The sequence below is a fragment of the Myotis nattereri genome, assembly GCF_964212035.1.
Source record: "Myotis nattereri genome assembly, chromosome: 3".
NCBI lineage: Eukaryota > Metazoa > Chordata > Mammalia > Chiroptera > Vespertilionidae > Myotis > Myotis nattereri.
The window spans coordinates 100,650,567-100,794,745 of NC_138077.1; the positions used below are offsets into that span (position 1 = coordinate 100,650,567).

At 39.4% G+C, this 144,179-nt stretch overlaps 2 protein-coding genes across 2 annotated transcripts; one reads left to right on the forward strand and one right to left on the reverse strand.

Moving 5' to 3' along the window:
* Window positions 1-23,682: 23,682 nt before the first annotated feature.
* LIPI (lipase I) lies at window positions 23,683-100,829 on the reverse strand (the record flags this gene model as incomplete). Its single annotated transcript, XM_081087412.1, has 9 exons — window positions 23,683-23,863; window positions 28,407-28,515; window positions 55,498-55,599; window positions 57,261-57,428; window positions 58,919-59,008; window positions 66,333-66,434; window positions 69,596-69,704; window positions 72,522-72,904; window positions 100,784-100,829. The coding sequence occupies 9 exons, from the start codon at window positions 100,827-100,829 to the stop codon at window positions 23,683-23,685; spliced, it is 1,290 nt and encodes a 429-aa protein (XP_080943538.1).
* Window positions 100,830-105,068: 4,239 nt separating this feature from the next.
* Window positions 105,069-115,731, forward strand: RBM11 (RNA binding motif protein 11). Its single transcript, XM_081088350.1, has 5 exons — window positions 105,069-105,225; window positions 109,412-109,574; window positions 110,922-110,994; window positions 112,093-112,189; window positions 114,144-115,731. Exons 1-5 carry the CDS (start codon window positions 105,130-105,132, stop codon window positions 114,429-114,431), a joined length of 717 nt encoding a protein of 238 aa, XP_080944476.1. The 5' UTR covers window positions 105,069-105,129; the 3' UTR covers window positions 114,432-115,731.
* Window positions 115,732-144,179: the final 28,448 nt, after the last annotated feature.

The following is a 144,179-nucleotide window of genomic DNA, read 5'->3' on the forward strand; positions in this document are numbered from 1 at the left end:
CTTACATTGCTGGTTTGGTGGTAATAAACTCCTTTAGGTTTTTTTGTTTGTTTGTTTGTTTTTGCCTGTGAAGTTCCTGATTTCACCTTCAGTGATAGTCTTGCTGGATAGACTATTCTTGCATTAAGTCTCTTGTTTTTAATCACTTTACTTTTTTTAATTGTTGAAAGTATTTTTTCTTTATTGATTAATGTATTACATATGTGTCCTTATCCCCCCATTGCCCTGACACCCTGACCCCACTCATGCCCTCACCCCCCTGTGTCCATTTCATTGAGGTTGTCCAGTTTGTTGGAGTAGAGTTGTTCGTAATATTTTTTTACAATCCTTTGTATATCTGTGGGACCAGTTATTACTTCACCTCTTTCATTTCTGATTTTGTTTATTTTGGTCTTCTCTCTCTTTGTTTCTTGGTGAGCCTGGCTAGAGGTTCATTAATTATTTTTATCTTTTCAAAGAACCAGCTCTTGGTTTCATTGATCTTTTGTATTGTTGGGGTGTTTTTTTTTTGTTGTTTTTTGGGGTGGTTTTTTGTTCTCTGTGTTGCTTATTTCTGCTCTGATCTTTATTATCTCAATCCTTCTGGGTACTATAGGCTTTTCTTGTTGCTCTTTTCTAATTCTTTAAGTTGCAAGGTTAGGTAATTTATTACCAGTTTTTCTTGTTTTTTGAGGTAGGCCTGTAGAGCTATAAACTTCCCACTCAAGACTGCTTTCATTGTGTCCCATAGATTTTGGATTGTTGTGTTTTCATTGTCATTTGTTTCCAGGATGCTTTTTATTTCCTCTTTGATCTCTTTGGTAATCCAATCATTGTTTAATAGCATGCTATTTAGCCTCCAAGTGTCTGCTTTTTTTTGTTGTTTTTATTGTAGTTGATTTCTAGTTTTATGCCATTATGATCTGAGAAGATGCTTGTTATGATTTCTATCTTCTTGAATTTGAAGAGAATTTGCCTGTGTCCTAATATGTGGTCTATCTTTGAAAATGTCCCATGCACACTGGAGAAGAATGTATATTCTGTAGCTTTGGGGTGAAATGTTCTGAAGATGTCAATTAAGTCCATCTGATCTAGTGAGTCATTTAGGATTGCTCTTATTTTGCTTATTTTTTGTTTAGAGGATTTATCCAGTGGTGTCAGTAGGGTAATAAAGTCCCCTACTATGACTGTATTGCTATTGATCTCTACCTTTATATCTTCCAGAAGTATTTTTATGTATTTGGGTGTTCCTGTATTAGGTGCATATATGTTTACCAGAGTTATATCTTCTTGTTGAATTGCTCCCTTTAGTATTATGTAGTGGTCTTCCTTATCTCTTTTTATGGCCTTTACTTTGAGGTCTATTTTATCAGATATAAGTATTGCAACCCAAGCTTTTTTCTCATTTCCATTTGCCTGAAAATTTTTTTCCATCCCTTCACTATCAATCTGTGTGAATTTTTTGATCTGGGGTGGGTCTCTTGCAGGAAGAAAATGTATGGGTCATGTTTTCTTATCCATTCAGCTACCCTATGTCTTTTGATTGGATCATTTAATCCATTTACATTTAATGTTATTATTGATAAGTACTTGTTTGTTGTCATTTTTATTCTTAATGTTTGTGTTTCTTCTTGCCTTTCTGTTTCTTCTCTTTACAGCAGTCCCTTTAGCATTTGTTGCATTGCTGGCTTGGTGGTAATAAACTCTCTTAACCCTTTTTTGTCTGTGAAGATTCTGATTCCACCTTCAATTTTGAATGATAGCCTCACTGGGTATAGTATTCTTGGATTCAGTCCCTTGCTTTGCATCACTTTGTATATTTCATTCCATTTCCTTCTGGCCTGGTGTGTTTCTGTTGAGAAATCAGTTGATATTCTAATGGGAGATCCCTTGTAGGTAACTTCTGTCTCTCTCTGGCAGCCTTTAAGATTCTTACTTTGTAGTTGATATTAGGAAATTTAATTATGATGTGTCTTGGTGTTAGTCTTTTTGGGTTCATCTTGTTTAGGACTCTATGTGCTTCTTGGACTTGTGTAGTTTTTTTCTTGCCAATAACAGGGAAGTTTTCTGTCATTATTTCTTCAAACAGGTTTCCTATTCCTTGCTTTGCTTCCTCTCCTTCTGGTAGCCCTATTATGTGGATTTTGTTTCATTTTTTGTTGTCCCAAAGCTCCCTTAGGCTCTCCTCTTGCTTTTTAATTTTTCTTTCCAGTTGCTGCTGTGTTTGTGTTTTTTCCTACCTTGTCTTCTAATTAGCTGATGCAGTTCTCAGCCCCTTCTAGTCTACTGTTTTAAACCTTCCATTGTGTTCTTTATTGAATCTTTGTCGTTCTTCATTTCCTCTTGGTTCCTTTTCATGTTGGTGACATTCTTATTCAGCTCCTTATAATTCTCATTGAGTTGTGTGTATTTGTTATCCAGTCGTTTGAGCATCCTTATAACCATTACTCTGAATTATTTCTCTGACATGTTACTTGCCTCCATTTCATTTAACTTCCTTTTTGGTGATTCTCTTTTTCTTTCCTTTAGGGATTGCTTTTTTGTCTCCCCATGTTTTGCTGTAACATTTTAATTGTTTCTGTGTCCTAGATCTGACTGCTTTGCTACCCAGGATCTTTTGGGGATGGTGCTCCTGGTGTGACCTCTCAGATCTCCTGGGCTTGGTAATCTAGCGTAGCTCCCTACTTGAGTTATTTGAGTTCTCTTGATGTAGTTGGATCTTGAATATTAGTTTCTTATTCATGGATGATGTCTTGTCACGGGTTAGCAAGGTGACTCACCCCAAGCTTCATTGTGCAAGCAGTTTTGGATATGATTGCGGTTCTGGCTCTTGTGGAAAAGGTTGTCTAAGGTCTCACTGGTATGTGCTTGCTGTGGGTTCACAGGGTCCACAGCCTGGAAGGAAGAAGTCTTGGGGCCTGAGGCTCAGGAACTGTGACTTTGGCTGGTGTGGTGTGACTCTTGCTAGATTAACATCACTCTGCAACTCACTATGAGAGGCCCTGAGCCTGTGACAGTGGCGGGCGGGTGTCTCATAGTCTGTGGTTGAGGCAGTGGGACTCTGGCCAAAGTGATTTCCCTCTCTGAATCACAAAGTGGTTCAGGATCCAGCAGCAGGCTGTCCAGAGGTAGGTAGCCAGGATGTCATGAATCCTACTGAGGGAGTTGTTCGCCCTTGGTTGGAGAGGCACACACCCAGTGGCAGCACACAGAGGGGTGCAGGAGCTGTCTGCAAGGGGTGTGTGCTTATGGGGCCCACATGCTGGATCGGAGTGATTGTGGTGTGCCACTGGCCCCATGGAGGGAGAAGTCCCAGTTTCTGCTTTAGGGGCTATGCACCCTTGGTTGGATATGGATGCCCAGTGGCTTCTTACAGAGGTGCCCAGGAGCCGTCTGCTGGGGCAGTGGGCTCACAGACCCCTTGTGCGATAGTGGCACTACTGCAGGGATTGGATGCCAGCAGCTGGGTTTGTGCCTTTTGGCAGCTCAAGAAGTACCCAGAGGCCACCTGCTGGGGCAGTGGGCTCAGGGGCCTTGCACCCTGGATCAGTGCAACTGCAGTGACCGGAGGTCAGCAGCTGAGGAGGAGGAAGTCCGAATTTCTGCTGTCAGGGCCTTGAGCCCTTAGCTGGATATGAATGCACCTAGTCGCAGCTCACAGAGGCACCCAGGAGTTGCCTGCTGGGGCAGTGGCCTCTGGGGACATTCGTGCTGAAACCACATGACCACGGTGTCTGTGGGTATGCAGCCGGGAAAGGGAAGTCCAAATTTCTACTGCCAGGTCGTGCGTCCTTGTTTGGATATGAGCACATCCATCCAGGGCCTAAGGAGGCACCCAGGATCTGCCTATAGGGGCAGCAGGCTCAGTAGGCCTGCATGCTAGAAAGGCACACTGCGGTGTCCAGAAGTCAGCAGCCTGGGAGGGGGATGTTCCAATTTTTGCTGCCTTGCACCCTTGGTTAAAATTGCACATACCCATTGGGGGCTCACAGAGGCACCCAGGAGCCATCTGTAGGGGTGGTGGGGCTCAGGAGGCCTGCACTCTGGAAAAGTGCATCTGTGGAGGTGTGTTTGCCAGCGCAGTGTATTGACCCACTCTGAGGGGCCCTGGCTCTGACGTCGTGCAACCAAGGTGTCTGTGGGTAGGTATCCAGGAAGAGCGAATTCAGAATTTCTATTGCCAGGGCAGTGCAGCCTTGTTTGTGTAAGATCACACCCAGCAGGGGCTCATAGCGGCACCCAAGAGCTGCCTGTGGAGCAATGGGCTCAGGAGGCCTATGAACTAGAAACGCACAACTGTGGTGTCCAGAGGTCTGCCACTGGGGAAGGGGGAGGTCACACTTACTGCTGCAGGAGGTGTGTACCTTTGGAGGTGGAGGTCCTAGGCTCTGCAGGCCTGCAGGTGAGGCAGCAGGATTTTGGTTGGAGTGGCTGCAGGGTCGCAGGCAGTGTGCAAGGACTGTCTGGGTGGTGGTGCTGATGAGTTCCTAGAAGAGGCCACTCTCCCCTTCAAGATGGTGTGGGCTCCGTGCCCAAGTCCCACAGCCTGGGGAGTGTCTGCAGTTGTGGTAGGTTCTCCCTGTCCAGTAGCTAGCCCCTGCTACTCCTGCCAGATTTAACTGTCCCCCACAAACACACACACACACACACACACACACACACACACACACACCACACACATCCACACACTCTTCTTTCACCCCCTCACTTGCTCACATCCTCTCCTCACCTCCATCCTGCCAACTGCCATCTTCTATTCAACTTTTCATCACTTCATATACTTCATGCCACTCCCTTCTGGTTTGATGTGTTCTATTGAGAAATCAATTGATATTCTAATGGGAGATCCCTTGTAAGTAACTTTCTGACTCTCTCTTGCTGCCTTTAAGATTTTCTTTGTCTTTTACATTTGCCAATTTAATTATAATGTGTCTTGATGTAGGTCTTTCTGGGTTCATCTTGATTGGGACTCTCTCATTTTGGCTATCTCTTTGAATTTGCTTCTATATAATTAGTAGATCTGCCACTTCTCCCAGTCTTGGCAGAGTCACCTTATATAGTAGTGTCCTGATTGGTCCAGTGATTCATTGCTCCTGGTCACCTATGCTGAGTTCTCTAGGGGTGTCTTTTGTGTGAGTTATATGTACTCTCCTGTTAGAGTTGACCTTGATTGCTGTTTGCACATCAATCGGTGGGACTGACCCTCAGGTCGACTGGCTATGACAATAGCAGAAAAGCTACTGTGTGTGTGATGACTCCATAGAGCAGGATTTGCTTTAGCAGGTCTCTGGTGCCTGACAAGCGCACCTTTTGCATGTGCTATTTGTGGATCTTATTAGATAGTGCCCTGGTCTGATCTAAAGCTGGCCAATGGTATGTTGGTACTGGGACCTCTTTGGAAAAGCTCTGGTGAAGGCTAAGATTAGCGGCTACCTATGTCTGCCTGTGGTCATCTGGTAAGAGCTATAAACTTATCTGTGGTTGGTAGCTGCCTATGCTGGACTTGGAAGTGACTGAGGCCTGCTGTTACTGATGCCAGACTTGGGGCCACTTGCCAAGAGTTACAGACTGCTTGTTTGGGATATGAAAGTCTGCATTTTGGGACCAGTTAATTGCTATAAAACATCTGTGCTTTAGGTGAATTAGCCTCTGAAAAAGATTTGGGCCAGGTGGTTAAATTGGGTCAGTATCACAAGTGTGGGGCGAGAGTGGCTTAAGCCAGATTAATGGAGAATCAGACTTGGTGTTTACTTGCACTTGCCAGCTGTGTGGGAGGGGGCAACAAAAACAATGGCACTTGCCAGCACTTTAGTTCAGAGAGAGCTGCCCCTCCAGCCCTCACCCTGAAGCCAGACAATTCAGTTCCTCTCCTGTCCCAGGCTTTTTTGAGCTGCTGCCCTTTCTCTAGAGTTTAGGGCTAGTGTTTGTAGATACCTGGGTTCACAGCAGCCCTGCTGGCTTTCACGGCCAACTGTTTGGGGGAATTCTATTTCTCACACTGGTACTCCAGGCTAGGGAACCCAGTTTGGGACTGCTACCCCTTTCTCCTCAGTGAGCACATGTGCAGCCAAGATATGCCTCCTGATTCTCAAACACTGCATGTGGATGTGGGACCTGCCTGATTCACATCTCCGTCCTTCCTTACCAATCTCGACATTGCTTATTCCTTATATCCTTAGTTATAGGAGTTCTGTTCAGCCAATCTTCACATGGTTCTCATGGGTGGCTGTTCTATAATTTAGTTGTAATTTCAATGTGGTTATGCGAGGAGATGAGCACAGCATTTGCCCACTCTGTTATCTTGACCTAAAATCTTCAAGCTGCATTTGTGAGGGAACTTTGAAAGACCGTGTTGAGTTGATTCTGTGACCTGTGCCAAGTAGACATTCTTAAGGTTAAAGGTTTTAAACACCTAATTTCTCCGCTTTCTTTGTATCTGATCCAGAACTTCATGTCTTCAAAGCAGCCTGGCGTAACATATTTTGTGAATAAGAGTTATTTGTTCTCTTTGTTGACCAGATAATTGCTATAGAAGAGTGATGGTGAACCTTTTGAGCTCGGCGTGTCAAAATTTTGAAAAATCCTAACTTAACTCTGGTGCTGTGTCACATATAGAAATATTCATAATTTTTTTTTATATTTGCAACCATAGTAAAAAAAGATTTACATTTTTGATATTTATTTTATATATTTAAATGCCATTTAACAAAGAAAAATCAACCAAAAAAATGTATAAAATGAACAAAAACAATGTACATTTAGGAAAAAATAATAATAAAACCAATGATAATCAAATGGTACGAAAACTAGAAATTAGTGACTTTTTTGGTACTGAAGTTTGTCTGCTAATTCTTCGATTGCAGGTTCATACTTGGTGCACTTCAAGGCCAAGCAAGCGCCACTAACTTCATCTGTTAGCCGGTTTCTTTTGTTCGTTTTAATATTATTTAATGCTGAGAACAAAGTCTCACAAAAATATGTTGATGAAAAAATTGTTAGCAAAGCCATTGCTAGGTTTTTTTATGTCGCTAAAAGTGTCAGGTACTCTGTTCCAAGCACTCAAAATTTCTTGTTCATAGTTGCACTCTTCTTCATTATTCAAACAATTTCGTTCCAGATTTTCAAGTTTCGACCTAAGGTCGACAAACACATGACTCCAAATGCTACCTTGAAAATCTGCAAGTTGCATCTCTAAGTCGTCAATTTGGATCCATTGGAAATCTTTTAATTCCAAAGTACTGTAAACAACTATATCTGGATACTTAATTATTTTAATGGACTGTTCTAGGCTTCTAAATTGGTTGAATCTTTCACTGAATTGTTCAAATAATGTGTTACTATTTTCTGGTACACAAGTATGGACTCCATTACACTCGTTGTAGTGGCCTTCTCAAAATACATTTTTTATCCGAGAAAAATATTTACAAGTTTTAGCTTCAATATCTCGCTTGAAAATTTTGTTTACTTTCAAAAGATTTGATGTATCCAAACATAACGTCAATACTTTTCCCAAAACCTTGTAATTTTAAGTTCAGTTCATTCATATGAACAGAAAGATGTGTAAAAAACATCACATTGCTAACCCACTTCTGATCATTGATCTGAGGAAAGTTTGCCAGATCCTTATTCTCAATAAATACCATAATTTCTTCAAAGCACTCCACAAATCGCTCAAGTACTTTACATCGACTCAGCCATCTCGCATTATTGAACATCAGTAGACCACTATAGGTTGAATCAACTTCCTGTAAAAGTGCAGAAAATTCTCGCTTGTGAAGGGGTTGAGAAGCTATAAAATTCACAATTTTTGTTACAACAGACATTAAATCATTCAATTCTGAGAATTCCGATTTGGCATACAACACCTCCTGATGGATAATGCAATGAAAAGGTACAAGTGGATGTCTAATAGCTTCCATAAACAATTTCAGGAATCCCACATTTTTTTCCCACCATATTTGGTGCCCCATCTGTCATGACTGACATAATTTTAGAGATATCAATGTTTAGGTTACTGAATGTTTTTATAACAACCTTACATATTTCGTTTCCTGATGTACTTATTGGCACTGATTCTTAGTTTATCAACTCTTCTCTCATTGTGAGACCATCAGAATATCTAGCAATAATGGCCAGCCGAGCATTTGATGTGACATCAGTTTCATCAAGAGAAATCGAAAAATATTTATAACTATTTGTCTTTTTTTAATTGATGTTGTACGTTTTTGTTAAGATCTATTATTCTGTCTTTGATAGTATTTCTACTGAGTGGTAACTCAGAAATTCTTTTAATAATATCATCTTTATTTTCATATCGTGAAATAGAGCTGGTGCACATTTTAGAAATGTTTTCTTAATAAATTCTCCATCACTGAAGGCTTTTCCATGCTGAGCTATGGAGTGAGCAATACAGTAACTTGCTGATGTTAAATTTGTAGAGCATCTTACAAATTTAATGATGGAATTTGATTGACTTTTATAGAGGTGTAGCTGCCTAGAAATGTATTCCTTCCTTTCATTGATACTTTTTTCAAGAGCTGACAATGATTATTTTCAAAATGTCTCTTTACATTCCACGTTCTGCTTACTACTGTTTCATTACACAGTATGCACAATGATCTGCTGTTTCTGTTGACAATCCCATACATCTCGGTCCATATGTCTTGAAAGGGTTGGCTACTGCTACTTCCATTTCCTTTATCATTCAATCTTGCTTTTTTTATTTTTTTTTGATTCTCCATCTCAAGGCTGCAAAAATAAATATAAATCATGGCGTGTGTGTTTTTTTTTATAAAAGGTTGATAGGTTTCTTACCTATTAACTTTTTGCAGTGTTGTTGCACTGACTCCTGGTGCAAAACAATTCAAAGATAGTATGTATAACCAACAAATATATGGTGCTGTAATCAATTATCCGACACGCAGAATGTCTCGTCGAGCATTGTTGCACTGTATATCTTTTTCTTCTAACCCTCCCACTCCTGTCTCCTAACGAACATGGGGATCAAGTGCGTCCGTTTGCCAAATGCACCCGAATGCACGGGAAGCTTACCCGAGGCACATGTTGACAATAACGAAGCCGTTTCCAGAATTGGGCATTTTGTCACTCGAGTAAAAATAAAATGTCATGAGTAAAGATTAATCTCTTTATAGTGCAATTCTTAACCTTTTTATATTAATGTCAATATTGGAACAATATATCTTGGATGTTTTCACTATGTATCTTTGCTACACAACACCGATGTACATGTTTACATCCGGTTTTAGAATTGCATTATTGATCATGAGTAATGTGAGTAATAATATTACTCGAGTGATGCCCACCTCTGGCCTTTGCGAGAGACAAATATTTGAATTATGCAATTTTCTGTCTCTGTCGATGCGTGTCACCCAAAATGAGTTTGCGTGTCACCTCTGACACACGTGTCATAGGTTTGCCATCACTGCTATAGAACATCTGTACTTCTTTATGGGCCTCTGGAAAGTACATATTTTTCTTCTTCTATTTTTGATCTATAATCTCCACAAATTTCAAAAAAATAAATATGATTAAAATATTCCTAGAAGATTATAAACTTGAGCGTCAGAGTTTATTTTCCTAACCACCAAGACAAGTCCCAAGGCTTCCTTCCCTTGTTAACTTTTACCTTGAAAAAACAGACAAACAAAATAAAAGTGTAAAGAATTAGTATACTGTAAACCTATCAACACTTTATAAGGTTATATCTTCGAGTTCTTGAAAGCTTCTATCACCCATGTCAAAGAACCTTTATGATGAGGGTTATGGAGTCATTAAATATGTTGGAAGACAAGTTGGCTACTGATTCTCTGTCATCAAGAGGCCCAACACAACCAAGACTAAAGCAGGATTTCTGCTACTGGTGACATACGTATAATGCTTTTTTTTTTTTCCATTTTATATGTAATTAATGTAACTGACTGAGATTCATGGGGATATTTGCCAAGAAATTGGGTGGGAAGGGATTGGAAAAGTGAAACTACCTAACCATTTCCTGGTTTTGTTTAAGAATGTGGGAAATGTGTGAGCAAATGCCTAAGTGACAGAGGTGAGAGAGAACGTGTCTCTGTGGTCTGGAGCCGGAGGCCTGGGGTGAATGGCTGTAGTAAAAACTGAAGAAGCTCTTTTCAACGACTGTCAGACAGTAGAGGTGCCGGCAGCATTGCCAATGAGTCATAAAAGGTATTATGAGCTGAACTATGACCCCTCCCTAAATTCATATGCTAAACTCCTAACCCTTAGTATCTCTGAATGTGACTGTATTTGGAGATAGGGCCTTTAGAGGTGACTAAATTAAAATGAATTCATTGGGGTGGGCCCTACTTGAATCTGACTGGTGTCCTTATAAGAGGAAATTTAAAGACAGCATGCACAAAGGAAAGACCATGAGAAGACAGCAAGATAGTGGCTATTGCCCAGCCTGTGTGGCTCCGTTGTTGAGCTCCACTCTTGCACCAAAAGGTCACTGGTTTGATTCCTGATCAGGGCACGTGCCCTGTTGCAGGCTCCATCCCAAGCAGGGAGTGTGCAGGAGGCAACCGATTGATGTTGATGTTTCTTTCTCATCAACACTTCTATCTCTCTCTCCCTTCCTCTCTCTAAAAATCAATAAAAACAAATTATTTTTTAAAAGGATGGCTATCTGCAACTGAAGGAAAGAGGCCTTAGAGAAAACCAAACCTGATGACACCTATCTTAGACTTCTAGCCTACAGAACTTGAGAAAATATATGTTGTTTGGGCCACTGCTTCTGTGGTAGTTTGTTAAGGCAGCCCCAGCAATTCCCCTTAATAAAGGAGGAATTCAGAAGCTTAGAGACTAAGTTGTAGATTGGTTTAAAACATACATAAAAGAAACCTTGGGAGCATTCACACATAAGTGAGGGACCTGAGGCCAGGAATTCCTGGAATGAACAGGTAAAAAGGACAATGCCAAGGACATTTATGTTATTTACTCTGAAAGTAATACTTGTAAATATAGCTACTAACATATATTAAACTGTGGAGAAACACATATTATAGGGTTTAATAATATGGACACATGACCCACACTTTTTAGCTTACAATTCTGGTTTTGTTTATGATCCTGGGTAAGTTAGTTAACATTTCTGTGCCTCAATTTCTTTATCAGTGGAGATAACAAGGCCAATCACATAGAATTTTTGTAACAATTAAATGAATAGGAATATAGTAATTTATATATTAGCTATCATTTTTATTATTATCATTATAAGCAGATACTAGTCAAAGTATTGAATCAATCTTCACAAAAATTCTTAGGTGACTGAAACATGGTGAGGTAAATTTAATTACTTATGATAACACCATCAGGAGTAGTGGGCCTAAGATTTGGCCTTAAATATTATGGACCCATAGATTATTATGCTCCATAGGAACAAAATCTTGATGTACAAAGCATCATACAAATTCTAAATAAACCACTAAACAGAAGGTGTATTTGTGTTTATAAGATTTGCATTAATACAAGTGACTTATTCAAGTGACAAATTTACAATTTAAAAATATTCATTTATTTTACCACTGCAGTTTGAGAAGTGGAGAATGTTTCGACTGTGTATTGGAAGAATGTTTCTCTTTATTCTAATGACATATTATCTATTAACTAGAATCCTGGTGCACAAATTCATGCATGGGTGGGGTCCCGTGGGGGGGACCAATCAGGGGTGGGGCCAGCCTGACCCCAGCAGCAAGCTAACCTACCAGTCAGAGCATCTGCCCCCTGGCGGCCAGTACACATTATAGTAACTGGTTGACAGGTTGACTGTCTGTACCCTGGTGGTCAGTGCACATCATGGTGAGTGGTTGAGCGGAGCTTAGCATATCATTAATATACTAGAGGCCCGGTGCACAAAAATTTGTGCACTCGGGGGGGGGGGTGGGGAGGGTCCCTCAGCCTGGCCTGTGCCCTCTCACAGTCTGGGACCCCTTGAGAGATAACAACCTACTGGCTTAGGCCTGCTCCCAGGTGGCAGAGGGCAGGCCCAATCCCTAGGTGCAGCCCCTGGTCAGGCTCAGAGCAGGACCAATTGGGGAGTTGGGGCGCCGCCCTGTCATGCACAGAGCAGGGCAGATTGGGAGGTTGTGATGCCACCCTGTCACGCTCAGGGTAGGGCCAATTGGGGGTTGGGGCACCGTCCCCTGTCACACTCAAGGCAGGGTCGATGGGGAGGTTGTGGCGCCACCCCCTGTCATGCACAGAGCAGGGCCAATCGGGGTTGGGGCGCTGCCCCCGTCACACACAGAGCAGGGCCCATCAGGGGGTTGGGGCACTGCCCTCTATCACCCACAGAGCAGGGCCGATCAGGGGGTTGGGGCGCTGCCACTCTCACACTCAGGGCAGGGCCAATGGGGAGGTTATGGCTCTACCCCATCACACACTGAGCAGGGCCCGTGGCGGGGGGGAGGGGGGTTGGGGAGCTCCCCCCTATCAGGCACAGAGCAGGGCTGCTCAGGGGGTTGGGGCCCCACCCCCTGTCACACACAGAGCCTCAGGGCGATCAAGGGGTTTGGGCGCTGCCCCCTGTCACACTGATCCCAGTGCTGGGAGGCATATTACCCTTTTACTATATAGGGTAGAGGCCTGGTGCATGGGTGGGGCTGGCTGGTTTTCCCTGAAGGGTGTCCTGGATCAGGGTGGGGGTCCCCACTGGGGTGCCTGGCCAGTCTGGGTGAGGGGCTGAGGGCTGTTTTCAGGCTGGGGGTGACTGAAGCTCCCAACCTCTCCTTTTTTTCTTTTTTTTAATTTAGTCTGGGCCAGCTTTAGCTCTGAGGCTTAGCTCCAGCTCTTAGGCCGCTGCTCCTGAAAGTAGGTTTCTGGCCTTTGCATACAATGTTGCGAATCTGCTGGCTGAAGTCTGGCGGTATTTGTTACAATGTTTGAAACTGCAGGCTCAGAGGCCTGCAGCTGCAGGCGGGGAACTTTGGTTTCCTACGTCACTGAGGCAAGCAAGCCTCATGTTAGTTTCAAGCTGCCTGGCTGCCGGCCGCCATCTTGGCTGACAGTTAATTTGCATATCTCGCTGATTAGCCAATGAAAAGGGTAGCGGTCGTACACCAATTACCATGTTTCTCTTTTATTAGTGTAGATTACACTTCAATTGGTTGAATGGATGACCAGATGCTCAGACACTCAGCATATTAGGCTTTTATTATATAGGATAAGCAATTAAGGGAAAATTAGATGATAAACAGTTGATTGATGTACACAGAAATAAACAGCTTTTAAAATATATTCAGAATGCTTTGCCATATGCATTTTTAAGAAGTAGAAATATCTGAATCCCAGATTGAACAGTACATTCTAAAAGAAATACTGATTACACTGTTCCCATTACAACTTCTTTACTTCACAAACAAGTTGTTACAATTGATTGAAGAAGGCATGCTATATTTCCTCTGCTATACAGGTGCATGGATTGAGAAATACCTCCTCATTTTCTTTAAGTACAATATCGTACATGCAGAGTGGTGGTCTGTAAGAGAGAAAGAGAAAGAAATAAAAACTCTTGGTAAAATTACAAAGTTTATTTTCTTCTCATATTAGGGTATGTCATGCCTATAACCAACTACTTCTCCAAATGCTGGGCATTGGAACATGGCTACATCATGGTTTCCACTCTCTTATTGGGCTAGACTGGGATAAAGTAGACACATGGGGCGGGGGTGAGATTCTGTGTGTTTCCACTTCTTTCTTTGCTGCGTCATTGGAATATTTACAATGTGTGGTAGATATTGTTGGATACTCAGATAATTGAATAACTGAAACCTGAACTCATCTCAGTAGTCAGGCAACCTCTTGCATCATTGATACTCACTATGGAAGAGTTAGGTTGAACAGCATAGACAAATGTTGCAATATGATTTAATCAATTATTTTTGCCACCTACTAAAATGGAAATAATGTATAAAGTATTCTATATTTTGGAGAGATTGTGTAGTTGGCATTTGAAGATTTCTGAGAAGTCAAGTAAATCAGGCATCTTGTCTAGTTATCTTCTTGCTAATATCTTGAAAACCTTAAAAAAAGTAATTAACTAGAATAAGACAAGATTGGCAAAGGTTCAGAAAAGTAGCTAAAGAAAAAAATGGTAGCAATAAATACAAATTTTCTGTATCAGCAACAGAACTTACTCAAGGAAAATGGGGTCATTCAACTTCATAGGTGCTGGTAGTTCACCTTAAATGGTCATTTGCACTTATCTAGTTCAAGAGACACATTGCTCCCAGTCTTCTACTAGCTTGGTTAAGACATCATTGAATAAAGTTTTAAAATATTCAACAGGTAGGTTAAATTATTCAATTTTTAAATAAACCTATTTTCTATTTCTGCTAATATATTTGAAAATGATAAAATATATACATTCATATCTAATTATAAAACCTGATATACAATACTACAGTATTTTACATTTAAAATAATAAAGATATGTTAAAACTTTATTATTAACTAGAGGCCCGATGCATGAAATTCATCCAAGAGTAGGCCTTCACAGCCTCGATCCCTCCCTCACAGTCCTGGCAGCTGCCTCGATCCCATGGCTGCAGACCCGGCTTCATCTGAAAGATCATCTGTAAGGTCGTCTAGAAGGACGTCCGGACAGTCATTCCACTATTCAGCCATTTGGTCGATTTGCATATTTCGCTTTTATTATCATAGATAATATTGCAGTAAGTGTAAAATGATAGTACCTTAATCTCATAAGGTTTTTTAGATTTAGCAAAAATATCTTTTTATTACATTACTAGAGGCCCAATGCACGAAATTCTTGCAAAAGTAGGCCTCTCTTTCCCCAGCTGCTGGCACTGGCTTCCCTCTGGCACCCAGGACCTGGGCTTCCCTCTGGCCACTGACAGGCACCCGGGACCCGGGCTTCCCTTGCAGCCCCGGCTTCATCTGGAAGGTCGTCCGGAAGGATGTCTGGTCTAATTAGCAAATTACACTTTTATTATTATAAATTAGAGAGCAGAATATAATTGAAAAATCAGATTCATCCTTTCTCCATTATTAAGAATTAAGTAGAGGAATGATTTTTTCATTACCCCACCCAAATTTATCTATACTTATATCAATTATTTATTCTGCTACATCCCTTATTCACTGAATGTGCCTTCAGTGTTCTGGATCTCCCTCCACCTCAATTCTTTAAAAATTCTCATGTGATTATGTTTTTTTAATGGTTTTAAGATGAGAGAAAGAGAGAGAGAGAGAGAGAGAGAGAGAGAGAGAGAGAGAGAAACATAAATGTGAGATAGAAACAGTGATCAGTTACCTCCAGTATGTGCCCTGATTAGGCTTTGAACCACAACTTAGGTATGTGCCTTGGCCAGTAATCAAACCTGCAACCATTTCTTGTATAAGATGACACTCCAACCAACTGAGCCACCCATCCAGGGCTCCACCTCATTTTTTTACTTGCCATAGTAGGACAAGTATGTCATTAAACTTACTAATGGATAAATTATCTCTGCCATTAAGTGATTCTGCTATTCACATACCTATACTTATAAAAGGGTAATATGCTAATTAGACCAGACATCTTCCAGACGACCTTCTGGATGTCCTTCTGGACAAAACCATGATGGTGGGGCCAAGGCAGAGGTGGTTAGGGGCAATCAGGCTGGCAGGGGAATGCAAATATGGGGATCAGGCCAGCAGGGGAGAGCAGTCATGGGGAACAGGCGAGCAGGGGAGAGGAGTCAGGGGGATCAGGCCAGCAGGGGAGAGCAGTTAGGGGGATCAGGCCAGCAGGGGAAAGCAGTTAGGGGGATCAGGCTGGCAGGGGAAAGCAGTTAGGGCAATCAGGCTGGCAGGGGAGAGCAGTTATGGGGATCAGGCTGGCAGGGGAGAGCAGTTATGGGGATCAGGCTAGCAGGGGAGATCAGGCCGGCAGGCAGGTGAACGGTTAGGAGTCAGTGGTCCCGTATTGTGAGAGGGATGTCTGACTGCTGCAAGGGGTCCCGGATTGGAGAGGGTGCAGGCCGGGATGAGGGAGCCCCTCTCCCCCGATGCATGAATTTTATGCATCAGGCCTCTAGTTTATAATATAATATTAGAATTACCAAGCATGCAAAGGAGCAAGAAAATGGACCCACATGATGGTCAATCAATTGAAACTAACCCAAAACTAGCACAGATATAAGAATCAACAGGCAAAGACATTAAAAGAATTATTATAACTGTATTCCATGCATTCAAATAGTTAAGTAGAGACATAAAAGATTAAAAAATCAACCGAAATCCAATTTCTAGAGGTGAAACTATAATGTCTGATATGAAAAGTACCCTGGATGAGATTCATGTCTGATTAGACATTCTAGAAGAAAAGAATAGTGGTCTTAAAGACATAGCAACAAAATATATTCAAAAGGAAGTAAAAGAGGAATCAAATTTAAAAATTAACAGACCATAAGTGAGCTGTGCGATAATTTCAAGCAGCCTAATAAACTTGAAATAGTCACCAAAGGGAGAGGAGAAAGAAAGGGCACAGAAAAATATATTTCAAAAACTAGTTACAAATATTAATAAAACTTGATGAAATCTATAAGATCATAGACCCAAGAAGGTCAAAAACTCAAAACACAAGAGGTTTGAATAAAATTACATCTCACATAATCAAACCCTTTAATATCAGTGATGAGAAAAATCTTAAAACTAGCCGGGTTGGGGGGGGGGGGGTATTTTCTTTATAGGAACAAAGGAAGGATAGTAACAAATTTCTCAATTGGATAAATCCATGGTAGAAGACAGCACAGCAACATCTTTAAAGTCAAAGTAAAAAAAAAAAAAATCTGTCAAACTAGAATTCTATAACTAGGTAAATTATCTTTTAAAAGAAGGCATTGAAAAAAAAAATAATAACAACCAGCAGACCCATACTACAAAAAATCTTAAAGGAACTCCTTTACTCAAAATATAAATTGTACCACATAAAAGTATACATCCACATAAGGTTTAGAAGTACACCAGAAATGATAACAAAGTGAATAAATATATGAGTTTTCCTAATTATTTATAATATTTTAATAGTCTTACTCTTTAAAAATATGATACATTGCATTTTGAAATTTTTTAGCATATGTACAAGAAAAATGTATGCCAACAACAAAACAAAATCTAGAATGAAAAAAATGCAATTATATTATATACAGTTTTTATGTTATATGGTAAGTGGTAACATTCATTTAAAAGTAGACTGCAATAAACTAAAGATTATAATAGAGATCTCCCCAAAAACCCTCTAAAATAAATTTTAAAGAGTTATAGATAATAAACCCACAAAAGATAAAATGAAAGTATAAGACTACTCAATGTACACAAAAGAAGGCAGACAATGAGAAAAATGGAAACAAAGAACAGATAGGAAAAATATGAAGCAAAATAGCAAGATGATAAATTGAAATCCAACCACATTAACCATCATATTACGTTAAGAGATGTAAATACCCTTAATAAAATGGCAGAGGTCATAACATAATTTGTCATTAGAGAAATGCAAATTAAAAACACAAAGAGATATCTTAATACCTATTAGAATAGTGAAAACAGAAACAAAACAAACAATAAATCTGGCAAAAGTATAGTATTTGGTACAGGAGAACAGTGGAATTCTGACAAATGTCAGTGGGAATGCAAAATGTACAATCACTTAAAAAACAGCCTGGCAATTTCTTATAAAGTTAAACATATACTTACAATATGACCCAGTAATCTCACTGATATATATTTATTCAGCAGAAATAAAAACTTATATTAACATAAAAATCTGCATGCAAATATTTATGTTGGATTTATTCAGAGACAAATATCAAAAACTGTGAACAAATTATATGCCCTCCAACTGGTGAATGGATAAATGAACTCTGGCATATCCTATCTAATAATAGACAAACATGGTAATTAACCATACCTCCGCTATGCTTCCCATTGGCTAATCAGGGTGATATGCAAATTAACTGCCAACAAAGATGGCGGCCAGCAGCCAGGCAGCTGAAGTGAACATGAGGCTTGCTTGCTCCAGTGATGGAGGACGCCAAGGTTCCCCGCCTGCCACAGCCAGGCTCTGAACTCCAGTCTAAGCAACTACGTTAAAATTATAGAAGCTAAACAAACCCCAGATACCTGCTTTCAGCCAGCCATCCTAGGAGCTGGAGCCGCAAAAAAGTTTCAATTACAGAAGGTAAATAAATCCCAGAATAAAAAAAAAAAAGAAAAAAAGGAGAGACTGGGAGCTTCAGTTGCAAGCTTGGCCCATCTGAAAACAGCCCTCAGCCCCTCATCCAGGCTGGCCAGGCACCCCAGTGGGGACCCCCACCTTTGAGAGGGTGCGGGCAGCCTGAAAACAGCCCTCAGCCTCTCATCCAGGCTGGCCAGGCACCCAAGCGGTACCCCCACCCTGATCCGGGACACCATTCAGGGCAAACCAGCCATCCCCCACCCGTGCACCAGGCCTCTATCCTATATAGTAAAAAGGTAATATGCAAACTGGCCCTAACAGCAGAAGAACTGGGAATGACTGGTCACTATGACACACACTGACCACCAGAGGGCAGACGCTCAATGCAGGAGCTGCCCTCTGGTGGTCAGTGAGCTCCCACATGGTGGAGCTCTGCTTAGCCATAAGCCAGGCTGATGACTTCCAGTACAGCAGTGGTGGTGGGAGCCTCTCCTACCTCCTCAGCAGCGCTTAGGATGTCTGACTGCAGCTTAGGCCTGCTCCCCGCTGGCAAGTGGACATTCCCTGAGGGCTGCCGGGCTGCCAGAAGGATGTCTGATTGCCAGCTTAGGCCCAATCCCCTGGGGAGCAGGCTTCAGCCAGCAGATGGTCATCCCCCGAGGGGTCCCAGACTGTGAGAGGGCACAGGCCGGTCTGAGTGACCTTCCCCTCCACCCCCCCCCCCCCCCCCCGCCACCGAGTGCACAAATTTTTGTGCACTGGACCTCTAGTCCATACATAAAGTACTATTCATCTAAAATTTCCATTGATATCAGAAATAATATGGGTACATTTTAAATGTATGAAATGTAAGTGAAAGAAGCCATACTTAAAAGGTTACACCTATATGACTCCATTTATATAATGTCTTGAAAAAGGCAAAACCAGGTACAGTGATTGCCCGGGAGTAGGAGTAGGGAATGAGGTTGAAAAAAAGAAACAGCACAAGGCAGTTTCTGTAAATGATGGAAATGCTCTGGATCTGGATGGTGGTGGTTGGTTATATGACTCAATGAATTTATCAAACTCATGGAACTCTATGCCTAAAAGAGTACGCTTTACTGTTAAGTTTCTAAAGGTAACTTTAGTCCAACTTTTCTCAGGAAGTTATACCAGGTCCCTCCACTGTGAATATCCTTCTCAGTCCCTACATTCGAAGGCACTGCTCTCCTGGAAAAACCTAGAAGAGAACTATGTTGCAGTCTCTATCACAGTCTGTTGCAGAGAGATAATTACTGGTTGAGTGCTTAACAGTTTAATCTGTACCATAAGGCATTGCATTTTTATTACACATGTTCTCAATAATTTAGCAGTGCTAATTCTCATTAATTGCACATTATCTGTTTGGACAGATCTAAATAGGAAAAGCAACTAAATTGTTATGACAATTATCTAGGTAATTAAACTTAAAGTGTACATTTTGTCTAAGCATCTGTTAGCATCTCCAGCCAGTAGGAAATAGTAAGAGTTTTGCTAAACACTACAATGTATTTTAGTTTTCCCCCTGGATAGAAAATAATTGTACTTACATTTTGTAAATTTAGTAAATATTCATAGTCTATTAAAATTATAATGCATGCTACCTTTTTCTCTGTGGCATATCCCTATGACTTCACCCTAATGAATGAGTTATATATAATGTCTCTACATAACCCATAATTAAGAAGATAATGAGTCAAATATAACAGTGGTCACATCTGTCTGCCTTTCCTTTCCCTTATAATAGTCACTTAAAAAAGAGAAGTGCTTAGAGAAAGCAATAGCTGTCTATTAACTCACCAGCTTTCTGTATCAAAGAGAAAGCATCATGAATTGAGGGGGGAGATTTGAAAGGTTCTCCCACCATAACCAGTTTGGCTCAGTGGATGGAGCATCGGCCTGTGGACTGAAGGGTCCCAGGTTCGATTCCGGTCAAGGGCATGTACCTTGGTTGCGGGTGCATCCCCAGTAGGAGGTGTGCAGGAGGCAGCTGATTGATGTTTCTCTCTCATTAATGTTTCTAACATTCTATCTCTTTCCCTTCCTCTCTGTAAAAAATCAATAAGATACATTTTTTAAAAAATGAAAAGTTCTCCCACCTTGATATTTCTTTTATGAATATAAAACAAGGAAAGTGTTCAAAGTGCAGAGAGTTGTCTATGCATAGCCAGTGTTTCTGATAAGCAAACATTGAGAAAAAATAAAGTATCTATACTCATAAAAGCGTAATATGCTTATTAGACCAAACAACTTTCTGGATGTCATTCTGGACAAAGCCACAGTGGCAGAGGCCGAAGCAGAGGCAGTTAGGGGTGATCAGACCAGCAGGGGAGCAGTTAGGGGTGATCAGGCTGGCAGGGGAGCAATTAGGGGGCAATCAGGCTGGCAGGGGAGAAGTTAGGGGTAATCAGGCTGGCAGGCAGAGGTGGTTAGGGGCCATCAGGCAGGCAGGGGAGTAGTTAGAGGCATAGGCTGGCAGGCAGAGGGGTTAGGGGCCATCAGGCAGGCAGGGGAGTAGTTAGAGGCATAGGCTGGCAGGCAGAGGGGTTAGGGGCGATCAGGCAGGCAGGCAGGCGAGCAGTTAGGAGCCAGCAGTCCTGGATTGTGAGAGGGATGTCCCAAATTGGAGAGGGTGCAGGCTGGGCTGAGGGACACACACCCCCTCCAGGCACAAATTTTGTGCACCAGGCTTCTAGCACAACAATAAAGGAAAAACTAAGTTGAATATTCCACAAAAGATGGCAGCAGTTGACTTATAGTTAGAAAGGGAAAATTGCTTATAACCAAATCTACAATGTTGCAAATCTTCAAGGACATCATGGTCATATTGTTATCTATATGACAGTGACCCTTGCAGCTACTGCACTGAATAAGCTTCACGATTCTACAAAGATTTAAATAATGACAAGAGTATCCAGTTCTAGCATTTGCCTAGATACACATGGATGAATTACCTTTGATTCCTTTCACTGTTCACATGTATAGAACTAAATGTATCTTTCTCATTAAAGCTTCTATGCTGTTTTGTGTAGAGATTCTAGCTAAATGTCTGGTGTCTGCCCAAGATTTACATTATATGCTTCTTCTACACTTTGGAGTTATCTTTTTTGTTTCTCTTTCCATTTATGATATACTAGTATAGGAAGAAGTCTTTATTCCTGGAATAAACAGAAACAGAGAATGATAACTATAGCCTCTAACTTCACTCTCATACTCACCTTTCTTCTTATTTATGGATATTTTTAATTATTAAAGTTGTTGGGATGGCATTGTTTAACAGGGTCGTATAGGTTTAAAGTGTATTTTTTTAATAAAATATCAGTATATTGCACTGCGTGCCCACCACCCAAAGTCAAACCATCTTCTGTCACCATATACTAGGCATACTCACATTTCTTATGCTCACAGAAGTATTAATGGGGGAGAATAGGAAAATATGATGGTACAACAACCCTGGCTTCTTTAAACCTAGTTTTGGGGGATTATAAAAATACAGTTGTTCTTGAACAATGTAGGGGTTAGGAGTACAGATCCCATGAGCAGTCAAAAATCTGTTTAACTTTTTAAAAAAATGTTGATTTTTAGAGAGAGGGGAATGATAAGGGAGAGAGAGAAAAACATTGATCAGCTGCCTACTGCACACCCCAACCAGGGATCAATCCTGCAACCAGGAGTGGAACTGGCAATATCTGGGCACATGGCCCCATGCTCAAACACCGAGCCACACCCACTGGGCTGTGTTTAACTTTTGACCCTCCTAAAACTTGACTACTAAAAGCATACTATTGACCAGAAGCCTTACTAATAGATAATGTGAACAGCCAATTAACACATATTTTGTATGTTATATGTTTTATATACTGTATTCTTACAATAAAGTAAGCTACAAAAAATAAAATATTAGAAAAACCACAAGGAAGAGAAGCTATTTACATATATATGCATTCATGACATACTTAACTTTTAATTTTTTTTTATTTCTAGGCTATGTGGTTCATCTGCAGTTTTTCAAATTGTCACAAATCTTCAAAATTTTTCCAATGTATTTATTTTTAAAATAGTACCCACATATAAGTGGACCCATGCCATTCAACCCTTTAGCCCTTCAAACATGATCCTATAACCCCCTCCAATATACTTTGTCATGGAATGATGTTGCTAATATTCTTAAGAATATTCATATATTTTTATATTTTTGTAAGTATTTAAATCAAAGGAAAGGACAGTAAAATTATCCCAAGATTTTTTCCATTATAATTACATCTTACTTATTGACTTTTGAATGACAAATAATCTTATAACAAGTTACAAAATAACTTATATTTCAAATAATTTTCCCAACTCTCCTCTACTGATATGAATGTCCACTAAATGAATATTTTTATTATTTATTATTCAAAAATTCTTACTTACTAAGTTCAACATTCATAGAAAGGCATTTAGGAAATCAAATATATCAATACAGAAATATACAGAGACATAAAGTTGAAGTGCTGCAATCAGCTAAAGAGGAGAGACTTCTAGCAATCCAAAAACCTGTCTTTGTTGATGCACAGCATTAGAACAATTCATATATTCATACTGGCAGTTGATCAACTCATTAAAGATCTCTCAGTAGTTCTGAGTGCTTCACATGGGTGTTTTTCTGGAAATACGAATTCTGCTGTGGCGAACATGTGCATCCACACCAGGTGGGAAAAGATAGTGGGAAGACCTCTTTGGTTGTGAGGATATAAAACCAAGAAGAACATATTAAATGGTCTTAGAAAAATACCAATAGAGTCTCTTGTCTTTAAAAAATGGTACCCGCACAGTAATGATGGTGTCATAATTTTTGGAATGAAGATATTTGTGATATTACTGACAAGCCAAGACAAGTGACTATAAAATTAGTCAGATTCTCCTCATGCTGTTATTGTGCACATGCTAGAGTCTCACTCCTGTCAGCATATTCTTTGGGTTGAATCTCCAGCAAACTGTAGAATCTTAGATACAGAAGATGAAAATTAACATTTTTCTCTTCTCAAATAAAAAGTTAAAAAGTTAGGCAAAAGAAAAGATCATTGAAAATCATGATCATTTACATCTCCTGTAACCATGTCTTATTATAGAGTTTTTAGCCATTGGGCCTCATTTAAAGCATTGTATTTAAGAACTCTAAACCACTCTAAATACATATGCAATTATAAGAAATTATTGATAAACTTCTAAGGCAGACATTTGTCTTACTTTTTTCATTTTTGTTATGTCTTATGAGATAATTGTGTGTGTTTTCCCTCACTTAGGTAATGCAATTCCAATGAATCTCATCCAAATAAAAAAAAAAAAAAACAGAATGCATTTTACACCTTTCAGATACATCTTGAAATACACAATAAACCGATATTTGAGTACAGGAATTCTTAAACCATTTTTTAGCAAGCCAATATGTTGAAATTTAAAAGATGACCGATTTAAATAAAATTTTAATGTTCTTACCTTTCTGGATATGTAAGTGATTTTAACATGAGACGCTGGATGCTATATTGGCATGTGCAACATTGATGATTAGAGTCTTGATAATATACCAAACCAATTCTTGAAATATTTACAACATCATTTAAAAACTGAGCAAGAATCTTGGCTTCTTGAAGTTTATAAAATGATTTATTCTTCCTAAACAGAAAATTTTATATACTCAGCGTATTAGTAATTTGAAATATAATTTCACTCTAAAATCAATATAATATTAACAATTCAGGATAGAAAAAGGCCAATTTTTTAGGAAAAGGCCAAACAATAAGTGTCTGTTAAAGTATTTATTAAAATAATTTATACAGTAATTTAAAACAAAATAATAATAACATTTACATCCCCATACACAACATTTGGAAATACTTTTTTGGGATAAATTGGGAAATTTTATCTTTCTGACTAGATGGTTAGATTGTTCATTTGTCTGAAATTAGAGAAGTCATCTTATGCTTCTTTTTATAGACCCCTGAACAGCTATCATGTAGTGGATATTCAAATAATATTCCTTTGTTGTTCTCTGCTACTTTATAAAATATTTGTGAATAATTCTAAAAGCCTGATAGTCAAAAGAAAAATAAATTTAGTATTTAATAAGTACAATTTCCTGAGCATTTATAATGTACCCAGGACATTAATCTAAAGGACACCTTCCCCAATACCTACCTCTCATTAAAAATAAAAATAAAAAATCGCCCTGACCGGTTTGGCTCAGTGGATAGAGCGTCGGCCTGAGGACGGAAGGGTCCCGGGTTCGATTCTGGTCAGGGGCGTGTGCCTTGGTTGCGGGCACGTCCCCAGTGGAGGTTGTGCAGGAAGCAGCTGATTGATGTTTCTAACTCTCTATCCCTCACCCTCTTCTCTGTAAAAAATCAATAAAATATATATTTTTTAAAAAATCATAAAATTTACAAATTTCCTCATGATTTTAAATTGCACCACTGCCTATTGCCCAAACCAGACAACTAGGGTTCATTTTTGATATTATCTTCTCTTTCAATCCCTCCATCAAATCTATCATAAATTCCTACTGACTTTACCTTTGAAATCTCTTGAATCTGCTTTGAATTCATCCTCATTTCTCCACCTCCACTACAAATCCTCTATCACAAGACTATTTCTTGCCCATATTTTTGTAACAGTACCCTGTCTTTCCTGCTTCCAATCTACAGAAGTCAAGCTGTTTTTACAAAATAAAAATCCAATCCTGACCCAACCAGATTGCCTCAGTTAAAACACATGAGTGATTTTCATTTTCCCAGTGAATAAAATATAAATCCTGAAACATGTCCTACAAATCTAGTTCCTACAAAACCTAGGTGTTCTCTCTCTACCTCTCTCCTTGCCTCCATTTGAAGACATAATGCACTTCCTTCAGCCCCTGAAATAGCCTATGATCCCTCCTGCTTCAAGGTCTTTGTCTGTATCAGTCTCTGCCTGGAATACAGCAAAGCAGACTAACTCTAGTTCATCATTTCATTCTTAACTAATAAATGTAAAATACCCTTAAAGAAACTTTTAGTGGCCCCACTAAATAATCCTCATCCCCAATTTTATGTTTCCTTACACATTATAATGTTCCTCAAGAACATTTTGAATGAATAGATTATATTTACATATTTTATTAATTATTTCATTATATTTATATTCTTCATTAGGCTGTACGCTTAATGAAGGTAGGACTATATCTATTTTTCTCATCACAGCACTAGAGGCCCAGTGCATGAAATTTGTGCATGCAGGGGAGTCCCTCAGCTTGGCCTGCACCCTCTTGCAGTCCAGGAGCCCTCAGGGGGTGTCTGACTGATGGCTTAGTCTGGCTCCTCACCACTGCACTCACCAGCAGTGAGCTCAGCTTCTGGATGAGCAGCACTCCCCCTGTGGGAGCACACTGACCACCAGGGGGCAGCTCCTGCATTGAGCGTCTGCCCCCTCATGGTCAGTGTGCGTCATTGTCACTGGTTGTTCTGCTGTTGGGCCAAAACCAGCTCTCTGAGATCCCCTGAGGGGTTCCGGATTGCAAGAGGATGCAGGCTAGGCTGAGGGACCCCACTGGTGCACAATTGGGGCTGGGGAGGGACGCGGGAGGTTGGCCAGCTGGGGAGGGACTGCAGGAGGGCTCCAGGGTGTGTCTGGCCCATCTCACTCAGTTCTGATCAGCCAGACTCCAAGAGCAAGCTAATGTACTGGCTGGAGCATCTGCCCCGCGGTGTTCAGTGCATGTCATAGCAAGCGGTTGAGCAGCCTTAGCATATTTTTAGCATATTACGCTTTGATTGGTTGAACAGCCAACTGAATGACCGGACACTTAGCATATTAGGCTTTTATTATGTAGGGTCCTCAGCATTTAGCACAGTGCCTACATCCATGTGGATATTCATAAAAATCATTTGAATAGAAAAATGATAAACATCATTTTATTTGTACTATATATTTGTAAAGTCTATCTGTTGTACTAGATAAGTTATGCAAAAAAATTCTAATTTGCCCAAAATTTTACCCCCAATTTTTAGTGCAGTTTCTGTCCTATAGAAGCTCTCAAGAATTTTTATTGATTAAATTGACTCCTTTCTATACATCTCCTAGCTCAGTGAATGGCACCGTAATTTAAATAGTCATAAAGATTAAAACTTGAAGTCACTCTAGATTGGTTTTATTTCCTTCATTTTCACATGTTTAATCATAAAAATAGATCTATTTAAATCCTAAAAACCCATTTCCACTTACTGGGTTTATGCCCCCATCATATCAATTATTACAATAGTCACCTCTCTGATATCGTTCCACTCTAATTGCCCCATTACTCATCCAGCTGGGGTATTGTTCCAACCTGAATATCCATTATTACTATCCCCTGTTTAAAATCCTATATTGGCATAATAATATATTTGGTACTATATTTAATGTATGTGATTTTTTAAAAATATGTTTTTATTGATTTCAAAGAAAGGAAGGGAGAGGGAGAGAGAGAGAGAGACATCAATGATGAGAGAGAATCCTTGATCAACTGCCTCCTGCATGCCCCTTACTAGAGATGTAGCCCACAATCCAGGCATATGCCCTGACCAGAAATCCAACCATGACTTCCCGGTTCATAGGTTGATGGTTAACCACTGAGCCACATTGGCTGGGCTAATGTATGTGATTATAATAACATAGAGAAGTGATCACACAATAACGCTAATATAAAACTCAGGATGCAGAACACATTTTCAATAAGATCATAATTTTGCTAAATAAAAACGTGTGTGCACTGAAAGGGCGAGGGCTACGCCCTCCATCTTATCCCGGATTCTCCATTTTTGGGCAGCAGCCTTAGCCATGTGCTCGGCAAGGGACTTCTTCCTGGAAGCCCAAGCCTCTGCTAGCCACACCCAGGATTTCTTTAAACTAACCAAAGACAATCAAGGGAAGTGTGCGCCATAGATATGACCACATCCTGTGTAACAAGACACCGACTTGCGCCTGGCCAATCGGCAGGGCCCACAGTCCTCTCTCCTCCCCTTACTCCAACCCCCCTATAAAACCCCTCTCCACACAGAGTTCTCTCTCTCTGGCGCTTGCCTCTGTGTCGGTGAGTGTAGTCGGGGAGCCGAGCTAGCTCGAATAAAGACGCTTTGCTTTTGCATCGGACTCGGCTGGCTCCCTGGTGGGCTTTTGGGGATCCTGAAATCTGGGCATAACATGCACAAGGGTATGTATAAGAAGATATAAGAGGAAAAGGAGGAGGTAAAGAAGGAAAGGTGTAGAAATTGACTATACCAGTAAACCAAATGTAAATCTAAATATCCCTAGGTGATATAATTATAGATTATTCTAATTTGCTACTATGTAATAGGACATGTCCTTTACAGCAGGAAAATATTTCTATTTTAATTTTTAGAAATAAAAATTAAATTTTTAGAAATAAAAAATACTTCTATTTTTTATTTCTCAAAAGAAAAATAAAAGATCATGTAGAAGTCTCTTATTCTCCTGGCATCTAAAACAGTTTAAATCTCAAAGCATAACTAAATTTATTAGCAAATAATTGTTAATAAAAACATAAATTAATTGGCCAGGTTTAGATGGACAGATTTACCATGGGTAAGTGTTCCACATTTTATGTTCTGTTATTTTAAAATGCACGAATTCAAGTATCTGAATAAAACACATTAATATTTCATGGTGATCTGCACAGAACATGATGTGTGTTTTTTTTTGGGGGGGGGGTTGTTTTTTGGGGTTTTTTTAAATATATTTTATTGATTTTTTACAGAGAGGAAGGGAGAGAGATAGAGAGTTAGAAACATCGATGAGAGAGAAACATCGATCAGCTGCCTCCTGCACATCTCCCACCGGGGATGTGCCCGCAACCCAGGCACACGCCCCCGACCGGAATCGAACCCGGGACCTTTCAGTCCGCAAGCCGACGCTCTATCCACTGAGCCAAACCGGTTTCAGCAGAACATGATGTTTTAAAGGTAATCAAGACTCACAATTTATTTGACTTCTGAACAAGTGTGAAACAACTGCTCTAGGACTATAGTCTGTGTGCTGTTATTGAAATTAGGAACATTCCTCTCTCCGTGCCTTTGAAAGCACCCTGCATAGAAAACCCACACTACTTTGATTAGCTTCCAAATTGGATGCTCAAAAAAGCCAAACATTTAATTTATGAATAAAAATAATATTAAATTATACTTACTTATAGAGCCATGGTTCTTCAACCCTTCCAAGCCGGTTTAATAATTTAAATGTAATATAGCCATCCATCGTTGTGTTATCTACAATTACACTGAGAACAAAATAATAGGCTACAACACAAAAATACAAAATATAGTTCACATTTTTAAAATAAATTGTTTTGGCACATACATAGATACACATGTATATATATATACAAGCACATAAGAACATATTATATATGTAAATAATGTCAAGAGGCACTTATTTGGTATATGGATAATATATTTTACTTCTTATAAATTTTTAACTAGTCATGAAAATAAGAAATGACAAAGCCTGTCAGACATCATGGGTATGGTGAAGAGGTGAACAAATAATTAGTGAATACTAATTCTTCTGCAAACCAAAAGTTTTCAGAATTTAGGTCAATTAAACTATTTTTAAAAATATATTACCTATAAAATAAATATAGCATTCCCTAATTATCAAATTAATAGTCCTAGCTAAGCTTGCTTGACAAATATAATTCCCCATTTCACTGGTTGTTTAGGATTGACTATGAAATTAAATAATCATAGGTAGAGTAAGCTCATGGTAGTTCCTATTCAAAATGCTCCTTTTAAAAATTGATACAGTATATCTTTCAGAGGCAAGGATTCTGAGCTTACCACTATAGTTTATAGTGACTGGGCTAAACAGAAAGTTCTGACTCTCTGTGAGTTTTCACAAGTACTGAACACCGTGCCCTAAAGACAATGTATAAACAGGAAATGGAATGCATGAAATTTTCTTGTGAGAAATACATGTAATTTCTTGTCTGATACTTATTACTACCTCCAATAGGTGATGGATTTATAATTGGACCTCATCCATTTCTAACACAAGAGGAATGCTTCTTACTTTGAAGTGACTGCCCAACTGTAGACAAAATATTTTGGTCCACCTCACCCAAAAAAGGCAGGTGTTCAGACTTGCTCACGTGATTTCTGGCAGCATAACATATTGAGATATTACAGAAAGCCTTCTTTCAGCTAAAGCACATACTAATAGACATTTTGGATGTACAATCCATAAATTAAATTACAGCAAAGCTCAGATGAAGAAGAGGAATATTAGGAGGCACTTAAGAACTGGGTGTAGCTTGAAAACAGAAGATGTGATGTTTAGTAACATGAAAAACATGCTCACCTGTCTGAAGTCAATTAAGGACTCAGAGACACAAAGGCAACAAAAGCAAAACGTTTAATGGCGGTCTTGCAAGATCAGGTGTCTGGTGGAGCAGGCGCACCTTTTTGAGAAGTTACCACAAGCAATTTATCCCTAGTGCCCAAGAGTCTCTCTCCAGGTTCCTCATCCGCTGAGTACTATGGAGTTAACATTCCCCCCCGAATGTCACCTAGGTCTTATTGTTTCCCATTGGGTTATTCAAAAAGTAGGCTGAGGACCTTTCTAGCTGTCTCCACCTCCCTGTGCTGGGAAGGACTTCCTGGAATAGGTGCTGTTGGTCACATGCAAATTTCCTTGTTCTTATTACAGTTTGCCCTGGGACTTTATCTGTGTAAGCCTTGTGGTTCAGTAACTGGCTGGTTGCCGGGGTTTATGTTCCAGTATCAGGAAGGGTTCAGGAATCTGGAAAGGGGCTGCGAGTATATGACATAGAAATCCAGAGACCAATAAAGAGTCCGGAGACAAGATATAATTTTGAAAGGCATTGGGGGTCAGAGGACCTTCAGCTAAAGGAACTGAAGAGCCCCTCCTTGTCTAGGACCCTTGCTTTTATTAACACAATTTGTCCTAAGGCAAGGTGGAGATAATACACTTCAATGGGTAAGGTATCAAAGGGTACAGAGTCCATTGTCAGAATCAGGGGAATAGCCTATGGCTGTTCAGGTGTTTGGCCAGTAGGAGGCAATAACATGTAAATTAAGATGCCCTTTAACTGTCTGGCAGCCACAATCAGTTTCCTATTCAGGTTTGGGGAAATGCCTTTAGCCATTTCCAACAGGTGACTACATGTGTGACTCAACCCTGTTGAGTCCCCAAGTCTCATCAACCTTTTGATGAAACTCTTGAAATTATGACATGCTGAAATTGTTCTACGGCAGCTGGTAAGCATGCTGCTAGTATATTTCCACTGAAAGCTAACTACACTGAAGATGGACCACAGAGGCTTATTTTCTACAAGTAATAGGGCGAAAAAAAAATCCCTGCACAGTATTTTATATTAGGGTCTGAGGTTAAGTAAAAAAAGACACAATTATCTGAAACTAAAGAAAACATGACATAATATGGAATTTACATTCACCACTTGGTGAGACACCTCTCCCCAATCTGTATCAAAAATGCTCCAGGATTATGGAATGTAAATTTTGGGTGGAAAAATCCAACTTTTATGGGAGAGATTTTGAAGAAGAGCTGACTGTTAAGAATTTTCTGCCGAAACCGGTTTGGCTCAGTGGATAGAGCATCGGACTGCGGACTGAAAGGTCCCAGGTTCGATTCCGGTCAAGGGCATGTACCTGGGTTGCGGGCACATCCCCAGTGGGAGATGTGCAGGAGGCAGCTGATTGATGTTTCTCTCTCATCGATGTTTCTGACTCTCTATCTCTCTCCTTTCCTCTCTGTTAAAAATCAATAAAATATATTTTTTTAAAAAAAGAATTTTCTGTAATAGAAGAAGATATGAATTTTTATTTTGATAGTAGAAATATTTTTCTTTCCTTTTGATAGAGACTGCGACTGATCCGTAAGACTAGAAAATTATAATAAATCATGTCTGGATGAATAGATAGGTAAATATAACCAAAAGAAAACCACAGATTTCTGTATAGAACAATTGCATTGACAATAAATTTAAAAATAAATAAATTTATCTGGAAAAATTAATATCTTCAAAGTGCTGAGCAAAAATAACTCTCGATGTAGAATTCTATCCTGAACTAACTTTATATTGCAGAAAAAGAGAAAGATAAGATCATTTCAAGAAAACACAAAACAAAAACTGAGAGGGACTGCTAGCGAAAAGTCATTAAGGATCTATTTCAGCAAGATAGAAGTTAGACCCAGAAGAAAAAAGTGGGGAAAACAGGGTAAGATAAAGTGTAAAAAAGTGAAATTATTAAATATAAGTGAGCATTTGATATAGTAATAATATTCATAATAAATATTGATTGTTAGATAAGAAGTGAAATAAAATAATACAGAATATAATATAGAAGATAGAAAAGAATACACACAATTCAAAAGCTCTACGAGGCAAATTCTTGTGACAGAATCCAATAAATAGTTTTTGAGGCAAGATGCATTCTTATATGTAAAGCAAAAAAGAAGAAAGCTGCCAGGGAAATATAACAATCCTGAACCTTTATACATCTAAAGAATTACATCATCAGAATACATAAGCAAAAACTTAAACAATGTGACTGCCTGCTAAAAAAGAAGTTTAAATATAACTCAAAATCCTAACATAATAGACAAAATTTCCAGGATGTGATTGAAAATTATCCATTATACTTAGAACAAAGACAATCACATCTTTGGTGGGAAAGACAATCAACTATTGCTAGCACTGAGATGACTCAGATGTCAGGATCATCTGACAAGAATTTTAAGGAAGCCATCATAAAAATACTTCAAAGTCAGAGTCTTTTAAAAAATAAAAGAATAGAAATTTCTCAGCAAATAAATAGAAGCTATAAAAGAAAACAAAGTAGAAATTACATAAATAAAAAATATAACAACATAAAAAAGTCACTGGATATGCTCATTAGTAGAGTGGCGATGACACAGGATAGAAATCAGTGAACTTGAACACAGGTAAATCTGCCGCTCATTCTGTACCACAGAGAAAAAACAGATTAAGAAAAAAAAATCGAAGAGTCTCAGGGACTTGTGGAACCATAACGAAGATGGAATATGTGTGTTAGCAGAGTGCAAGAGGATGGAAAAGAGAGTGGAACTAAAACAATATTCAAAGAAATAATATCTGAAAACTTTCTAAATTTGGTAAAGAAAAAAACCCCACACAGATTCAAGAAACTGAGTAAAAGTGAATAAACCTAAAGAAATCCTCGCCAAGATATATCATAATTAAAGTTTAGAAAATTACAAATAAAGAATATAATCTTGAAAGTAGCCAACGAGAAAAGATGAATTACCTACAGGAGAACACCAATTTGAGTCGCAAAAGATTCCTTACCTGAAACCACAGAGGCCAAAAGGAAGTGGCACAATATTTTTCAAGTGCTAAAAGAAAGAATATTTTATATCCAGCAAAACTATCCTTTGAGAACAAAGAAGAACTAAAGACAATCTTAAAGAAAAACTAAAAGAATTTCTCATTACCAGACCCATTCTTAATTATTATAAGAGTGAATTTCTTCAAACATAAATTAATTGGTAAAATAAATACTCTTAGAACATAAGAAACAAAAAGGGAACAATGGAAAGATAAGAATATGTGTACATACAATAGATTATCCCTTTTATCATGAGTTTTATAAATCTCATTTGATGATTACAACAAAAATTATCATACAACCTAATATTAAGACAATGATATTTAAAAGTGAAGAATGTAAAGGTATCTAAATGGAAGTGAGGTTCCCATATTTCACTAAAGTGGTAAAATGCTGATAACAGTAGATTGAAAAATCACATATGCATATTTTAATTGCGGTATGCATCCCCAAATATGTCATTCCTAATCTCTGGAACTTTTCAATATATTACTTTACTAGTAAGTGACAAAGGATAATTAAGATAGCAAATGTAATTTATGTTGTTAAACAACTGGCATTAAAATAGAAAGATTACCCTAAACTATCCAAGTAGGTCCAATGTAATCACAAGAATTGCAATCACAAGACCTTAAAAGCAGAAGAGGAAGACAAAATAAGAGAATCTAAAAATAGATGTGATACAGAAGAATCAAAGTGAAACAGTGTGAGGAATCAATCCAATATTTTAGAAGATGAGGCCACAAACCAAGGAATACAGACAGCCTTTAGAACATCGGTTCTCAATCTGTGGTTCACGACCCCTTTGGGGGTCGAACGACCCTTTCACAGGGGTGGCCTAAGACCATTGGAAAACACATATATAATTACATATTGCTTTTGTGATTAATCACTATGCTTTAATTATGTTCAATTTGTAACAATGAAAATATATCCTGCATATCAGATATTTACAGTATGATTCATAACAGTAGCAAAATTACAGTTATGAAGTAGCAATGAAAATAATTTTATGGTTGGGGGTCACCACAACATGAGGAACTGTATTAAAGGGTTGTGGCATTAGGAAGGTTGAGAACCACTGCTCTAGAAACTTAAAAAGTCAAGGAAATAGATTCTCCCACTTGAGCCTCCAGAAAGGAGCTCAGTCCTGCTGACATCTTGATTTTACACAGTAATGCTTGTTTTAGACTTCTGATCTACATACCATCCTATATAATTCCTATATAATAAAAGCATAATATGCAAATTGACTGAACAACAGAATGACCACTAGGTGTGGGGGGGTGGGGGAGGGCCAGCGAGCAGGTGGCACCAGAACAGCCAAGGTGCATGCCAGCAGGCAGAGGGAGGGGACGGTGATGGGATAGTGATGGGGTAGAGGCGGGTGGCAGTGACCAACGCCGGGGCGATAGGGGCTGGCATCATCCCCTGATCACACGCCTGGTCACCTCCCATAGAGGGAGGCCACAGGTGGTAGCAGCAGTGCGGCAATTCAGGGTGGGGCCAGCCACTCGCAGTCCCCAGATAGGCCCACCTGGGTCGCTTCCTATAGAGAAAGGCCACCAGTGACCATGGTGGGGCGATTCGGGTAGGGGTGGCTGCTCACCACCCTCAGATAGGCCCGCCCCGAAATAGGCCCACAGAGGAAGGCCAGACTGCCATCAGTTGGACATATCCTGAGGGCTCCCAGACTGAAAGAGGACACAGGCTGAGCTGAAGGACCCCCCACCAAGTGCATGGATTTTTGTGCACTGGGCCTCTAGTCCTATATAATAAAAGCCCAACGACCGAACAGTGGAACAACCAGAATGACCAGTTGACCAGTCGCTATGACACGCACTGACCACCAGGGGGCAGACACTCAACTCTGGAGCTGCCCCCAGGTGGTCAGTGCGCTCCCACAGTAGGAGCACTACTCAGCTGACCAGAATGATTGGCACCCCCACAGCAGGAGCAGCCACTCAGAGGGTGGGTCCACAGCTGCTCAGCTGACCGGATGAGCAGTGCTCCCACAGCAGGCAGATCCCCATAGGCCACGACCGCAACAGTGCATGAATCCCATGCACTGGGCCTCTAGTACAATAATAAATGTATGTGCTTTTAGCCACTGAAGTGTGTGGTAATTTATTATGGCAGTGATGGAAAATAAATACCAAATTTGGTATGAAAACTGAGATGGTTTTACAACACCTGAAATGAGAAATTCTCAATGAGCAGAAGCTTAAAGTATTTTGAGGAGCATGACATAAAAACTAGATAACCTTGATTATATTATTAGTAAAAACGTAGATGTTAATAATTCTACTAGAGAGGACTTAGAAAGAAGAGAAGAACGTGTTATTGGAAATTGAAGGAAAAAGAATCCTTGCTATACAGTCACAGAAATAGCTTACCAAAATTATATCCCAATATTATGTGGAAAGTAGAAATTCCAAATTAAAAAAAAAACACAATTGGACATTTAGCTGAGGGGATTGCCAGAGGATTGAAAGTGTAGCCTTATTTGCTATTAGTGTTTATGGCTAAATATAAGGGAAAACATAAACTGAAATAAAAGTTTTAAAGAAAAGCAAAACCTATCCTGAGGATTTGAAAAATTATTATCTTACCAAGTTTGGAAAGATACCTTAACTAAAAGATTCGCCATCAGAAAACCATGCTCTAGAGAAAAAATGCTAGAAATGTGGCTGGACAATCTTTTGCCTTTAGAAAGATCAAAAAGTCAAAGTATTCAGTAATACAAATGTCTCTGAAAAGATTAGTGTGTGACTCATAGATTCTGTTATAGTAATAAGTTTAGTTAATATAAGTTAGCATAAGCAAACTCCATTTTGTATTAGTATAGGTTAGCATAAGCAAATTTCATTTTGTATTAGAGGGAATTTTAACTTTACTTAGAAGAGGAACTAACTTGTGTGTGTGTGTATGTATGACCCTGATAAATAACTTGACTTTACTTAGAAGAGGAACTAACTTGTGTATGTGTGTGTGTGATCCTGATAAATAACTTGTAACTCCCTGCATATGCACCCCTGATAAATAACTTGTAACTCCATGCCTATGCCCCCCCGGTAAACAACTTATAACTCCCTGCGTGTTTATTCTGATAAGCCCAGAAGACACCCCCGGAGCACACTAAGATGAGACACTGAAGAAGCCCCCAGGGGTATAAAAAGGACTCTGTTAGACGCCTGTCTGACCTACACAGACAAAACATTCTCCTTCACCCTGGAAACTGCTGTCCCTGCTCTGCTTCTGAGCCCAGACTGAGAGGCTTCTCTTCGTGTCAAGAGACCAAGCATCTTGCAGCTGCATACCTGACGACCTCCATGTGTCTCTGTCAGTCAGTGTCTCAGGTGGCCTGCCAAGGACTGAAACCCATCAGCTCTCTGGTAAATAAACATGTGTGATTCTTGCATTTGTTTGTCTCCTGTGTCTCCTCTCTTCGTAGTTTTAGTTTAAGCTCGGCCTAATTAATAAATAATAAGTACCCTTTGACATCTGTATTGGTATATCCAAATGAGGTGCTCTGGGTCACCTGTGCATACGTTCCCATAGAAGTGGAACAGATTCCCTCAGCCATTTCTAAGCAGAAGCAAAAAAATGTAGAAAACATATTTTCAGGAATCTTTTGTCTAATTGAATGCATTTCTGTGATATATATGGAGATCTACAAGGTTTTTGAGAATGTTGTAGCAATATAAATACTGCCAGCTTGAACTGAAAAGTGCATAGACACTACAAAATGAAAGAAGATATAGGACTCCCACAATTCTACAGGCAACAAATCTACATATATATAAAAGCCTAAATGACTGTTCAACCCTTCAACCAGTAGCTTTGATGTGCATTGACCACCAGGGGCAGACACTCAACACACAGGCATGAAAACATGGAACAGACTGATGAATCTCGGAGGGAAAGGGGAGCAGGGAGGGCAGGAATAGGTTAACCAAAGATCTTATATGCATACTAGAGGCCCGGTGCACATGCACCAGTGGGGTCCCTCGGACTGGCCTGTGGGGATTGGGCTGAAATTGGCAGTCTAACATCCCCAATGGGTTCCAGATTGTGAGAGGGTGCAGGCCAGGCCAAGGGACCCCACTCGTGCACAAATCCATGCACCAGGCCTCTAGTAGGCTAATAGAACTATTCGGATGGAATTATATGCCACCATTCATATAAAAGTGAAAAAATAAAGAAGGATAACTCTAAGAGCCTAGAATATGGACTTGTGAAACCAAAGGGCAGAACCAGGGTGAATGAACCAGAGGGAACTATTCACAGGCCTTGAAACCAAATGAAATTTGTCTCACTGAACTGTAAAACTGCTTAAAAACATTGACTGCATTTTCCTTTTATTTTTTCTCTTTTGAACAGGAATGTCTATAACTAGTTTCCTTTGCCTGCTTCACCACTCTATTTTGGGAGCAAGTAACTTAATTCTTCAATTTCATAGGCTCACAAGTGGAGACAAATTTTGCCCAAAGATAGAAACTATCTAGAGCAGCCGTGGGCAAACTACAGCCCACGGACCGGATCCAGCCCGTTTGAAATGAATAAAACTAAAAAATAAAAAAAGACCGTACACTTTTATGTAATGATGTTTACTTTGAATTTATATTAGTTCACACAAACACTCCATCCATGCTTTTTTTCTGGCCCTCTTGTCCAGTTTAAGAACCTATTGTGGCCCTCGAGTCAAAAAGTTTGCCCACCCCTGATCTAGAGTCTCACCCAAATCTGATTTACATTTAGAATTAAATTATAAGATTTGGACTATTTTATCTTATGAGATTAAATGAGATTTTTTACTTTGAGTTGATAATGGTTGAGGCCAACCAACAAAATCTTATTGATATATACAGACCATTCCACCCAACAAAAGCAGAATACACATTAATTTTAGGTGCCTATGAAGCATTCATCCAAATATTCTAGGCTATAAAAAAACAACAACACTGATTTTAAAAAAATTGAAATTGTACAGTTCATTCTCTAACCATAATGACACCATATAATAAATTAAAAACAGATAATAGGAAAATCTCTAAACATGTGAAATTAAACAACATGCTTATTTTTCAAAAACCATGGCCAAAGAAGTGTCAAAAAGAAATATATAAAACTAAGTGAAAATGAAAATACAATCTACCAGAACATGTGCAATACAGCTATATATAGCAGTGATTGGAGAAAAAGTCATAGGAATAGAAATGAAATATCTCAAACCAACAATCTAAGATCCTGCCTGAAGAGAAAAAAAAAAATTAAAACTATTCCAAAAAATGTAGGAGGAAGGATATAATAAATAATAAAACAGAAATCAATGAATTAATTCTGAAAACAATATAAAATCAATTAAACAAAAAGCTGGCTCTTTGGGGGTGGGGGAAGTAACAGAATTGACTAACTTCCAGCAACATATACAAAAGTAAAAAGAAAGAAGACACAAGTCACCGCTACCACCAATGAAACAGAAGATACCACAGATACTGTAGTCATTTAAAATTTAATAAATGACTTTATTTAACAACTTTATCCCATAAATTTGATGCCTTAGAAATAATGGGCCAAATCTTGAAAACCAAAAACTACAAATTCAACCAAGATGTAACTGATAGTCAGAGTAGCCCTATATCCATTAAAGAAATTCAATTTGTAATTAAAAAGCTTTCAAAAATAAAAATCTTGAGGCCCAGATGGCTGTCCTCAAAATTCTATCAATTATCTAAAAAAGAATTAACACCAACTTTGCACAATATATGCCAGAAAATAATAAAAGAGAGAACCCTTACCAACTCATTTTATGAGTTTATGTTACTCTCGTATAAATAAAATGTTGCTCTCATGAACTTCAACACAAAGTCCTCAACAAAATATTAACAAACCAAATCGAATAACGTATAAAATAATTTGCTATAATCAAATTGGATATATTACAGGAACACAAGATAAATTCACATTCTATAATCAATGTAATCCACTATTTCAATAAATTAAAGGAAGAATTTATATGATTACATTAATAATCCCAAAGAAGCATTTGACAAAATCCAAAACACATTTATTTATGAGAAAAAGTTTTAACAAGTTAGATACAGAAAGGAATTATTTCATCTCTATAAGTATCATATACAAAAATCTTATAGGTAACAGCATACTTAATGGTGAAATATTGAATGTTTTTCCCCTAAGATTAGGAAGAAGGCAACATGACTTCTCTCACTGTTCTTATTCAACACAATACTGGGAGTTTTAGCTACTAAAGTAAGTCAATAAAAATAAATAAAAAGCATACAGATTAGAAAGAAAGAAAATAAAAGTCTCTATTTGTAGGTGACATGATCTTACCTAATAATAGACAAACATGTAAATTAACTGTCCCTCTGCTATGCTCACCAGCCAATCAAGAGAGCATGCAAATTAACCCAACGAAGATGTCGGTTAATTTGCATACATAGGGGCGAAGCAGCAGAGCGAAGACTGAAGGCTCCATCTGGAGCAAACACCTGGGTCCCAGGTGCCGGAGGAAAAACGGTGCTGGCAGCCAGGGGAAGGGAAGGCCTACTGTACAAATCACTTCATGCAATGGGCCTCTAGTTATTACATAAATGTTCCAAGACATTTATTTTAAACTAGAAGCCCTGTGCATGAAATTTGTGCACTGGAATTGGGGGGGTCCCTCAGCCCAGCCTGCCCCCTCTCACAGTCAAGGAGCCCTCAGGGGATGTCCTAAGCCACAGTCTGGCCTCCCTCTGCAGGAGGCCACCAGGCTGATCAGGGGACGGCGGCACCTCCATCACCCCACTACTGCTGCTACTGCCGGCCGCCACAGCCACCACAGTGTTTTCATCAACAAGGACTTCAGTCTCTTCACCATGAAAAAATAACAACTTTCTTTAGGCATTTTCAAGATGTCTCTTTCATAGGATATGATATTTCTTTCTTTCCTTTTTTTTTATCCTCACCTGAGGATATTTTTCCATTGATTTTTAGAGAACGTGGAAGAGAGGGAAAGACAGAGAGAAACATTAATGTGAGAGGCACACTTCGATTGGTTGCCTCCTGCATGAGCCCTGACCTGGGACCCAGCCAGGGAGGAGCGTGCAACCTAGGTACAAGCCCTTGGTCAGAATTGAACCTAGACCCTGCGGTCTACAGGCCAAGGCTCTATCCACTGAGCAAAACCAGCTAGGGCAGGATATCACATTTCTTAGCCCCTCCAGCAGCGGACCTTCATTTTTTCCTCCAGGAGTGAGGTGGAAAAACCCTAGATCATCTTCTTGGATTCTTATTACCCAAGTTACCAAGAACCTTGCAAGTGGTGTACAGGGAGCTTAGCCAATGAGCGTAAGAAAAGGTGTTTCCTCTGTAGCTCATGTGCAGAGGTGGGACTGCTGGTGCACTGCTGCTGGCAGGCCCCCTGTGTGTGTCTTCGCTCTGGCCTGCAACAGCCCCAGCCGCGCCACTGGGGCTGGGTCTGGGGCTGGGCCGGCAGCCCTGTGTGTTGTGTCTCTAGCTCCGGGCCCATGCCCAGCCCCTCCTCCTGAGCTGGTCATGACTCTTAAGGCACCCTGGCCTAATTTACATATTATATTATCTCCAAGAAATAATAAGTGAATTCAGAAAGATCCCAGGAAACAAGTTACAAACAAAAGATTCAGTCAGTCACATTATTATTATTTTTTTATCTTTGACTTTCAAGTTTACTGATGGTGTGTCTCTAAGTGGATTTCTTTTCATTTTGGCCTTCACTCAGCTCTTTCCATCAGTTGGGTAAATTTTGTTGTTCTTTCCACAAGGTCACGGATTCTATCTTCTGTTATCTGTACTGCATTCTATCCATATCAACACAAAGTCAAGAATGGTAAAAAGTGAAACATTAAAAGGTGTTGTTCAACTAATATTTGACTGCAAAAAAGATAATGCATCTATGGTAAGGTAAGTTATGTTTCTGAGAAAAATGGAGGTCAAATAGGCAGACCTGTCATGTACCTTGTACCAGGGCCAGATGGGAAATACAACTAAATTGGAGAACTTTCACCTGGAATTACCAACTGAGATCCAGCTTAGAAGGAGAAGTATATCAAGGAAGGACACAGGACACCCGGATACCGGTAAGAAGGGCGAGGTCTCAAGAGGAGCTGACCCAGCTCCCAGCGGCATCAGGCTGGTGGGCCAAGAGTGAGACGGGAACTCCCAGCTACTGGAGAGTCTGTTCCCTCAGAAGATAGAGGCCTGGAGCCCAGGCTGGACTCCACAGCACGGAGCACCAGAGCTGAGACTGGAAGCCTCCATAACATCCAGCCAGGAAAGGTGGAGGGCTGCCGGCCACAGCAGAGTCTGGAGCTTATAAACAAGAGCTGGATGGAGAAAAAGCTGCAGTTTTGTTTTTTGTTTTGTTTTGTTTTGTTTTTCTCTAAACCCAGAGCCTAGGAGTTTTCATTTGCAACTACTCACCTGAGACTTTGGTGCAGGGAGGGAGACATGGACTCAAGGTGCTTATGGGAGGTTGGAATGGGGAGCATTGCAGGGAGACTTGGTAAGACAGCAGCCAGGATCATTGAGTCATCCCCCAAACCAAAATGGGCATTTTTTCTGAGGGAAGCTAGCTGCTCCCAGCAGCCAGAGGGCAAGTTAAAGGAAAAAGCCACTCCCTAGGGCTATAGCCTGTCTCACCCACAGGTGCCCTGTATTTTGAGCTTTTCAGAGGAAACAAAAGCAGAGGTCAAGCTTATGGGTTTGAACAGAGTCAAGGAGCCCTAAGGGACTGGATTGGGGGATGGGCCATCTGCCCCGCTATCCTGGGAACTAGACTGATATTTTCCCTGGAAGGGAAAAATGATAAAAGCTCCAGGTTTCCAGCCAATCCTGTTGGTCTCAATACAAGGATCTCTGTCCAACCAAGGACAGAGTAATATTTTGGGCCACTTACAGAGGAGTAGCTCTGAGTCAGGAAACACACCCATCATATTCCCTGAAAGCTAAACAGCACCTCTCCTGCCTAAAGCCCTTTCAGAAACAGGCTTTTGAGTGATTAAGATTGACAGCAGCTAGCAGGCAAAAGCAAGCAGGGGTGGAGCCCAGGAACCAGAGGAAGTTTCCTGACCCAGCCCTGGGTATCATGTTGCTAAAACACCTATTTTAGAGGGAAAATTATCCCCTCCTGTTTGCAGCCAAGGCCTGTGGAGACAGACACAAGCAGGTGGATTGGTGGATTGCTTGGGGCTTCAAGCAGGTTGCTGAAAGCCAAAAGAAAATGTCAGACAGTGGTTAGCACCTAAGTACCTAAGAGCGGTTCTCAACCTGTGGGTCGCGACCCCTTTGGTGGTTGAACAACCCTTTCACAGGGGTCGCCTAAGACCATCCTGTATATCAGATATTTACATTACGATTCATAACAGTAGCAACACTACAGTTATGAAGTAGCAACGAAAATAATTTTATGGTTGGGTCACAACATGAGGAACTGTATTTAAAGGGCCAGAAGGTTGAGAACCACTGACCTAAGAGGAAGTCCAGAATTGTCTGACAGAATGAACAGAAGGATCCAAAGCAAACTTCCATGGGGCATTAAAGTAGGCTGATATGAGACACTTCACCTTTTCCTTTTCTTTATTCTACCATTCTTTTCTTTTATATTTTTCCTACCTTTTTTCTTCTCTTTTATTTTTTATTTCTTTGCTTTTTTCTCAGTTTTTAAGTTTGTCTTCTTTATTTATCTGCTTTATTGATTTGTTCTTATTCTAGTCTATTATTTTGTTCATATACCTAATTTTCTTCTGCCCTTTTCCTACCCTTTTTTTTTCTTTTTTCCATTACTCATTTTGTTTCTCTTTTCTTTTTCTCCTGCTTTCTTGTCTTTTTTTTCTTCCTTTAGGTCTATCTGCTTTCTCCTCTATTATCTTTTTCAAACCTTTTTCTTGTCTTTTTATTTATTTTCTCCCTACTTTATTTTAAAACGTTTTCCTTCCCCTATTCCTCTAACTCTTCATTCTTATTTTCTTTATTTCAGCTCCATATTTAGATATTCAAACCCCCTTTGTTGTTTTTTGTTTGTGCTTTTATTGTTTGCTTATTTTGTTTTGTTTTCTCCTAGTATTTTTTCTTCCTTTTTTTTCTACCATTCTTGCTCTCTTTCCTCTTTGATAGTTTTCTCTTCTCTTGTGGTTGCTTTTGTTGGTGCTGTAGGAGTCTTGTGTACAATTTTGTTTTGTTTCTTCTGTTTCATGTTTTGTTTTGTTGTATTTTGTTCTGTTTGGTCAGCATCTCTACAGCAGCTCACACAACATGATAGGGTGTGAGCCACATAGTCAACCAGCCTGAGAGGAGATTCCATCCACAAATGGGACAATAACATTCAATACCCAGATACAATAGGAGAACCCAAATGACTAAAGTAAGGGGCTTTCCTAGAGCATCCAACTCAGAAGATCTAAGAGAATGCAATAGTGGGTCCCACAGACCACTTATTACTTAAGACCACCCCACAAAATCCGGAAGGCATAGCAGTTTGATCTAATACATAGAAACAAATACAAAGTGACAGCAAAAAACAGGAGACAAAGAACCCCCAAATGAAAGAAAAGGAGGAATCTCCATAAAAGGAACTAAATGAAATGGAGGCAAGCAATTTGTCATATAAAGAATTCAGAGATGGAGGGAAAATGGTGGAGGTATAAACAGACGTGTCCTGTGCTCTGTCCTGGAGCAGATAAGGGTGAGCAGCTGAAACGGGTAGCATACAGCCGAATAGGCAGAGGATATTCAGCTGCGAGACAGTCTGCAGCCCGGAAAGACAGAGAACTCCCAGAAAAAAAAGGATGGTTGGAGACTGCAGCTGAAACCTCTCCCGGTGTGCCAGCGCAGCAGCGGAAACCACACCATTTTGAGTGGCTATTACCGACGTCCAGAGATCAGCTTCTAACGTGGAAACAAGGGATCTTGAGCAGCGTGACTGCGTGAACTCAGATGAGCACTGCTTCTTTTCACAGAAAGCAGAGAGAGAACTACATAACCAAACACCTGGAGAAGAGCGATCATGGTGAAACAAAGAACCAACTCACATATGAAAGAAAAACAGGCATCATCAGAAAAGGAAGTAAATGAAATGGAGGCAATGGGGGCAAGCAACCTGTCAGAGAAAGAATTCAGAGAAATGGCCATAAGGTGGATGAAAAGAATGGAAGACAAATTCAACAATATGTGTAGGAACCAAGAGGAAATGAAGAAAAACCAAGAAAAAATGAAAAATGACATCACTGCTATAAAGAACTCAATAGAAAGCATCAGCAGTAGACTAGAAGAAGCAGAGGACCGCATCAGCGAGCTAGAAGACAAGGTAGGAAAAAACACCCAAACAGAACAGCTTCTAGAAAAAAAAATTAAAAAGCAGGAGGAGAGCCTAAGAGAACTCTGGGACAACACTAAACGAAACAACATCTGAATAATAGGGGTGTCAGAAGGAGAGGAGACTGAGCAAGGAATAGAAAATCTGTTTGAAAAAATAGTAACAGAAAATTTCCCTGATATGGGGAAGAAAAAACTCACACAAATCCAAGAAGCTCACAGACAAAATGAACCTGAAAAGACCAATGCCAAGGCACATAATAATTAAATTGGCAAACACCAATGACAAAGCAAGAATCTTAAAAGCAGCCAGAGAGAGACAGAAAGTTACCTACAAAGGAACCCCCATCAGACTAGCAACCGATTTCTCAACAGAAACACATCAGGCAAGAAGGGAATGGAATGAAATATACAAAGTCATGCAAAGGAAGGGTCTGAATCCAAGAATACTGTACCCAGCGAGGCTATCAATCAAAATTGAGGGTCAAATCAGGAGCTTCACAGACAAAAATGGTCTATGGGAGTTTATTACAACCAAACCAGCAATGCAAGAAATGCTAAAGGGTCTGCTGTAAATGGAAAAAATAGGAAACAAAGAAGGAACGCAGCGGTAAAGAACAAAAATGGCGACTAACAAGTTTCTATCAATAATAACTTTAAATGTAAATGGATTAAATGCCCCAGTCAAAAGGCATAGGGTAACTGAGTGGATAAGAAAACATGACCCATATATCTGCTGTCTACAGGAAACCCACCTCAGAAAAAAAGACGCACACAGATTGATGGTGAAGGGATGGAAAAAAGGTTTTTCAGGCCAATGAAAAAAAAAGTGAAAAAAAAGCCAGGGTAGCAATACTTATATCTGACAAATTAGATCTCAAAGTGAAGGACATAAAAAGAGATAAAGAAGGCCACTTCATAATACTAAAGGGAGCAGTCCAACAAGAAGAAATAACTCTGGTAAATATATATGCACCCAATATAGGAGCACCCAAATACATAAGAAATCTTCTGGAGGAGATCAAGGGAGAGATTGACAGCAATACACTCATAGTAGGGGACCTTAATACTCCATTATCACCACTGGACAAATCCTCAAAACAGAAACTCAGCAAAGAAACATCAATCCTAAATGACTCACTAGATCAGATGGAATTAATTGACATCTTCAGAACATTTCAACCCAAAGCCTCAGAATATACATTCTCCTCAAGTGCACATTTGTCATCTTCAAAGATAGACCATATATTGGGTCACAGACAAAGTCTCTTCAAATTCAAGAAAATTGAAATCATATCAAGCATCTTCTCAGACCACAAAGGCATAAAACTGGAAATCAACTACAACAAAAACAACCCAGAAAAATCAAACACATGGAGACTAAATAGCATGCTATTAAACAATGACTGGGTTACCAGTGAGATCAAAGAAGAAATAAAAAACATCATGGCAACAAATGACAATGAAAACACAACAATCCAAAACCTATGGGACACAGCAAAAGCATTCTTGAGAGGGAAGTTCATAGCTCTACAAGCCTACTGCAAGAAACAAGAAACAATGAGAATAAATGACCTAACTCTACAACTCGAAGAGTTAGAAAGAGAGCAACAAAAAAAGCCCACAGTAAGCAGAAGGAAGGAAATAACAAACATCAGAGGGGAGATAAACGACATAAAGACCAAAAAAAACAATACATAAGATCAACAAAACCAAGAGCTGGTTCTTTGAAAGGATAAACAAGATTGATACACCTCTAGCCAGGCTCACCAGGAAATAAAGAGAGAGGACCCAAATAAACAAAATCAGAAATGAAAGAGGATAAATAACAACAGACCCCATAGAAATACAAAAGATTGTTAGAAAATACTATGAACAACTCTACTCTAACACACTACACAATCTGGAGGAAATGAACATATTCCTAGAAAAATACAGCCTTCCAAAACTTAATCAGGAAGAATCTAAAAATCTTAACAGGCCAATAACTATGGAAGAAATCGAAGCAGTAATCAAAAAGCTTCCAGCAAACAAAAGCCCAGGGCCAGATGGCTTCACAAAGGAGTTTTACCAAACATTCAAGGAAGACCTAAAACCTATCCTCCTCAGACTATGTCAAAAGATCCAAGAGGAAGGAACACTTCCCAGCTCATTCTATGAAGCCAACATCACCCTAATACCAAAACCAGATAAAGACAATACAATGAAAGAGAATTATAGGCCAATATCCCTCATGAACATAGATGCCAAAATCCTCAACAAAATCTTAGCAAATCGGATCCAGCAGTACATGACCAAGTAGGATTTATCCCAGGGATGCAAGGATGGTACAATGTCCGCAAATCAATAAATGTGATACATCACATAAACAAATTGAGAGAAAAAAAACACATAGTCATATCAATTGATGCAGAAAAAGCATTTGACAAAATCCAACACCCTTTCTTGATAAAAACTCTCAGCAAGATAGGAATTGAGGGATCATACCTCAACATAATAAAAGCCATATATGACAAACCCACAGGCAACATCATAATCAATGGGCAAAAACTAAAACCATTCCCCCTAAAAACAGAAACAAGACAAGACAGGGATGCCCCCTCTCACCACTCCTGTTCAACATAGTACTGGAAGTACTAGCCGTTGCGATCAGACAAGAAGAAGAAATAAAAGGCATCCAGATTGGAAAAGAAGTAAAACTGTCCTTATTCGCAGATGACATGATACTGTACATAGAGAACCCTAAAGACTCCATCAAAAAATTATTAGACTTAATAAATGAATTTGGCAATGTAGCAGGATACAAAATTAATGCTAAGAAATCCATGGCATTTCTTTACACCAATAGTGAACTTACAGAAAGTGAAACTACAGAAGCAATCCCATTTACCATTGCACCAAAAAAATTAAAATACCTAGGAATAAACTTAACTAAGGAGGTAAAAGACTTATATGCCAAAAAGTACAGGACACTGAAAAAAGAGATAGAGGAAGACATAAACAGATGGAAGAACATACCATGTTCATGGATTGGTAGAATCAACATCATCAAAATGTCCATACTACCCAAAGCAATCTATAGATTCAATGGAATCCCCATTAAATTACCAACGGCATACTTCACAAATCTAGAACGAACGTTCCAAAAATTCATCTGGAATAAAAAAAGACCCCGAATAGCTGCAGCAATCCTGAGAAAGAAGAACAAAGTAGGTGGGATCTCAATACCAGATATCAAACTGTATTACAAAGCCACTGTTCTTAAAACAGCTTGGTACTGGCACAAGAACAGACATATAGATCAATGGAATAGAATAGAGACCCCAGAAATCGACCCAAACCACTATGCCCAATTAATATTCGACAAAGGAGGCAAGAGCATACAATGGAGTCAAGACAGTCTCTTCAATAAATGGTGTTGGGAAAACTGGACAGATACATGCAAAAAGATGAAACTAGACCACCAACTCACACCATACACAAAAATAAACTCAAAATGGATAAAAGACTTAAACGTAAGACGGGAAACCATAAAAATACTAGAGGAATCCACAGGCAGCAAAATTGCAAACATATGCCGAAGGAATTTCTTCTCTGATAATGCTCCTAGGGCAATGGAAACTAAAGAGAAAATGAACAAATGGGACTACGTCAAAATAAAAAGCTTTTGCACAGCAAAGGAAACCATCAACAAAACAACAAGAAGACCCCCTACATGGGAGAACATATTTGCCAATGATACCACTGATAAGAGTTTAATTTCCAACATTTACAGGGATCTCATGAAACTTAACAAAAGGAAGATAAACAATCCAATAAAATAATGGGCAATGGACCTAGATAGACACTTTTCGAAAGAGGACATACAGAAGGCCGAAAGACATATGAAAACATGCTCAAAGTCACTAATTATATGAGAGATGCAAATCAAAACGACAATGCATTATCATCTCACACCTGTCAGAATGGCTATCATCAACAAATCAACAAACAACAAGTGTTGGAGAGGATGTGGAGAAAAAGGAACACTTCTGCACTGCTGGTGGGAATGCAGACTGGTGCAGCCACTGTGGAGAACAGTATGGAGCTACCTCACAAAACTAAAAATGGAACTCCCATTTGACCCAGTGATCCCACTACTAGGAATATATCCCAAGAAACCAGAAACGCCAATCAGAAAGGATATATGCACCCCTATGTTCATAGCAGCACAATTCACCATAGCTAAGAGTTGGAAACAGCCTAAGTGCCCATCAGCAGATGAGTGGATTAGAAAACTGTGGTACATCTACACAATGGAATACTATGCTGCGGTAAAAAAAAAAAAAGGAACTCTTGCCTTTTGCAACAAGGTGGACAGAACTGGAGAGCATTATGCTAAGTGAAATAAGCCAGTCAGAGAAAGATAAATACCACATGATCTCACTCATTTGTGGGTTATAGAGAACAACATAGAGTGATGAAAAGGGACAGATCCAAAGACTGAGAAACAGCGATCAGGCTGTCAATCCCCAGTAGGAAAGTAGGGGAGGGCGGGGGTAAGGGGAAGAAATCAACCGAAGGACTTGTATACATGTATATAAGACAAACCAATGGATATGGACAACAGGGGGATGGGATCGTGAGTGTGTGGGGCGGGGGGGGGGGGGAAGGTTGGGGATTAATGAAGGGGTTGAGGACACATTTGTAATACCTTAACTAATAAAAAATATATATATATATATGTGTGTATATATATGTATATATATATATGTATGTATATATATACATATATACATATATATATATAATTCAGAGAAATGATAATAAGGATGCTCAAACAATAAAGTGAGAACTACAAGCAAATTAATGAGAATGATAAGAAAAATAATGAGAATATTAAGGTACTTAATGAGAGATACACCAACATGAAAAGAGCAGGTAAAAGAATAAATAAGAATCAATTGGAAATGAGAAATGACATAGCTGTAGTAAAGAGCATCTTGAAAGTATTCAACAGTAGACTAGAAGAAGCTGGGGACTGAATCAGTGAATTAGAAGACAAGGTAGAAAAAAAACACCCATTCAGAGCAGCAATTGGAATGAAAAACATTAAAAAGCAAGAGGAGAGTTTAAGAGAGCTTTGGGATGATATGAAATATGACAATATTCACATTATAGGAGTGCCACAAGGAGAAGACTCCAAGCAAGTAGTAGAGAACCTGTTTGGAGAAATTATGGCATAAAATTTCCTTAAACTAGTGAAGGAAAAAAATCATTCAAGTTCAGGAAACACAGAGAGTTCCAGCTAGGATGAGTCCCAAAAGACCCGCACCTAGGCACATAATAATTAAGTGGCAAACATTAAAGACAAAAAAAGAATCTTAAAGTCTGAAATACATGGACAGAAAGTTACCTTCAAGGGAGCTCCCATTAGACTGTCAGGTGAATTCTCAATAGAAACACTTCATGCCAGAAGGGAATGGCATGGAGTATACAAGGTAATGAAAACCAAGGGACTAAACCCAATACTACTCTATCCAGCAAGGCTATCAGTCCAAATCGAAGGTGAAATAAAGAGCTTCTCAGACAAAAAAAAAAAAAAAAAAAAAGGCTAAAGGAATTTATTATCACCAAACCAGCACTACAAGAAATGCTAAAGGGACTGGTGTAAAAAGAAGAAATATAGAGAAAAAGAACACAGACATAAAGAGTAAGAATTGCAACAAATAAGTACCTATCAATAAGAATCTTAAATTTAAATGCCTTAAATGCTCTATCAACATAGAGTAGCTGATTGGATAAGAAAACATGATTAACATATATGCCATCTACAAGATACCCACCTTAGAGCATTAGGACTCACACAGAATGAAAGTGAAGGGATAGAAAAAATAAAACTTCTGGGTAAATGGAAATGTTGTATCAATCCCTTTAGTATTATGAAGTGGTCTTCATTATCATTTGTTATGGCCTTCCCGTTGAAGAGTATTTTGTCAGATATGAATATTGCTACCCAGCTGTTTTTCATTTTTTTTCAGTCACTTCCATTTAATTTAATATTTATTTTCATTTTATATCCAGATGTCACATTTTCTACATTAAAATATAATCATGCTGCCTCTCCCACATACATCCTCTAAGAAAAAAGTGAACTTTACACAACTTGAAAGATGGAATGCACAGAGAAATTGCTATTGCATCCACCTAACAAAGAACACAGAGACCACACAGTGGACAAGGCGGAGTGCATAGAAGACAGCTCAGGATCACAGTAGAGGAAGGAGAAGGAGTTAAAAGGCTAAAGCTTTTAAATGCTATCACTTGTGTCACAAGATTACCCTGAAGAGGCAGAGATAGGTCAGAAAGCAGGACCAAATAGGGGTTTTCCAAAGGCTGCTCTCTAACAGTTTAACATGTCCCTACACAGGAGAGCTTTCTCCCACACCATGTCCTCAGCATCTGGCAAACACTTTAGAAAATTATACCACTTTTAGCATGTCTGAATGTAGCATGGATGTAGGTTTTTCTTTTCTTTATTTTTGCTGTACCTCCAACTCTTTCCAAGCAACAATTATACTGGTTATTTTAATTATGATTCCTCTAATGACAACCCAGTAAGGATCATCAAGACAAGGCATCTCACTGCTATCTGATCGATGCCAGCTGTGCAAATGCTGCAAGATTGTGTGCTACTCAGAGGGAGAGAGCACATGAACACACAGGAGTCCCAACTCCTTTTCTAATCTACTCATTAAATAGGAAAGAGCAGGTGGACAGTAAAAACCATCTGCTTAGAACAGCAGCACAGACCTAGTGGTACACCACACCACAAACCAAACACAAATGCTCAGGAGAGAGCTCTGGGCTCTTCTAAGCACAGGCTTCTTTTAGTCCTGATCCTGCCCAATTTGGAGATCAAAGCATTATAGCTTCAGATAGTGATACTCTCAAGAGGGTGGAGAAGGAAGGTCTGAGAGACTCAAATAATGAGGACATTATTAGGCAACTATCCCACTATTTACAAATACACATGAGTAAGAAAACTTCGCCTCTATCCCTGCGAAGGGGGGGAAACTAGAGGAGGTCAAAGAGGGTATAAAGGTGATATACTGTATGTAATACTATCTAATCTAATAAAAGAGAAACATGCAAATTGACCTTACCTCGGCTACACCCACAAGCCACGGCCCCAGCCAATCAGGAGCAGATATGCAAATTAACCCAAATAAGATGGTGGCAGCCACAGAGCCTCCTGGAGCAAGCAGGAGGCTTGGGTTGCCCCTGGAAATGGAGGAAGCCAAGCATCCCACTTGCCCTGCCGACCCTAAGCTCCACTAAAGGTTACAAAGATTAAATTATAGAAGATAAATAAATCCCAGATACCTATTTTCCAGCCCACCAGCCCGCGGCCCTGGCCAGCCTGAAAACAGTCATCAGCCCCTCACACAGGCTGGCCAGGCACCCCAGTACAGCCTGCCTACATGAAGGGGCTGTGGCCAGCCTGCAAACAGCCATCAGCCCCTCACTCAGGCTGGCCAGGAACCCCAGCAGGACCCCACCCTGATCCAGGACACCCTTCAGGTCAAACCAGCCAGCCCCCACCCATGCACCAGGCCTCAATCTAATCTAATAAAAGAGAAACATGCAAATTGACCGTACCTCTGCCATGCCCACAAGCCATGCCCACCAGCCAATCAGGAGCAAATATGCAAATTAACCCACCTAAGTTGACAGTGGCCACAGAGCTGGAGGAAGCAGGAGGCATGAGTTGTCCCCGGCAATGGAGGAAGCTAAGCTTCCCCCCTGCCCTGCTGGCCTGGAGCTCCGCTCAAGGCTACAAATTTTCAGTTATAGTAGATATATAAATCCCAGAGACCTGCTTCCAGCTGGCATGGCCTTCCCACAAGAAGGGGCTGGGAGCCTCTGATGCCAGGGGTAACCTGGGCTCCACTCACGGCTACAAAGTTTCAATTATAGGAGATAAATAAATCCCAGATACCTGCTTCTACCCCAGGGCCATGGCCAGCCTGTAAACGGCCATCAGCCCCTCACCCAGGCTGGTCAAGCACCCTAGTAGGGCCCCCCACCCTGAAGGGGCTGTCGGCAGCCTGAAAACAGCCCCCAGCCCCTCACACAGGCTGGCCAGGCAACCCTGCGGGACTCCCACCCTGATCCAGAACACCCCTCAGGGCAATCCCCCTGGCCCCCACCCATGCACCAGGCCTCTATCCTATAAAATAAAAGGGTAATATGCAAATTGACCCTAACAGCAGAACCACTGGGAATGACTGGTCACTATGACACACACTGACTACCTGGGGCAGATGCTCAATTCAGTAGCTGCCCCCTAGTGGTCAGTGCACTCCCACATGGGGAGCTCTGCTCAGCCACAAGCCAGGCTGATGGCTGCCAGTACAGCAGTGGTGTTGGGAGTCTCTCCCGCCTCATCAGCAGCACTAAGAATGTCCAACTGCAGCTTAGGCCTGCTCCCCGCTGGCAAGTGGACATACCTGAGGGCCCCGGACTGCCAGAGGAATGCCTGACTTCCAGTTTACGCCTGATCCCCTGGGGAGCGGCCCTAAGCCAGCAGGTGGTCATCCCCTGAGGGGTCCCAGACTGCGAGAGGGCACAGGCAGGGCTGAGGAACCTTCCCCCGCCAGTGACAATTTTTGTCGACTGGGCCTCTAGTCAATAATAAAGTTCTTTTAAAAAGGTTCATTCTTCTTTTTATTTTAAAGATGAACATGAAGTTATCAAATTTTAAATATCATTTACCATCACTTAAAAAATTGAAATATTTAGGTATATATGTAACAAGTTACAGAGAATCTGTATGCTGAAAATTACAAAATGCTAATGAAATAAATCAAAGATTGATAGTAAATGGAGATATATCACATGTTCATGAACCAAAGACTTATAATGAAGATGTCAATCTTATCCAAATTGGTCTATAGGTTGAATGTAATCCCTACCAAAATCCCAGTCACATTTTTTGTACACAAAATATATATTAAAAGGCACATACTTTAGAATATTTAAAATAATCAGCACAAAAACAAATAAATGATAAATGATAATTCTACCTGATGATAAGGCTTACTACATAGCTCTAGTAATTAATACAGTGAGGTCTAGACATATAAATCAATGCAACAGAATAGAGAACATAATATTGACCCAGTAGACATAGACTTAAGCAAATATGCTTAATTTATTCTTTATAAAGGTGCAAAAGCAGTTCAATAAAGTAAGGATAGCCTCTTCAACAAATGGTGCCTAATAAAAAGGTGCATCCTTAGGCAAGAAAAAAAAATTAACTTTAATCTGAATCTCAAATATTATACAAAATTTAAACTAAAATGTATTACAGACTTAGATATAACACATGAAACTTTAGAAGAAAATCTTCAGGACCTAGGGCTAAGTTTGACATCAAAAGCTTGTATGGAAAAAATGATAAATTAAATCTCATCAACAGTAAATACTTTTGACTTTGCAAAACCCCTTGTGAAGAAGATAAAAAGACAGTCAAGTTACAGACAGGGAGAAAATATTTGCAAACCAATTATCCATCAAAGGACACTATCAAAAATATATTAAGAGCCCTGAAAGCTCAACAGTTTGAAAAATCCAATTGGAAAATGGGCAAAAGACACAAACACTCATTACACTGAAGAGAATATATAGAAAATATACTCAATTGTCAGGGCAACAAAAAATAAAAACTGCACTAAGGTATCATCATTTGCTTATCAGAATGAATATAATTTTTAAAATTATGGTAACACCAAACATTAGTAAGAAATCAGAGGAATTGAATCACTTGCTGAGAGGAATGTAAAATGGTACTGCCACTCTGAAAAACACTGTAAATTTCTCACAAAGTTAAATCTGCAATTAGCTTCTGACCCCAGCCAGCAATTGCATTCCTGGACTTTTATAAGAGACTAGAGGCTAGTGCACGAATTTGTGCACCAGTGGTATGCCTCAGCCTGGCCTGCAGGATCAGGCCAAAACAGGCTCTCTGACATCCCCCGAGGGGTTCTGGATTGCAAAAGGGTGCTGTCCAGGCCAAGGGACCCCACTGGTGCATGATCAGGCTGGGGAGGGACTCGGGAGGTTGGCCAGCCAAGGAGGGGCTGCGGGAGGGGGGCGTGTCAGGCCCATCTTGGTCAGTTCCCATCGGCTGGACCCCAGCAGCAAGCTAACCTACCAATCAGAACATCTGCCCCCTGATGTTCAGTGCACATCATAGCAACTTGTTGAGCAGTCTTAGCATATCATTAGCATATTATGCTTTGATTGGTTGAACAACCGACTGGTTGACCAGACACTTAGAGCATATTAGGCTTTTATTAGTTAGGATAAATAAAAATTTAAATTCACACAAAAACTTATACAGAAATACTTACAGCAGCTATATTAATAGCTAAAACCTAATATTCTTCAACAGATGAATGATTAAACAAACTATAGTACACACATGCCATGGAATACTACTCAGCAATAAAAACAAATGAATTATTCATACATACTAAAACGTGGATGAACCTCCAGAGAATTATTGCTGAGTATGGGGAAAAGGTCAATTAGAAGGTCACATACTGAATTATTCCCTTTTTGTAACATTTTCAAAATATAATATTAGGAATTTATTAATGGATAATAGGGGTTAGGAACAGCTGATTGGAAGGAAGGTGTTGTATGTGGTTATAAAAGTGCCACCCAAGGAATACTTGTGATGAAACTGTTTCATATCTTTAGTATGGTTGTAAATACATAACTCTATATGTGTGATTAAATTGTGCAGAGCTAAACACATACACACACACACACATGCATATTCTTTGCAGAAATATAAATAAGATATATGGATTGTATCAATGTCAGTATCTTGGCAGTGATATTATATTTTACAGTGTTATGAAATTTTACCATTGAGGAAAACTGGATAAAGTGTACACAGGGTCTCTGTATTATTGCTTATATCTATATGTAAATCTAAATTTAACTTGATAAAAATTTAAGTTAAAAAATGGTGATAGAAGACATCACTAATGTTTAAAGAATTATAATATCTTATAATGAATAGCAACTGTGACTACAAAACATGTACAACAACTGACCTAAACATATGTTTAAATATGAGAATCTATTTTAAATATTTATCCCTCAATGACCAAAGTCAATGACTGTGACTAGAAACTTTTATTTATAAACCACTTCAAGCTTTTCATCTCTAAACAGAATAATTTTGCTTTCTTATCTATCACCTTATACATTCATTATGTAATACATTTCTAAAAGATTCTCTCTTGTTCTTCAAATTTTTCCTCTTGTATAATTATAAATATGTTGGGAAAATTATTATTTACTTGCACATGCCCAGGTTATGGGCTCGACCCCCAGTGGGGAGCATGCAGGAGGCAACCGATAGATGATTCTCTCACATCATTGACGTTTATATTTCTCTCTTCCTTCTCCTTTCCTCTCTGAAATAAAAAATATATTAAAAAAAGATTTTTTACTTACTACAGAATGGATTTATGCCAGTAGTATCCAAAAACACAGTTGTCCTAAGAGATCTTTTCATTCTTTCTTCTAAAACATCTTTCCATAGCTCAGCTTGATGACCTGATATTTGAGAAACAGAACATTAGAAATTGGACTTCCATCCAATATCTTGTAAAAACTTCAATTTCCTAAAGAAACTAAAGCATCAATGTATATTATTATTATTGCTATTATTATTCATGGATTTTTATAACAAAACTTTTCAAAAAATTTCACATATTTTAATTACAATAATAAGTCTTAAGTTGAAGATTTACAAATAAATCCATTCCCTGGAAATCTTATCAGAACTTAATGTACTCCATATGTCTACAGTTTATTTGTACACATTTTCATTATTGTATTACAAGTTCAGAATCATACCTGTAACTCTTTTTAATAAAGTCATCAGAATAAATCAATTAGATAAAACTTTAACACTAAATTTAGCTCTATGAGTACTGCCCCCAATACTTCTACATATACATTCATATAAATACGGTATGCCTATGTATACATTATATATAATATATAGTATAGGTAGCATTGATATGCACTATATATTATGTAAGTGATATATATTCTAGATACATACATTATAAGGAACATGTATTATACAAATAGGTACATATTAAAATGCTTCTCACTTCATGTATTTATCTGTTTCCACATTGCTACCTCTAAATTTGAGATCTGAATATAGTAGAAAGGATACTGAACTTGGAATTCAGAGGTTTATTGCTAGTTCTCACTTGTAACCTGAAGCAATCCATATGTTCACAGGAGGCTTCTTATTTATATGGGAAAGCAATGGGACCAGAAAAGCAACGCCCAAAATAAGGTATGAAGAAAACTAATTCTACAAATTGTCTTGTGGACTGACTATGAGAAAATAAAACTGGCAAAGCTTGCTTATTTCCTACCCCTCCATAGCAATTCTCAGTACCTTAGTGCAAACCTCCTGCTAAAGAAAATTGTGGGAGGCTGTTCAGTTCAGCCTTTGTAATTGCTTCCCATTCAATTGAGGCCTTTGGCTTTGGAAACATATCTGGCAGACCTTGTCATGAGACTGATCAGATGTTTACATGCTCATGACACGCTTGGGTTTTGCTATTCTCTTTAGAATCGCTGAACAAACAGACTTTGAGATTCTTTCCAGCTCTAACATTCTATTTTTATGTGGAATCTTTTTTTCACCAAATTTCCAATTGGCAGGTGTTAGTTCTCAGAAGTGGCAATACTTAAATGCTCTTACCAAGCTTTATCACTTCAGAAGGTGTGAACCATGTATGAGTCATGTCTACTTGCTAATAGCAAATGAAAAGCTGACTATGATTATGATTCACATCTCTTCAATTGCTCCTAACACTAAAAAAAATACAAAAAAATCTCAGTGCCACTAAGAATGCACCAGGCTCTTTCTTTAGTGGAAATATACTAGTAGATAGATGACAAATAGATAATGAGTCCTTTTGAATATAAAAAACATGGGTCATCATGAAGCCACCAAATATTTCCACTCTATTGAAAATAGAAAGGCATTTGATCAAGTTCCCCTCACTACACATATTAAAAATATTTAATAAAAAGTGAACTATTTTTTTCTGGTTACTACACAGATAATTTTTCCATAAAATGTTGACATACAAATAAATAGGAAAGCTTGAAGCAGCAAAATACTAATACAATTATGCTATACATTTCCCAAAAAGAATTATAGTAATTATAATAATCTCTCTTACCTAACCTAGGACATGATTTCTTTTTAAAGTTGTCACAATCCATACATGAACCAGCCTTGTAATCTTCGTATGAATGACAAGGAAATGAAATAAAATTGCAGTTTGTTTCCAAAGCTGCCATATACAAGTGGATTGCTCTCTGGTGGTCACATTTAAAAAATTGTATTCCTTAAGTGTTAAAAATCAAGCAAAAGAATTGTAAATGCATTAGACTGAGTTCAAGAAAATTGGAGAAAAATTAAAAATTAAGTTCTACTCAATACTGTTTCATGAATATTAAAGTGTTGACTACAAGGCAGTGTTATTGTGAGCAACTAAATAAGTCATACAAATTAAAACTTAAGTTTAATATTCCCTTTACATCATATTTATAAGAAATTTTCCAAATCATTAGCAGCAATTTTTTAACTTCAATAATTTAACAAACTCAAACATAGCGCTATCTACACTAATAAAAGAGAAACATGCAAATTGGTGTCACTCCACTATGCCCACCAGCCTATCAGACGAGTATGCAAATTAACCCAACAAATATGGCAGTTAATTTGCATATGCAGGCACTGAGCGAAGACTGAAGACAACATGGAAGGAACCCAAGAGCTGCAGAAGGGAGGGAAGCTGTGGAGAAGCAAGCGGGGTGGCGGAGGTGGGAGTGAAGCCTGCCTTGGCGGGTTTCACTCCCTTTTCTGCTTCGCTCTGGCCGCAGGAAGCCCTATTCTTGCAGGAATCTTCCTGCAACGGGCCTCTAGTCATACTTAATAACTAGTATATACATCTCTTTTCTAACCCCACACTGTTAACATTTCTACTCAATGTCAAATATGACTATGAAATACTAAAGCATGATTGTCCCATTCTGGCCAGGTGGCTGAGTTGGTTGGAGCATCGTCCTGTACACCAAAAGGTTGCTGGTTCAAGACCCACTCACATTTTTGAGGCAACAGATCAATGTTTCTCTCTCATCTCTCTCTCTCTCTCTCTCTCTCTCTCTCTCTCTCTCTCTCTCTCTCTCTCTCTCTCTTCCTCTTTCTCACTTCTTCTCTCTAGAAAAATATATTCTCAGGTGAGGATTATTCTAAAAACTTTATCATGTCCCTTTTCCTTTGCCAACTTCTCATGTCCTTATCCCTTTGAGCAAACTTCTGTTGCTGCAGTGGCATCTAGCAATGCGTTCCTAATCACTGTAGAACTCAGAGCATTACTCTCTAAGGCTTTGAAGTTAGCCCAATTCCATACATGAAGAAGTTTCTAAGCTATTTATGTACAAAACAACAAAGTGCAAGAATTTATAAATCTGTGTTTATACAATATTATGGTGACAGGAAAGATTAAATTGTGAGGCCAGACTTGTGGTATATGATACTTGGTTGGCTACATGTGCACCTTCAATGACTTAAAACTTTTCCTAATGTTAAAATTAAGAACTAAAACTGCTAAAACCATAGTGTACTAGTTCTCATCCATGACCATATAGTATATCTACTGGTAAACTTTACAAACTAAGAAGGATAAAACTTAACCATTTTTCACCAATAACTCCCGATTCATGGCAATAGTGATCAAAATTTTGTCCCACAGTTTAAGAGGAGAAAAAAATACTGATTTTCTTTCATCATTTTGAATCATATGTAATTCATGTAAAAATACTATTCATATACCTCCAAATATTGTTGTAGGACAGCCAGGCTGCTTTTCTCCTCCATTTGGGTAAAAATCTATATGTCCCACGGGTTCTAAAATGCCTAAACCTAAGAAGAAAAGCACCCAAGAATCACAAAATGCAAATAATCAGATCAACAATACTTGTATAAAATAAATTCTCCTATAAATCTATTGAAGGAGACTTTAAAAAATTTAAATTAAAAATAAAATAAATGCAATTTTTAAGAAGATGAGTTTTTCTGTTACTAATTCCTCAAATGAATTCCTCATGAAAAGTATGGTTCATCAATTAAATACATTTACCAGTCACCAGTTTACTATGGGTCCATCATAATTCTTTGTGCTATGAACATAAATGAAAAAAATTGGAAATGACAGTGGAAGTAAGACATAAAAAACCCCCAAAATACAGTATGTCAGATAAGTGCTATAGAAAAAATTAATACAATAAGGGAATAGTAAGTGACTAGTGGAGGTGGTAGTTTTCACTTTTAAGTAAATTAGAGAATTTCCCACTTAGGAGTTAAGAGTTGAGCAAAGAGCTGAAGGGTATATGTGAGGCAATGGGCCAAGTAGACAACTGTGTGAGCATGCCCAGGGTACTCAAAGAAGCCAGGTTAGCTACAGTATAATGTGTAAAAAGGAGCACTGGAAGAAATGAAGGGTAGTCATATAGGACCTTTTAGGCAAGTGAGATGACTTACTCTTATTCTGGATAATAATGCATGGGACTTGGGGCTAGATTCACAAATTGGAAAAAAATCAAAAAATGCTGTTTAAGCTGGAACAAGTTGGGCCATAGTGGCATGAAACATGTAGCTGTGATTTAAGGGCTTCTGCACATCTGTGGATCCTTGGGGTACTAAGAAGAGTACAAATTCTGGGTCCATTACAAAATGGAGTCTATAACCCAGGTCTATAAAGAGGGTAACAAGTTCACAATATTCAAAACTGTAATTGGATATAAAATTTTGCTGCCAAATAAGATAGCCATGCTTTGGCTTCAGGTGGAAGAAATATCCTACAACTTAATGAATTCTTGAAAGAGATCAGCAATAAATTTAGCATAACAAAGATAAATACTTAGATAGGTAGTAAGGGTTACGATGACCCTCTAGAAAATGAAAAGGACACCATTCCTGAGTAGACACAGCATTAGATCAGGCATTGCCACCACACACCACCCAAGAAAAGCTCATCTATAATAATAAAAGCATTATATGCAAATCGACTATGCCAGAGGCTAAAACCAACAGTAGTTAGCATATTGATGCAAAAAGACCCATTGGAAGGCCAATGGACTTTGATATTCAGCAGGGCTAAAAATCAGCATAATATTGCCCTGCTGTGGGCTCAATGGTTGAAGGCAATTCCCTAACCTGATAATCCTTTTACTGTTTACCAAACTTTACCTTTGATATGCCTGCATGCATTGCTAAAGGGCAAACGTGTATTCAAGTAAATAAAAAGCAGACCGGCTAGAAGTTGGCGTGACTCTCCTAGAGAGAGGTTTCCACCTGGCCCCCATGCCTTCTAAATTCATATTTCTTGTGTAGTATTTTCATTTGTGCCTCAGCCCCTCCTTTAGATCCTGAACTCTGCTGCAAAGGTTGCAGCAGACTGAGTGGCCGAACATCAAAATGACCATCCAGATGACCACACTATGACATGTACTGGTGCCAGGCCAGCCAAGGCAGGTGCGATGCAATTGGTCCGGGGGGCCAGGCCATCACCCCATGATCACCCTACAGAGGGAGGCCCAGGCCACCGGCTGGTAGGGCAATCAATCAGGGGGCTCCATGATTGCCCCAAAGAGTGAAGCTCAGGTCACCCTCTGTGGGGCGATTGATCAGGGGGAACTGGGGGACCGGGTGTATGTGGTAGTGGACACGGGCAGCACCAGGCCAAGGCAGGTGCAAGGGGGCCTGGGGAGTGAGGCCGTGAAGCCAGGACCAAGAAGCTGGCAGCCAGGGAAAGGTAGGCCTACCATTGCACAAATTTTGTGCATTGGGCCTCTAGTTTCATAATAAACTTGCAAAATACTCTAAGTTTTAATATAATTTCTTAGAGAATTTTAACATTTATAAAGTGTTGCTTATAGTGAAATATTTACTGGGAGACATTATTGTAAACTAAAAATAAATTTTGGGAAATGTTTTCACAAGCTGTTAATAGTAATAAAAAATTTTAAGATTAAAAAAATGTAACAACTTGATTTAATTCTAGTATATCACAGAACAAAACAACAACTAGTGAGGTGTCCCCAGGGCATGAGAATACTGGGCATGTGCATTAAAGGACAGGAAATCAGTATATAAGGAAAGAGACAGCATGATTTAGATGCTTTATTAGAACCTCTTAGAATTCAGTGAATCATTGTGTGATTTGATTGTGACAGTGGAAAAAGTATACTAACCAATCCCTCTTTACATGCCATCATCTGCTTAACTTGTGGAATTTAAGCAAGGATGAACAACCTCCTAAATGTGGCCAAAAAGTGTCCAATAGTTTGTGAGATCTTTAAAATTTCCTTATATCTGAGCTCAACATGAAGATGCAAGACTAAGGGTTCCAGGTTTAGAGTCATAATTTTCTCCCATCTGCCACTGAAGTAGAGTCAAACCAAGAAGACTGCTCAGGAATCATGGAGAAGCAAAATATATTTATTATTAACTTACAAGCAGCCAATTCAGGCATATTATGTCCCTTTTATCATATGGAGGGGGCAGGGCAGCATGGTCTGCTCAGGTCATTCATTCACTTGGCTTCAGGGTGGGGAGAGCAGATGTGGGTTTTTAATGCTCTTTTATTATATATGTAACACATAAGTACAGAAAGGAACATAGAGCGTGATGCTAGTGATAATTATAAAGCCAGTAGCCACTTAGTCACTTGATACCCATGTCAAGAAATAGTAACTTAGAAGCCCCTGGTATACCCTATCCAATCACCAGTTTTTCCTTTCTCTAAAAAAAAACCATTTTTTTCCCATTTATAATATCCTTCATTTTGCTGTTCTTTATCATCTCAGCTTATCTCATAAAACACTACAATTTAGATTTGGCCATTTTGAAAAAATACATAAATTGACTCATACTTCATGTATTATTTTGTGCCTGGCTTCCTTAGACTATTAGTGTACAGGGTGGGGAAAAAGTATGTTTACAGTTGTTCATATGGAAAATGATACAAAATTTAATAAATAATGATACAAGAATAAACTTTGTGTTTCATGTACTCACAACTGTAAACCTACTTTTGCCCCACCCTGTATTTCTGATATCAATCCACATTGTCAGATGAATGTGCAGTGTCAAAATCTCTGTTCCCCATTTGTGATTGTCATAAAAAGATTACCAAAGATACCAACTCTGTGGCATCTAGTGGCAACTAAGATATGACCAGCTTTTCATCAAAAGATGCTGAGTACAGTTGGCCCACCATATCCATGGGTTCCAAATCCATAGCCTCAACCAACCACAGAGCAAAAATATTCCGAAAAAATGCGTTACATTGTTTCTGACATGTGTTATGTAGTTAGGCCTATTATGGTTGCAACTCTACTGAACAGTTCAGACTTTTTTCTTGTCGTTATTCCCTAAACAATACAGTGTCACAGTTATTTACATAACATTTACAATATATTAGGTATTAGTAAGGTAGAGATGATGTAAAGTATGTGGGATGATGTGTGTAGCTTCTATGCATATACTGTGCCGTTTTATACATGGGACTTCAACAGCTGTGAATTTGGGTATGAGGGGGTCCTGAAACCAATACCCATGGACACCAAGCGATGACTGCATATGACAATCCAAAAGAGTTTATTAGGAAAAGTAAGATATGCAAACAAAAATAAGAAAAAGTATACAGAGCTAATTCAAAAGGCTGTAGGCAGGATAGATATTGGGATTTCAGGAAGAATAGTTCAGACAAAGAACTTAAGAGTAATTGGGCAACAGGTATGCTGTGTATAGGAATGTTAAGCTGATATACAGAGCTAGAGATAAAGGTAACTTGAGATGTTGGGGCTATTGTACTCAGACTATGAAACTTTGAGCACTGTAGGTGACCTTAGATTCCAAATAAGGAGCAGAATTGCTCCCACTATAGTTTCAGTGGATTGGCATATAGACATAGAAGCTGAAAAATTATTATGTATGGCATATATGGCATTTATATTCCTCACAAAGGCATTGCCACAAGGTACATTCAGAGTAATATGGGAGCAAATAAATTACCTGGACCAAAGAAAAAGAAACTCGAGGAAACAAGGAAATATGAGCAGTCCAAATGTCTCTTCCTCCTGTCTCTGTCTTAACACCATATCCTTCCCATGACCACAACCACAACACACCTTAATCAGAGCAACATACTAGTGAAGTGTAGACTCTGTAATCAAAAGGTTTCATTTTAAAGTCTGCCTCTGCCACTTGCTGGCCTTGGGACTTGACCCTAGCTTCCCCATTGGTAAAACATGAATGATAGTGTTTACTTATCTATAGGGACCTAGAAGAAGTCCATAATTAATTCACATACACCTAAAGCATTGCCTGATGTATAGGAAATGTTCAATAAATCTATATATATAAAAGGCTAAGTGTCGTCCTTCCCTCCACCCGGAAGCTATGATGTCCACTGACTTCCAGAGGGCAGACGCTTAATGCAGGAGCTGCCATGATGCACACTGGCCATTTAAAAATAAACGGCACCATGGACCTGGCACCGACAAACTAACACCTGGCTTCCCCAAGTGGGACATAGGCCCTGCCACCACCCAGGAGCGACACCCTACCTAATTGCACTGGACACTTCCCAAGACCCCATGGGGCAAAATGTGGCCCACAGCCCAGTCCATCCCGGAAACAGTCCCTGTGGGTGCCAGGTAATGACACCATGTATCAATGCCTGGCTTCCTCTCCCTAGTGACTAGCCTCCTTTGGAGTTTCTTCAGCCCAGGAACATGACTTGCTTTATAGCCAGGTGCAAACATTTTATAGTTTAACCAAATGTTTGTGAAGCATTTTCATGTGCCTCATCTCATTTGATCCTCACAGAAGTCCTGGAGTAGGTAGGTAGGAGACTCAGTAGAATCCTATTTTCTTTTCATTAGCTGAAAAACAGATATTTGGAAAGTTTAGAAACTTAACCCAACTGAAAAGAAGTAAGAAATGGTGGACCTTGCCCTAACCAGTTTGGCTCAGTAGATAGAGCGTCAGCCTGTGGACTCAAGGGTCCCAGGTTCGATTCCGGTCAAGGGCATGTACCCCAGTAGGGGTGTGCAGGAGGCAGCTGATTGATGTATCTCTCATAGATGTTTCTAACTCTCTATCTCTCTCCCTTCCTCTCTGTAAAAAATCAATAATATACATTTTTAAAAAATCAATAAAAATATATTAAAAAAAAAAAAAAAGAAATGGTGGACCTTGAAAATGACTTCAGGTTTTCTCACTGCGCAGAATATAGTCAAACACTGCTACAGTCAAGTATTTTATCCTTTGTTCTCCCTGCATGATCTACAATAATAATCTGCTTTGTGTTGATATTTACTGCTGTGTTGCTGACAATTACCTGAAATTGAAGTTGGGATGCTTCACTGGGCTGGAAAAAGTTTAGCTAAATCAGAAAGCAGGTCTAATTAAGCAAGTTTTATTCTATGTATATAAAAGGCTAAGTCGACTCACACATGCACAATACATATAAAGCTCCCGCTGGTGCATGTGTTTCGATCTGTCATTGTTGATTATAAATTTGGTTGTTTTTGTTGACATTCTGAAGCCTAAAGAAAGTGGCATCATTGACAGAATATGTCTGAAGATCAATTATTGTCACAAGTACCTCTGAAACCAAAAGAAGCTGGCATCGTTCATTGTAAACTAGATCCCAATAATCCAAATGCCACTAAAATGAAACAAATCAGTACAGTGGGGCCTTGGCTTACAAGTTTAATTCATTCCGTGACGGAGCTCGTAACTCAAATTACTCCTATGTCAAATCATTAAAGTGAACGAGTGAGACACGTGATGCTGGGCTGATTTTGTGGCATTCACTGTGATGTTTGCTGCGCCAACTAGCGGTGGGGTATCTGAAGCTGGCTTGAAACCCGAATTTTAGCTCGCAACTCAAAGCAAAAAATCGGCAGAGAGACGGCTCATATCTCGAAAAACTCGTTAGTCGGGACACTCGTAAGTCAAGGCCCCACTGTATCCTGTTTCCTACATTATATGCAATGACATGTCCTATTCTTTTTCACATGGTGAAAAAGAACGGATATTGCATTAAGACTCAGAGATGACAGTGTAATCAACAATAATACTAGACAAGCCCTAGCCAGCTTGGCTCAGTGGATAGAGCATCAGCCTGTGGACTGAAGGGTCCCATGTTTGATTCCAGCCAAGGGCACATGCCTGGGTTGTGGGCTCGTTCCCCAGTAGGTTGTGTGCAGGAGGCAGCCAATCAATGATTCTCTCTCATCATTGATGTTTCTATCTCTCTCTCCTTCTCCTTTCCTCTCTGAAATCAATAAAGAAATATATTTTAAAAAAACAAAACAATAATACTAGACAAAATGTAAGGACACGAGTCACACAAATGCAGTGTTATGGATTTCATCTCTCTATCCGGGATACATTCAACCCTATTTTAAATGTTGTTATATCATGCTGTTATTATTTATTTATTAACCAATTTGTATATTATTTTCATATACATTTACTAATTTTCTTTTATCTCTGACACTTCTATTATAGAGAAATGGCAAGTAGTGATATTAAAATATTTCTTCTAATTAATTTCCTTTCAATGTGCACAAATTCATGCACAAGGCCACTAGTATTATTATAATCAGTGTCAAAGATATCAGATTTCAATGAATATTTAAATTATTCATTGAAAGTGTCTGTCCAATGTATTCTGGCCAAAACTATCAATAGTCTATTAGACATTTTCAGGAAGAATAAATAAATTATTTTCCTACCAGTAGGGAAAGGTATTTCTTCCCTATGCCTGAATTGCTGTGCTCAGTTCTAGTTGATAAAACTAGAAAATGAGTGGAGAGAACGGTAACTTAAATACAATATGCATGGAGGAAATCGTGATCAAATCAATAAAACTCTCAATAAAATAATCAAGATGAAATATTTTTTTATAATTTTTAATTTTTTTTTTTTTGGATGACATGATAGTTCTTGAAACCTGAAGTTGGGACACTGAAAACAAAGAGTGCCAATAGACACCACAGGATTTCACTAACTCCAAAAAATACAGCTTGTGGTAAATACACTCACTACATAGTTACAAATGTATCATCACTTTATCTCCTACTCTTTCTCTTCTTAGGTTCTCCTTTCTAAGTGTCTACATCCCTTTTTTCATTTTCAAATAATTAATCAATAAATTCTGCATTGTTACCATCAGTATCAGAATGGATGACATCCACAAACTTTGCATCAGTGTAATGTAATCTGTCATTTGATGGTTTTCCATAGAATTTTGGCCCAGCAGGGTCAAGTCCTGAAATTCAACAAAGAAACTATAAATCTCTTATTCAAGTTCTACTATAATGTTCACCAGATCATATGCTTGCATTATTATTACATCATAAATATAAACCTCTATAGTTTTAGCTTAAATCTGTCTAAAAACAAATTTAATGATAAATAAAATTGGATGAATAGCAAGTATCTTTACTATGTTAATAACTAGAGGCCCAGTGCATGAAATTCGTAGGCCCGTGCCTTCTTGCAGTCTGGGATACCTAGGCAGATGTCCACCTGCCAGGTTAGGGGATTGGGCCTAAGCCAGCAGTCAGACACCCCTCTCGCAGTTCGGGGCTCTCGCAGTCTTGTACTCCTCTCTCATTACTGCCTACCTGTAGCAAAGGCGGGAGAGGCTCCCACCACTGCTGCTGGGCTCACCAGCCATAAGCCCGGCCTCTGACTGAGCGGCACTTCCACTGACCACAGGGGGCAGCTCCTGCCTTGAGAGTTTGCCCCCTGGTGGTCAGTACTTGTCATAGCAACTGGTCATTCCACCATTTGGTTTATTTGCATATTAGGGTTTTATTTTATAGGATACTTTTTACCAATTTTCAGATTTTATCAACAATACAGTATTAAGTATCACTAGAGATGCCTCAACAAAATATTGTAGGTTTTAGCAATTTTATTTAAGAAGTAATTAGGAAAAAATGTTAGAACTTTAATAATAAATAACTACTACAACTTGTGAAGGGGGAAAAATCATTCCCAATCCTGTGCATTATTAGTTCATCCTGGGTCTATCTATAGGTCTAAAATAATGTTAAGCATCAGATGTAATTTGGGCTGTGGGATTAAATACAGTTTTTACTGTTTCATATTTAAATAAACATTTATTTATCATTTACTTCTCACAAAAGTTTACCACACACATAAGAAAAATATATTAAAAGTTCCATGAAATATGAATACATTTTTGATATATTTTAAATTCTAAGTAAAAAGTCTAGGCCAGTGATGGTGAACCTTTTGAGCTCGGTGTGTCAGCATTTTGAAAAAACCCTTACGTAACTCTGATGCTGGGTCACATATAGAAATTTTTTGATATTTGAAACCATAGTAAAACAAAGATTTATATTTTTATAATTATTTTATATATTTCAATGCCATTTAACAAAGAAAAATCAACCAAAAAAATGAGTTCGCGTGTCACCTCTGACACGCATGTCATAGGTTCGCCATCACTGGTCTAGGCTCATGATCTTCTGGATAGTGCCAAAAAAAGGAGGGAGGAGATAAAAGTCAATGCCTTGATAAGATATACACAATGGAAGACACATCATCTTAAAAAGAGATTTTTAAAGTAAAATATAATGTTATCTCAGGCCCTTCTATTATTCTTGTTTATTTAGCCCACTTACTGACTAAGGCAGAAAATTCTCTCTTTCTATAAGTGATTCTGATGTAGAAGCACCACATTTACTGGACTTGTAAACTTTCATAATTGCTTGACATGTATAACCTTTTAAATTGGACTAATATGTGATTAAACACACCTTAAAATAAAGTAGGTTTACCACCAGTTGAAACTGAGTTAGCATGGCGATTGAAAAAAAATATGGGCTTTGGCTGCTAGAGACCTTCGTGTAAATTCTGGTTTAGCTGTTGCTAACTTTTTAACACTTTCACATTCATTCAATTAACCTCAGTTTTCACATCTGTATAATGAGAATGACACTAAAACTGATCAAGGTCAGGAAGGTATACTAAAGGCTTGTAAACATCCTAACAATCTGTACTAGTTATCCACTCCTCTCCCCCTTTTGCTTAACTTCCCTAAAAACTCTATTACCTTTTATTTACACTTGAAATTATTAAAAATCTTCTATAGACGTCAATCTCCTTAATTCTTAAAAAGCTAAACTGGTTGGGGAGGGATAATATCCTACCAGTTCTCAAATCACCATTATTCTAGAGGCAGGTGAGTACTAGAATTATTGGAGGAGGTCACTTCGAAATTATATAGCCATCTAACCACTATACTGTATACCTGAAAATTATATAATTGTAATTGAAAAATAAACATTAAAAATAATAAAAAATTAAAATGAAATACTCACTGACTGGCACTTACTGAAATACTCACTGAAATACTCACTCACTGTCAACTGTGAGGTCTGGACTTGGACCCCTAGACCACTTGGTGCTGAGAAATAGGGCCTTACTGGCTGGATGGCATCGCAAGCAGAGAGAGAAACTGGATACCACCTTCCAGTAACAACTCTACACTAACAGAGTGGAAGCATGTTGCCCTGCCTAGCTAAGCCACTTCCGCCACTGTCCCCAGAAAACTGATACATGCTTGTAGAAGATGGCAAGCAGAGAAAAAGAAGCCCTGCGTTCAAATTCAGATTATTTCACTAATTAGGCTACACCTCAGAGGTAGGAAGACCAGATGGCCCTGATTCTCCCATGATGGGTGGCTGTGCTGAGTGGTTGAGGACACAAGAACTCAAGGGAGCACCATTTCCATCGTATCCTAGAGATGTACAGAGCTCAACCTATGCAGCCATGCTCTGTGGCCTTATGGCCAATTCATCCCTACCATAAATGGAAGTCTTCCAGTACAAAGAAAGTCTGTAATTCTAAAAAATTTTACCAGCATTCCTAAAGGGAAGCATGAAAATCCATGTCAGCATTATTTGGTAATCAAGCTCACCGGATGAGGTAACTTTGTTATGAAAATTTGAGAGGATCTGGAATCCCTTAAATTTAAATACCAACTCCCAACTCTCCTATTGTTCCAGTAAAATTTTTAAAAGTATTGAAATACATCAAATTCTTTGAAATTAAATATAGCACATTATTATATTTTCAGTTAAAAAAGCTTTATATTTAATGGAACAACTTTTTCTTTGTATTGTTATGACGTGTTTTTAAAATTCAAATGGAGCTGCAGAAGTTGATCTGATTCTTTTCAATACTATAAGGGTAATATGCTCATCTAAGAACCAAACAAGACTTTTAAATCTAACTAAAATAAATACTAACATTTGAATATAATATAGAAAAAATAAATATTTGTGCATTATTTTTATATTATATCTTAAATATTATATCTATTAAAGTTTAAATAAAGTAATTTCTGATGCTTAAATATATGCAAACACATTAATTTTATTTAAAAATTTTTACCTGTTATTCTTCCAAGTTGACCTTGAAATATCTTTCCAACAAATCCACTAATATGAGCCCCTAAACTCATACCTATGAAATGAAAATTATCAAGAGATGCTCCATGCTTCTGCAATAGAAAGTGCAATGTTACAGTTTTCATTTCATAAAATCACAAATTATACCTTTTGCATCAATATTCTAAAATTTGTTATTTTTTGTAGTTTAATCCATTTCTGAAAGATAGAAAATAAGATTTTATAATTTTAAAACAACTATCTTTGTTCAACTTCTTCCATGAAATATCTGATTTTTCTCTACACATTTTTAATAATTACATTAAATTTTTATTTAAAAACTAGAGGCCTGGTGCACGAAATACATGCACGGGTGGGGCCCTTAGGCCTGGTCAGCAATCAGGGACAATTGGGGCCAGGCGGATCAGGGCTGGGCCGGAGAGGAGGTGATGGTCGCCTGGCTGGGCGCAGAAGGAACAGATGCTGGATGCTGATCATCAGCGCCTTGCCACTGTGAGGTTCCCTACCTCCCCTCTCCTCCTTCCCTCGCCACCACGCCACCACCAAGGTGGGCAGGCGGGTCAATCAGGGCCTGCTGGCTGCGGGGAGGGACAGGGCACAGGAGGTTGGCCACTGGCCCCAAGGAGGGAGATGGCCCTCAGCCCCCTTGGAAAAGGGGCTGCGTCCACCGCCACTCACCCCCAGTTCCCTGTCCCAGCCTGGGAGTTGGGGGAAGGAACTGTGGGAGGTTGGCCAACCTGGGGAAGTTGGCTGTGGGAGCACACTGACCACCAGGGGGCAGCTCCTGCATTGAGCATCTGCCCCCTGGTTGTCAGTGCACATTATAGCGTCTGGTCATTCCAGTCGTTCTGGCCACTTAGAGACTGTATATATATATATATATATATATATATATATATATATATATATATATCGATGTTAAACCTCTGCCACCTATTATCTAGAATAATATATGCAAAATAACACATTTAATTAGTAAATCATTGTATAACAATAATAACTAGACATTATTGGGGATTTACTTTGTACTAGCTACCTTGACAAGTGCTTTATAAATCTCATATTTAATATTCACACTAGCTCTGTGAGTCATTTATTGTTATCCTATTTTTCCTAGAATGTATAAATGCAGAGTAAATATCATTTGATCTTAAGTTGCCCAAAGCCAAATGTACTATTTCTAAAAGGGAAAAATGTGTACTTCTAGTCCAAGTCTGTTTAACTCCAAAATATATTCTCATCAGATTGTGTCAAATATTCTTGGAAGACTGAACAGTGTGAATCATCATCCTCATTTCAGAGATGATAAATCACTCATGGTTTTTGAGTGATTTCCCCAGATCACATCAAAGAACAATGAAATCTGATCTTTCAAGCCCAAATTTTAGACTCCTCTCTGAGCTTCAAACACCCCTCCTTGGTGGGGGAGGAGGCCAATTAAAAGCTTAAATGAGGGAGAATTTCTTCCCCCAAGTTCTCAAGAAGCAAGTGAGGGTCCATTTTACACAGTGACACATCCAATGGCTTATTGAAGATATAGAGCATTTATTTCTAATGAGAAATTAGACGTAGGCTTTCCAAGCTCCGGGTGATAATTTTCTTCAAAATTTTCAGAGCAGTTCCCAGAAACCTGAGGAAGTATCACTCTCAAGTTTAGTGCTACTGGTCCTTTCATCTCTTCCCCTTAATATGAAGCTTTTGCAAGCAAAGCCACTCTTAGAAACATATCTAAACTACAAATTTTCCTAAATTTGAAACATATCGAAACTACAAATTTTCCTAAATTTTTCTATTTCACATCCACATTTTCCATACTTTAAGGTGCATGATAATTAAAGAGCACTGCTGTAAGGAAAACAATCAATTATGAAAATCATAGACTATCCATAAAAACAGGTGCATCAATTACCTCTCTCTAGAGGGATGGTTTGGGTTTGTCCACATTTAAGTATATAAATATTAATTAGGATAAATGATTTTTGCCAATGATTATTATATAGCAGGCACTGGTTAAGAATTAATTTTATTTAAAAGTTAAATATTGACATAATGTCTTGTTATTCCAAATAGCTAAGGAAATGAGGCAGAGACCTTAAGCAATTGCTCAAAGTCACACAGATGATGAGATGGACTGGGTCTTTGAAACCCTCCAGTCTAGCTCCTAACCTAACCACTGTGACATGCTTGCTCAATTTGAGCAGAGACTTGGAAGTTAAGCACAACACAATTTAAAGGCAGATTTCAAGGCTATGAATGTCCCCCAAATCAAATATCCTTCTTTCTCTCGAGTGCCCATCACCACCACCTATCTCTGGAACAGACATGGATCTCCATATGGATTGACTTAGTAAAGGCAGATGACCTAAAACTGTCCTGAATTTATTTCACTCACCCAACCCTGGACCGAAATGCTGGACAAATATGAATGAAACTAAGACCTGCCTCCAAGGTTGGCAGCAATAAGCTACTTTTCAGTTGTTTTTCTCTAATTTTTACCAATTCACACTTGATTAACTATAAACTATAAACATACTAGCCATACATTAGAAAAACTATTTAAAGTATCTAATGATTATATAGTTTATTTCCTATGTCTATATAGAATCATTACTTTATCCTGAAATCTGTATAGAGTTAAAAAGTTAAAATGCTAAAAGATAAAACACAATAACTTAGTCTTTAACATATTTTTTTAAATTAAGACAGGTCATGTCTAGGCATAAAATTATCCATTTACATAAACAAAAAAGGATGGCTGCATACATTAGCATATCAAGCAATAATTCTGAATTCTGAGAAAAAAGCATTAAGCACTAAAATATGAAAAAAGCATTCTTTAACAGTTTGTAGTCTTGCATAAGACACTGTATATTGTATAACGTATATAATACATAACATTCCAGACTTACCAACAGCTTCTGAATGTACTCACTCAAACTCACAGCAACTTTTCTGGTGTTTTTAACGGCTCTACTGTAAATTAACGTTGTAGCACCCCGGATCCAGTTCACTACAACTATATTCACATCATGATGATTCAAAGTCCTTATAAAGTTCGGAAGCCATGATGGAATGGAGCTCAGTGGTCTGTATCCATGAATAAGCCAGACTGTTTTCTTACTTGTGTTGAACTTAACATTAAGTGAATCATCCTGCTCCAAAAGTGGCTCAGGACAGTTTAGGTTGTTCTTTGGATACATTAACAAAAACATCTTCACTTGGGGATTAAACAAATCACTGAAGGAATCCTTCATTGATAGCTTTGTAAATTCAAGGCATGGTCTTTTATTCTCTGAAAAAAAAAAATCAGTCAAGCTGAGTACTGATATAGTATTTGATTCCATTCCCATTGCTCTTGCAAAAAGCAAGATTGAACTTGAAGGGTGGGGAGAATTTAATTTCATTAGCACTTCAACACAATTTACCGAGTAACTACAATGTTGATTTGCTGATTATGCAAAATGAATTTTTGAACTAGAATTATTTAAAATTTACTATAAAATATAGAAATAAATAAAATTGATTAAAATTAAGAATTATTTTTATCTGTACAATATACTAATAGCAATAGTTTGAGTAAAATTATTATTATTAATAAAGTGTGAACAGCAATAAAAGTAGGTAAGTTGATTATGAGCTTTAACTGTTATTCTGCAGAAAATAGTTACATATGGATAAGCATTAGAAAAAATATATTTTAACTGACTAGGGATCAAATAAATACAAATCAAAACAATAAGTTATCTTTTTCTTCCTACCAAATTAAGCAATAGTAGAAAAATCATTTTAATACTCAATATTTGTGAGGATAAATGTAACAAATATTCATTTACATGGATACTGATAATACAGCATCCTTTTGACATTTTACATGTGTGTGTATATCACACAGATAATCTTAAAATATTTATTCTTCCTGATTTTATTTCTAGGATTTATATTAATAAAATAAGCAATAATATTAAATGTAAAGTCATTAATCACAGGGTTAAGCATAAGCACACCAAAATGTAAGACACTTTAAATACCCTCCTATAAGTCTTCTCATGCATATGTTCATCTTATCTATCCTCCTACCTACCTATCTAGACTGTCCTGGGGACAGAGGCCTTTTGGCTCTGGGGCCTGCTCCTGAACTCCAAGCCCCGCCCCCGGCTTCCACACACACTGCCTGCTCCTGGCTCCCCAGTGCCAGTGTGTGAGCTAGCGGCCATAGGGCCAGAACTTTCCCAGCATGGCCCTGGCTGCCAGGTGCCTGTGTATGCAAATTAACCTGCCATCTTTGTCAGGTTAATTTGCATACTCACTCTGATTGGCTAGTAAGCATAGCAGAGGGATGATTAATTTACATGTTTCTCTTTTATTATATAGGACTAGGGGCCCGGTGCACGAAATTCGTGCACTGGGTGTGTGTGTGTGGGGGGGGAGAGTCCCTCAGCCCAGCCTGCCCCCTCTCACATACTGGGAGCCCTCAGGCGTTGACCCCCATCAACCTCCGATCGCCTGATCGGCCCCTTGCCCAGGCCTGACGCCTCCGCCCGATCACTGGCTCTGGCCCCTGCCCAGGCCTGAGGCCTCTGGCCCAGGAATCATGCCTGGGCAGGGGACCCCCATCTCCCTCTGATCGCTTGCTCCACTCCCCGCCCAAGCCTGACGCCTCTGACCCAGGCTTCAGGCCTGGGTAAGGGGACCATCATATCTCCCAATCCCCGGCTCTTCCCCCCACCCAGGCCTGATGCCTCGGCCAGAGGAGTTGACCCTCATCACCCTCCGATCACCAATCACCGGATCAGCCCCTTGACCAGGCCTGAGGCCTCCGGCAGAGGTGTCAGGCCTGGGCAGAGGACCCCCAGCTTCCCGCGGTTGCAGGCCCCGCCCCTGCCCAGGCCTAACGCCTCTGGCCTAGGTGTCCGGCCCAGGCAGCGGGGACCCACAGTGGCAGCGGGGGGCGCCGCGATCGTGGGCTTCGCTTTAGGCCCAGGCAAGGGACCCCTAGCTTCTGGGACTGCCAGCTTCGACCGTGCCCAGCTCCCATCGCTGGCTCCACCCCTACTTCCTGCTATCACTGGCCAGGGCGGCAAAGGCGCCTGATTCTCTGATCATGGCTGGGGGGCAGGGCAAAGGCGGCCCCAGGGCCGCCTTTGCCCTGCCCCCCAGCTCTTAGCTCCCCTCTGGGTTTCCGATCACTGTCAGTGGCAGGGGGCTTCTTCCTGCTTTCCCTTTCGCCTCCCTGCATTGTGCCTACATATGCAAATTAGCCGCCATCTTCTTGGAAGTTAATTTGCATATAGCCCTGATTAGCCAATGAAAACGGTATCGCCGTATGCCAATTACCATTTTTCTCTTTTATTAGTGTAGATATTTGATAACTATAAATATCCTATCTAATAAAAGACAAAAGGGTAATTAACCATACCTCCGCTACTCTTCCCATTGGCTAATCAGCGAGATATGCAAATTAACTGCCAACAAAGATGGCGGCCGGCAGCCACGCAGCTGAAGCGAGCAGGAGGTTTGCTTGCTCTGGTGATGGAGGAAGACAAGGTTCCCCACCTGCTGTGGCCCAGCTCTAAGCTCCGAAAGCAACAGCTCCAAGAGCAACAAAGTTTGAATTATAGAAGCTAAACAAACCCCAGATACCTGCTTTCAGCCAGCCGTCGCCTCAGAGCTGGGAGCGCCAGTGACGGCAACAGAGTTTCAATTATAGAAGGTAAATAAATCCCAGAATAAAAAAAAAAGAAAAAAAAGGAGAGGCTGGGAGCTTCAGTCGCAGGCCAGCCTGAAAACAGCCCTCAGCCTCTCACCCAGTCTGGCCAGGCACCCAAGCAGGACCCCCACTCTGATCCGAAACACCCTTCAGGACATTCCAGCAGGCCACCACCTGTGCACCATGCCTCTATCTGATATATTAAAAGGGTAATATGAAAACTGACCCTAACAGCAGAGAGACTGGGAATGACTGGTCATTATGACACACACTGACCACCAGGGGGCAGATGCTCAATGCAGGAGCTTCCCCCTGGTGGTCAGTGCGCTCCCACATGAGGAGCTTTGCTCAGCCGCAAGCCAGGCTGATTGTTGCCAGTACAGTGGTGGTGATGGAAGCCTCTCCTGCCTCCTCAGCAGCTCTAAGCATGTCTGACTGCAGCTTAGGCCTGCTCCCCGCTGGCAAGTGGACATCCCCTGAGAACTTCCAGGCTGCCAGAGGGATGTATGACTTCCAGCTTAAGCCCAATCCCCAGGGGAGCAGGCCTAAGCCAGCAGGTGGTCATCCCCTGAGGGGTCCCAGACTGTGAGAGGGCACAGGCCGGGCTGAGGGGTTTCCCCCCACCAAGTGCACAAATTTTTGTGCACCGGGCCTCTAGTGTTTTAATATATAAATATAATATCTTATATAATAAAAGGCTAACATGCAAATCGACCAAACAGTGGAACAACCAGTCACTATGACATGCAATGACCACCAGGGGGCAGACGCTTAACACAGGAGCATCTCAGGGGGAGTGCTGCTCAGCCAGAAACCAGGCTCATGGCTAGTGAGTACAGTGGCAGTGGTGGCAGCCTCTCCCACGCCCACAGCAGCTTAAGGGTGTCCAACTGCCAGCTTTGGCCCACTCCCCATCCCCTGAGGACTCCTGGACTGCAAGAGGGCACAGGCCAGGCTGAGGGCCTCCCCCACAAGTGCATGAATTTTGTGCACCGGGCCTCTACTATATATATATTTTATAAACCATAAAAATGTTATTATTTATTCATTAAAATCATTCCAGTTTGGAAAGTATATAGGTAATATTGTCACAATTATTTGGAAAAATATATGGGAGGAAGGCAATGAAAGAAAACATGACCTGCATTTAACTCCTGAGTTAATAGTGAAGAGATACTTGGTCAAGATACTTGGAAAATCTTGATACTTCATTTATTCTAAGTACTAGAAAATGAAGTTAAGAAAAGGGATAAATCAAACCACAGTACAGTAACAGTACTTGCTATACTGTATAAATTGTATAAGGAATTATGTCCATCCACATTCCCACCACCCAGAACAGTAAGAAGGCCAAATGCAATTGATATATCCAAACTGTTAGTCCACTCCAAGCCAAGTTAGAGTTTACTTGGCCTAGGAATGAGTAATGGGGAATAACCCAATAAAATCCCTGCTAGAATATAAGGAAAAGAAATCACCCAAAACAATCAACACAGAGATCTATTATCCAGTAAAAGCTGTAAAAGTAATTTCAGAACACTATAGTACATTTATTAGACTGCAAGGACAATAATGTTTAAAAAAAGGAACAGGAGTCCATTAATATAAAATTTATTGGTGTAAAAATACAGCAGATTACCAAAAAAAAACCCAATAAAAATTGTAATAAATCATCTAACTCTACAACTTAAAGAATTAGAAAGAGAGCAAAAAGAAAATCCCAGAATGAGCACAAGAAAGGAGATAACAAAGATCAGAGCATAAATAAGAGTCATAGAGACCAAATGAATAATACAAAAGATCAATGAAATGAAGAGCTGGTTCACTGAAAGGATAAACAAGATTGATGAACCCTCTAGACAGGCTCACCAAGAAACAAAGAGGGAGGACCCACATAAACAAAACCAGTAATGAAAGAGATGAAATAACAACAGACCCCACAGAAATAAAAATAATTGTTAAAAAATACTATGATCAACTCTAGTCCAACAAACTCAACAATCTGGAGGAAATAGACATATTCATAGAAAAAATTCAACTTTCCGAAACTCAATTAAGAAGAATCTAAAATCTCAGTAGGTCGATAACTATGGAAGAAATTGAAGCAATCATCAAAAAGCTTCCAACAAACAAAAGCCCGGGGCCAGACTTCACAGGGAGTTATACCGAACATTCAAGAAAGAACTAAATCCTATCCTCCTCAGACTATTCCAAAAAATTCAAGAGGAAGGAACACTTCCAAGCTCATTCTATGAAGCCAGCATCACCCTAATACCAAAACCACATAAAGACAACACAAAGAAATAGAATTACAGGCCAATATCCCTCATGAACATAGATGCCAAGATCCTCAACAAAATTTTAGCAAATTGTATCCAGCATTACATCAGAAAGATCATACACCATGACCAAGTAGAATTTATCCCAGGGATGCAAGGATGGTACAATATCCGCAAATCAATAAATGTGATACAACACATAAACAAATTGAGAGGAAAAAACCACATAGTCATATCAATTGATGCAGAAAAAGCATTTGACAAAATCCAACACCCTTCCTTGATAAAAACCCTTGGCAAAATGGGAATAGAGGGATCATACCTCAATGTCATATAATAAAAGCATTATAAGACAAACCTGTAGGCAACATCATACTCAATGGGCAAAAAATACAAACCATTTCACCTAAGAACAGGAATGAGACAGGGATGCCCACTTTCACCACTGCTGTTCAACATAGTTCTGGAAGTGCTAGCCATAGCAATTAGACAAGAAAAAGAAATAAAAGATATCCAAATGGGAAAAGAAGTTGTAAAACTGTCCTTATTTGCAGATGACATGATACTGTACATAGAGAACCCTAAAGACTCCATCAAAAAAATTTAGACTTAATAAATGAATTCGGCAATGTAGCAGGATACAAAATTAAAGCCAAGAAGTCTATGTCATTTCTACACATCAATAGTGAACTTACAGATAGAAAGACTAAAAAGAAATCCCATTAACCATTGCACCAAAAAAATTAAGATACTTAAGAAAAAACTTAACTGAGGAGGTAAAATAACTGTACTCAGAAAATTACGGGACACTGAAAAAAGTGATAGAAGAAGACATAAACAGATGCAAGAATATACCGTGTTCATAGACTGGTAGAATCATCATTAAAATGTCCATACTCCCCAAAGCAATCTATAGATTAAATGCACTCCCCATTAAAATACCAATGTCATATTTCAAAGACCTAGAATGAATTCTTCAAAAATTCATCTGGAATAAAAAAAGATCTCGAATAGCTGCAGCAATCCTGAGAAAGAAGAACAAAGTAGGAGGGATCTCAATACCGGATATCAAACTGTATTACAAAGCCACTGTTCTCAAAACTGCCTGGTACTGGCACAAGAATAGGCATATAGATCAATGGAATAGAATAGAGAGCCCAGACATCATCCCAAACCCACTATGCTCAGTTAATATTTGACAAAGGAGGCAAGAACAATGGAGTCAAGACAGCCTCTTCAAAATATGGTGCTGGGAAAATTGGACAAATACGTGCAAAAACGTGAAACTAGACCACCAACTTACACCATTCACAAAAATAAGCTCAAAATGGATAAAGGACTTAAATGTAAGACAGGAAACCATAAAAATACTAGAGGAATCCACAGGCAGCAAAATCTCAGACATATGCCAAAGCAATTTCTTCACCAATACAGCTCCTAGGGCAGTGATGGCGAACCTTTTGAGCTCAGCGTGCCAGCATTTTTAAAAACCCTAACTTAACTCTGGTGCCGTGTCACATATAGAAATTTTTTTATATTTGCAACCATAGTAAAACAAAGATGTATATTTTTGATATTTATTTTATATATTTAAATGCCATTTAACAAAGAAAAATCAACCAAAAAATGAATTCGCGTGTCACCTCTGACACGCGTGTCATAGGTTTGCCATCACTGTCCTAGGGTAATGGAAAAAAAGAGAAAATAAACAAATGGGACTACATCAAAATAAAAAGCTTTTGTACAGCAAAAGAAACCATCAACAAAACAACAAGAAAGCCCACTGCATGGGAGAACGTATTTGCCAATGTTATCATCGATAAGGGTTTAATCTCCAACATTTACTGGGAACTCATACAACTTAACAAGAGGAAGATAAACAACCCAATAAAAAAATGGGCAATGGACCTAGATAGATACTTTTTGAAAGAGAACATAAGAAAGGCCAAGAGACATATGAAAACATGCTCAAAATCACTAATCATCCAGGAGATACAAATCAAAATGACAATGCAGTACCATCTCACACCTGTCAGAATGTCTGTCATCAAAAATGAAAAAATGACAAGTGCTGGCGAGGATGTGGAGAAAAGGTAGGAATGCACTGCTGGTGGGAATGAAGACTGGTGCAGCCACTGTGGAGAACAGTATTGGCTTTTCTCAAAAAACTAAAAATGGAACTTCTATTTGACCCAGTGATCCCACTTTAGGAATATATCCCAAGAAACTAGAAACACCAATCTGAAAGGATATATGCACCCCTATGTTCATAGCAGCACAATTTACCATAGCTAAGATTTGGAAACAGCCTAAGTGACCATCAACAGATGAATGGATTAAAAAACAGCTGTACATCTACACAATGGAATACTATGCTGCAGTAAAAAAAAAAAAAAAAAGAAAAGGAATTCTTACCATTTGCCACAGCATGGATGGACCTGGAGAGCATTATGCTAGGTGAAATAAGCCAGTCAGAGAAAGATAAATATCACATGATCTCACTCATTTGTGGATTATAATGAACAACATAAACTGATGAACAAAAACAGGTCCAGAGACAGAGAAGCATCAATCAGACCTTCAAACCTCAGGATGAAGATAGGTGAGGGTGGGGGTAAGGGAAAGAGATCAACCAAAGGACTTGTATGCATGCATATAGGCCTAACCAATGGACAGAGACACCAGGGGGTGAGGGCATGAGTGCGGGGTTGGGGGCCAATCAGGGATAAGGACACATATGTAATACCTTAATCAATAAAAAAAAATGCTTAAAAGTACAGTAGATTAAGATGAAACAGGGAATAATGAGAAACTCCTATTAGGAAAAAGTAAAAATACAATTGCATACATTAGAAATATTAAAACACTGTACATTAGGCAAATGACAAAAAAATAAATAAACTAGGAAAATAATTTTCTTTCTTTTCTCCCAGTGTACTTTGTGCCAATTAAAATGTTCTGTGATAGATATGTTGCTACAGTAGTTTTCAAAGTGAGGTTAGCAGGGGAAACACATCAAGATGCTTGTTAAACCTGTTTTAAATCTTTATTATTGAAAGTATTACAGTTGTGCTCTTTTTATCCCCATTCACCCCTTTCAGCCCACACCTGCCCCTTGCCTCACACCTTCACCACAGTATTGTCAGTGTCCATGTGTTATGCATACAAGTTCTTTGGTGAATCTCTTCCCACAAAGCTTCCCTCTGAAATATTTCCAAATAAAAGTAGGGAAGAAATTAATATACTTATGTATAAGATACTTTGAATGAAAGCAAATACCCCAATTGAACACAAAGTGAATGACAATTCTACAAAATAAAATATTGCTCATAAACTAATTAAAATGTACCTAACCTTCTTAAAAGTCAAATAAAGATGAATTAAACAATATTACCATGTCATTTTACCATTATATACATTGACCATCAACACAATGTATCACAAAATTTTTAATAGTGCACATTTAGAAATTAACTAAATATATGGTAATGAGAAACTAGAAACATAAATTATGGTGTATCTATAGATAGGAACTATATGCAGCAATTAATAGTTCATATATACAGTTATAATGTTATCAATAGTGTATGATATTTATACAGTACTAGAGGCCTAGTGCATGACATTCATGCACGGGGGGGGGGGGGCGGCGTGGTCGGGGGAAGAGTCTCTCAGCCTGGCCTGCGCCCTTTTGCAGCCCAGGAGCCCTCTGAGGATGTTCGTAGGGAGCGGGCCTAAGCCGTCAGTTGGACATTCTTAGTGCTACAACGGAGATGAGAGAGGCTCCCACCACCGCCACTGGGCTTGCCAGCCTTCAGCCCGGCTTCTGGCTGAGTGGCACTCCCTCTGTGGGATCTCACTGACCACCAGGAGTCAGCTCCTGTATTGAACATCTGCCCCCTGGTGGAAAGTGAACATCATAGTGACAGGCCGTGCTGCCATTTGGTCAATTTGCATATTACCCTTTTATTATATAGGATTATATAGTATACTATATACACAGATACATATTTGTATACATACGCACATATTGTAATGGGGCTGGTAGGAAATAAAACAATTACTTTATTGTTATTTGTAATGATGGTGATATTAATGAAGATGTTTTATGTTTTTCTCTATTTCTGTTTTCTGTATTTTAATATTTTCTGAATGTTCTGGATCTAAATTATTTATTAGTTTTATAATGACAAAAGTTGTTTAAATAGACTTCAGGTATTTAAAAATGATAACAAAAATAATATTATTAGCAAAAAATTAAAAACATCTAAAACAAAAAGAAAAATATTGATTCGTTAAGTCCTGTTTGAAAACTAAGACATTGAGAGTCTGGGAATTTTACTGAGTAACTGTATTGTAATTAGAAACTCAGTAAGAGGGACCAAATATTGTATTTCTTTGCCATGTAGGAAGATAATGACTCTGAAAAGGAAAATGGGGGCAGGGAGCTTGCAACCTAGTTCAGTATCTGGTTAAAACTGTAGTCTTACTTCCCCACTCTGACTGACTTGGGCAGAGTTGTGGACCATGATCCCAAGGCCCCCCAAGACTGACTTGGATGGAGCTTTGGGGACCCTCAGAGGCCTGCCACAGGAGGAGATATATAGGTCAGAGCCTCCCCACTAGTTCAGTTCAGGCTTTGGATCCTGAATTCCCCTGGACTAGCAGATCTGCGAAATAAAGGTTAAACTTTCTTTCCTCAGAGTGCTGCCTGATCATTGTCCCATATATTCTGCCACAACTCCAGCAATATTTCAACACAGAGATACACTGAGAGAGAATCCTAAAAATCTTCCGAGGTTTTGGCAGTAAACTGTTAAAAATATTAAAGACATATGGTGATGTTAGGAACAATCATTCTAAGTCATTCAGCTGTGTCCCTGAAATATATTTCCATTACAGTGAGAATGACTGTGAAGAGGACAAGGAGATCGAATGGACAGAATTTTGATGTGTGGACAGTGAGCTACACATGGGTAGCTATGACCCAAGAGTCTCTAGCTTCTCTCAAACATCTCTTACGACTTAACAATTTCTCTTTTTCTTCTCATCTCTGAGCCTTGGTTCCTTCAAATAACTCATGTTATTCTAACTTTCTTTGATTTCAAACCCAATATTAGTGGTGGTAACCTTCAGAGACAAGTTAGCCTGTTTTGCAACTTTCAGCATTGACCAAATCAATAACAAAGAGGTCTCAAAACTCAGCTAAAAAAAGCTACTAATCCTGAAGGGGAAGATGGCTGCTGACGGGAAGGCAGTCTGCAAGACATTGTGAGAGGGAGAGAATAAAAGGAGAGCATGGGGATGTATGAGGAGTGTATATTTGTGGGTGAGGGACAGCTATCCTCCAAGGGACTGTTGGGGACTGCCGAAAGGGGCTCCCCTGACCAGGAAGCCTCCACTGCTGCTGAAATCTCTCCAGAGCGACCAGGTTTGCCGTGGAGACCACGCCATCTTGAAGGGGTGAGTGGCTGTTATTAGAAGCCTATACAGCCCGGTCTCTACAACCACAACACCCAGCAACCAGCTATGAATCCAGGAACACAGGGTCTCTAGCAGCTCGAATACATGGACTCAGATGAGCTCTGCACCTTTTCATGGAAAGGTAAGATTTTGCCTAGGGCAGTGGTCAGCAAACTCATTAGTCAACATAGCCAAATATCAACAGTACAATGATTGAAATTTCTTTTGAGAGCCAAATTTTTAAAACTTAAACTATATAGGTAGGTACATTGTTATTAACTTAATTAGGGTACTCCTAAGGCTTAGGAAGAGCCACACTCAAGGGGCCAAAGAGCCACATATGGCTCGCGAGCTGCAGTTTGCCGACCACTGGCCTAAGGAAAAGTGAGGTCTGCAATACAGGCAGGAGAGGGAAATACGAGAACAGGATCTAGAGGTTTGGGGAAGTCTGTGCCCCACAAAATCTGCTGTCTACAGGAAACCCACCTCACAAAAAAGGACTCACACAGACTGATGGTGAAGGGATGGAAAAAGGTTTTTCAGGTGAATGGAAATGAAAAAAAAGCTGGGGTAGCAGTACTTATATCTGACAAATTAGATCTCAAAGTGAAAGAAACAAAAAGAGATGAGGAAGGCCACTTCATAATACTAAAGGGAGCAACCCAACAAGAAGAAATAACTCTGGTAAACATATACGCACCCAATACAGGAGCACCCAAATACATAAAAATACTTCTGGAGAATATCAAGGGAGATATTGACAGCAATACAGTCATAGTAGGAGACTTTAATACCCCACTATCACCATTGGACAAATCCTCTAAACAAAAAATAAGCAAAGAAACATCAATCCTAAATGTCTCACTAGATCAGATGGAATTAATTGACATCTTCAGAACATTTCACCCCAAACCACAGAATATACATTCTTCTCAAGTGCATATGGGTCATTTTAAAAGAAAGATCAAAATTTGGGTCACAGGCAAAGTGTCTTCAAATTCAAGAAGATAGAAATCATATCAAGCATCTTCTCAGATCACAAAGGCATAAAACTAGAAATCAACTACAATAAAAACAATAAAAAAAATCAAACACCTGGAGGCTAAATAGCATTCTATTAAACAATGACTGGGTTACCAGAGAGATCAAAGAAGAAATAAAAATCATCACAGCAACAAATGACAATGAAAACACGACAATGCAAAGTCTATGGGACACAGTGAAAGCAGTCTTGAGAGGGAAGTTCATAGCTCTACAAGCCTATCACAAAAATAAGAAACAATGATAATAAATTACCTAACCCTACAACTCAAAGAGTTAGAAAGAGAGCAACAAGAAAAGCCCAGCATAAGCAGAAGGAAGGAAATAATAAAGATCCGAGCGGAGATAAACGAAATAGAGACCAAAAAACCAATACAAAAGATCAACAAAACCAAGAGCTGTTCTTTGAAAGGATAAACAAGATTGAGGAACCTCTAGTCAGGTTCACCAAGAAGCAAAGAGAGAAAATCCAAATAAACAAAATCAGAAATGAAAGAGGTGAAATAACAACCAATCCCACAGAAATAGAAACGATTATGAAGAAATACTATGAACAACTCTACTCCAACAAAAAGGAGAACCTAGACGAAATGGATATATTCTTAGAAAAATACAGGCTCCCAAAACTCAACCAAGAAGAATCAAAAAACCTGAATAGGCTGACAACTACTGAAGAAATTGAAACAGCGATCAAAAATCATCCAGCAAACAAAAGCCCTGGTCTGGATGGCTTTACAGGGGAGTTCTACCAAGCATTCAAAGAACTAAAACCTATCCTCCTCAGACTATTCCAAAAAATTCGAGAGGAAGGCACGCTTCCAAGCTCTTCCTATGAAGCCAACATTACCCTAATCCCAAAACCAGATAAAGACACCACAAAAAAAAAAAAAAAAAAAGAGAGACCGAGAACTACAGGCCGATATCCTAGATGAACACAGATGCTAAAATCCTCAACAAAATTCTACAAATCAGATTCAGCAATACATTAGAAAGATCATACACCATGATCAAGTGGGATTTATTCCAGAGATGCAAGGATGGTATAATATCCGCAAATCAATAAATGTGATACATCACATAAGCAAACTGAGAGACAAAAAAATCACATTATCATATCACTTAATGCAGAAAAAGCTTTTGACAAAATCCAACACCCTTTCTGAATAAAAACTCTCAGCAAAGTGGGAATAGAGGGATCATACCTCAACACAATAAAAACCCTATATGACAAACCTTAAGCTAACATCATAATCAATGGGCAAAAACTAAAACCATTTCCCCTAAGGACAGGAACAAGACATGGATGCCCACTTTCACCACTCCTGTTCAACATAGTACTAGAAGTACTAGCCATAGTGATTTGATAAAAAGAATGAATAAAATATATCCAAATTGGAAAGGAAGTAAAACTATCCTTATTTGCAGGTGACATGATACTATACATAGAAAACCCCAAAGACTCCATCAAAAAACTACTAGACCAAGAACCAAGATGGCGGCGTAGGGAGTAGACCTGTGCGTGCTGCCTCCCACAACATCATTGAAACTACCAACTATAAGACAAACAAACACCATTCAGAACCATGGGGAAGTTGGCCCAGTGGAAGTTCTACAACTGGAAGGAATGAAAGAAGCACAGTGAGACTGAGTAGGAGCTACAGAGGCGCCAAAAACAGAGGTACACAGTCGCATGCCAGGCGGGCTGCAACTGGATGTGCGGGTTTGTTTCAACCAGATTGCTCGGGGCGGGTCTCTGAGGCCCTAGACCAGACATGGGCAAACTATAGCCCGCGGGCCGGATCCGGCCCATTCAGCTGTTCGATCCGGCCTGCGGAGCCGAAAGAGCAGAGGGTTCTCTTGCTCTCCCCTCCACTCCTTCAGCAGCAGCAGTGTTAACATGTATTAGTTCACACAAACACTCCATCCATGCTTTTGTTCCGGCCCTCCTGTCCAGTTTAAGAACCCATTGTGGCCCTCGAGTCAAAAAGTTTGCCCACCCCTGCCCTAGACCCTATGGGGAGAGGCGGCACAGCCTTGCAGTGGTTGGAAAGTGAGGGAGGCTCTGGCGCGCAGCTGCTCGCTTGCTGGGGTCCAACCCCAGCAGGTCCAGGGGTCCCCAAAGGTGTGGACGGAGTCGGCGAAGAAGGAATGACACGGAGACAGTGTTCAGTTGATCGGCAGCCTTGCCAGGATCTCTAGCCACAATCTCCAGCCAAGTTCTGTGTCCATGTTCTCTTGCTAGGTTCTCCAGCCAGGTTCTCCATCCAGGTTCTGTAGCCATGTTCCCTCACTAGGTTCTCCAGCCAGGTTCTGTCCAGGTTCTAATCAGGTTCTCTTGCCATGTTCTAGCCAGGTTCTGTAGCCAGGTTCTGTCTCTAGGTTCTGGGTCTAGGTTCTGTGTCTAGGTTCTGTGTCTAGGTTCTGTGTCCAGGTTCTGTAGCCAGGTTCTGTCTATAGGATCTTCAGCCAGGTTCTCTCGCTAGGTTCTGTCTCTAGGTTCTGTTGCCAGTTTCTGTCCAGGATCTTTTGCCATGTTCTGTCTCTAGGTTCTGTCTCTAGGTTCTGTGTAGGTTCTGTGTCCTGTTGTCTTGTTGCATCTGTATTTATACCAGTTGATTCCAATCTTATCAATCTCTATTCCAAAGGTTAGAGCACTTCTTATCTCCATTCCAGGGAGTAAAGATTATGTAGCTTAAGTATGATTGTTCGTAGTTAAAGTGATTAACTACCCGCCTGGCACTTAAGGGGTTTTATTCCCTCCCTAACTTCAGGGGAAAATCCCTACCTGGAGAAACAAGCTTTCTCGGAGAGGTGACCTTGGTTAAAACATAGTGCCAAGAAGGTGAGCAAACATATTAAGAACAGTATGCCATATATGCCAGGTCCCTTGAAACAGCAAGGATGGACGGGCTCCTGGCAAATTCCCCCTTTTTTATTTTTTAAAAGCAGGCATTAAAAAGAAAAAACCCCAAATGCTCTCTTGTATCCATTTTAAGAGTAGGATTGGCGCTTTCCACTATTACCTGAGTCCTGATCTATCACCCCAGGGAGAGCTTGCCAATCCTGAACTTTCCCGGGGTGGAAAGGCTGCAGTGGGGTTAAGGATAAGGCTCCTTGGGCCTACCTCCTCCCATGCCTTTACATTTACCTTAGAAGGTGAGCAAACATATTAAGAACAGTATGCCATATATGCCAGGTCCCTTGAAACAGCAAGGATGGACCGGCTCCCGGCACTCGCTGGCACTGGGGGACACGAAGTCCCAATGTCCCGAAGAGGCAAGGAGCTGCAGAGATGCCACCATTGCTATTTGTTCCGCCCTGGCGACTCCCTGAGACCCCACCTTACTCAATTAACATCCCCATCCAAGCTGTGCCAGAGGCACAAGAGGAAATGCCTGCTCTTTTACAAACTCTCAAATCCACTGAGCTGGTTCGGGTGGGATCATGAGGCACCAGACCCTACAGGAAGAGGTGGCACGGCCTTTCAGCCGTCAGAAAGCGAGGGAGGCTCTGTCGCACAGCTGCTCGCCGGCACTGGGGGACTGGAAGTCCCAGAGCCCCAGAGAGGCGAGGAGCTGTGGAGACGACATTGCTATTTACTCCGCCCTGGTGACCCCCTGAGACCCAGCCCTAATTAATTTACATTCCCATCCAAGCTGTGCCAGGGGCACAAAAAGACCCACCTGCACTTTTGCAGCCTAACCCAACAAATTGCAGACTTCAACTCCTCGCACCCATGGGAGACACACTCAAGAAGCAGACCCAGGAGAACCAAGATGGCAGCGTAAGGTACAGACCTGTGCGTGCTGCCTCCCACAACAACATCGAAACTACCAACTATAGGACAAACAGCTATCATACAGAACCATGGGAAAGCTGGCCCAGTGGAAGCTCTACAACTGGAAGGAAAGAAAGAAGAGCATTGAGACTGAGTAGAATGTGCAGACACCAAGTACAGAGCCCAACCCAACAAACTGCAGATTTCAATTCCTTCCATAGAAAGAAGAGCATTGAGACTGAGTAGGATGTGCAGAGGCACCAAGTACAGAGCCCAACCCAGCAGGCTGCAGATTTCGGCTCCTCGCATCCGGGAGGGATGCACTCAGGGGGCAGAGTCGGGTTCGGGGCAGGCCAGGGCCGGGCCCGGCTGGGCCAGTGATGTGGAACCCCTGTACCAGCAGGTGCACAAGCATGCCCCAGTCTCACGTGGGGTGCTGGGGGACAGCAGACGGGCAGTCTGTGCACTTGGTGGAGGGCGAAGTCCAAGCAGGTGTGCTGGATGTTCAGCCACCAGGAATGCCTGGAGATTTTGTCTGGTGGGGAGCCGCCCAGGAGGGGACAGAGTGCCAAACTTCGTGTTTCCCCGGTGAGGCTGGGATGGCCCCAGTGAGGTCGAGACTGCCCCGGTGAGGTTGCAACGGCCCCGGTGAGGCTGGGACGGCCCCAGTGAGTTTGAAACGGTCCCAGCGAGGTCGGGACGGCCCCAGTGAGGTTGAAACGGCCCCAGTGAGGTTGAAACGGCCCCAGTGAGGTTGAAACGGCCCCTGTGAGGTAGGGATAGCCCCGGTGAGGTAGGGATGACCCCAGTGAGGTCAAGACGGCCCTGGTGAGGACAAAACGGCCCCGGTGAGGTTGGGATGGCTCCAGTAAGGTTGGGACAGATAATGGGGACCAGGATAAACTGATGAATAGGGGTAGATACCGAGGCAGAGCAGCATTGAACAGACTGTCAAAGTATAGTGTGAAGCCTGGGGAGGGTTTGGGAGGGCAGTTAAGAGATCAACCGAAGGACTTATATGCATGCATATAAGAATAACCAATGGACACAAGACACTAGGGGGTAGGGGAGGCCAGGGAAATGTCAAGGGGGGGAAAAAGGAGACATATGTAATATTCTTTGTAATACTTCAAGAAATAAAAATTATTTTAAAAAAATAAAAATAAAAAAATATAAAACCAGACTGCCAAACATGTGAAAATACCAGGAAAACACTGAAAAATCAAAAAATGGGGGAGAAGCATGTGGCAACTAGCCCCACCAGGTGTGAAAAATACTATAAAGCCTCTAACATTAAAACTGCCACAAGAATGAATAAATAAAAAGAGATAAGAACTGGAAGAACAATAAATGCAGAGAATTTTTTAAAAATTAAAATAAAATAAAATAAAATAAAAAGAGATAAATAGACCAGTGGAACAGAAAAGAAAGTCTAGACACAGACTCAAGGACACACAGAAATTTATTTATGATAAAGGTGACTTCTTAAATCACTAGGGCAAAGATGGACTTTCTAATAAGTGGTGGTGGGATACCTGAATATCCCAAAGGTGTTCCAGTAAGAGCATGATGAAAGGCCGATGTATCTGCAGCCCTGGTGAACTGAGGATGATCTGGGTCTTTCTCAGAGCCAAGAAACCAGCTGCAGGCAAGAACTAGTTTGTAGCCCTGAGGAGTTAAGAGCAGCCCAGAAGAATCTGACCACTGCTCCTAAAGAGCTCCACCTATCCCCTGAACATGCTATGACTTGAAGAGTTTCAAAAGTCTGATTCTTGCCCTGGCCAGGTAGCTCATTGGTTGGAGTGTTGTTCTAATGCACCAAGGTTGCAGTTTGATCCCCAAACAGGGCACATGCAAGAATCAACCAGTGAATGCACGAATACATGGAACAACAAATCGGTGTTTCTCTCTCTCCCTCCTTTCTAAAATAAACATTTTTAAAATGTTTAAAAAACAAACAAACAAACAAAAAAACTACTAGACCTAATAAATGAATTTGGCAGTGTACCAGGATACAAAATTAATGCCCAGAAATCTATGGCTTTTTTATACACCAATAATGAACTCACAGAGAGAGAAATGAAAAAAAAAAATCCCATTTACCATTGCACCAAAAAAAATTAAGATACCTAGGAATAAACTTAACCAAGGATGTAAAAGACCTGTACTCAGAAAACAATAGGACATTGAAAAAAGAGATAGAGGAAGACATAAACAAATGGAAAAACATCCCATGTTCATGAATTGGTAGAATCAACATCATTAAAATGTCCATAGTACCTAAAGCAATCTATAGATTCAATGCAATACCTATTAAAATACCAATGGCATATTTCAAAGATCTAGAACAAACTCTCTAAAAATTCATCTGGAAAAAAAAAAAACTAAAACTAAAACGAATAGCCACAGCTGTTCTGAGAAAGAAGAACAAAGTTGGAGGGATCACAATACCAGACATCAAACTATATTACCAAGCCACAGTTCTCAAAACTGCCTGGTACTGGCACAAGAACAGACATATAGACCAATGGAACAATATAGAGGATCCAGAAATTGAACCAAGCCATTATGCTCAATTAATATTTGACAAAGGAGATAAGAGCATACAATGGAGTCAAAACAGAATCTTTAATAAATGGTGGTGGGAAATTTGGTCATATATATGAAAAAAACAGAAAAAAAAAGAAAGAAACTAGATCACCGACTTATACCATACACAAAAACAAACTCAAATGGCTAAAGGACTTGAATGTAAGATGTGAAACCATAAAAACCCTACAAGACTCCATAGGCAGCAAAATTGCAGGCATATGTCATAGCAATATCTACACAGATACAGATCCTAGGACAAGAGAGACCAAGGAGAAAATAAACAAATAAGACTACATCAAAATAAAAAGCTTCTTCACAGCAAAAGAAACCATCAACAAAACAAGAAAGCCCACTGCATGGGAGAACATATTTGCTAATGTTATCACCAATAAGGTTTAATCTCCAATATTTATAGGGAACTCATACAACTTAACAAAAGAAAGATAAACAACCCATTCTAAAAATGGGCAACGGACCTAAATAGACACTTGTCGAAAGAGGATATTCAGAAAGCTAAGAGACACATGAAAACATGCTCAAAGTCACTAATAATCTGAGAGATGCAAATCAAAACACCAATGAGATACCACCTCACACTTGTCAGAATGGCTATCATCAACAAATCAACAAACGACAAGTGCTGGAGAGGATGCGGAGAAAAAGGAACCCTCCTTCACTGCTGCTGGGCATGCAGACTGGTACAGCCATTGTGGAAAACAGTATGGCATTTCCTCAAATATTTAAAAACTAGTGGCTCAGTGCACAAAAATTTGTGCACTCGGAGGCTGGAGGGAGTGTCCCTCAGCCCGGCCTGCACCCTCTCCAATCTGGGACCCCTAGATTTACAGCGATCGGGCCTAAACTAGCAGTCAGACATCCCTCTCACAATCTGGGACTGCTGGCTCCTAACCACTCACCTGCCTGCCTGCCTGATTGCCCCTAATCACTCTGCTTGCCAGCCTGCTTGCCCCCAACTTCCCCCTGACACCAGCCTATTCACCCCCAAACGCCCCCCCACCAGCCTGATCAGCCCCAACTGCCCCTGTACCAGTGTGCTCACCCCAACTACCCCCCCTGCTGGCGTGCTTGCCCCTAACTGCCCCCACTCCCTGCTGGCCTGCTTGCCCCCAACTGCCCCCCTGCTGGCCTGCTCACTCCAAGTGGCTCCATCTTCTATTCCATTTGTGTCCTTTCCACCCCTAAGCTAATGTCCTGTCCTTAATATGTGGTTATGAGATGTCTCTGTGACTGAGCTGGGAAACCTTTCATGTTTCTCTTTCCTTTCCTTTCATCTCAGGGTAACTGAGCTCTGCGGTTTGTGTGGGACCAAAGGCCCTGGGAATACAATGCTGAGCCCTCTGAACTCATTTTATTCTTTATTGTATTATTTGATTCTTGGGGCTGAATTAAACATGAAAACAGAAGAAAATATACCCTTAGATATAGAATCTGAGTCATTACCCAGAGATTTCTGTGGTAGTTAACACTGAGGCATGAGACACCTGTGTTTATTGGTCAGTTTCCTCAACTATGGAACGAAGGTTGATCCTGCCCCTTGGATCCTATGGAGGTTGGATATGATGCATCCAGAGGGATTAACTGGCAGCTCTGAGAATAAGATCAGAAGTCAACAGACACTTGTTTCCTTTAACCAGACAGAATTAGAAAAACACAACTCTTTTTATCATACAGCAGCCAGGGCCATACCTATGGGAGGAGGAGCAGGGAATCAGGGCTTTCCCCTTGCTCCTTCCCCGCCCTCCCTGCCTCCATCCCTGCACTGGTCCAGCTGCTATGCTATGGCAGAACTGCTCAACTCAGGCTCTAGCCCTGCCCATGTCACAGAAAGGAGCATGCGCACTTCTTGCAAACACAGAAGCAGCTGTGGAGTAGGGAGGTGGTGGCTATTCCCCTGAGAAGGCTCTGAAGTCCTTGTTGAAGTCTCCACTCCAGAGCCTGTGAGTCCTAGGAGGCTGCCCAGTGGAGGCACCACATTCCTTTCAGTAGAAATGGAAGATTGATAGGAGCCTGCCACTGAGGGGAAGGACCAGGAGGTCTGCCTTGTGCCCATTCCAAATCCACAGTCCCGCTGTGGAGCCTCCTGAGCCCAATGCCCATGGCCGGGGCGGACAGGGGGTGGGGCTGCTGCCATTGCCATGTTCCCCTTGAACCCCACGGATGGCTGGGGCTGCACTCAGTAAGGGCTGAACACATAGCGGGCTGCACTCGGGGCGGGGCCCCTGCCATCCCCTCGTTGAGCCTGAGCTCCGTGCCGATGGCCTGGCCGCACATGGAGTGGGCTCACACGGGGAGGGAAACCCCTTTCGCTGCTTTCTGCTGGAGCCCAGAAAGGATGGCCTGGCTGCACAGGGGGCAGGACCCCACCATCGCCTCCTTCCATTTGAGCCGCAGGGCCACTTTTGCCCTGCCATCGGGCTCTTAGCTGCCACTTCGGTTTCCAATCACCGGGTGGCAGGCGGCTTCTTCCTCTTTCGCCACTCAGCATTGTGCTGACATATGCAAATTAACCACCATCTTCGTTGGCGGTTAATTTGCATATCACCCTGATTAGCCAATGGGAAGGGTAGCGAAGTTACGGTTAATTACCATGTTTGTCTATTATTAGATAGGATGGAACTGCCATTTGACCCAGTAATACCACTCCTAGGAATATATCCCAAGAAAACAGAAACACCAATTAGAAAGGATATATGCACCCCTATGTTCATAGCAGCGCAATTTACAATAGCAAAGATCTGGAAACAGTCTAAATGCCATCGGCAGATGAGTGGATTAAAAACTGTGCTTTATCTACACAATGGAATACTATGCTGCTATAAAAATCAAGGAATTCTTACCATTTGTAGCAGCATGGATCGAACTGGAGAGCATTATGCTAAGTGAAATAAGCCAGGAAGTGAAAGAAAAACACCACATGATCTCACTCATGGTATCTAATAAAAGAGAAACATGGTAATTGGCGTACGACTGCTACCCTTCCCATTGGCTAATCAGGGCGATATGCAAATTAACTGCCAGCCAAGATGGCGGCCTGCAGCCAGGCAGCTTGAAACGAACATGACGCTTGCTTGCTTCAGTGATGGATGACTCCAACATTCCTCGCCTGCCGCTGCCGGCCTCTGAGCTGCAACCCTAAGCAACTATGTTACAAATATAGAAGCTAAACAAAACCCCAGAAACCAGCTTTAGTCGCCCGGCTTCAGCAAGCAGGATCGCAACATTGTTTCAAATACAGAAGGTAAACAAAGGCCAGAAACCGGCTTTCAGCAGTGGAGGACTAAGAGCTGGAGCCTCAGAGCTAAAGATGGCCCAGAATAAAAAAAAAAGAAAAAAAGGAGCGGTTGTGACCTTCAGTCACCCGCAAGCCTGAAAACAGCCCTCAGTCCCTCACCCAGGCTGGCCAGGCACCCCAGTGGGGACCCCCACCCTGAAGAATGTGTGAACAGCTGCAAACAGCCATCATCCCCTCATCCAGGCTGGCCAGGCACCCCAGTGGGGACCCCCACCCTGATCCAGGACACCCATCAGGGCAAACCAGCTGGCCCCCACCCGTGCACCAGGCCTCTACCTTATATAGTAAAAGGGTAATATGCCTCCAAGCACCAGGATCAGTGGAGCCGCGAGGCCTCCCGGCACCGGGATCAGCATGACAGGGGGCAGCACCCCAACTCCCTGATCACCCTGCGGCTCTGTGTGTGACAGGGTGCGGCCCCCCAACCTCCCCCCAAAGGCCCTGCTCTGTGTGTGATGGGGTAGAGCTATAACCTCCCCATCAGCCCTGCCCTGAGTATGAGAGTGGTGGCTCCCCAACCCCCTGATAGGCCCTGCTCTGTGCGTGACAGGGGGCACCGCCCCAACGCCCTGATCGGCCCTGCTCTGTGCGTGACAGGGTACAGAGCCCCAAGCCCCCTGATGGGCCCTGCTCTGTGAGTGACAGGGGGCAGTGCCCCAACCCCCTGACTGGCCCTGCTCTGTGCGTAACAGGGGGTGGCACCGCAACCCCTCCATCGACTCTGCCTTGAGTGTGACAGGGGACAGTGCCCCAACCCCCCAATCGGCCCTACCCTGAGCATGACTGAGGGTGGCATCAAAACCTCCCGATCGCTCTGCTCTGTGCATGACAGGGGAAGGCTCCCCAACTCCCCAATTGGCCCTGCTCTGAGCCCGACCAGGGGCTGCACCTAGGGATTGGGCCTGCCCTCTGCCACGCGGAGCAGACCTAACCCAGCAGGTCGTTATCTCCGAGGGGTCCCAGACTGCGAGAGGGCACAGGCCGGGCTTAGGGACGCCCCCTCCCCCTCGAGTGCACAAATTTTTGTGCACCGGGCCTCTAGTCTTATCTAATAAAAGAGAAACATGGTAATTAACCGTAGCTCCAACATGCTTCCCATTGGCTAATTAGGCCAATATGCAAATTAACTGCCAACCAAGATGGCGGCCGGCAGCCAGGCAACTGAAGCGAACAGGAGGCTTGCTTGCTCCAGTGACAGAGGAAGCCAGGTTCCCTGCCTGCCACTGCTGGGCTCTGAACTGCTCTCTAAGAAACATTGTTGCAAATACAGAAGCTAAACAAAACCCCAGATACTTGCTTTCAGCTGGCCGGGATCTCAGAGCTGGAGTCGCAACAAAGTTTCAAATACAGAAGGTAAACAAAGCCCAGAAACCTGCTTTCAGCAGCTGAGGTCTCACAGCTAAAGCAGGCTCTCAGCTCCAGTCATAGCCATAGAAGATAAATAAATCCCAGAATTAAAAAAAAGGAAAAAAGGAGAGGTTGGGAGCTTCAGTCACCCGCCAGCCTGAAAACAGCCCTTAGCCCCTTACCCAGACTGGCCAGGCACCCCAGTGGGGAACCCCACCCTGAAGGGGGTGTGACCAGATGCAAACAGCCATCATCCCCTCACCCAGGCTGGCCAGGCACCCAAGCGGGACCCCTACTCTGATCCAGGACACCCTTCAGGGCAAACCAGCCAGCCCCACCCATGCACCAGGCCTCTATCCTATATAGTAAAAGGGGAATATGCCTCCCAGTACCGGGATCAGCGGAGCCGCGAGGCCTCCCGGCCTGGGATCAGCGGAGCCATAAGGCCTCCCGAATCCGGGATCAGCAGAGCCATGAGGCCTCCTAGCACTGGGATCAGCAGAACAAGGAGGCCTCCTGGCCCCTGGAGCAGCGTGATAAGAGGCAGTGCCCAAACTCCCTGATCACCCTGCGGCTCTGTGTGTGTCAGGGGGTGGGGCCACAACCTCCCTATCTGCCCTGCTCTGTTTGTGAAAGGGGAAGGTGCCCCAACACCTTGATCGGCCCTGTTCTGTGCCTTATACGGGGGAGCTCCCCAACCCCCTGATTGGCCCTGCTCTGTGTGTGACAGGGTGTGGCGCCCCAACCTCCCCATCGGCCCTTCCCTGAGTGTGACAGTTGGGATTGCCCCAACCCCCTGATCGGCCCTGCTCTGTGCATGACTGGGAGGAGCTCCCCAACCCCCTAATAGGCCTTGCTCTGTGCGTGACAGGGGGCAGCACCCCAACCCCCTGATCGGCCGGCTCTGTATGTGACAGGGGTGGCACTACAACCCCCTGATCCGCCCTGCTCTGTGCATGACAGGGGGTGGCGCCGCAACCTTCCCATCGACCCTGCCTTGAGTGTGACAGGGGGCGGCGCCCCAACCCCCCAATCGGCCCTACCCTGAGCGTGACTGAGGGTGGCATCGCAACCCCCTGATCGGCCCTGCTCTGTGTGTTACAGGGGGGAGCTCCCCAACCTCCTGATCGGCCCTACTCTGTGTGTGACAGGGGGGAGCTCCCCAACTCCCCAATCGGCCCTGCTCTGAGCCCGACCAGGAGCTGCAGGGCAAGCACCTAGGGATTGGGCCTGCCCTCTGCCACCCGGGAGTGGGCCTAAGCCAGCAGGTCGTTATCTCCCAAGGGGTCCCAGACTGTGAGAGGGCACAAGTGGGGCTGAGGGATAAGCCCCACTCTCCCCCCCGCCAGTGCACAAATTTTTGTGCACCGGGCCTCTAGTTTAAAAATAATAAAGAACATTATAACCTAATGAACAAAAAGATAGATACAGAGGCAGAGAAGCATCGAACAGATTATCAAATTATAGCGGGAAGGCTGGGGAGTGTTGGGGGGGGCAGGGTAAGAGATCAACTGAAGGACTTATATGCATACATATAAGCATAACCAATGGACACAAGACACTTGGGGGGTGGGGTAAGGGCATGTGCCAGGGTGTAGGGGAGGCCGGGGGAATGTCTATGGGGAAAAAAAAGAGACATATGTGCTACTATTTGTAATACTTTAAACAAGAAAATAAAATTTTAAAAATAAATTAATAAATTTTAAAAAAGCTACCAATCTTAACACATTCTGGAAAGATTTAACCCTTCTTCCTCTGTTAATCTTCTCAAACCCCACACTCTTCTCAAAAGCCACAAGAAAACCTCCTTCCTTCTCTTTCCTCATTTCTGAAAACAAAATGTATTTGCTAACAGCTGTAACAATCAATCAACAATAATAATGGTATATGATCATTAGCAATCATTCCATGTTAGGCACTGCACTGCTTTATGTTTGCTATCCTTTCCCTCATTTTATATATAAAGCAAGTGAGGTTTTATGAGCTTAAACAACCTGCCCAAGGTCACATAATTAGAAGCAAGAGGACATCTCTGGGTGAGATCTGAAAAGCATGGACATATTTATGGCACATGTCTTTATGTAAACAGTTGAACAACATAAATGAGACTATCAGAATTCCACTAGTTTAGTTGTTTATTCATGTGTAGTAAAAATGAAAATCTTTTGGGGCCAGCAGAATTCCAGGTACAAGCAATTGACTGACTTGATGCTACAAAAGCAGAGGTTTGTATGGCCATAAAGCCTGTTAAGGTGCAAAACTGTAGGTAGAACTTTAAAATCTCGGAAAGCTAGTGGCAGAACACAAAATCAGATAATGTGAAAACATGCTTTTCTAGTTCTGAAGCAATCAAAGTGCACTTAGAATATATATAATTATTTAACATGTAATAATATATATAATTATTTAACATGTCCTAAGAAATCGAAATATTCAATCAGTAACTAATTCAGCTGGGCAACATGTTTGGAAAGCTGTTGAAAATGAAGCTGACTATGCAAGTAAAATAAAGTAAGTCTTTAGAGCAGGAATTCCTAAATATGGGTTTAAAAATGAGTGTAAAGTGACTGGGAAAGTCATTGAAAATGTAGCTTCCTGGGGCCATCCCCAGAGTTTCTGGATTAAAAGCTACATCTGCATTTTTAAATGCATAATCCAGGAGATCCTGATACAGGTGGTCCACAGGCCACAGTGGCAACGCCTTACACCTGAATATTAAGAGAATAACAGAGAGCGTGGACATGGAAGAAAACATAGTGGGTTATTCTAACCTAATTTATACTGCTTTATAATTGACCAAGTCACATATTTATGTTATATCCTTGGAGCTTCACAGGACAGAAAAAAGAGTACTACAATTTTACTTCCATTTACAAGTAATAAAACTGAGGTGCAGGGAGGTTAAACGATTTGGCCTGGGGTAACAAGCCACCGCTACTTCAATCCCATGTTCTTTCACGTTTTCCAAATTTTCCAGAAATTTGGTAGAGTAAATTAATGAATTTTAAAAATTAATAAATTAATGTTATTTGTGGCATCTGATTCAAGTAAATCAACTGAAATAAATTACTAGTCATATCATAAATATTTTTATGCATTTTAGAGAAAAACAATGAAGAATTTGTTGAGACAATGGGCTCAGAATTCCACAAGTTTTTAAAAGATCATTGCTCTACAAACAGCCTAGGAAATAAGGTTCTACAAATTTCTAAACTCTTACCACTACTAAAAGTGTGGTTCCCATGCCTTGTATTAGAATTCCAAAATCTTGGGTTGCACCTCCCACCAATAGATGAGAGTCTGTATTTTAAATACGATTCTAGATGTCCAATATCACATATTGTAAGTTCTACCATCTTAGAAAAATGACTCTATTTTTCTGAATTTCACTTTCTTCAACAGTGAAATGAGAATGAATTAATTTATTTTTAACATTTCTTACATCTTACTGAAACACAAGAGTTGGCTAAGTAGGCCTGTGGGCCAAATTTGGCTGGCAAGCTAAGAATGGTGTTTACATTTTCAGGTAATTAAAATAATATTACAAGTAAAATTATAATAAATTCATATTTCAGCATCCATACAAATTTTTCAAAACCCAGCCACACTCATTTCTTTACAAATTGTCTATGGCTGTTTTCATACTATGATGGCAGAGTTGAATAGATTCAAGAGCCTGGCCCTCAAGGCCTAACATATGTATAAATCAGAAACTATACTAATAATATATATACATATGCATACAATTTTGATGTATATTCATACATATTTATATACAGTTTGTTTAGTTACCACTTCACTCGCCTTTTATTCTATTAAATGAAATTTTTTAAAAAAAAACATTTGACTAATCTGTTTTTTAAAATATTTTTCCTTTTTTAAAGGCAGACTGGATAAAAGAAGATGAAGGGATTTGCCAAAGAACATATATATGTAGTGCAATGCCCAACACACAGACAACAGTGTGGTGAAGGCAGGGTGAAGGGGGGAAAATGGGGGACATCTGTAATAATGTCAACAATAACAAGAAAAAGAAAATGCGAGGAAGCATAAGAGTTTGCATAGGTTAAGAGTGATTTTGGGAATCACTGAAATTTTAATTTCCTTATTTCCTATTAATAACTAAAAGGTCTACTATTCTATTTTAGTCAATAGTCAGAAACACGCTTAGTAATTATATCTGAGTTTTTCCAATTGAAAATATAGGTAACTGCTTAGCGAGTAACAAAAATAATAATAATCTCAGAAAGTCAACCATATAAATTTGGTGTAAAAACTGTGATATTAAAATTATATAAATCTTGATATGATACAAGCTTAGGAGCTTAAGACTTCATATTTCTCGGACTTTCAAGTAAAGGTGCTACTATTATACATTACAGAAACATAAAATACTACCAAGAAACTTCCAATTTGATGATAAACTCTATATTAGTACCATTTAAGTCCTGTATTTGAATTTTGAAGTGTAGACGAGTGATTCAGATGTCATTCTGTGGTATTCAGATTGCTTGAGCTAAACACAATCAAGATGCTATAGGCTTAATGGAAACTTCTGCCCTCTCCCCTTAACTATATAGAGAAATTCTAATTAGGGCCTTACCCATAATAAGAGATTATCTAGAGATATTTTTTAAATCTATCTTCCAATTGCTAAACACCTGCTCTTATCATCCTGTAAATGGCTTTCCTCCCTCCAAAGCCCAAGGTGCCTTACCTCATCCTTAGCTTAGAATGTCATATATACTGCTTTCTCTTTTGCTCTTTGAATCTCTCATGTATGCAAGGAAGGTTCCATGCATATGCATGTATTAAATTTGGCTATGTTCTCTTGTTACTCTGTCTCATGCCTATGTCATTATCAGATCAGCTGAAAGAACCTTGAGGGTAGAGGAAAGTTTCCTCCTCCCCACAGAATATAAAAAGCAACCATTTCTAAAATTTCTGATTAGCTGAAATATCTGATGGAAGAGAAACAAAAAATAACTTGAATTTTTAGGTTATATTTTTAAGGAGATTCAAGTATGCAGTGAAGAATTTTAAAATCAAAACAAAGGGAAAAATATCTGCTTTTGTAAAATCCCAACAAAAAACTATTCATCATGAATTTTAAATTTACTTTTCTTATTATCATACAGTGGAACAAGTAGTTCTACTTTATTGCCATAAAGTAATAAGTGATATTATTAAAAATAGTAAACTTTATTACCATAAACTAGTATACCAGGAGAAAAAAGTTCTGTTTTATTACCACAGATCAGTTTTAGTTTTACTTTAGCATAATAGGATAAATTTTTTTTTTTAAAAAAAGGAAAATTGTAGTATATTTACTTTGTTTGCTTGGCAGTTGACAATATACCTACATAAATATTTAATTATTCTAATTTCTCTTGAACATTTCTATTTGTTCTCTATTTATGTCTTTTTTGTAAAAGGTTTTCTAGTTACTATTACCTGGAAAGGAAAAACAAAATATGTATTTTACCAAAACACACTATATATATTCTTCATAGTAATCTGTTTGATATCATTTGTATCCATAATCACAGTATATTTTTCATATCATGTCTGCAATCTATATCCCACAATACAGACAAACTGATTATTTTATACACAAGTTTTAAAGATAATACAAATTATCAAGTTCTTACCAGATCTTGCCCAGCATATCAAACAGAGAAATATATACACTCTCATTTGGAATCTGATAAAAGAAGCACTTAGATTCACCAAAAAAGAAATTGTGATAGTCAGTGAGGTTTCTCTTTGGTAGGACTGTTACAGTCTGCTAGGTTTTAATGTAAAAGATCCCTGACCTTTGCTCCACCCTGTTTGTTGAAAAGGTGAGGTAGATTGTTTCTACCCAATTAGCTTGTGATTGTGAGAAAGACTTTAAGTCAAAGACTTTGTAATAAGTCACAAACATTCAATCATACAAGTTGGATTTAAGGGAAAGAAAAACCTAATTATATCTTTCTTTATTCCTCTTAACCTCAGGATTTCAGAAGTGGTTAGGAAGAACATATTTGTTGAAAACCTAGAGCAATGTGATGTTAACAAATGCTAGAAATGGAAAGAGTCAGAAAAAGTTGGGTTTTATGTTACTTTTGATTATAAACTAATTTGTCTTTATACACCATAAAATCAATAATGAAATTCATATCCATAAAACTGTCAAGTATAAAATATGGCTTTTTCATGTTTGTCACTATGTAACCCAAACTCAGTGGCTATTTTAAACGTTAAAATGCTAGCCTGTCTCTCTAGATCTATAATTTGAAAATGTAAAATATTTTTTAGTATAGCAAACATATTTTACAATTATTATAGGTTTTATTTCACACATTTACTTAATTTTTCTCTTATTTTCCTTCCAGCAATGAACTTCAGTAGGCAAGGAAAATAGAGAATTGTTCTAAAATCATGCATTACAAGTTCAAAATTAAACTTGTTTTTTTTTTAAGTCTTTAAATTTCCAAATATACTTTACAAAAAGAAGTGTTTAAATTATATCATTGATGAACAGAAACCAGTCTGCAGTCTGAGGAGGTGTTTCATTAGCTTCACAAACAGAATGGGTTATTCATTTAAAAATATTGAAAAATGTAATTGCTGCTGAAGCCTCATCATTATTTTGTGAGACTTCATTTTTAAAAGGGTGTCACCATTAACAGTTTTGTATTGTTGACATTATTATAGATGTTGCCCACCCTTTGCCCCTACTTTGTCCCTCTCCGCCAGGCCTCGCCCTCCCTTCCCTCCGGCTCTAACCACTTTGTTGTCTGTGTCCATTAAAATTTCACTGAAGACCACCAAATAACCTAGGTCCTTTCATATTATTTAGCTGTATCAACTGCACTTTCCTAACCAAGATATAGACAACATCATTTCAAAATCTGGGAAGAAAAAATACATAATTGTCATACATGCTAAAAGAGATTTTTCTTAACCAGAATATACTCAAATTAAAAGATATGTCTTTCCTATTTAACATAAATTATCCTTTTGCTTTGTGTTTTCGAAGTGACAGGGTAATATGAATCTTGCACATTATTTTCCAGATTACAATAAAACCTGAAGATACACTTCCCAGATAAGCAGTGCCTGAAGGGAGTTAATAAGGAAATATGTTGGTTTGGATAAGATTTATAAGGTAAATTAATTTTTAAAAATCAATAGGTGCAGTCATAATAGGAACTTGCAAGTATGCATTCATTTGATGAACATATATTTGTTATACACTTATAACATGCTAGTTTCCTTCACCCCTTCCTACCCTACTATAACAATGTTGATGACAGAGGAAAGAAAGAACAAATGCAGACAGGATTTATATTATGATATATCAACTGAAGGTGATTAGTAAAGTTGCTGGCACACTATTTTGTATTTAAGTATGTCTCTCCCATTATGCGGTAAGCTTCAGGAAGGCAGATCTTTATACTTACTTGTATTTTCCAAGGATTAAAGGCAGTGCCTGGCACATAACAAGCACTCAGAAAATACCTTTTCAATGAAGTAATTATATTAGTCCATCCAATTTAAGAAATTGAACTTGAATTCCAAAAAGTAAATTTACTTATCTAAAATCATAAAATTAAGTAATGTCAAAGTTCAATTAGAAATCAGGGTTCCAAAGATGTGTCTCTTTTCATTTGAAGAGATTATTTTTTTTAATTTTTTTTTTATTTTTTGGTCCACCAATCAAGCAAAAGCATGCCTTGTCAAAACAAAGTGAATTCTCTCCATGCCTACCTAAAGGCCAAATGGTATCCTGATTACTTAAATGACACTAACATAATGATTTCAGGTTTCTACGTGGACATATGGTATCTTCAGAAAGGAAGCCAAGTTAACAGATAATTGCTTTACCAAATAACTGAGATTCTAAATTTTCTTCCCCCTTTCTTTAAATTATGTTTATTATTTTTTAAGACTTTTAAAAATCCTCCTCAAGTAGGAATCAATTCTTCATTTCCCCATTTATATTTATTTTATTTCATTCATTAAAAACATACATTCATATTACTTTTAAAACATACATAGTATAGTACTAGTATCTTATCAGCTTATAAAATATACATTTGCAAAATCTTTATATATAAAAGCCTAAACAACCATCCAACTGTTCGACCATTTGCCCGGTAGCTATGATGCACAATGACCACTAGGGGGCAGCCACTCCAACCAGTAGAGGAGGGAGCCTGATTTCTCGCAGAATTGGCCATGGGTTAGGTTGCTGCTGGGGCACTGTTGGCCCCGAATCTGCTTCACCTGCACCCCGGACCCATAGGGAATGTTGGAGACCTGGTCCCTTGGCCTGGCCTGCACCCTCTCGCTATCCGGAGCTTCTTGGGGGATGTCAGAAAGCCAGTTTCCACCCAATCCCCACAGGCCAGGCTGAGGGACCCCACCAGTGCACAAATCTGTGCACAGGGCCTCTAGTTACTATATAAAACTGTTTGGAGACCACTCCTTTTGCAATACTGATGTCAAATAATCCTGGCAAAAGATGTAAGGAAAGCATGCTGAAGATGTGTTCTATAGTCCATGTACCATAACACACTTACATGAAGTAGGTACTTAAAAAATAGAATGGGCCAAAAACTGGTTTGGCTCAGTGGATAGAGCGTCGGCCTGGGGACTGGAAGGTCCCAGGTTCGATTCCGGTCAAGGGCATGTACCTGGGTTGCGGGCACATCCCCAGTAGGAGATGTGCAGGAGGCAGCTGATCGATGTTTCTCTCTCATCGATGTTTCTAACTCTCTATCTCTCTCCCTTCCTCTCTGTAAAAAACAATAAAATATGTTTAAAAAATAGAATGGAATAATTTTCCAAGGCTTAACTTATTCTTCTTGATTATCTACTTGACAAATGAGTTTGGCATCTTAAAATATTCCTATTTGTGTTTTTTATGTATATTTTTTACTGTTGATAGTATTACAGATGTCTCCCACTTGCCCCCTTTACCCCTGTCCTTCCAGCCCTTACCACCCGCCCCCCAGGTCTTCACCACCCTATTGCCACTGTCCATGGGCTACGCATATAAGTTCTTTGGTTTATCTCTTCTCGTTTCCCCAACCCCACATCAAGGTATGTCAGTCTGTTCCATACCTTCACGTTTTGGGTCTAATCTTATTGATCAATTCATTTTGTTCATTAGATTTAACAAATAAGTGAAATCATGTGATAATTCTTTCTCAGACTGGCTTATTTTACTTAGCATAATATTCTCCAGGTCCATCCATGCTGTCCCAAAGGAATCAATTCTTCACACTGGGACACAATATACAAAGTACAATCCTAATACAAGGTATAAATATTGTATCCTGTTACAGTGCCCAGCAGCCATCCCCAAGAATTCTGGCTTCAGTCACAAAACTTGCTATATACACTTTTCTAGTATTCCTTGGTATAGGCTGTTTTCTCAAGTTCAAATGCTTTCTAGTGTCCACCTAAAACCTCTGCAGCCATTTTCAGACTTTTCTAGGAAATGCTATCTAGGTGAATAAACTTTAGTTTTAGTATTCTATTGTAGCCAAATCCATGCATACATGCACATATTCATTCTTTCAAAAAAGAATTTTATCCTAATGATTCATTTACTCTTTGGAAATTGATTTCCCCCCATTAGCCTGACAGTATAAGGTAAGCTCTATAGAAAGGTCATATAAAATGCTAGTTGAATAAATCCAGAATCAATGAATAATGTTGCTCCCAGAAATATTGCGGGCACTCCACAAGCAGCAGGGCAAAGCCCCTTCCACACTAGCCTTACTTATTCTCCCCCACACCCCACCGTCCCAGCCAGTCCCAGGCGGGCGCCGCGCTGTGGGCTGGTTCCTCAGGCAGAGGGGGCGTGGCTTCCCAGCCAGGCCCCGCCCCCGCCCCCCGCGCGGTGCTCTAGTGCCCCCGCCCCTTGCCCCGGCCGCGCCGGGAAGAGGCTAAAGAGGGCGGCGTGTGGGCATCTCCTCAGGCCTCCGCCCGGACCGGAGGGATGTTCCCTGCTCAGGAGGAGGCCGACAGGACGGTGTTTGTGGGGAATTTAGAGGCCCGAGTGCGGGAAGAAATCCTTTACGAGCTGTTCCTTCAGGTACCGTCGGTAGGGAAGGGGCGGCGGAGGGGGCGGGGCGCGCGCAGTCGGAAGCGCAGCCGCAGAGGCGGGCGTGCGTGGACCCCCCGAGCCCAGCGCCCTCTCCACCCTGGTCTTGGCCCGGGCTCTGCTTTGGCTCCGCCCGGCGCGCGTCCGCAGGTGAGCGGCCGGGTGGTGAAGCGGCGCTGGGTGCGCCCCACGCCGCGCCGGGCGGTGATGGGCTCCGCCCTGGGCTCGGGCTGCGCGGAGGCTGCGGGCCTGCGCGGTGCTCCGCGAAGACCGAGCACCGCCCTGTCACTGCTCCAGGCGGTGAAATAGCGTTCTCACGCCTCACTTCCTGCGAAAGGAGATGTGTAGAAGTTTCTCCTTCCGTTACTTTATCCGCAGGCCCTGTTATGTGGAGGTGTCTGTTAAGTGAGATTTGAGATGATTTGCTCAGCGAAGCCATGACTGTGACCAATTAATTCCCTGGTCAGTTCCTTTTATCTCATGCCCAGAAGACCCAGAAATACCCCAGACCTGCTGCCTCCAGGATTGAGCCTCTTGCCTCCCGTAAACACCTATTCCTATTCTGTACCCCTGGGTCTCACTTGCGAAAGAGAGATACTCATTCAAGACCCAGAATTACATGGCAAACACTAAGTGAGGTACTAAGCATACAGTTTAAGAGGTAGACTTTGGTCTTTTAAAAAAGGAAGACATGCCAAAACCGGTTTGGCTCAGTGGATAGAGCGTCGGCTTGCGGACTGAAGGGTCCCAGGTTCGATTCCGGTCGGGGGCATGTGCCTGGGTTGCGGGCACCTGCCCAGTGGGAGATGTGCAGGAGGCAGCTGGTCGATGTTTCTCTCTCATCGATGTTTCTAACTCTCTATCTCTCTCCCTTCCTCTCTGTAAAAAGTCAATAAAATATATTAAAAAAATAAAAAATAAATAAATAAATAAATAAAAAAGGAAGATAAAATTAATTGCCCGGATTTGGGATAATCTACAGAAGAGCGGAATGGATAGTATAGCCAAGTTTTTCGTTTGTTGTTTTTTTTTAAGCGTGAGTTCTGACGTCAGCAATGTCACCTTGGGCAAGTAACTGAAATTCAGTGCCTCGATTTCCTGAACTGTTGCTCGGGCGCAATAGTATCTCCGATATGATGTGTGAAGATTAAATAAGTGCATCCGGGTAAAACTACTGAGCCTGGCACTCACTGTGTGCTGCTGCCGCCACTGCTGGCAGTCCTGCTAATACTAACATCAGGAGAAGCCAGGAAAGAGAGTTCCCCTGTCAGAATAAGGACGAGTTCCCATTGAGACAATAGCAAAACCTAAATTTCCATGAGGTAGTAGCAGCCATGAAAAGGGTTCTTCATTTAGTTTTTGAAAGGCCCTTTGCCTCTGAACTAATGTTCCCCTCTGTTAATTATACTAGTAGATACAATTTGATAGAGACAGTCCCTTCCAGGAATACAGTTTCCTGTCCTGGACATAAACCTTTTTAATATTTGAAAAATATGAAGTATACGCCTTTTAAGCCTATCCTTCCAATAACTTGCCATCTTTTAAAACTTGCTTTTTAAAATCTGCTCTAATACTTGTCTTTTTCCTATAGTTATCCCCACCCCCCCCCCACCCCAATATCATTAGAACTTGTCACTCTAAAAAAAACGAAGGAAGGGAGAGGAAAGGGAGGGAGAAGGGAGGGTTGGGAAACTTAATCATTCTTTTTCTCCAGAAGGCTTTTTTATGTTGAGCCTCCAAAAACAAAGGGCGGGTGGGAGGAATAGGCATGAAGGCCCCCATGCACATGTTATTTCTACTCAGTAAGGACTGGATCTGAATAGTCTCATTTTTTATGATGTCTATCCAAACAAAATATTCATCTTTTCTAACGATAAGGCAACCAAGCATATGTTTTTATTTTGCCTACGTCCTTTTCTATTCAAGAACAGCGATTTTCCACCTCTGCCACAAGAATTTTAAAACATGCAGTGCCTGACTATTTAGTCAGGGGCACTGACTTCTTTCCCCTTCGATTGTCAAATAAAATAATGACAACAGCCAACACAACAACAGCCATCTGGTGTGAATGAATCAAAATTATAACAATTTTTTTTATCAGATTGTTAAAAAATAATTTTTTGGTGTGTGCACAATTTTAGTAATTAGTTTATGTGTGTCTTATGAAGAAAAACGTTGCAAATCACTGTTCTAGGAGAAGTTGCTAAAGTGAGGTATCTTTTAGAAAGGCTTCAACCCAGCCAACCTAGCAAATCTTGACAACTACAACACTATTAATGTATTTTATTTCGATAAAAAATTAAGCTAATGTGATTGCTGCTACAAGCACATCTCTTGTTGAACTTTATCTTTCAACATGCTTTGGCATATCTTTGAATTTATAAAATTCAAAGCATTTAAGATATTCTGTCCCTTTGTGATTTCATATATTTAATACCAGTGGTAGAAAAGTACTGATTAAAATTGCATTTATCTTTTTACTAGTGTCTTTCAAATTTCTGATTATCCTTTGAAGTGAGAAAGTAAGGTTTAATATCTTTGTACTTTTAACTAAGGAATGGAGTATAGATTTCCAGGGGAAAGATAATGAATTAAGTTTCAATATGTTGAGTTTGAAGTACAATCACATGGAAGTCTCCAGGAGACTGTCTCTTAGAAAGAGGCACAAAAGAAGAAAATCAGTAGGAAAAGAATAGATTTTTTGATGAAGTGATCCTTGAAGCCAGAAGGGAGGACAAGCTAGTTCATGAGAAAGCAGAGAATGAAAAGAAGACTGAATCCTAAAACACAGCATCATTTGAAAGATGATAATTAACATTTTTCTTCAGATTAAAAGCAGTTTCTTACTACAATTATCCATCTCTACAGAGAAAAGCAATCAGTTTTAATTATGGTACAATTTAAAAGTTTGAGCCCTTCATTATCAAATCTTAGCTGTCTATGTATTTCCCTCCTCTGATCATTACCATGGTGACGCAAACTTTTTCTTAGTTACTAGTATAACTAATAAAATTATTTGTTTTATAATATTTGACTCCACTTTTTTACTCCATATTTCTAATTACAGGTTCAGTATCACATATTGAATATGTCCAGATATGATCCTATCTAATAAAAGAGTAATGTGTAAATTAACCGTCACTCTGTGACAAAGGTGGCAGTGCCCATAGTGGCCGGGGTGGGATGCTGGCGGCGTTGCCCTGGCAACACAAGCCCAGCGTCCATGCCCCGGCAGCGTGGAGGGAAGGAGTCCCGGCTGTGTGGATTGAGGGGAGGGGAAGGGACTCGGGCCGGAGGCCGGTCAAGGAACGCTGGCGTCATTGCAGGCCAGGCTGAGGGACCACCCCGCCCCCCCATGCACAAATTTTGTGCACCGGGCCTCTAGTATTTTAATAATGCACCACGGAATAACATTCTCCAGTTGGATTTAGAGCCTTTCTGATTTTTCACTAATTATAAATAATCCACTATATATTAAAACATTTCTTGATGAAAAAACTTCTTACAGGAAAAAATTAGGCTGTGATAAATTTTTACCAGTTTTGTTTTTTGTCATAGCTCAACCAACATTGGGTTTGTCATTTCATTTTTTAGTTATACACTGGTAATTGCTCTCTAAATTGTTTTATTAAACCTAATTGAAGGGTATTATAGTATTCCTTTCAAAATTTGGACCTATTACCTAGAATTTCCCATTACCTATAATTTCCATACATATATATATATATATATATATATATATATATATGTTTTATTGATTTTTTACAGAGAGGAAGGGAGAGGGATAGAGAGTTAGAAACATCAATGAGCGAGAAACATTGATCAGCTGCCTCCTGCATGCCCCCCACTGGGGATGTGCCCGCAGCCAAGGTACATGCCCTTGACCAGAATCGAACCTGGGACCCTTGAGTCCGTGGGCCGACGCTCTATCCACTAAGCCAAACCGGTTAGGGCAATTTCCTGTTCTTAACACCGTAAATGTTTCTTGATAATCCAGAAAGTACCAAGAAAGTGTGATGAAGTGTAATATTAATTGTTAGGAAATTCTATTTTTAGCAGAACTACATAAAGCTGTTATTGCTAACAGATTTTTTAAAATCTATAACTAAATGTACGTGAGTTATTTGTGAAAAACATCTTTAGATTTATGAGAAAATAATTTTTAAGTTTTTTCTAGGCTGGGCCATTAACCAAAGTGACTATATGCAAAGACAGAGAAGGAAAGCCGAAGTCCTTTGGATTTGTCTGCTTTAAACACCCAGAATCAGTGTCTTATGCCATAGCTTTGCTGAATGGAATTCGTTTATATGGAAGACCGATTAATGTGCAGTATCGATTTGGTAGGTTTATCCAAGTGAGTTTTATTATTGTTGGTGAGTTCAGAAGTGTAAGCATTTTGTTTTCTATATAGCAAAGACCAAAAAAGTGCTCCCATAGTCTCTATTAAATTTTCTCAAAACACATGTTTAATTCATAATTGCATGTAATTACTAGTAGTTAGTATTGCCAATTACATTGCCAACCCTATTGCATTGCTTCTGTATTAAAAATTTTAATGTTCTATTTTAGTATCAGCCAGCAAATATCTATGATAGTTGCTATTGGCTATTATAAATTATGCAAAATTTAAATGAACTGGAGACACACAATTCTAGCTTTTATATAGCAAAAATATTTGCTCATCCTTTTGTCATTGCTAATATATGATATAAAATACCTACTATTTGGAAGATATAGTAGGCAACAGTCCTTCTTCTCCTTGGAACTAGGGGAGGGAATCATGCTATGTATATTGCCCTGGATCTAAGCCCCTTTAAGAGCAACTGACCAAAACCAGCTCCAGAGTGATCCTTCATAGTGGTGGAAGAAAGCTTCCTGACATGAATAGCCTCGAGTGCCTTCTCCTATACACATGCCAAGAACTGATCATCTTTTATTAGATATCCCGAGAACACTACTAATACTCTAGGCCTTTTATGTTTGAAGGGACTGATAGAGGCAATGCTTGCAATGCTTACGTTGCTTCTCTCCCCTAAATGATTCAGGCTTATTGATATACCTCTTGTTTGTTTGTTTTTATTTACCTTCCTATGCAAAAACGAATAAGAATAAAACAATGCCTTGTTGCAAAGGAAAAGTGCTTCTCTTTGCATTTCATTCTGTTAATTTCTTTGCAAAGAAAATTGGCTGCATCATGCTCTCAGCACTGTCCCATTCTACCAGCTTTTAATTAATAAAAGCTGGTGGAATGGTCCAGGACATCATGTTCTGACACTTCCCTGCACAGCTGCTTAGCATCCTGTGTAAGGTTGCATTGGCTTTGTCAGTGCAGTTTAAAGAACTCATGCCGTATGCATGGGAGGCAAATGACACTGATGAGTTGCCATTTTTAGTTTACAGGTGTATAGAGGAAAACAGCATGTATCTTGTATGGTCCCATGTCAATATAATTTTATTGTAGAGCCATTGCTTTGGACAAAGCCTGATTATAATTTAGTCATTTATAATAATATAAACAATCTGTAAATATTTCTTGAGAGACCAATAACATATTCATGTATCTTATATGAGTATAGACTTTTACTTAACTATGTCCTTTTTGGTTTGGAGGGTTTTTATGGTTTTATGTTAGAACTCAAAAAATTATACAATGAAGTAATCACCATGTTGTTCTGTTTCTTTTGAAGGGAGTTCTCGTTCTTCTGAACCAACTAATCAAAGTTTTGAGAGCTGTGTTAAGATCAATTCACACAGCTACAGGTAATTAAAATATTTTTTCATGAAGGTAAAGAAAATAAATATGTTCTTGTGACAGGAAATGTTTTGGATTATTGTAAACCTTACCATTTAGGCATACAATAAAATTAAGGAATTCATTTTTTCTGAAACCATGAAAAGCGACAAGATACTTTCATTTAACTTCAGTCATATTATTTTCAGCAGCATGTGGTGTAGGGAGTTATATCTCTATATTCGTTACAGTTCATTATGTTCTTTTCATAGCTGTTAATCATTTAAGTATCCAAGGCCTCGTTGTGATGGATCAGTTAGCCTTCTGTGGTACTACTCTCAACACTTACAATTGGGATATACACCTATTCATCTGACTGCCTCGACCTGCCTGTGTTAATTGCACTCTTCCCAAAGTATACTTTCTGTTGCAAGGATTAGTAGTATAAACATTAAAATTGTACTATACTCTGGAGCAAGTAGACTAATGAAGACAAGCTCTAGATCTAGCCAGTTTTTGTTATTTAATTTTTTGAACATCTCCATAGAAGAAAATAGTACACTTTGATATGAAGCTTTACACACCACAGTTTTAAATTAGCAATTTTTATTACTATATGAATGTGTAGAAGAAATCAGCAAATACGTGTTCATGTTAACATCAGTACATTTAGGAAAGAGCATAATTTATATAAACACTAAATATACATTTAAAAATAAATTGAGAAAAATGTCTACCTTTTTTTGACTGTTCAATATCTGTAAAATATTGAATTTACCCTTGATAATTATTAATGACTTGCTCTGCTGTCTTCATATCTAAGTGTTCTTTTTCTTTATAAAATTAACATTGCTTACTATTTTCCTATCAAAAAGCTAAATGTGACTCTAAATATTGAGATTTCAATATGTAGCTATTAATATGACTTAAGGTGCTCCTGTACCTAATTAACTGATTATTTGTGTATGTATGTTTACAGTTAATTGTTCTTAACCACATTCTCTTAGAGGAGCTCGCTCTCTCTCTCTCTTTTTAATTATAAAGAGCTGTGGTTTTATTTTTAAGAAAAATCGACATTTGAGGGTAGGAATTTTAACTTTTTATTATTTTCTTTTACCTTTCCAAAGAAATGAAGAAGCCATGGGCAGTTCTTTCTTTCCCATGCAGTTCTTTCCAACTAATAATGCAGCTTTACCTCAAGAATATTTTTTCTTTCAGAAGATGGTAAGTTTGATATGCCTTTCGTTCAATATATAATGTGGTGCAAATTGTGAAGAATATGAAAACTATTTGGAGCTTACAGTGCTCAAATCTAATCTTGGGACAAAGTCAGCAGCTTCCCAGAACACTTTCCCCCAATGGCAGAGGGCTCTAATACAGTCATCTTAAGTCCAGAACATAGTACCTACCTCAGCAAACAGCCAGAAGAGTGGATGGAAATGATAATGCACTGTGGTCCGAGTAAAATTTGAGTGGAGTTGTCATTTAAGTGACGTTTTTGTTTTGTTTTGTTTTGTTTGTTAATCCTCACCTGAGGATATTTTTACATTGATTTTTAGGGAAAGTAAAAGAGAGAGAGAAAGACAGAGAGAAGCATCCATGTGAGAGAAACAGAGATTGGTTGCCTCCCGCATGAGCCCCAACCAGGCCGGGGAGGACCTTACAACCAAGATACGTGCCCTTGATCAAAATTGAACTTGGGATCCTTTGTTCTGCATGCTGACGCTCTGTCCACTGAGCCAAACCGGCTAGGGCTTAAATGGCTGTTTTAAAATATATTTTTTTGGAATTGAATTATTTTATTTGGTGAATTGTTTTTACATAATGTAAACATTAATCACAAATCTATTGCTTTTGGACTTGGATTAATTTAAGAATATTTTTTTTAACTAGAGGCAAAGATTTTTAATGTAATAAACTACATTATTTCCAAAGACTCTCAAAAATATGGTTTTGGCTTAGAAATCTTAATTATGATCTTTATTATTATAGGGGAACTTGGGAAATTACTTGTTTTCCAGCTCATAATTTTATACATAATAAAATTGAGGTCCAAGAATATTGATTAACAAGCCCAAGATTGTACTTGTTACTGACAGATGTGGGACTATAACACAGGTATTCTTATTGACAGGGTGGGGTTTTTACAAACATCCAGCATACATGTGAGCTTCAGATTTTAAAACAGCTGTTCTCACTTTTGTGAAAAAGGAAAATTGGTAATTTAACTTTTGGAAATAATTTTTCTTAGCTATAGTGAGTTACTTGTAAATACCAGTTCTCATCTGAAGCTGTCAATATCTTTTCCCCAGCATTTTTAATCTTTGGTAGATCTGAGAAAAACATACACATACACTTACTCACTCTCATGTTATCTCTATTAATCTTTAATGTACTTTGAATAGTTAGAAATTTGAGTTAAAAATTACTTCAAAAAAAGAAAGAAGGGTATATCATAACTATTGACAACTGTGCTATACAATATGGTGGCTATTAGCCACATGTGAGACCAAAAACTGTATCACCATGTTATTTATACTGTAACCAATATAAAATTTAAAATGTTATTAATTCAGTTACTGGAAAACTTTTACTTATATTTGAAAGACCTTTGATATGTGTATCTACTTTCTCAAATGTACATTTTATGTAACCTAAATTTAGATCAAGTATTTTCTATGAAAATTTATCATCGGAATTGAGATATATGGTAAGTATAAAATGTATACCAGATTTTGAAGACTTAATATGAAAAAAGAAAGTAGAATATCTCATAATTTTTTATTGGTTACATGTTGAAATGATAATATTTTGGATATTCTGAGATAAATAAAATGCATTATTTATTGCACTTGTTATATATATATACATATATATATATATATGTATATATATATATATATTTTATTGTGCCTACTTGAAGATTTAAAACTACATACTTAGCTTGCATTTTATTTCTATAGGACAGCACTAGGTTGTACTGTAGTAAGCTGTATACTACTTGAATCTTTGTTAACTATTTAAGGAAACTACCACATCTCTACTTTACAAAATCATGGCCTTTCTTATACTAATACACAGTTGGATTTTCTGGTAGTTATTTGTATAATGCATGTAAACTGTAAACTTTTTAAACATTTTGGTCATGTTTTGATAAATGAATGTTTTTTTTCCACAGCAGTGGCACGCATGTAATCCAGCGCTGCAGCTTCCTTACTGTGAGATGACAGCACCACTTCCTAAGAACACAGCTATGCCTCCTTCACTAAACCATGTTCCACATCTAGAAGCGGGACCCAGCTCATATGAATGGACTCACCAACAACCACATGATCCTGACCTTTACCAAATTAATAAACGAAAGAGGCAAAAACAAACTAGTGATAGTGATAGTAGCACAGAAAACATTAGAGAAAGTGAATATAGCAAAAAGTTCCGAAAGTGTAAGAAGAAGAAAAGATATTAGTAGTACCTTCAAATTAATTTATCTTCACTGGTCTTGATGCTTTTAAAAGGAAAAAGACAAAAAAAAAAAAAAAAAAAAAGCCTGTATTCTACCAAGTGACAAATGTTATGGCTTTCTTATGTTCTTAGATATGTATAACTAGTGGCCCAGTGCATGAAATTCGTGCACGGCGGGGGAATGTCTCATAGCCCGGCCTCCAATCTAGAACCCCTCAGGCGTAAACCGGCAGTCGGACATCCCTCTTGCAATCCGGGACTGCTGGCTCTTAACCACTCACCTACCTACCTGCCTGATCGCCCCTAACCACTCTGCTGGCCTCACCCCCAACTGCCCTGCCCCCCCCCCCCCCGCTGGCCTGATCGCCCCCAACTGCTTTTCCCTGCCGGCCTCATGTCCCCAACTGCCCTCCCCTGCCGGCCTTATGGCCCCCAACTGCCCTCCCCTACCGGCCTCATGTCCCCAACTGCCCCCCTGCTAGCCTGATCGCCCCCAACTGCCCCCCCTGCTGGCCTGATTGACCCCAGCTGCCCCCCTTGCCGGCCTGCTTGCACCCAACTTCGCACCCCCCCCGCCAGCCTGTTCACCCCCAGCTGGTCCCCCTGCCAGCCTGTTCACCCCCAACTGTCCCCCACCACCAGCCTGATAATCCCCAACTGCCCTCCCCTCCTGGCCTGGTCACCCCTAACCACCTCTGCCTCGGCCCTGACACCATGGCTTTGTCTGGAAGGATGTCCGGAAGGTCTCCTGGTCTAATTAGCATATTACCCTTTTATTAGTATGGATAATATGGCATCTGATTTGCTATTGAAATTTTGTTTTCAATTACAAAAATTTAAAGATAATATACTACTTCTTGCTTTGGTAATGGTATTGCTAACACATTGTCAACAAGAAATATACTTTTGAGTGATATATTTTAATAATGATAATGAAATTTCACTAAATGTCAATCAAAAGCCACTTATGGATAAGGCACCATGCTTTCCTAGAGTGTTGTCTATATGGAATGGTAGATTTTTCTGAGTGAAACTAGTACACATATTTAAGAGTTACATGTTGTTGTTCCTAACAAAAATGGAATAAGCAAGCTTTAGTTTCCTTTGCTAATATCATTTTTTTATTTGTCAGTATGACATTTCTCAGCCTTATGCTCCTGCAGGTTTACTGTATTTCATAAAATGAGGATATATGGCAGTGATACCTAAGGAAAAATGATTAATATGGAGCTATTTTTTGCATCATTCCCGTTTTATACAGCTGTATATAAATATGAACATCTGCCTCTTCTCACTTATTATATTTCATGAAAATGAGTTGGCTATGTCTGAATTTATCATCAGCTTCTTTTACCAACTGGGTTTAAGAGGGTATATTTAACAAGTAAATCTTGATAATAATAGACTATTTCATTAATGTATGATATTTAATATTTATTTTCAAATCAAGTTCCCTATTTCTGGCTTGTTTATTTAACGTAAAATTAATGGTTTATTTGGACATTTTTTTTCACGTTTTTGCTCACCATAAACTAAAACAATGAAAATATTTTTTTATTAAAGCTAATTGAAAGAATCATTGGGAGGTCCCCACCCATTTCAGTAGGAAAAGCCATGCTTGGATAGTTCTTTTTCATGTTGAATAGTATTTTATAGATCTTTATTATTTAAAATAATAAAGATGTTTTAGCAAAGTGAGTAACTGAATTTAACTTTTAGTTATAAGTATACAATGCCTTATATTAGGCTTGTTTTAAATCTGAATAGTAGTCTATTTCCATCTGGTCCACATGAAAAACTAAATTCTGCTTATTGTAGGTTGGCCCGTATACTTTCATGTTCCTAACTATTCACACTAAAAAACAAACAAACATAAAAAACCAACTTTTTTTTTCCTTTTTAAGCTCACGTTTTTTGCAATTTAGAATATGCCAAAGGGAAAATATATTTCTATGTAAATAGGGAAAAAAAACCTTAGCCCTAAATTATTTTAGTGTGTTTGGCATTGTAGGGGAAATTTACAGGAGAAATGTCTCTTAACAGATAAGAGTAGCATATTTGTAAGAAAATTATCTTGAAATACTGTTACAGGAACTAAAATCTCAGAACTCCAAGGAATTCTTGCATCTTCTTTCAGGCAGGAATTAATAGCAACTTCAGCAAGTCAGCCAATAAGAAACAACCAGAAAGCAAATTCACCTCTTTACCTAGTGTCTTTCATTAGAAAATATAAAACGTCTCTTAAAATGTTAATAGTATCTACAATCCTATGTAATTTTAAATTATCTATTTTCCCAATACTATTTTTTAGTTAAAATTTAAATTATTTGCCTTAGAGTGTTTTGTTTTTCCATTTTTAAGTCTCCACTCTCAAAATCTATTTATTTTTGAGTATGTATACATTCCACTTCAGTTGTTAGATGAAACATGGAATTTGAGAACAAAATCAGTCTTTTCTTCTCATACTAATAAATTTTTTCAAAATTTGTTTATGTAATGTAGTGGGGGGAAAAAAAACAACAATAGATAAAGTAATTAGAATTAAAATTGGTCCAAAAGATGAATGCAAAACACACCCTTGAAATATGTAAGTGTGTATATTCTACCTCATGTTTTCTATTTCTATACATCCTAGTAAAGCCAGTTATATCAGAATTAAGGGTCTGTTTTCTCATTTTTTTTTCCCCATTGAGCAAAGTGAATTAAGAGCCTGAGCTTGATTTTGGTAAATATGAGCATTATTATATAAATCTCAATAGAAATTATATTTCCAATTTAAAGCTAAAAAAAGAAAATTTAATAAAAACTGATACCTGCCTTTCCACTTCAAGCCCAGGGAAGGTAAGTGAGCACAACCTTTCTAGTTTTTACTACGCAGTAATTGCTGAGGTTGTTAGTGATGATTTTATTCTGCCTGAGCAGAGTGAGTCCTACAAGTTCAGATGATGCCCCAACTGTGGGCTAAGTAAAGTTTTCTTATTCCCAGTCATGACCAACCTGCAAGAATCACTTCATGTGCATACAATAACTGCCCTAGCAAGTGAGGAGCAGTGATCTAGTATCTGATTCTCAGTTTATCTGTTTCCTGGTAAAATTTTCTTTTGAGCTTCCAATACCATCTTTTTATATCAACAGGTTATATAAGGATTAAGAAATACATATGCAACTGAAATTGTAAATAACATAACCAGTATAAAGATGTAAACTAACATTTTTTCTGAGTTTTAAACCCTGAGAAAGATTAAGCCCAATAACCCTACATAATATCATCTACTGCAAGGAGCCTGCCTCTAACAAGAAATTGGCTCAACTACTTGACCTTGTTTGGGGAGCTTAATATATGAAAACATTCTTTAAATGAATAGTGTTAATCTAACACACTATTTGAATCCTAATAATTACTGTCTTTGCTTCTATATCTATACAATAAAAATGGTAATATTCTGTTTCGGAAAATGACCCTCCACCTGCTTATCTCATGCTGACAAATCCTCATTGATTTTAACTTGCCTCCAAGTTAATCAAAAGGGAAACATGCACACTCCTATTTGCTAATCAAAACCCCTGGAAGTTATTCTAGACAATTCCCTTTCCTTTATTTCTAAGTGGTTTTAGCTCCTCAATGTGACCTTGTTCGGTTTTCTTCATTTCCTGCTTGGAGTATTCTTTAAGAAAGTCAACAATGAATATCATTCTAAACACAGATTTTGGTGCTGACACTACATCACTGAAAAAGTATGGTCCCAACATTCAAGGAGCTTATGATCTAGTGGCAGAGATGGACAGTTAGGTGATTTCAGGAAAACGTTGTATCAGAAGGTAAACACAGTGCAATGGAAGTGCATTAGATTCTCCTTTCTTCAAGAAAATAATCCTCGGAGGAGGAGCCAATCACTTGAATACACAGAATAAAAAGAAAGAATCTAGGACTCCCACCTTTGCACATCTTCAGCCAAGTTTTGAGCCAGTAGAAGTAAAATGTCTTGCCTCTTGTCAGTATCACCTCATTCTCTCAAGGATACAGGGTCTTGGGATATGGAAATAAAAAGATAAAATATCCTGATCTCATGGAACATTCTAGTAGAAAGATAAAATAAAGACATGTTTAGGAATTTAAAAAAAAAAAAAAAAAGAACCAGGAGAAGAAGTAAACTGTGTGGATATCTGAGGGAAGAGCTGGAAGAAACATACTTAGAAGAAAGGGAAGGAAGTCAATGTGGTAGATGAAGTTGATCAAGGGAAAGATGAGATCAGAAGATAATGGGACCTTATCAGCCATTGTAAGCACTGACTTGTAGTGGGGATGTTTTGTAAATGGGTAAAAGTGAGGATGTGAAAAGGGCAAAAATATTGAGCCTATTGAAGTTATTCAGGCAAAGAAAAGGTTTCTTAGATCAAAGTTGTAGCCACAGAAGTAGTAAATGGTCGGATTATGGATATATTTTGAAGGTAGAGCTGACAATGCACCACTAATTCTATTGCAAAAGAGAAAATGAATGAATGGAGTCAACAATGTCTCTGAGGTGTTTGGTCAGAGTAACTGGAGAAATAAAGTTACATTTATTGATATGAGGAAAACTATGAAGAAGCAAATTTTGGGAAAGATCAGGAACAGTATACCCAAAAAATAACATATCATGATCAAGTGGGATTCATTCCAGGGGCACAAGAATAGTTCAACATTCACAAATCAATCACGTAATACACATTACAAAAGAAAGGGTAAAAATCATATGACCTTGTCAATAGATGCAGAAAGAGCATTTGGTAAAAAATGTCTTAACTGGTAAAAATTCAGTAACCCTTAAATTGCATTTAATATGACCTAAGCATTTTCGTTTCAACTGACTTATGCCTTTGTATTCATGTCAAGATATGCATCATACTTTTTTAACTGCTCAAATGCCTGCAATATTTGGTTTGAAAAATTGGCATGTTTCCTTTTTTTTCTCTGTGGCGCTGGGTGGCTAAGGGTGGACAGGGACTTGGCTACTTCACATCCCTTCCCAGGCAGCAGGCTGCCTCTGGGGCAGGAACAGGGACTTGGTCCCGTACAGGGATGCCTGAGAAGCCCGATCCCCTCTCCGAAACACCATCTCCGCATGTTTCTTTAAACAGATTGCCAAATTACTAATTATATTCAATTAACATCTTCTAAATGTAAAACCTCACCCCTTGGTAGTGGCAAAGCTCAGGGCCATGTCACAGACTTTAAATGGCAAAACAGACCAGCCATTTATCCTAACTCTCTCCCAAAGAATATGTACACACAGAATCTGATTACATAAATATAAAATTCAGAAAATAAGAAACTCTAAAATGTCATCCTGTGAAAATGGGAGAGAGGTTGTTCCAAGCCATTACTTTTATGAAAATCTCAGGTCTGTCTTTTTCATAAACTGCTACCACCTCCACTTTCTACCCACAGATTCTCCAGTAGTTCACACAACAGCTTCTTCCCTTCTTGTCCCCATCAAAGTCACAGTAAGACAATTATTCCGATCTGCTCTACCCTAGAAGTAATTGGAAACTTTATTAAAGAATTGACCATAATGTACTTTTCCAGAGAACACTGAAGATAAATTCACTGAACTGCTTCAAAGAACTAAATTTTCAGGCAACAGTAAAAAAGAACATTAATCATACTGTCTTTGTTTACCACTAGAAATGTTCATTACCTGATTTGGGGAGTAGGAATGAATTATTAAATGTATAAATGAATGAGTGAGTGAGTGAGTGAGTGAATGAATGAATGAATGAATGAATGAATAAACAAATGATGAACTGAAACTATAAAAAGTTAAAAATTATAGCAACTACTATTTATTCAGGCTACTACATGCCAAATATTAGTCCTGAGTAAAACACCCTACAAATGTGGAAGAAGCATTCAGTTGCTCAAAAGTACACATCTTTTTTTCAGAGGAGTAAGCTAGAATATATGTCTCACAGAACCTGACCCAGTGCTCTAATTATATTACCACACTGTTAATATTAAAGATTTGCTTGCAGGATTGATACTTTTGAATGAAAATTTGCATAACATCATAAGTTCCTCTTCCAAGACTTGATTTCATTATCACTTCTCCTAGCTATAAAGCTGGGCCTAAGGGTCAGTGTGACTGAAAATAAGACCCTGTGTAAAGATTCTAACTTAAGTAATTATAAATTTTAAATGTATTTAAACTTACTTTGGATAAATTAAATGGGGGTCTTCCTACAATATTCTGTGTAGGAACCATTTTATGACAAAACTGCTTTTTTTAAAAACCCTGAATACCTAATCATCTTATTTCAGTTCCATATTTCCCCAAGTATCTATCATTTTTTCTACAGATAATATGCACCATTTAAGAAATATAAACGAGAGAAATTTTAAAAGGACTATTGATGTGTGTGTGTGTGTGTGTGTGTGTGTGTGTGTGTGTATAAGAAAAGAAGTATTAGTAGCAAAAAGCTAACAAAAAAAACCCTAGAATTTAAGAGATTTAAATGTGGAGATAAAAAATGGTGGCAGAGTAAGTGGATGCTGCACAGACATGCTCCCAGCAATAAACTGGAATTACAACTAATATACAGAAAAACTTGTTGAATAATCAATGGAAAATTTGCAGTAGAGAATCCTGATATCCAAGATCTGAAAGTGGAGACCACAGCATAGAGACTGTAGGAGGGACGGAGGTGCAAAAGAGCTGGCCAGGCTCGCACAGACATCAACTGAAGTTCTGGAGAGATATCTCAGCTGTGGGGGGTTGCCACTGAGAACTCTGGGATCTAATCCCCAAGCTGGGCCCCCCAGCAGAGAGCACCAGAACTGAGAAGGGTACCCACGTAACATCTGGCTGTGAAGAGCAGTGGAGTTGCTGCCTGCCAGGGAGTGACTGCTGAAAGTTCAGGCACCCCCTTAAATAGCCAATGCACAAAATTCCCTATGGAGCCGCCCACCTAGTGCTACAGCAGGGGGAGGACAGAGTGGACTGGAGCTGTGTGAGCAGAAGCCAGAATTGGGGACTCAAAGGTTAGAGCTCAGAAAGAAGACACCCACAGATTCTTCTACTGAGTCATTCCCTCACACAGTGGAGGACATCTTCTTCACACAGAACTTTGCCTTGTCTGGAGGGAAGACAATTGACCCACCCTATTGGAAAACACTTTGCCCTAAGGCAGCAGTTCTCAACCTGTGGGTCACGACCCCTTTGGCTGTCGAATGACCCTTTCACAGAGGTTGCCTAAGACCATCCTGCATATCAGATATTTACATTATGATTCATAACAGTAGCAACATTACGGTTATGAAGTAGCAATGAAAATAATTTTATGGTTGGGTCACAACATGAGGAACTGTTTTTAAAGGGCCAGAAGGTTGAGAACCACTGCCCTAAGGCCACTTAAGAGACTAAAAATAACAATTAGCCTTCTGGCCCTTTAAATATAGTTCCTCATGTTGTGAGCCAACCATAAAATTATTTTCGTTGTTACTCCATAACTGTAATGTTGCTACTGTTATGAATCGTAATGTAAATATCTGATATGCAGGATGGTCTTAGGGGACCCCTGTGAAAGCGTCGTTCGACCGCAAAAGGGGTCACGACCCACAGGTTGAGAACCACTGGCCTAGGAAGAAGCAACTGCCTGACCCTGTTGAAAAAACCTCTCCCCACACTTGAGAACGATTGCCTGGGGCCATTCAAGTTGAAATCCTATCAGTCTGTAAGGAGAGGCAGTCTCTGGAGGCTTTATCTTTGCCTGACTTAATTAGTCAGAAACAGCGTTTGATGCTTCCTACACTACAGATTGAGAGGCATATAGGACCTACCTAATACATAGTCACAAACCCAAACAGACAGCCAAAATGAGGAGTCAAAGAAACTACCCCCAAATGAAAGAACAAGAGAATTCTCCCAAAGAAGACATACCTAAATGAAGCAGAAATAAGAAATTTATCTGAAACAGAGGTCAGTGTAATGATGGTAAAGATGTTCAACAGCATGAAAAAAGATATAGTAACTAAAATAAAAGTCAGAAATAAAGAATCACATGACACAAATAACACATTGGAAGGAATACACAGCAGATTAGGGAAAGCTGAGGATAGAATCAGTGACTTAGAAGATAGGGTTCAAAAAATAACTCAATCAGAGGACCAAATAGAAAAAAACAATTAAAAAGCAGGAGAACAGCTTAAGGGAGCTGTGGGACTTTGTGAAATGTAACAGTATTAGTATAGCAGGTGTGCCAGAAGAGGCAGAAAGGGAGAAGGGATAGAAAATGTGTTTGAAGAAAGAGTAGCAGAAAACTTCCCTAACCTGGTAAAGGAAAAAGTCACACAAGTTCAGGAGATACAGAGAACCTGAAGCAAGAAGAATTCAAACAGGCCCATGCCCAGACACATCATAACTAGAATGCCAAAAATTAAAAACAAAGAGAATCTTAAAGGCAGCAAGAGAAAAGCAAACTCTTACCTACAAAGGAGCTCCAATAAGCCTGGCACTTGATTATTCATCAGAAAATCTACAGGCCAGAAGGGAATGGCATGAAATACTCAAGGTAATGGAAAGCAAGGATCCGAGACCAAGATTACAATATCCACAGCTTTTTTATCCACTCACCTAATGATGGTCATTTGAACTATTTCCATATCTCAGCTATTGTAAATTGTACTGCTATGAACATATCGGTGCATATATTCTTTCTGATTGGTGTTTCGGGTTTCTTAGAATATATTCCTAGAAGTGGGTCAAATGGCAGTTCTGTATTTAATTTTTTTGAGGAAACTCCATACTGATTTTTATAGTGGCTACACCAGTCTGCATTCCCACCAGCAGTGTACTAGGGTTCCCTTTCTTCCACATCCTTGCCAGAACTTATCATTTGTTGATTTGTTAATGGTAGCCATTCTGACAGGTATGAGGTGATACCACATTGTCATTTTGATATGTATCTCTCTAATGATCAGTGACTGAGCATTTTTTCATATGTCTCTTGTCTTTCTGTATGCCCACTTTGTATGTCTATTTAGGTCCTTTGTCCATTTTTTAATTGGACTTGTTGTCCTCCTTTTGTTAAGTTGTTTGAGTTCCTTATATATTTTGGATATGAACACTTTATCAGATGTGTCATTGCCAAATATCTTCTCCCATACAGTGGGCTCCCTTTTCATTTTGTTGATGATTCCTTCGCTGTGCAGAAGCTTTTTATTTTGATGTAGTTCCATTTGTTTATTTTTTCCTTAGTTCCTTTGCCCTAGGAGATATATCAGTAAACATACTGCATTGGGTCATGTTTTTGTATCCATTCTTCTATGCTATGTCTTTTGATTGGAGCATTTAATCCATTTACATTTAATGTATTATTGATAACTATGTATTTATTGCCATTTTAATCCTGTATGCCTTTGTTTCTCTCTCTATTTCTTCCTCTAATTACAGCAGTCTCTTTAGCATTTCTTGAAGTGCTAGTTTAGGGGTGATAAACTAGTTTAGCCATTTTTTTTTTTTTTTTTGGTATGGAAAGCTCTTTATTTCATTGTATATTTTGAATGCTAGCCTTGTTGGATATAATAATCTTGGTTTCAGATTCTTGCTTTTCATTACCTTAAATATTTCATGCCATTCACTTCTTGCCTGTAGAGATTCTGATAAAAACCAGCTGACAGCCTTATGGGAGCTCCTTTGTAGATAACAAATTGCTCTTCTCTTGCTGTCTTTGTCATTAATTTTTGGCATTTTAATTATGATGTATCTAGATGTGTGCCTATTTGGGTTCTTCTTGCTTGGGACTCCCTGTGCCTCCTGAACTTCTGTGACGTTTTCCTTCACCAGGTTATAGAAGTTTTCTGCCATTATTTCTTCAAACAAGTTCTCTATCCCTTGCTCACTTTCTTCATATTCTGGCACTCTTATTATGCAAATATTGTTACGTTTCATGTTGTCCCACAGATCCCTTAAGTTGTCCTCTTTTTATTAATTGTTCTTTTTTTTTTTATTTTGTTCTCTGATTGAATGATTTTTTTTCTACCTTGTCTTCTAATTCATTGATCTAATCCTCGGCTTCTTCTAATCAGCTGTGTATTCCTTCTTTAGTAGTGTTATGTCATTCTTCATAGTTACCATATATTTTCTCATGCTGTTGAGCATCTTTACCATCATTATTACAAATTCTATGTATGATAAATTTCTTTTCTCCATTTCATTTACCCCTTCTTCTGGAGAATTATCTTATTCTCTCAGTTAGGGCTTTTTTGTCTCCCCATTTTGGCTGCCTGTTCACGTTTGTATCTATAGGTTAGGTAGATCTGCTATGCCTCTCCATATGTAGTACAGAAAAGTGTCAGATGCTGGTTCTGACTGGCCCTGAGTACTCTGTTTGGAGGTATCAGCAATCCACAGTTTGTGGCTCCCTCTGCTGGGGGTTGGTGCTTTTGAAAAGGACCAAGATGTGCACCAGAGTCTGCTTTTCCTAGCCCCAGGCCACAGATTAGATCAGACAAAGACTCAAAGCCTCCAGAGACCCACCTCTGCCTATAGTACCATTGACACTTAATCTTGATTAGCCTAAAGCTATCTACTCCAGGGTGGGTGTAGAGGTTTTTCAACAGGGTTGGAGCAACTGCATTCCACCAGGCAAAACTGCCTGAATAGCAAAGGTTCACTGTAGAAATCCTCCTCAGCATGAGAGAATGACTCAGTACAGAAAATCAAGGTAGCTGTTCTCCGAGCTCCAAATCCAGATTCCCCAAACCTGGTGTGTTCACACAGCTCCAGTAAATTCTTCCCTCACTCTGCTTAAGCCTAAGGTGAGCAGCTCCATGGGAAATTCTGTGTGTTGGCCTTTTAAGAGGGTGCCTGCATTTTCAGCCATCTCTTGCTGGCAGACAGCAACCCTGCTGGTTTTCACAACCAGATATTATGTAGGCATATTTCTCAGTTCTGGTTCTCTCTGCTTTTCCTAGAAACCCCCTCAGCTGAGATATCTTTCTGGAACTTTACCTACTGTCTGTGGGAGCCTGGCCATCCCCTTTGTGCTTCCATACTTCCTACCAGTCTCTCTGTGATCTCCATTTTCCATCCCTGGTTATCAGGGTTCTCTCCAGCTAGTCTTTAGTTTATTTTTAGGGTGGTTTTTCTTTATTTTAGTTGTAATTCCAGTTTGGTCCTAGGAATGCATCAGTGTAGTTTCCATTTACTCCTCTGCCATTTTGGAATCTTGCTTTGCTTTCTTATTTATGGATCTGTAAGATCTTATTGGTAATTTAAAAAAAAATAGTTTTCACTTATATTTTAACTACAAATGAATTTATAAATACTTTTTTTTGATAAACAATAACTTAGTAATAAGTTATAAAGCTGCAGCTAAATCTTGTATTTTTAGATACTGAAATAGAGGGTTTTATGTGGAAAATATATGTACCTTAGAATGTATTAAAAAGATAAGCCTGTATTTCTCTTTGTAGTTTGTAATTTTGCCAAAGGTTTGCCCTTCCATAAGGTAGAACTGGATCTTTTAAATAGCAACCTAGTGGAATAAGAGAAAAGATGGCGGCGGAATAGGCAGACGCGTTCCAAGGCTTGTCCCAGAGCAAATAGAATGAACAGCTGAGACGGATAACATCCACGCCAAATTGGCAAAGGAGACTCAGCTGGTGAGACAGTTTGCAGCCGGGAAGGGCAGAGTTCCCCTGGAAAGGTAAAAACCAGGGATCTGGGCAGGAAAGTTTGCCAGATCTCTGAGCCCAGAGGGTCAGGGAAACCACGCAGCACCCAGCCATGTCCCTTGGGACAGGCACAGCCTCTAACTGGAGAAAGGACATCTGCAGGACTGTTGGTGCCGGGGGATTTGAAATCTGGGTTCCATAATTACTGAAGACTGAGCCCAGAGGGGGCAGCCTGAAGTGCTGACCAGATCATGCAGTGCTGGTAAGAGAGGAGCTCACAGAGAATCAGTCTTCCCCATTTCTGTGGCCGGCATTTGTTTTTTGTTTTTTCACTGAACCCTGCTCATAGAACATTTCGGACATACTCACCTGTGCTGAGGAGCGGGAGAAGGTGCGGACGAGTGGAATCTGGGGAGAGGCTGGGGAGAGAAAGGGATCCAGGAGAGGTGGCAGCAAGTTGAGTGCTGAGTCACACCTGAGCCCAGGACCTGGACAGCCATTTACTCCTGAAGATATTAACCCCTCCCTCCAGTCTCCAGGCAAGGAATACGGTCACACCCAGACTCCACCCTGAATGGTACAAAGGATTAAAAAAATCTGATTAGTCCCTGGGAGTTAACAGGGTCTGGCCTATAGAGAGGCCTTCAGTCCCAGCAACAGAAGAAAAAAAAAATCACAGACATTCCAGAAAACTGGGATCTTAAGCCAGCCAAAGGAATGACATTTCAATTTTTCATATTTATTTCTTTATTATTATTTTGTTAGTTCTTTTTTTTTTGCCTTTTTCTTTGTTTTCCTTTTTTTGTTTTTGTTTGTTGCTTTATTTTCTACTTCTTTTCACATTATTTTTTTTCAAGATGTGCACAAAAGTATGATTTTTCTAGCCCCGGGCACCAAATAGGATCATGCAAAGACTCAAAGCCTCCAGATACCCACCTCTGCTTGTAGTCTGAGTGTATTTAGTCTTCATTAGCCTTTGGATATCAACCACAGGTTGAGGCCAGAGGTTTTCTAACAGGATAGGGCAATTGTTTCTGCCTGGAGGTTAATTGTTATTCTCAGTCTCTTAATGGGCCTCAGAAACTCCACAGGATGGGGCAAGAGATTTTCCAATAGGGTAGGTCAACTGACTTCCCGGCAGGCAAAAACTGACAGAATAGTAAAGGTCCACATGCAAAAGATGTCCTCCTCAGTGTGAGGGAATGATTCAGCACAGAAAATTGGGGCTTCTGCTTCTAATCTCTAACCCCAGAGCTCCCAACCTTGGCTTCTGTTCACATGCCTTCACTCAACTCTGGCCTCCCTCTTCCGGAGCCCAAGGTGAGTAGCTGCATATGAAATTCTGTGCATTGGCTCTTTAAGAGGGTGCCTACTGATTTTCACAGCTAGATGTTATGTGGGTACCTTTCTCAGTTCTGTTGCTCTGGTATAGGGAGTCCAGGCTGGGGTTTAGACTCAGTTCTCAGTGGACACCCTCCACAGCTGAGATATCCCTTCAGAACTTCAGCTACTGTGGGCGGGGGAGGGGGGGGGGCTCAACCAACCCTTTTATGCCTCCACCCTTTGTACCAGTCTCTTTGTGGTCTCCACTTTCCATACTTGGTTATCAGGGTTCTATCCAGCTAGTCTTCAGTGGATTATTCAGGATGGTTTTCTGTATTTTAGTTGTAATTCCAGTTTGGTCCTGGAATGTTTCAGTGTAACATTCACTTACTCTACTGCCATTTTTGAATCTCTGGCACATCATTTTTTAAATCAAACTTAAATTTACAGTTTTTAAAGTATGATTTTATTCATTACCTCAAATGAATACTCAATATGTTTTTAAAATTTTTAAGTTCAAGTATTTTTGGTATATCATATTTTATTAGTTTCAGGTGTACAATATTGTTATTCTATATTTGCATACCTTATGATGTTATTACCATGATAAGTGTATTGGTCATCAATCACTGGGCAATGTTATTATGCTATAATTGATTCTACTTCCTGTGCTGTACACTACATCCCTGTGCCTTATTTATTTTGTAACTAGAAGGTCATCCCTCCTATTCCCCTTCATCTTTTTCACCCATCTATCTCTCCAGCCCCCAACCCCTCAGTTTGTTCTCTGAATCTATGAGTCTGTTTCTGTTTTGGTCTTTAATTATCTGCAAAAGAGATAAAGTAATATTTATTTATTGTCAATTTTTCATATTCTATAATATGCTTATTATATGTGGGAGCAATTATGTGTGCATAATATAATTCATATATAAAATAATATTAATATACTGCTTTTTAAGTGATAGATTGGAATGTGCTATTCTTAGATGATTTTAGTTTTCATATTAACTCATGTTCTAAAATGAGTTATAAACAAATTATTTTGAATTGTTAAGTAAATTATAAATTCTGATAGCAATACGATATAAGCACCTCTGTCTAATCTGCCTCATGAAAAGTAATTACATAATTTGCACATCAAGATTAACTTGGGGAGCTTTTAAAGGAGTTCTATTGCATTGTTCTGAGAGTAAATGGTAAAATTATTTTACTTTTACATTGTTTTGTTTTATTTTTGACACTATTACATATTTCCCTTCCCTCTTCTTTGCCCACCTCCACCCAGCCCCTGCCCTCCCCTTCCCTCTGGCAATCGCCTCACTGCTGTGTGTCTATGGGTTATACCTATATATTATTTGGCTAATACCTTCATCTTCTTTCATCCAGTGCCCTCTCTGCTCTCCCTGCTGTCAGCTGTCAGTCTGTTCCATGCTTCTATGCCTCTGTTTCTGTTTTGTTCATGAGATTATTTTGTTCATTAGATTCCACATATAAGTGAGATCATGCGATATTTCTCTTTCTCTGATGTTCTTATTTCACTTAGCATAATAATCTCCAGGTCCATCTATGCTGTTGCAAGAGGTAAGATTTTCTTCTTTTTCACAGCTGCAAATATACCACCACAGCCTTTTTATCCATTCAAGCACTGATAGGTGTTGAGTGGATAGGCTGTTTCCAGATCCTGGCTATTTTATATATATATATATATATATATATATATATATATATATATATATATATATATATACACATATATATATCTATTACAGTGGGGCCTTGACTTACGAGTGTCCCGACTAATGAGTTTTTCGAGATAAGAGCCGTCTCTCCGCCGATTTTTTGCTTTAAGTTGCAAGCTAAAATTCGGGTTACGAGCCAGCTTCAGATACCCCACCTCTAGTTGGCGCAGCAAACATCACAGTGAACGCCACAACATCAGCCCAGCATCACGTGTCTCCCTCATTCACTTTTGATTTGACATATGAGTACTTTGAGTTATGAGCTCCGTCACGGAATGAATTTGACTCGTAAGTCAAGGCCCCACTGTATGCAAATAGACTGAATGGCAGAACAACCAAAAAACTGAACAACCAAACAACCAAACAGCTGGTCGCTATGATGTGCGCTGCCTGCCAAGGGGCGCACATGGAACATGGTGAGCGTTGGCAGCAGGTGGCAGAGTGCAGAACATGGTGGGTGTCAGCTGCGGCAGGATTGTGGAGCAGTTAAGCAGGGGTGCCAGACCAAGGCGGGGCGCCGGTCACTGTCATCAGGCAAGCCTCTGGTGGTTACTGAAAATTCTTTGCTTCTGCATGCTGCAGTCCTGCCTGGTGTTTTCACCCACTGCCAGTACCCAGCCCCGGTCCCAATCACTCGATGCTGTCAGCCGGTGTGAGCAGTGACTGCCAGCCCTGATCACCCCTGAGGGCTTCTCCACTTCCCCCTGCTCCTGAGGGGTGATCGAGGCAGCAGCTGCTACTCACACCCACTGACAGTGCCGACCCTACTCATCCTGCTGCTGGCGCCAGCCCGAATCACTCCACACCATCAGCAAGTGCGAGTGGGGCCAGCACTGTCAGCGTCTGGGAGTGGCAATGGCGGGTGCGGGGCTGCTGGCAGACAGGAGACTGGGGGCCACGTGGGAAGGGCCAAGCAAGTGGCATGGAGGATGGGCCGAGACCTGCCCCTGTGCCCATTGCAGCCTCATGGCCCACAGTTCTTTTCAAGGTGCACAAATTTGTGCACTGGGCCCCTAGTTATAAATAACTGCAACGAACATAAGGGTGCATATATTCTGTTGCATTGGTGTTTCAGTATTCTTAGGTTATAATATCAAAATGAGGTTTTAATTTTTAAAAGTTGTCTTTGTTTGCCTTAATTTTTGTATAAACTAACAAAAAACAGTCTACTTTGTACTTGCTGTTAAATACTTTTCTAAGTTAAATAATGGGTGTTAATATACAGTGTATGTACAGGTATTCTGTGACAAGATATAAAATACTAATACATTCCCTTTGGAAATCCATTTTATTTGTGTATTTTATTTTATGTATTTTATACAAATTAATTTACTGGCCAGATGTTTCTTAGAGCAGATTACTGACAGCATATATAATACAGATGATTGCTTTAAATGTCAGTGAGAAGAAAAGGGAAATTCAATACCATTAACTGTATGAAATACTAGATAATTTCATTGAATTGATCATAAGAATTTTATAATTTGCTTTTATTAAATTTTACAGCATTTTAAAAATTAACAATGAAAATATTAAGAGACAGGGTAAAATAACATCTTGCACTTTTATTGTATAGAAATGAGTATTTATAATCCAGAACATAGACACCAATCTCATTAGGATGTTTTCTTTTGTTATTTTTATCCCTTGAATTAATTATATATTTTTCTTTCAGTTCAACAGCAATTAAAAATTGGTATATTTGTACAGAAAAGTTGTTCTAATTATTCTGACTTGATACTATTCAACATTGCATTATAGTTTAAAAATGTTAAAATCTATGTCAGATTAAATAATGAACCCATAAATCACCATATTCACTAGCAGGTTCATTATTTAATCTCACATAAAGATTGCTATTTGGCTCCGATTGCAGTACTTTTAAAAAATGTATTACATAGATGTACTTTAAAGGAAAATATTAGGATTCTATCTATTTTTCTAACTTACTTGGCTGTGAGATCATTGAGATATTCTTGCTAGATTGTGCTTTTATAGAAAGACAATATATAGGAAAAGGGAAACCTAGATTTATTGACTAAAACAATATGAATATAACATCCAACATTACCAAGTAACTTAATTAATGAAATAAAAAATATAACATAAGATTAGGGAAAATTCTAGCCTGTTTTTAAATGTATATCTTTAAATAAATCATGTGGTATGTCTTATTCAATAATTGAATATACCTCTTTATCAAATAACAAAACTTATAATTTGAATATTTATTTTTAAATATAGAATAACTTACAAGACATTTCATCACAATAATATAGGTAAGCCAAATATTAGTATCTGCAGTTTATGACAGCATAAACTGAGACCCAAAATACTAGATTGCTTGATCCAGGTCAACTAGGGAGTTAATATAAAACTAGGACTGGAAACCTGGGTTATTGGTGTCTGTGTCTAAGAACTAAGCTTTCAAGATTGTAGACTATATATATATATATATATATATATATATATATAATGCTTAATCTGGAATAGCAAAATTATACTATTTTATTCTGAATACATACTTTAAAATATTTATCTTAGTTCTTTATTTCCTAATTGTCTAGTAGTAGATTCTTACCATTTAGGTAACTTATGTATACTACTGAGACATATCACAATAAATATTTTAGTCTCAACTAATGAATATAAAAACCAATCCAACTAGTTGTCATTATAATATACAAAGTAACCAGTTGACTGCATGCACTTTCATGTAGTATCTCATCTTGAATAAAAAACACTAGGTTTTATAATACATAATTACTATGGATTTATCATTCTAACTCCTCAATTAAAGGGTTTACTTTAAAATCAGATGTCCCATAAAACTTATGAGAAAGTCTATATACAAGATTATATGTGTTCACATGTGTATGGATAGTGTGTTTAAATACTGTGTATGATATATATGGTAACTTATTATATATTTTATGTTATATATCTTACATATGCATCACATATACAGTTAGTGGTCAGATTATTATGAACATCTGATGATTGTAGGCAAATTAGGTGTAATTTCATGCTGAAGTTGCTAGAGGGCCAGACCATTATAAATAGGGAACCAGGTTGTTTACCATGACAGTAGAAGTGATTTTTTTTCTGAAGATATGGGTAAACAATGCTATTTAATAGCCTTTGAATGTGGGATGATTGTTGGTGCTCGGAGCCATGGAGCGAGTATCAGCAAAACAGCCGAAGGCCTGTTCAAACACCTTTGCTGTTTGCAGTTACCAAGATAAAACTTCTCCAATTCGCACAGGAACACAAGGATTGGACAGTCGAGCATTGGAAAAAAGTCATGTGGTCCGATGAATCATGTTTGCAGTTGCATCATACAGATGGCACAGTGAGAATTTGGCGGAAACAGCATGGAAGCATGAACCCACATGCATGAGTACAACCCTTCGAGCTGGTGGGGGCAGTGTTACGGTTTGGGGCATGTTTTCCTGGCATGATTTGGGATCTTTAATTCATGTGGAACAACGTCTGAATAGCACAACATACCTAAGTATCGTTGCTGATCAAGTTCATCCTATCATGTTGATGGCATATCCCAATGGAGATGGCTTCTTCCAACAAGACAATGTGCCATGCCACAGTGCCCATATTGTGCAGGAGTGGTTTCAAGAACATGAGGGAGACTTTACCTTGCTTAGGTGGCCCCCACAATCACCAGATCTCAATCCAATTGAGCATTTGTGGGATGAAGTTCAAAGAGCCATCAGGCAGCTGGTTCCACAACCATCAAATCTCACAGAACTGGACAGTGCTATTCATCAGGCATGGTGTCAGATTCCTCGCATCACCTTTCAACATCTCGTGGAGTCAATGCCAAGAAGAATCGCCACAGTATTGAAGGCAAAAGGTGGCCCAACGAAGTACTGATGTGGTGGCTATAATAATCTGGCCACTCACGTTCAAATATATCCCACATTCAAAGGCTGTTAAATCGCGTTGTTTGCCCATATCTTCAGGAAAAAAAATTACTTCTAATGTTGTGGTAAACAAGCTGCTTCCCTATTTATAATGGTCTGGCCCTCTAGCAACTTCAGTGTGAAATTATAGCTAATTTGCCTACAAACGTCAGGTGGTCAAAATAATCGGGCTACTCAGTGTATATCTCATATATATGCACATACCTCTATATGAATGAAATTTGTATGTATTTAGATATACTCACATACATATTGTTATGAATATTTATGGTCATTAAAGACCTATCTATAATAATAAAAGCGTAATATGCTAATTAGACTGGGCTCCTTCCAGATGAAGCCAGGGCTGCGAGGAAAGCCCAGGTCCCAGGTGCCAGAGGGCAGCCAGTGCCAGCAGCCAGGGGAAGGAAGGCCTACTCTTGCATGAATTTTGTGCATCAGGCCTCTAGTATAATTATATAAGCTCACTTTGCATATAAATTAATGTACATCATTGGTTCTTAAACTTTAACGTGAACTAAAATCACCTGGAAGACTTGTTAAAACAGATTTCTAGGTCTTACCCACAGTTTCTAATTCAGTAAATTTGGGGTGGTTGTGAAGAGCCCAAAATTTGCATTTTTAACAAGTTTCACTATTTTTGGCACTCCAAGAATGACTGATACAGTTAATAATATTAACCACGCTTTGTAATTACTTAGTAACAGGGACTTTGCTAAATGAATGATTTCATTTATTATCCACAGACTTTCCATTTAGATAAATATACCATCAAAGAGTTCATTTTCTGTTTTCAATTGAAAAATTTTTAAGTAAGTGCTTTGTATGGAGCTGGATATGACTGTCTTCTTGGAGTTCAGCAGTATTTCATCTGTACTGAATTAATAAAGCAGGGAGAAAAGTGCATTGATAATATCAGTCTATCAACAAAACATGTCTGAGGTATCTGGTTCAGCCTGCCTTTACTGTAATCTCCAGTTGCTATTGGCCAGTGATGGCGAACTTTTTGAGCTCAGCGTGTCAGCATTTTGAAAAACCCTAACTTAACTCTGGTGCCGTGTCACATATAGAATTTTTTTGATATTTGCAACCATAGTAAAAAAATAAATAAATTTATATTTTTGATATTTATTTTATATATTTAAATGCAATTTAACAAAGAAAAATCAACGAAAAAAATGAGTTCGCGTGTCACCTCTGACATGTGTGTCATAGGTTCGCCAATACGGCTATAGGCTCTTTAGATACTACAACAAGTAGAAGGCTGCTAAAACCACAGGGAACCAAAGAAGTGAGTTCCTTTGCCCTGAGATTTTCTCAGTTAAATTTTTTACATGCCAGGTTTGGGTTAAATGGGCATTCCCCATTGAATCCTTTACCTTAAGTTTGGATTCATAAGCAAAGTAAATCTCTGCTTATTGTAACCAGCGCTTTAATCTAAGAACTTTACCTTTGAATTTTTAAATTATTTGAATAAAGTGTAACATAATTATGTAGTAAATACCAATTAAGCCACTTTGCTACATCATGCCTTTTTCATATTATTTTTACTAATAATGGCCAACAGAGGGCATAGAAGTACTATTGCTTTAATGCTTTTAACCGGTTTCACAGCACACTTCTCTTCGAGAAAATATCTTCTTAGAGAAAGAGTTTTGTTTTGCTTTTGAAATTAGAATTTAGCTAAAGGTCTGGTAATTCAAATTGTTCTCCAGCTCCTAGTTTTATACTACTGCCATAAATAAATAAATAAATAAATAAATAAATAAATAAAGCATATGGAAGAGGAGGAGGAGGAGGAGGAGGAGGAGAGGAAGAAGGGAAAGAAGAAAGACAGAAAACCAGCCTAGCACACTGATATGATGCACTTGGTAAACAACACTTCAGTACATCTTATGTGATAATAATAGAGGTCTCCTAGCATAGAGTGAATAAAATAGTACTAGAGATTTTATACAAGTTCATGTAAGTCAGCTTCAGAAAAAAATATTTGTTTTATCCTAATTGTGCCTAAACATTTTATAGTGATTTTACTATAACCAAATGCTATTATTGCTCAAACTATCATTTTGTTTATACTCAGAAGTATAATTCATTCAACAATGCTGACATTGCTTTTAAAATTAATTTTCTATAATTATTAGTTTGTTTATATGGCTTCACTAGAGTGTTGCTGCATATATGACATTTATTTTGATCTTTGATCCTTGAAACTGTGCTTTCTCTATAGGCATGGACTTATTTATAATATTAAAAATATTCAAACTATGGTTACTGAATATCTATATCAATATATTCAATTTTCATCAAAATGTTAATGAGTCTGTAAATCACAATAAACTCTTTTTAGTTTAAGTTTTGCTGAACCTCAAAAAAAAATCCATCTCTGTTTATTTTGATAGACAAGAACAGCATTGGGTTGTGTGAAAGGCTTTCCTTACACCGAGAAGCTTCTTCCTCACAATGTTGAAACAAACTACATAGGCAGTCAGAAGATCCTTTTTGTGTTCAATATTTATTTGACCTCAGGATTGAAGAGAATTGGTTTTAAAATGCATAACTGTATTTATTTATCTACCCAGATTATGCCATTGGTATTACAAATGCCTCCTTCTCCTAGGATAAAAAAGAAATATCAGTGCTAACAGAGCAAGTCATGGTATGGTTTAGAAAAAATGTTTTTTGCATTGAGTTCTATAACGCCTTATTTTTTTTATTTCAGAGATATTTTTAAGCAGAAAGTGAATATATTTTTACAAGACTTTTTTAACGTGTCAGTGTATCTTTCATTTTTATGGTTGTTTTATGCTCTTCCTTTTAATTCATTTCCTCTATCTCCTCAGCAGCATTTTGTTGTTTAAATTTTTGAAGGTTGGGTATTCATAGAATACGGTGAATAGCAGCCAGCAATTTTAGGGATTAAGCTCAGTACTGTGATACAGTGACTTGTCTAGGAATATACATTAAAACCAATTATAACAAGGACTAACCATATTGTCTCTGTCCTTTTCTTGTCATGCATCTTGAATATAAAGATTCCAAAAGAAGCGTTAGTGACTCTTGTAGGGCAAGTTGGATCTGGAAAATCATCTGGGCTTTCTGCTCTTCTAGAAGAAGTGGAGGAATGTACAGGAGTAGTCCAAAGGAAGTTAAAGCCAGCAATAGATTCTTTCCACATCTCCCACTATAATGGGCTACAGCCAGCAGGTCATTAGTGTCAATAAAAATTTATGATTGAATTGAAGATACAAGTATTTAATGGACATTTCTAGTTTGTGACAAACATTTCAATATCCACAGAAATTGATTAGCTATGGGTGGATTAGTAACAGCATTCTGTCTTCTAAATACTTTAGCAAATCATTTATGAACGCTTATGATAATTGTTTGATGATATTAACTAAATTGAAACCAATTATAGAGAAACAAATGTGATTGGTACTATAACTTGATTAGGTTTTTAACTATCATTCATTGCAAAGTTTCCTAAGTGATTAACAGCCATTCTATTTATAAGAAGTCTTATCGTTTCTCATGGTTGGATCTTTGACTTAGAAAAACCTCATAGAAAAAAAAAAAAAAAAAAAGAAAAACCTCATAGAAATAATAATATTAATAGCTTACATCTAAATTTCAGCCTTTAGACTCTGGAGAGGTCTACTCCCAGACATTTGTTCAATTCTTAAAGGTCAATAGCAATAAGGATTCAATAAATTTTTAGGAGAAACCAAGATGGCGGCATAGGTAAACACTGGAGATTGCTGCCTCGCACAACCACTTCAATAATACAACTAAAAGATGGAATGGACATTACCCAGAACCTCAGGAAGGCTGGCTGAGTGGAAATTCTACAACTAGAAGGAAAGAGAAAAGCACACTGAGACTCAGAAGAGGTGCAGTGCGGAAGTAACTACAAAGATGCGGAGGTGCATGCGGAGAGGGCTGGCGGCTGAGGACACGGTTGTCATTTTCTGGAGGGAGTCTCAAGCTCTGAGCTCAAGTTCCAGGCGAGTCTCTGGGGACGCAGACTCATACGGGAGAAACTGGACTGTCTGGCATTAGTCAGAACTCGAGGGCAGCTTTCTCTCGGAGGTGCTCGCAACAATTGCTTGGACACTGAGAAGCGGGGCCTCTGTGGGCAGGACTGAGAGCAGCCATAACTGCTTGCTCTGCCCTGTTGATCCCCTGGGACCCCGCCCTGCCCAAGCCATGCACAGAGGCTTTTGCATATGAAAGTCCCGGCCCTTTGCAATCTGAAAATTACTTAACAAACTGCAGCTGGCCCAAGGCCCCAGGGAAACTTGAATTGCTTCACAGCTGCTTCTGCTGGGTAGCCTCAGGCAGAGGCTAGATTAGGACCTCTTTAGAGATCCAGGAGCCAGTGTGCCTGGTGGTCAGAGTGGGACCATCCAGATTGCAGCTCCTCAGATCCATAAAGGACACGCTCAGGGGGCAGACTCAGTGAGCACCAAAGCCCCACTGAAGCAAGTCTTCTCCCGGAGGGGTGTCTCTAGCACAGAAGTTCTCCCACTGCAGAAACAGCTGATTCTCAGCCAATTGGCATCGAGGTCAATCCCTCCCAGTGTTACCTACAACAATCAAGGCTTAACTACACAAGACTGTGCACAAAGCCCAAAAGGGGGTGTATCAAGAGTGTCTACCTCAGGTAATTGGGGAGGCTGAGCCACTGGGCCCTATAGGACACTTAGCACAGAAAGCCACTCTATCGACATAGCGAAGCAAAAAAAATGCCAAGACAAAGAAACAGGACACAAATGACAGAAATGGAGGAAAAAAAACTACTGGATATAGAGTTCAAAACCACAATTTTAAGGTTTTTCAAGAATTTTCTAGAAACCGCTGATAAACTTAATGAGACCCTCAAGAAATCTAGTGAGACCCTCGAGGTTGTGATAAAGGACCAACTAGAAATTAAGCATACACTGACTGAAATAAAGAATATTATACAGACTCCCAACAGTAGACCAGAGGATTGCAAGAATCAAGTCAAAGATTTGAAATACGAAGAAGCAAAAAACACCCAACCAGAAAAGCAAAATGAAAAAAGAATCCAAAAATGTGAAGATAGTGTAAGGAGCCTCTGGGACAGCTTCAAGCGTACCAACATCCAAATTATAGGGGTGCCAGAAGAAGAGAGAGAGCAAGATATTGAAAACCTATTTGAAGAAACAATGACTGAAAACTTCCCTACCTGGTGAAAGAAATAGACTTACAAGTCCAGGAAACACAGAGAACCCCAAACAAAAGGAATCCAAAGGGGACCACACCAAGACACATCATAATTAAAATTCCAAGAGCAAAAGACAAAGAGAGAATCTTAAAAGCAGCAAGAGAAAGAAAGTCAGTTACCTACAAGGGAATACCCATACGACTGTCAGCTGATTTCTCAACAGAAACTTTGCAGGCCAGAAGGGAGTGGCAAGAAATATTCAAAGTGATGAATACCAAGAACCTACAACCAAGATTACTTTATCCAGCAAAGCTATCATTCAGAATTGAAGGTCAGATAAAGAGCTTCACAGATAAGGAAAAGCTAAAGGGGTTCATCACCACTAAACCAGTGTTATATGAAATGCTGAAAGGTAACCTTTAAGAGGAGGAAGAAGAAGAAAAAGGTACAGATACAAATTATGAACAACAAATACACATCTATCAGCAAGTGAATCTAAAAATCAAGTGAATAAATAATCTGATGAACAGAATAAACTGGTGATTATAATAGAATCAGGGGCATAGAAAGTGAGTGGGCTATTTTTAGGGGGGAAAGGGGTGGAGGGATGCGGGAAGAGACTAGACAAAAATCATGCACCTATGAATGAGGATAGTGGGGGGGAGGTGAGGTCAGAGGGTGGGAGGGGAACTGGGTGGAGGGGAGCTATGGGGGGAAAAAAGAGGAACAACTGTAATAATCTGAACAATTAAGATTTAATTAAAAAAATTAAAAATAATTTTTAATTAGCTGATTCTTTTCTAAAACAGTGGACTATCTAATGAGTTTTTTCTTAGACCTAACTATTTGGTAAAATACTAGACTATCCCTGCTTCTCACTTCTGACAAGATGGAGAAGATCTATGGAGCTGAGATCAGTTTCTTCACAGTTTCGCCCCACCCCCACCCTTGGAAAAATCAGCTCCAGATAATGAAAAGACAAGCCACAAACTAGGAGAAAATATAATATGTATCTTATAAAGGGCTGTATCTAGAAAAATATAAAGAACCCTTATAGTCAATATTTAGAAGATAAGCAAATAGTCAAAAATAATGGGTAAAATATTTGAACAGACATTTCACTAAAGAAAAGATTTAGATGGTTAGTAGATACTGAAGGATGCTTAATTATTCGAAACTGGAAGATTGAAATAAAAAAATACCACTAGACGCTCACTAGAATGATTATATTAAAACCTGGCAAATACAATGTATAGGATATTGAGGTCATTTCATCCCTTTAGGACACCTGCTGGTGGTAATTGTTTACCCAAATGACTACTGCCCAGATCAGCCATGGGCAAACTACGGCCCGCGGGCCGGATCCGGCCCCTTTGAAATGAATAAAACTATTGAAAAAAAAAGACCGTACCCTTTTATGTAATGATGTTTACTTTGAATTTATATTAGTTCACACAAACACTCCATCCATGCTTTTGTTACAGCCCTCCGGTCCAGTTTAAGAACCCATTGTGGCCCTCGAGTCAAAAAGTTTGCCCACCCCTGGCCCAGATAAATCTAGCAAAATTTTAAATGTTTAATTCATTTTTATTCATTGTTTGTTACATGTGGTTAAAAATTTGCATGCTAAGTTCCTTTCATTCAAAAACTTAAATTTCATATGAGGGAAGTTCTGAAACCCCAGAAGCTTGTTTCCTTCTTCTTCAATCTCATCCCATTCATTCTTCTTCAATCTCATCTCATCTACATTGTTGTAGATGCCAACAGGAATCTGGACCACCACAGTATCTTGAAAACAGAATTTTAGAGAACTGATTGAACCCTAAACCTGTTAAGTAAAATACTTTTCCATTCCCTTTTCTAAATGTAGTTTTTTAAAATAATGTACATAAATTAGAATATGTTTCAAAGTTCAACAAAAAAAATAATGAATGTAAGAAAATAATAATTTGAAAATTCCAACTCCTTTTACTTTTCTATATAATACTAGAGGCCTGGTGAATGAATTCGTGCACGGGTGGGGTCCCTTGGCCTGTCCAGCTATTGGGGCCTTCTTGCCCAGTCCAGGGGGAGGGACTGCAGGAGGGTGACCAGCTGGCTGGGGGGAGGGACCGTGTGAAGTTGGCAGGCCGCGGGAGGTTGGCTGTGGGAGCACACTGACCACCAGGGCACAGCTCCTGGTGGACTACTCCTGTCATAAGGTTTGCTTAGGTTTTTATTTATTTTATTTTTTGATTTTTTTCTTTATTGATTGAGGTATTACATATGTGTTCTTATTCTCCAATTCCCCCCTCTCCATTCCTCCCCATCCCTCCCCACTCATGCCCTCATCCCCCTGGTGTCTGTGTCCAATGGTTAGGCTTACATTGCATGCATACAAGTCCTTTGGTTGATCTCTCCCCCTTACCCCTCCCCTCCCCTACCTTCCCTCTGGGGTTTGAGAGTCTGTTCAATACTTCTCTGTCTCTGAATCTGTGTTTGTTCATTAGTCTATGTTCTTCATTATATTCCACAAGTGAGTGAGATCATGTGATATTTATCTTTCCTCGGCCGGCTTATTTCTCTTGGCATAATGCTCTCCATTTCCATCCATGCTATTGCAAATGGTAAGAGTTCCTTCCTTTTTACAGCAGCATAGTATTCCATTGTGTAGATGTACCACAGTATTATAATTCACTTATCTGCTGATGGGCACTAAGGCTGTTTCCAAATCTTAGCTATGGTAAACTGTGCGGCTGTGAACACAGATGTGCATATATCCTTTCTGTTTGGTGTTTCCAGTTTCTTGGGATATATTCCTAGAAGTGGGATCACTGGGTCAAATGGCAGTTCCATTTTTAGTTTTTTGAGGAAACTCCATACTGTCTCCACAGTGGCTGCACCAGTCTGCATTCCCACCAGCAGTGCAGAAGGGTTCCTTTTTCTTCACATCCTCGCCAGAACTTGTCATTTGTTGATTTGTTCATGATAGCCGTTCTGACAGGTGTGAGATGGTACCTCACTGTCATTTTGATTTGCATCTCTTGGATGATTAGTGACTTTGTGCATGTTTTCATATATCTCTTCGCCTTCCTTATGTCCTCTTTTGAAAAGTATCTATTTAGGTCCATTGCCCATTTTTGTAATGGGTTGTTTATCTTTCTTTTGTTAAGTTGTATGAGTTCCCTATAAATGTTGGAGATTAAACCTTATTGTTGATAACATTGGCAAATATGTTCTCCCACACAGTGGGCTTTCTTGTTGTTTTGCTGATGGTTTATTTTTGCTGTACAGAAGCTTTTTATTTTGATGTGGTCCCATTTGTTTATTTTCTCTTTGGTTTCCATTGCTCTAGGAGCTGTATCAGTGAAGATACTGCTTTGGCATATGTCTGAGATTTTGCTGCTTCTGGATTCCTCTAAGATTTTTATGGTTTCCCATCTTATGTCTAAGTCCTTTATCCATTTAGAGTTTATTTTTGTGTATGGTGTAAGTTGGTGGTCTAGTTTCATTTTTTTTTTTTTGCATCTATCTGTCCAGTTTTCCCAACACCATTTATTGAAGAGGCTGTCTTGACTCCATTGTGTGCTATTGCCTCCTTTGTCAAATATTAATTACTATAAAATATTAATTAATAGTTGTTTGGGTCAATTTCTGGGTTCTCTTTTCTAGTCCATTGATCTATATATCTGTTCTTGTGCCAGTACCAGGCAGTTTTGAGAATTGTGGCTTTGTAAAACAGCTTGATATCTGGTATTGAGATCCCTCCTACTTTGTTCTTTTTTCTCAGGATTGCTGCAGCTATTCGGGGTCTTTTTTTATTCCAGATAAATTTTTGGAGAGTTCATTCTAGGTCTGTGATATATGCTGTTGGTATTTTAATGGGGAGTTCATTAAATCTATAGATTGCTTTGGGTAGTATGGACATTTTAATGATGTTGATTCTACCAATCCATGATCACAGTATGTTCTTCCATCTGTTTATGTCTTCCTCTATCTCTTTTTTCAGCGTCCTGTAGTTTTTGGAGTACAGGTCTTTTACCTCCTTAATTAAGTTTATTCCTAGGTATCTTGATTCTTTTGGTGCGATGGTAAATGAGATTGTTTTTTAATCTCTCTTTCTGTAAGTTAACTATCGGTGTATAAAAATGCTATAGACTTCTTGACATTAATTTTGTATCCTGCTACATTGCTGAATTCATTTATTAAGTCTAATAATTTTTTGTTGAAGTTTTTAGGGTTTTCTATGTACAGTATTGTCATCTGCGAATAATGAGAGTTTCACATCTTCTTTTCCAATTTTGATACCTTTTATTTCTTCTTCTTGTTTGATTGCTATGGCTAGCACTTCCAGTACTATGTTGAACAGAAATGGTGAGAGTGGGCATCCCAGTCTTGTTCCTATTCTTAAGGGAAATGGTTTGTTTTTGCCCATTGAGTATGATGTTGGCTGTAGGTTTGTCATACAAGGCTTTTATTATGTTGTATGATTGTTCTCTTCCCATTTTGCTGAGGGTTTTTATCAAGAAAGGGTGTTGAATTTTGTCAAATGCTTTTTCTACATCAATTGATATGAGTATGTGATTTTTATCTCTCAATTTGTTTAGGTGATGTATCACATTTATTGATTTGCAGATATTGTACCATCCTTGCATCCCCGGGATAAATCCTACTTGGTCATGGTGTATGATCTTTCTGATGTACTGCTGGATCCAATTTGCTAGAATATTTTTGAGGATTTTGGTACCTATGTTCATGAGGGATAGTGGCCTCTAATTCTCTTTCATTATTTGTCTTTATCTGGTTTTGGTATTAGGGTAATGCTGGCTTCATAGAATGAGCTTGGAAGTGTTCCTTCCTCTTGAATTTTTTGGAATAGTCTGAGGAGGATAGGTTTTATTCCTTCCTTGAATGTTTGGTAAAACTCCCCTGTGAGGCCATCTGGCCCTGGGCTTTTGTTTGCTGGAAGGTTTTTGATGACTGCTTCAATTCCCTCCATAGTTATCAGCCTATTGAGATTTTTAGATTCTTCCTGATTGAATTTTGGAAGGTTTTATTTTTCTAGGAATATGTCCATTTCCTCCAGGTTGTCTAGTTTGTTGGATTAGAGTTTTATTTTTTAACAATCCTTTGTATTTCTGTGAGGTCTGTTGTTATTTCGCCTCTTTCATTTCTGATTTTGTTTATTTGGGTCCTCTCTCTCTGCTTCTTGGTGAGCCTGGCTAGAGGTTCATCTATCTTGTTTATCCTTTCAAAGAACCAGCTCTTGGTTTCATTGATCTTTTTTATTGTGTTTTTTGTTTGTTTGTTTTTTTCTCTATGTCATTTATTTTTGCTCTGATCTTTATTACCTCCTTCCTTCTGCTCACTCGGGACTTTTCTTGTTTTCTTTCTAATTCTTTAAGTTGTAGAGTTAGATGATTTATTACCTATTTTTTGTGTTTGTTGTTACTGTTGTTGCTGTTTTTAGGTAGGCCTGAAGAGCTATAAACTTTCCTCTCAGGACTGCTTTCATTGTGTCCCATAGATTTTGAATTGTTGTGTTTTCATTGTCATGCATTTCCAGGATGTTTTTAATTTCTTCTTTGATCTCTTTGGTATCCCAATCATTGTTTAATAGCATGCTATTTAGCTTCCAAGTGTTTGAGGGGGTTTTTTTGTTTTTATTGTAGTTCATTTCTTTCTTTTTTTAAAAATATATTTTATTGATTTTTTACAGAGAGGAAGGGAGAGAGATAGAGAGTTAGAAACGTCGATGAGAGAGAAACATCAATCAGCTGCCTCCTGCACATCTCCTACTGGGGATGTGCCTGCAAACCAGGTACATGCCCTTGACAGGAATTGAACCTGGGACCTTTCAGTCCGCAAGCCGATGCTCTATCCACTGAGCCAAACCGGTTTTGGCTCATTTCTAATATTATGC

Bases quoted from the DNA above. Each gene is read 5' to 3' on its own strand.
- RBM11 (XM_081088350.1), top strand. From the start codon at position 105,130: ATGTTCCCTGCTCAGGAGGAGGCCGACAGGACGGTGTTTGTGGGGAAT. The intron at 105,226-109,411 runs GTACCGTCGGTA...AGTTTTTTCTAG, and splicing joins TTTACGAGCTGTTCCTTCAG to GCTGGGCCATTAACCAAAGT. The intron at 109,575-110,921 runs GTAGGTTTATCC...TTTCTTTTGAAG, and splicing joins TAATGTGCAGTATCGATTTG to GGAGTTCTCGTTCTTCTGAA.